We start from the raw sequence: 144,179 nt of genomic DNA on the forward strand, positions 1-144,179 counted from the left end.
TGGCACATTGTGAATGGCAGCATTCACAGGCCGGTGCACTGTGTGCACAATCGCCATTTATAAACCCGATAAGGTAGACATGTATGTTAACAGCAACATGTCACATACGTCAGCTCACACCTCAGCCAAATATCCCGGCGTGTTAATAAAAGGCAAGTCTGCACACATTGGTGGCATGTTTAAACCACCCAGCCTTTAACTGAGAATACACTTAGTCCATACTAAACTAGACATATTCACAACCAGCAAACACAGCAGGGAGAGACAGACAGAAACACAGGAGAGTGCACAGCAAAAACTCAAGCAGAAAGAATGAGAGAGCCAGAGACACAAAGAGAGATAGAACAAAAGAGAAAGTGTGTGTGTGAGAGAGAGAGAGAGAGAGAGAGAGAGAGAGAGAGAGAGAGAGAGAGAGAGAGAGACTCACAATATTCACCAGACTCTCTGACCTGGAACACCAACCCCACCTGAGTTTCTCTCTCTTCTCTTCTCTCACTTCCCTTCTTTTCATTGTCCCTCTGTCTCCCCTTTTAACTTTCCTTTCTCTCTGTCTCCTTTCCTATTCAAGCCAGCTCCCCCATGGTCTGACTGCCAATACAATCCAGTCTTAACATTCTCACAACTCTCCTCACTCCCTCTTGCTTGTTCACTTTCAGCCACTTCTTCAAATGTCATTTCGACTCCCTTTGCGATTCCTTTGCCCCTTCCCTACCGTAATTATCACTGTTTTGCTTTCCGTGCAGCCTATTTTTCGCTTCCACTCTCTATTTGTAAGAATAAATAAATATAAAGTCAATAAACAAGCGTTCTATGAGCAAGAACAATCTATCTCCTTTTCTCTGTAGCATCAAACAGCTTGAAGACAAAGGCTTGGTTTGCTTTGTAGTACTTCAACATTTGCACACATAAATCATGAATTACCATGTAACTTGACACCTGCTTCCTCCATCTTTCTCATCTGCATCTGCACTTATCTTCAGTTACATTACAAATTACAAAGCCATCGACATTATTGCATACATAAGGAGCGTTCACTCACCTCTCTGCACCAGCATGGTGACCTCGCTGCCTTTGGGACACTTGCTGAGCAGGTCCACCACCTGGTTGTGAGACATGCTCTGGACATTTCTCTTGTTCACCTCCACTATGATGTCGCCCTCCTTGAGGCCACGGCAGCGCGGGTAGTCCACAATCTGCTTCACTCTCTGACCTCCACCTCCGGGACTGTCGGCGATGGTGAACCCGAAGCCCTTGTCTCCTTTCTCCATGTGCACAGTGATGAGCTCCGGCTGGGTGGCGATGGACGAGGCCAGGGTGACGACGTCGCTGGGGTAGCCGTGCTGGGAGGAGGTGTCGGAGGCCGCCTCGGCCGAGGGGCTGTGGGGTCGGGGGAGGCCGTTGATAGGCGGCCCGCCGTTGGCCGAGCCGTTGTTGTTCTGGCTGCCGTGGCTGGACGGTGAGTCATAGCTGTTGGAGGCCTCCTGGCCATTTACGATGATGGGCTCTTTGTTGTCAAGGATGGCCACCGAGGTCACTAGGCTGGTGTTGGGGTCGTCGGGGTCGAAAGGCAGTGGGTAGCCACGGCACAGCTCCAAGTTGACCATGGAGCCAATATGGATTGACTGGAATATCTTCACAACCTGGGCGTGGGTGTAGCCTAGCACGCATGTGTCGTTGACGCTCACGATCACATCACCTTAGAGATAGAAGAGAAGGAGGAGTTAGCTTGATTTTGTAATGTAAAGCGTTCTTCTGTCAAGATAAACTCAGTTGAAATGAGTTAGGCCAATTCTTAGAATCAATTCCAGCATTCCACAAATCAAACAACTAAGCAATAGTAAACAGAAGCATTCCTTCTTTGAAACTCTTCATAAAAACAGGTGGGTGTGTAACTAAAACTCCAACCTGTCTCCATCTTGCCATCGAGGGCAGCAGGCCCGTCTAGGACCAGGCTCTTGATCTGCAGGAACTCGTCTGGCTCGTCGCCCCCCACCACGGTGAAACCGAAACCTCGGCGACTCTTCTTCAGCTTGGTATTGATGAAAGTCCCTTTCAGCTCGGCTGGGTTCCGTGTAAAGAAAGGCTTCCCTCCTAGTCACACACAAGCACGGATAAATCTAAGTTTCTTACACACTAATGTAACAACACACACTGAAGTAAGCTGCTTTGGGCCCTGTTTGTATGTCACCTTAGTTGCTAAAACTGTTCTGGGTGGGGTGATATGATACATCTGGGCTTCAATGAAATGCTCTTGCTCATTGGTGTGAAAAGGGTACTGAGCAAACACATTAACACAAACACTAATCATTAATCTACCAACACAATTAACCTCTATTCTCGTTGAAGCTCTGACCAGTGCTGGCACAGTGCGGCCAAGCAAAGTGACTGTAATGACTATTGGCCACGGTTCAGTAATCACCCAGTGGGGTGTGTTTTGGTCTGATGGCACAACATGAGTCAAAACGGGACGATTATAATCAATGGATTAATTAGGTTAAGAGGGATTCGGAGAGGCAAGTGAGGTTGTATGTGGTAGAAAATGGGGGTAATCCCCATCCCAGCCAGGGTTTAATCTCCATCCCAAACACCCCCCTGTGCCATCTCCCCCAGGCATCCGGCTCTGCTGGCCACAATGGAGTGCTTCGATTTTGGGCGGGGCACAGATCGAACATGGGTCCAGTGTTGTGGAGAGAGGCAGTATCTGGCAACTACAGTTCATGCAGACATTTCTGTCATTGTATGTGGTATTATGGGCTGAAAGACCGGTTGTATATGAGGAAGCATAGTTAAAAAAACACTGTTAAAGGGAAAAGAAGCCCGCACTGGGCATCAAACTGCAACAACAGGACATTAGGAGGCAAGATAGTAAAAAAGGTTCTTTTAATTTACCATGGTGCAATTTAAATGTATACAATCTAAGCTTCTAAATGTCCTTTTTTGCAGCTTGATGCCCTAACTGGCTAGTGTGCGGGCTCCTTTTCCCTTTTGATAGTGCTTTGTATATGAGGAAGCAAAGGTTTTAGGAGTCTGCTGATTGCGTTTGGATCAAGAGAGCTACCGGACTTTTGAGGAATGACGTTGCAATGCAGTGTGCATGTGGGGGATGGGGAGGCCAAGTATGCAAGTGGTTTAGCAAATTCCCACTCTTACAGCCCCAGTTAGTTTACTACCAGATAATACTAATCTTGTGTGGAAAACATATTTGCATGACAGAGGGTTTTTTGAGGGTGAATCGCTACTGAAAGCATAACCTCAACTGCCGACAAGTCATCTCTATCACTTTAGATTGGCGGTGAGGGTTTGGAACACACATAAAGCTCAGCGGAATGCATTTCAAGATGGTCTTCAGATATGATAACTGCTCTGTGTCTGCAATCTAAATCCAATCCCTCAGTCCCTCTTTCTTTCCTCTTGCCTTCTCTGCCGCCTTCCCTCCGCCTCTGTTCTGTGACTGTATGCACAGAAGAAATAAACAGGATGGAGCGAATCATTATCTGGCATTATGAATGAAACGAAGAGAGATACGAGGTGCAATGGATCAAAATAGAGAGAGGTATTCACTGTCTTTAGAATGTGAGGGAGGGGGATGAGCACTTTTGAATACAGGGAGAGGCGCACTTAGCACTAGTTGTCGTTGTTTATTAATAGATGACACACGATCCAGATACTTGGAGAAAAACAGTTATTAAATTGTAAGACGAAGCAGTGTGATACTGACACAATTTACAGCACAAGCGGAGAGGAAGATATTAGCGGAGAGAAAGGATGGAGTGAAAGAGTTTATGGAGGTGGAGATGGAAAGAGAGAGTGGACATTAAGGAGAAAGGACCACAGGGGAAATAGTGCTGAGTGACCTACGTCCACGTTAAGTTATGGCAGCGCTACAGCTTATGCATTCAATGAAAAATGCATTACCCTTGGTGTCGGGCGGTGTCCTTGTGTTTGTGGATGTTTCGTGGTGTGTGTGTGTTTGTGTGTACTGCCTTTGAATCACATTTTTTCAGAACACAAGAGATGCAACAAAACTGTGAGCAGAGACGGTGGCTTTGTCCACAAGGAATCCAGGGATGTAAGAACAGATCAGGAAGCAGGAGAGACATGAAAGCAGGGAATGAGATAAAGAGATTTCAAATGAAGCCTTTCTCTAGAGGAATGTCAAGGCCTAGGACAGTACAGACAGGGAGAGAGGGAAGGGAAAGGAGGGCGGGTGGGGTGGGGGGGACAGAAAGACAGACAGAACCAACAACTGAACCAAACCAGAGAGCGCGGTGAGAAACAAGACAAAAGCCAGCGAGGCAGTGAATGTGAGGCGTAAAACAAAGAGGTCGACAGGGTGAAAAGGGAGAAGACGACCGACAGAGCGGCAAGGGAGAGAGAGAGAGAGAGAGAAAGACAGGGTGAGGCAGTTAATTCTCTAGCATGGCTGTGCTAATTAGACAAGCTGGTAGTGGGCGGCTGGTATAGAGGGACCTGGCAACCAGAGAAAGATGACACACGACACGGCTAGTCACTCCATTACTCAACCATTCATATTCTATCTGCCTGTCGGTGTGTCTGTATGTGTGTGTGCTGCTTAATTTTGGGCAAATCAGAATATTAAATCTAGCAAAACGGACAATATGAGTAAGGTTAGATGAGAATCGATATGTGAACACAGTAAACATGATAACACTTATATATGGAAAAGAAACTTAGCTTCGCAGACTCGTATTCGGTGCGCCTTCATGAAAATACAAACACTGCCTCAAGCGCTCTTTTGGAAAAACAAAGTCTACATACCAAATGAGTTGAATTTTATTTTACTTATTAAGATTATATGATGAAACCTATACAGAGAGCAGCTTTACAGTGTCAATTCACAATCAGCGCTCCATCATGAAAACCCGAACGTGGCCTCAGGCGCTGGCTCGGGAAAACAAACTTCATGCCGTAAGAGCTGAATTTTGTTTTACTTATAATAAGTCGCTCTGGGTAAGGCGGACTAAAAATGTGGATGTAATATGTAATCCTGTTTTTAAGGGGTTTCAAACTACAGCCCGAGATGAGGACTTACGTTTTTGTCCCATGGCGTTGGGCACTGGGGGGCCGGTCTGAGGGTCTCTGTAGGTCTCCTGGTGATTGGCAGTGTAGCTGGCCAGCGGGGCCCCTGCCAACGTCGAGTCCTCGATCCATTCTGCAACAGCAAGGGGCACACAAACTCTAGATGGGGTCTAGACAGGTGCACAGTTGCCCTACTTCCTGTGGAGCCACAATACGGAGCGGGCAAAACTAGGGCTGAGGGCTCTGGCACAAAATGGCCTACTGCGCTGTGTGTTTGGGACACAGCTGCTTGGCTACCTGTGGAGCTGGTGAGTGGTGAGGAAACTAGGGCTGAAAATTCTCTGTGAAAATGACACATTTCCAGGTATGGGGTCTGCCTGATAAACAGTCACACCATTCTCCACTGAGCCATAATGGATGGTTGTAAACTCTTGACTACCCATGAATCATATGACATCATCCATGTTTTCTTTTAACACATTTTTATATCTCACTACCGAGTGACTGTGGCTGTGAAACTGTGTGTACCCACAGGTCAGACAGGTCACACATCCTCCAGGAAGCCTTTAACCCAGTTTCACATCTCCTGATTGAACCACAATGGAGGCCTGTGAAAATAGAGCGCTCCACTTCTCCACAATGGCTGCCGTCTTTGATTAATCACCTCGTGGCGGCCTCACGCTATGGATTAGACCACAACCTTCATTAAAATTCTTAACATTGAGATAGAATCAATGCAGGAGTAAAAAAAACTCCTCGAAGGTATTGAATTTTTGGGGAAGAGATTGAGCTTTCGGGAGGGAGAAAAGTCAGCAGGTAATCGAGTCCAAGAACGATTTCTGCTGAATGAGCAGAAGGTGGGGTGCGATAGGAGAGTTCCCATGTGGGCTGGCCTGCATTTACAATTAATCTCTCTGCGGGACGTCCTGCAGATGGATAGAGGTTAAGACAGGAAACAGGAGCAACTTAAGGTAACCGGCTGGTTGGGTTTTGGCCATTGTGTGAGCTAAACTAAAAAAAAAAAAAAAGTCTTCTCCAGGGTATGCTACATCACAGGATATTTGTTAGTAGTATGTACAGCCTTTCTTAAGTGAGACATATTAGAAAGGAGATTCTCTGTAGCAATCAGATCATTCAAAGTCGAAGGCAAACTTACCTGTCTTTTCCCCTTTGAAAAAGAGTGTTCACGTCATTAGTATCCAAAAGAGACACAGAAAACTGAAATTAACTTCAAAAAGGCTGCATGTGTACAGCCGCAAATAATAGGTATGCCTTTATGGAGGGTCACTTAGCAAATCATAAGGCAGTAGCAGGCGACATCAAGTAGTAGCCATAGTCGGTACATAGACAGACACAATCGCACGCGCGCGCACAGGCACGTACACAGACGAGTCAGTCACGCACATGAATAGAAAGAAAGGAAATGACGCCCGCGGCGGGGGCTTGTGAACGAACCTCGGATGTAGCGCTCACCTTCAGGTGGCTGCTGGCTTTGGGGCTGAGGCTGCTGAGGCTGCTGCTGTTCCAGCTGCCTGCGCCTCTTAGCCTCCAGCACTGGATTCTCATACTGGGTCTTCCTGTTGATATGACTGGGGGGGGTGGAAGGAGGGATGGGCATCCGGAGGGGTGGATGGAGGTTTGGGTAGCAGGAAGGAAGGAAGGAAGGAAGGAAGGAGGGAGGAGGGAGGAAAAGGGACAGAAAAAGAAAACATGGAGAATGATGGAAAACAGAAGTAGTGGGGAGTGGAGGTGATAGTGGATGAGGTGAAAGTGGGAGAGAGGCAGAAAGGAGAGGAAGATTGGGGTGGCGATGTAGTAATATAAATGTGGAGGAATGGAAGGAAAACGTTGTGTGTTGTGTGTGTGTGTGGGGGGGGGGGGTGAAGGTGAAAAAAGGAAGGCAAGAAGGAGGGGAACGAAACCGAATGAGAAAGAAGAAGAAGGGATGGGTGAAAGGTGAGACGGAGTGAACAAGTGACAAAAAAAACAGGATGAAATAAGAGATAAATTAAAAAAACAAAAGCAATGAGGGTGGGTGTGTGGAGCAAGGAGATCGGGCAGGGGAGGAAGAGAATGAAAGAATAGGATGGTAGGGGAAAAAAGGTTGACAGATAAAAAAGAAAAAGATATATGAAGGGAAGCAACGGCATGGTGGGAACGTACAGGGGGGGAGGGAGAGCGGAGCGGGAGGAAATGAAGCAACAAGAGAGGGAGAAAAAGTGGGGGAGAGTGAAGATAGAGAAGACAGAGGAGGGGATAAGGTAATAGGAGAGAGAGATAGGGTAAGGAGAGGGAGGGGAGTCAGGGGGAAGACATGGCGATAAGCTTTGATTAATACAGCAGGCGGACACGCTTTAAGGTGGTGCAATACACACGCATCCACACACACACACACACACACACACACACACACACACACACACACACACACCTCCTCCCCGACACATGCACAAAAACAATCACACAAGCCACCAAATTACACCAAATGAATGGCAGTGCAATGGCGGCTTCAATCACTCCACTTCAGAGAATGAGACTAGAAGCATCTTTCGCTTTATGTGGCGACCCAGGAGGGCGTCCTAATAACCCAACAGCACCGAGAAATTACACCTCAAAACACCACGGAAGCACGCAGCCAAATTATGCAGTAAATATGAGGGGAACAGTGAATAATGTATATTGAGAAAAAAAAATATTGCCAAGACAAAGAAGGGGGGAAAAAATATAAATGCTGATGCCCTGAGTCCCCGAGGTGCTGCTTTGAACAACATCAAAAAACGCATGAAACATATTCGTATTAATGCTGAAGCCCAGGGGCCTCGCACAAGATGAGATGCACGCACACGTGGCACACACACACACTCACACATGTATACACACTGCATGTGTTTCCAAATGGTAATAACACAAACAAAATGCCCTACATTCTTCCAAAACGCTAAAGACCAAAAATAGCTGGAGCGAAAGCCGGGCTGCGTTGCGCTTGATGACGCCTTACAGTAGAACTGTACATAACGATCAAGCTGCTCCTATTTACAGTAAGGTCAAGAGTTGCATCTGCTCGAGTGCAAATGTGTGTTAGTGAGTATTCCTATCTGTCGGCAAGAAGAAAACTTACTGTGCACTTGCATATGCGTGCGAATGCGTGCTCCTAGGTGTGTTTGTGTGCTTACATATGTCACTTACTCAACATAGTAGACCCCATACACCGGATCGTCTATTTTCTCCCATCCTGCCGGCAGTTCTAAAAGGGGAAAAAGAGACAGAGGGAGAGAGAGAGAGACTGTGAAGTTGCTGGAGGTCATGAATTGAGCCATAGGAGGCAAGGCCAGTAGAGACCTTTTCCCTCCCCATTGTGTCTGCCTGTCAGTCAGTCTCCAGGGCCAGAGTGACTCAACGGCTTCACAGGCTGTCTGCCCCCCCTCCCCCTTCTCACACTGCTGACATTTCCACACATCAGATAAGAGCGGAGCAAGACCCCCCCAGGCAGAGATGGGTGGATAGATGGATGGATGGATGGATGGAAGGAGGTCGTGGGAAGGAGTGACAAAGGGGACAGGGAAGAGAGAAGGCAAGAAGGAGGGAGGGAAGAAGGTAGGGGAAGGAGGAAGGGATGGAAGCAGGAGGGGAGAGAAGGAGGGATCATCCAGGCTTTGGATCCAGAATGAGAAAACACACACACACAGTGCGGATCAGGAGTGGAGTCTGAAAACTCGAGTCTGACGATGTGTAGGGGAAAAAAACACAAGAAAAACCTTTTGCCTTACACCCTTAACAGAGGGTCTAAAGAATATAACAAGAGAAGGACATTTCTGATTATTTTGATGGTCAAATGACTGAAAAGATAACCGTCCTTGCATGGCTGAACACAATGGAACTGAGCGGTAGTGGCCAAGTTTCAGGGCTCAGCTAGGGTTTGTATCCTTCCATTTTTGCGTCAATGACTGTGTTTTTGTGTGTAGATTTTGTGGACTTGACTTTCACCTGTGCCAGCTCCTGCGACACGGGCTACGATCGTGCCTTGATGTGATTGAAAAACCATTGTGGCATTGAAAGCAATTGTTTACTCACAGCAACACAAAAATGTGTGTATGCATGTACATGTACACACACACAGAAGAAAAAAAAAAGTTGCACAGAAAAACTCCACTGAAACCAAATCCAACGTAATCAACGCTGATGAGGACAAGATATGGATATTACTGGGCCCACTTCAACAGCATATAATTGCCTGATAGTGCAATCTTGCTGCATTTCTACAGTGTTTGCCAGGAAGGGGGATGCCATTATCTCCAACAGAGCCATCTGATTTATTTCTATAGTCTGATTACAGCGGCATTGATTATTGGCTGGCCTCCATGCAGAGAATGTCAGAGGCTTCTAATTGGCTACAAACACAGATTGTCCAATAATCCTCTCCTGTGAGGTATCAGTTTTGCATATATTTACCCTCAGCCAATTACACCTCACCCTGTATGCTAGTAGATGCTAATTACAATCATCAACCTTGGAGAGCCTCCCTCTGCTTTCTAATGATGAAGAGAGCCCTTGGTTGGAGTGGAGTCAGCAGCTGATGCAATAAAAAGCAGGATGGAGTTGTTAAAATTCTACTGTGTACATGCTGCACGCCAGTATAGCCTACTGCATTTTGCCATAAGGTTTGGCAGAAAATGTTAGCCATGGATTTTAAGTGCAAATGGTTTAGAGTAATGCAAATGTCAATCTGCAATCAGGGTCAACAGAAGGTTTGATAGTTGTGTAGTAATTGTAAGCAATGTGTGTTGCCGGTACGCCATATTTTCTACACCTGCTAAATGCAGCTAATATAAGGAGCATATGGTCTTAAAAGGGGCTGCAGGGTTATAGCATTAGTGTTGTTGTACAGTGTGCACCCACAAAACAGGCGTGGTGCATTATCATTCAGATGTTGTGAACTGGAACGTTAAATGGAATGCAGTCCCGCCTCGCCTCGCGCAAAATTCTAATCACCCACCTGATTTCACACTGCACTAGTTCCGCTCCTGAAGGAGCACCTCTGTGTGTGTGTGTGTGTGTAAGAGAGAGAGAGAGAGAGAGAGAGAGAGAGAGAGAGAGAGAGAGAGGCATCTCAACAATGTACCTTTCTGTGAGCGGAAGTGCAGACAGAGAAAGAGCGAGTGAAATCTGGCACTCATCAAAAGGTGTTTTCCATTCACCCTGTCTCTCTGCACCTCCATCCCACCTCCCCCCACACGTATACTGTGAACTCAAGGGGGATTCATGGGTGACAAATTGCCTATTTAACTGTTTGCATCTTATTCTCTTGCTATAGCGCTGTATTTGATTTTTCCTGAGCAAGCTTGAGCTACTGATGGGGATTTGGTCTCTGTGTGTGCTGTGTTTCTACATGTGTGTGTGTGTGTGCGGTGTTTCTACGTGTGTGTGTGTGTGCTGCTGTTCATGAAATGCTTGAGTTTGTTCTTCCGCAGAGAGCTGAGGTAATTGCCTTTCTTTTTTGTCCACCTGTATTGGATTGTGCTGATCGATAGTTATTGATCGTGTTCACCCAATCGGGGGCTGTCATTTGGACAGGGGACGCGTCTGATTCGGTGTTTATGACATAGCAGCTGTATAAGATGCTAAACACTGGTCCAGGAGCTGCTAACAAGACTGAAGCCCACTAAATCATGGTTTAGCCTTCCCAGAGTGTAATGATTTCTTATCACTGGATAGGTGACAGTCAGCATTGACTTAAAACATGACTTAAAAATTGACCATCATCTTTGTCGCATGTTGTGTCAGTTCTCTCTCCCATCTTTCTTGTCACTCTCTATTGTGTGCTACCTACTGAAGCTGAAGTGTCTCAAATGTTAACCATAACAGCAAATATATACGTGGATGAGCTTTGGACATCATTTATCAATAAGCAATAATCTTTTGGAAGCCACCACTGAGATATGCACTCAAAGGCAATGTAATTACAAATTGTATACTTGCCATGTGTATTTAATGTTGTAATTCCGCTTTTGGCCCTGCATGCCAATGTATTTTCACGTCATTTCAAAACATGCATCATGTTCATCATGAGGCCCAGCACAACAATTAATCAGATACCTCCTCTAATGTAATATGACATCATTCATTACCAGTGCATGAAAGCACAGGCCGCAGTCTCCAGACGCTATTTATCCCGGCATGAGTGGCCACAGCGCTGTGTCTGATGGGCTAGTTAGAGTGTGCTGATGGGACTGGGGAATAGGACCAGTGTCTGTCTGAGCCAGACAGACACCCATTAGGAAATCATCATTATAACAATCTGCCTCGCATCAACCCTCGTCTCCTATGGACGAGACGGTGGCCTGCTGGCATGTGTGTGTGTTTGTGTGTGTGTGTGTCTGGCTTTCTGGCCATACGTGGGTGTATAAGTACAAATGCATCGCTGCTTGCTGTGTGAGTGAGGAAAGCTTTTGTGAGTCGTTCAAGGCCGCTTCACTGAGTGCAACTGTTTGTCAATCACATGAGTGTTTGGTGAATTTATCACAGCCACATAGCAAGGGTTGGCTGGGTGAAGGTCAGCTCTCTGATACCGTGTCGTAAAGTCTCATTACTAGATGATTAGGAAATCATCATCATATTCATCTCAGGCCAACTGTCATCTCTTATTAATGATGATGGGCTACTGGTGGCAGTGTTGTTGGTGGCAGCGGTGTGTGTGTGTGATTCTGTAGATATGCACATTTAGCAACTCTTATCTTCACTTACCCATTTTAAACAATTGCTATTCAATGCATGATACTACAAAAACCCATAATATTCAACAGCATATATAGCACATACTGCAAAGTGTTACCTTGAGCAAAATAATATTAAGTGATTTCTATGTCTTTAGTGTCCATGTGACTAATATGTTCTGAGCCAAGGTGGGATTGGGGGTGGGATGGCGTGGGGAACATTCTCCTAATAGGGTGGAGAAAGAGATGAGACAGGTGCCTACCTAGGTCATTGTCCAGCTCCTCTGTATGTACCCCTTCTACTCGGCCAGAAGGACAGCACAGCACCATGGGATGATGGGAAAGAGAGAGGGGTGGGGTTAGAGAGAGAGAGAGAGAGACGGAGAGAGAGAGAGAGAGAGAGAGAGAGAGAGAGAGAGAGAGAGAGAGAGAGAGAGAGAGAGAACAGTATTAGGTGCACATTAGTGAAATTTGTGAAATGTAATAACTGCTCCTGGCCACTGGGTGGCAATAGTGGCCAAAGCCTCAGAGTAACAATCCATGTTTACAAAATCAATAGGTATATTTCCCCAAAATGAATGGTTATCTGTATTAGATTTAAGGCACAAATGGTACTAATCAACCACTGGAATTGGGTTGGGGTGAAATTCTATTCAATGTGAATGATGGAAATCAGGGCCAGCACTGAAACCATTTATCATTTTGCCGGTGTTCTTGCAGCATCTTACTAGAGGGAAATTAATGATCACATCTGTTCATGGAACAACTGTATGTGCACCTATGTGTGTGTGTGTGTGTGTGACTCGTGTGTGACTCATGTGTGAGCATGGATGTTGCCCCTGTGGAGGACACGGGGGGGGTATTACTTATTTGAGCTAGATGATGCGAATAATGCAGTCAATTCCTCAGAGCTGTGGGGCATCTTGCACAGATAAACAGCGGAACAAAACAGCACAGGAGAGCAGTGCCACACAAGGCCAGGATAGCACCATGGAACGCCTCGCCGTTTTCTATGACCCAACACTGACACCTATGGGCTAGTGGGGGAACAGCTGCTCTGGCATGAACAGCTTTGATTTTTCCTCATCAAAACGTCACTGTAGAATAAGTCTGTTACAAACACTGATCTCCATGACCTGCTTCTTCCTTCCATTTGGTTCAATTTGCGTGTTTCTAATTTTTTTGGGGGTGAAATCTGACAAAACCCTCCTGAGAGACACATGACCACACAGGCATTCATGCACAAGCAAGGACACACGCATACACAGACACAGACAAAGACACACACACACACACACACGTACCATCGTCTTCACATTCTTCCAGGGGTTTCTGAGGCTTGTCCAGGCACCGAGGGTCTATCCAGGAGGTGGTCTTTGTATTGTGGCTGAGCAGAAGACACACAGGATACACACACATCATCACTGGGGGGAAAAAACATATCCTCATCTCCCCACTAGACTCAGCTTCATATCTACCAAGTAACAGGGATTATTTCTAACATGTTGGCAAGATTAAAAGGTTATAGTTCATATTTTAATGAAGCCTTGCTGATTTATCATCAACTGGGAGGCGTTCGGTTCAGCCAACAAGCGCTTGTACCAATACTTTGTCAAGAGATATTGGAGGCAGAAGTAGGTAGCATCTGTTTGCAATGCTAATAAAAGTCAACGGCACTGAAAATCACTTGCAGCGCCTTCATAACATTTTGCTTCCATCACCAAATAATTAACTATAGAGAACCACTCGAGTATGATTTGTTGGAAAAATGTCTTTTCCCCCATTGACTTTTACAAGCATTTAACTGCTGCCAGTATCTCAACAGCCCAAATACCAAGATTGAGGCTTTTTTTGTGTGATAAATCAGTCAAAAAGCCTCATTACAGACTCAACTCATCATACTCAGCATTTTCAATGGATAGGGTATAGGTATAATGCAGTGAGTAAGATACCATGTATACGGTTTGGGAAGGTTATTTTCAAAATGCAATCCATCACAAATTATCGATACCCTGCATGAAACTGATATCTGTAATGTAATCCACAGCATTTTCCTTTAAACATATTTCAGAGATATAAATATTTCATAATCCAGCAAGTAATCACCTATTATTCTATTCAGTATCAGCAATCTGATTACTGTATTTTTTGTAACATAACAGTAACAGCTGCATGCAAGTTAGGTGCTCTTTAAGGTAAATTTACCTGCTTGATTTATGCTCCATGAAGCTCTAGTGTGTTTAGGGTTCCTGCACATCTTCCATTTCAGAACACCATACTTTTTCCAGATCATAATGTGTTCGCTGGATGTGACTACTTTGGTATGCAGATAGTGGCAGGACAATATAGCTCCTTTCACACATGCAGCCCGTTTCATAAATTTAACGGAGCAAGCTTGTGTGTGAAAGGGAGCCGGTGTCGAAAATGCCGGTAAATCAGTTCTCTGTAATTTCACTGCTCAAGATGTTGAAACGTTACTAGTAAAGTTCTGTATCAACCGTATGTGTGAACGATGCCCTAACATTATCGGCACGAGCAACACAGCATTAGGACGCTCTGACACAGGACACTCTGTTGTTGAACTGTAGGAGGGAAATACAAACCACTACACAGTACTAATGGGCTGTAGCTTAAATTTTTGATGAAAATGTTGAATTAGACAGACGTGGAAATAAGAGAGATCCTCAGAGTCCAGGCGGACAAAGAGATTATGTCTTTACCCCCCGTGTTTTCAAACTGCAGTGACGCCGGCGGTTAAAACGTAATATAATAATGCCTAGGGTACATACTCTATAAAGTAGACCTCTCCGTTCTCGGTGTAGGCCATCTCCCAGTTGTCAGGCAGAGGTCCCAGTGGGTCCTCTGGGGGAGGATGGCTCAGGTGAGGGTGTGACTGCTGTGTGCTCTCCGTGGTGGCCGGTGGTGAGGGGGTCGTCCCGGTGTAGGACGGGGCGCTCTGGCGGGGGGCGAAGGGGCGCACCGGGTGGTGAATCTCGTCTAGTTCACTAGAGTCTCCTAGAGAACAAAAGCTTAGCGTTAGGGGTACAAACGAATGCTAACAGGAGGCTGGTGCCACTTTCTCAAGAACAAAAACAACGGTGTGAAAACATTTTGAATGTCCTATGAGGGGGTTTGATAGGTGATCAACACTATAGGCCTCTAAAACATCTGGGACCTTTCCTTTAAGCATTCTCAGAATTGCTAATGTGGTCGTTTCCACGGTTTCAATAGCTCCCTGGCATTTTCAGTGACACAGGAACATACTGCCCCTTATACACACTACAGGTTTTAGCCAGGTTACTTACATTCTCTTTCTTCATAATTCCCAAATGTTTTCACAGTCCATGCCATTGGAGAGAATGTATTTTTTTTTATATGTGCAGTCCACCTAGTTTAATCAAGTTGACACAGTAACTCAAGAATTTCTAGAAAGCCTTCTCTTGCCCCTGGAGGCCTTTTGTTGGCTCAGCCAAGGGACTTCCCAAAGCTTTACACACAGATATTGTTTTTGGACAATGAAAATAGGCCAACTGTGCAGTATAGCCATTCCTATATAGCCAGCACCCTGAACTACTTCCTATGTATGCAGACACTCACTTCAGTCGAGAGTGCTGAATAGACAGTTCACACCTAGAGCCACCTCCTCTACAGTCCAATCACCTAGCTTCCTGTTATCTCATTCACACACTCACACTCGGCTGGCACCCTGGGTAGCTCACACACAATCACAAACATTCACACACTGCAAATAAACAACTTTTGGTCTCACCTACAAAAAGCCACACGGTAGAAACAGCTTTGGGGCAGCGTCAACCTACATATAATGCCTACTGACCTACTAACACATAAAAGGAAATATTTAAAAAATGAGCGTGCACTAAGTAATATAACAATCCAGCATCATCACTAACATAGCACCCTAATCAATCCAGCAATGACACAACCTTAGATGAATTTGATATCAACAGTAGGGTTACTGCAGTGAGTATCTTGCAGTCATAGTTGGGCCACTGTAACTACATGTATAAACAAATGGGACAGTGATCATGAAGTTCAATACTGGTGCCAGCATCTGTATTCAAAACATAATCATGCTTCCTTTCATGTTAAATGAATAAAATGAATTCTCCCTCTCACTCACAGCAGCAACACAAATGAGCTACTGAGTGCTAATGACATCATTAAGAATAATTTCAGATATAGAGGATGCTCAATCATCTAAGCTCCGCCGCTTGCAGCCAGATGGCACTATTTTTCACTCTCAGAAGCACAGGCGCAGGCGGATGTGGACAAACCTGGAGACCACTTACTCACCGCACAAAGAACCTCTTGTATCCTGCAGCCGCAGCCCCTCACCACAGCAAAGCTCTCTCTCTCTTTACTTTCTTTGCGCTCTTTCTCTTACCTTCTCATTTTCTCCGAGCTTCTTTAGAAAATATATTCCTCCCTTGCTTCTGTCTCTCTCTCTCTCTCTCTCTCTCTCTCAATCCTTCGTGGGACCCTCTTCAACCTTAACCCCCCACCCCCTGCCCCTCCCCAGCCACTCCCTCTTTCTCTTCCCATTCCCTCTACCTTCTTCTCTCTACTTCCATAACCTCCCACTTTATCTGTCACCATCCAGACTCTCCTTTTCTCTCCTCTCATCTAGACCTGGATAAAGTAGGAATTTAGTGTTTCAAACAAAGGCAAACAAGACGAGTGCCAGCTTACCACAGATGTGATTTGGAAGTTCTTTTCCTCCAGGATTTCAGGTTTTGGGAAACTCCCATTCATTTACAATCAAAAGTCTGCATTCCTTGCTGCTTTTCTACCACAATTTCTAACTTTTGATGCTTTTTGGATCACATGCCTGCTCATTTTACCTCACAACTGACATCCTCACTTTTGAGGCTTTATCCTGGCCGTCTGCCGCAATAAATGGGCAGCATGGTGGTCTAGTAGTTAAGAGAGACTGGATGACCTGAGTGCAAGCACCCGCCCTGCTGAAGTGTCCTCGAGCAAGAGCCTGAATCCCTACCAGCTCTAGGTGACCCTGACCGTCCTGAGTCAATAAAGTCTCACGTTGGCTCTGAGCATCCTCACCTGTAAAGCTACTGTTCATGTCAGGGAGGTCCTCGTCGTCCTCCTGCTGCTGCTCTCCAGGCACTATTCCAGCATTGTGCATGTCATTGTAGGACTTGGTGCGTCGGGGCGTGGAGTGCTGCGAGCCCGGCAGGCTACCGCTGAGCCCGTCTGGCAGTGGGGCATCACCGCCGCTACCGCTACTGCTAATCACTTTCCCACCGGGGGGCTGCACCGGCGGCTTGGGCGTCCCATAATAGTTACCTAGGCAACGGGAGAGGAAGGCAGGGAGGGATTAAGGGAGAGATGGAGGGCATATTAGTGGGAGAGGAGGGGTCAAGGGTTTGTGGGGGTGTGTGTGTGTGCGTGTGTGTGCGTGTGTGTGTGGAAGGGGGGGGGGGGGGTTGGCTAATCATAGCCTTTGTATGCAAATTGAGTGGGTGGGGGTGTGTATGTGTAAGGGGGGGGGCATGACTACATTTATTTCTTTTTACCACTAGAAATGCCAAGAGAAGAGAAGCCAACAAGTGTCAAGCGAAGGATTTTGCAAAACTAAACACTGGTACAGAAAGTGGAGGGACATAGCGGAGATATGTCAATTCTGAAGTTCAAAACAACATTCAGTTTGATGTCGCTTAGCCTTTCAAGTGTAAAGGTAAAAGAAAAGGGGGAATTTTTTATTTCTAGCATATTATCACCAGTGAAGGTGAACTGGCTTGGTGCTAGTCCCAAGTCGTCTCAGCATTGTTTGCTTTTCTCTGGGAAAGACAGAGCAAGGCGTTTATGGGGGAATCCATTGTTATGGAGCACTGACCAGGCTGACTGAATGGTAGCACTGCATGGTGCTGTTCTTTAGAATTGCTTCAGTGTTTCAGCTTTTTGACTCACCCGCCAAGGTTTGGTAAATAAAAAAATTACCTGCTAAGATTTTTACAGGCCAAAATAGTTAATTTACATTTTTTCCCCCACAGAAATATGTCTGTGTTTTCAATGCTATATTGTGTGTAGAATCAGGTAGTGTGAATCAGTCAATAAAGAGTTAAGAGCAGATTTAGAGTTTTAAATTAAAGCTCACTCACTTATAAAAGGAATCTTCTTTTCTTTCTGTTGGCCTCACACCCGCATGTGTCGCCACATGGGAATAATATTAAGTTTCTACTCTCTCGCCGGTTAACCATCCAGGCAGTGGAGAAGCAGGAGGAAAAGTTACCATAAGTTTAGATGCTACTGTAACTAGCATAACAGGCAGCCAATCAGGAGCCGGTTTGATACAGAGACATTGTTTTGCTTTGCTTTGTTTTGCTTTGCTTTGACTTGCTCATGGTCAGAGAGAGTGTACGGTGGTCAGCAGGGACAAAGTTTGAAAACAGACGAAGACCAAATATATAACAAAGGATATAACAAAGGAATTCAAATCCACCAAACACAAAACTTACTCGCATTTGGCTCTTGGCAGGTGTTAATTTCAAACCCTGGTCATGACCTTACAAAGATATTGTCTGTGTGATTCTGTTCTTGTTTGTGTGTATGTGCGTATGTTTGTGTCAATGGGTTCAGTGGGTTCATGCCTATTGGCTATTGAGTATTCCTCAGTTCCTCAATATATTCAATATTCACCACAATATGGCTTTTCATGATGTACCTTTCTGACATAGCTTACATGAGAGACTATTCCACAGCATTTCATTTCAAGATTTTAACATCAACCTTTTATTCACAATAACTTAGTACCAGGCACTTTCAATTACAACATGTGGTGAAATGTAATTAAATCATATTGCAACGTAATCGTTCTAAGTGGAAGCAATTGATGTCAAGGTTGCTTCTTTTCATGTGGTATCTGTACACAGTAAGTATGACATACACACATTCAAAGTTCTTATCCCAGCATTTGGTTTAAGGAATAATCCACCCTCAGATGCTCTTATGCTGTTATGTATCATCAATGTGTGATGTTCAATGCAACCCAGGAGGTATTTTGTGATGAAGTGTTGTAATTTACCCACTTTCCCTCAACCTGCCTCTTCACTTCTGCTTCAGTTAGTGATTTCCTAGTTTTTCCAGTGAAGAAAAAGCAAGTTGCGCCCCTTACACAGAACACAACATGTCTTGTAGCTGCATTGTATTCTGGTCTATTGAGGCTACTGTTAGTGGAGAAATTGGTACATCTTCCTCTTTTATGATGGACTTCTCCATCTGTGCAAAATGGTCAGTCTAGAAAGAAGCTCTTGCTCTTTGATTGTGAGGGACACCAAAAACCCTCTGTTGATGTTTTAGATAGTTGAAACATTTTCTGCTATAAAAGTCAATTGTAGCTGTACTGGAAACATCCCGACACCACATCCTCTGTTTGGCCAGTTAGCTAGTGGAATAGGGAAAATACACCACCAAACAACAAAATGAGCCCAGAAATGCAAGACACATCACCAGTACTTGTGTTTAAATGTTTTCGATTTTTCCTTTAATGACCCTTTATTACTTTATGTTGAAGGTTTTAACATATACAGTTACTGAACGTCCCTTTGGGCAGGGTTGGGGAGTAGGAATACATGTAAAGGCGTTACGTAACTGTATTCCGTTACAGTTACAGTTTAAATTGGTGGTATTCTGAATACACTTACTGTCTTTAAAAATAGATTACTTGAAGGGATTACTTTATTTGTTTGTTTTGTTTTATTTGCTCTAAAATTCATATGAGGCACACATTTCCCATAAACAGATTTAAAAAATGTGCAACAATTTGTGCGCACACGGTGCACCTGCCACACACCAAGACAATGGCAATGTCAGAGGAGACACACAGCCAGGACACTCTCAGGAATGCGTTTTTGACATGGAAATATAAAGAACATTTTACTTAAAAACAGGGGTTAAAGTGGGCCAGAACGATCCGGAACGGCGTTCTGGCACCTTCGATTAATAAGTAAATAAATCTGATTGGCAGTTTCATACATAATAATGTCAAGCGAGTTCACGGGGCTGCCAACTCTCACTCACTGGCCGTGAGACTCACGCAATTGACATTTTTCACACGCTCTCCAAACAACACAAGTCCATTTTCTCACGCAGTGAAAAACAAATTCATAACTGATAACGTCGCAACGCGAAAAGAGACACTGACAGCAGGACAGACTAGACAGAGCAGCACCATGCAGCAGCGAGTTATTCAGACCATCTGAATAGCGAGAAATATACACAAACACAAATCTATTATATTGTAATTTATTCCCATGCATGCTGCTCAGAGTAATCTCAGTCAGCGGCTCTTCTGCGTCTCTCCCTCTCCTCTCGCGCAGTGCACACCAGGCAGGAGTGAGTGAGTTGCTATGGTTACGGGGACGCTCTGTGTCTGTCGCTCTGAAACTTTATCGCGATTCCCAATAATAGTTTTTAGGTTAGTATGCCTATGCAAAATCATGAATGTAAGTACCTCAATGCTGAAATCTAGTAATATAACATAATTTTACATTTTTGGTTAACATTATACAGGGTTGCTGTTTCATGACTTACTCCAAGAGGTTAGGTGGTGGAGAAATGCAGGAAATTTGTTTTAAATTACTATTTTTTTCTTTAATGTTTGTCTAATGTGTATAACTCTAACCTGATGCTGCGGTTAACTGATGCTGTGGAAATTAAAGACAGGGTAAAGGAAAACTGAAGACTTTGTTCTCTGGTGGATGCCATTTTTCTTTAGACAGTATCAGTTGCAGGACAAAACATACCACATTTGCGTTTACATACTTGCATAACTTTTCCTCTGAAGACAGTAATAAGGTCATTCCTAAGCAAGTGTTAACTACATTCAGAGTGACCCAGACAAATGGGCTCAGCAAGACGATTTTGAAGTATTCCAAAAGTAATCCAAAGTATTTAGAATACGTTACTTAACTTGAGTAATCTAATGGAATACGTTACAAATTACATTTTAGGGCATGTATTCAGTAATTTGTAGTGGAATACGTTTTAAAAGTAACCCTCCCAACACTGCTTTGGGGGGGCTCACACCCTGCCAAGAGTACAACCTAGACAGGGTCACACTGCTGGTTCACTTCAGAGGGGCCCTACTGAGTGTAAACTCCCCAACTGTGAGGCTTCTCACAGTGCTACAGTGGTCTTTTCTGCTGTAGTCCGCCTGCCCCCCATAGGTTTACATCTGCAGAAGCTACCTACATGGTAACCTACCTAAACGGTTCCACTCTTATAATTCTAATTTACGTTCATAGAGAATTTACCTTCATACGTTCCTATCTCCAACAGGGTTCCACTCTTCTCCAACTCCAGGAAGTCCTCCACTGACAGGAAGTTGTAGTCTACACCAGAGACTTCTCCGTCACGTGGGGGGCGGGTTGTACCTGAACAACCAATCAGAGAGAGTAGGAGTTAGCAAACTAGACTGAGTAACAAGGACTACAGCTGAAGTTTTTAATGGCAGGCCAAAGACTGAGAAACGTTTGCTGGTGACAAGATAGCTAAAGGCAGAAAAGCTACATAGAAAAGAGAGGAATATTGCAACATAGAATACACATTAAATAGCTTATTGGAAACTTTGCCTCCATCTTCTGTCAGAATCAGTACACTTAACATTCCAGGGTTTAAATGAGTAGACAAGGGAAGTACAGTGTAGAAATAGTAGAGTAAAACCCTATTCACAGTGCTGTGCAACATGAGCCATTGTAAAATTTGTACAAATCACAAAAAACATGATGGCAGACACACTTCAGCTGAAAAAATGGGCATTCATGCTCTACACTGATAGGTAACAGACTAAAAGGGGAGGAGCATCCTTTGTTTGCTACCATGAGTGTGAGGTGTTGTAGTAGCACCTTGCTGGAAGCCTGCCATATGTGGGGGAAAACGTGTGTGTGTGTGTGTTTGTGTGATTTGGCATGTAGCCTGTGAGGTTCTAGCGCATGTGTCACGTTAATGACTGCTGACAGCTGGCCAATCAGTGTGGCGTCAATGGTAAACAGCTTTACGGCAGACAGATGACGACCAGGCGACTCAACGCTGCTGGCTTGATTGAAGATAAAAGTCACATTATCTCTCTTTTCCTTCTATATATTCTCTAATCTTGTTAATCTTTCTTATTATGCCTTTGTTTGCCCTCTTCCACCTTTCATTCTGGTGCATAATTCCCCTAATTATGTCTCATTATAGTTAGGGTTCATTCCTTGGTAGTTTCTCACTATTTTACCCTACTGCACACAGACAATGTTTCTGACTGTATATGAACTCAGTGACTCTGGAAAAGGTACAAATTGAAACACCTAGATAGTAATGATAACAACAACAGTCTCTCTCATCTTTCAGGACAAAGATGGCTGCTCTGCGAGGCAGCCACCTTCTGTTTTGGCGATGGCAGAGGACATTCCCCTCTTCTTTCCCCCCTTCCCTTGCCTCCCCTCTCTTCTCCCTCTTCATCTATCTCTCTATCTCCCAATCACGCTGTCTCCAGTGGGTTGGTGAGCAATAAGCTGGTAAAAATAGATGTGTGGGGCTAGGGAGAGAGGCTCCCACTGCAGCCACGTTCAATGACACTGGTGATAAATCACAGATGGGAGGATAACTCAAGCAAGCACACATTACACACACGCAAGCATACATGCACAGAGACCTGAACGTTGAACATATGTGCAGACAATGAATCTCTCTCTGTACACACACACACACACAATATCCTCAACATGCCATCCTTTCCATCACCCAGCTGTCACAATCCCAGTCCCTTCTTCCATGAAATCTTTCCTGCTGGCTGTGTGTACTTGTACCTGCCCCGCAGTGAAGGGGGCAGGCACAGTCTCTCACTGTGTACTGAAGGCACATCTTTGTGTGCGTCACTAACATCCATGATTTAGTGCCTCACAAACTTCCAAACTCCTCTGCTTGTGACCAGACACCCCATTGCTCTTGCGGTGAGAGGAAATCAATTCGAAGTCAAACAAAACCCCTCTGAAGTCTGTCAGACAAACCGTGTCCGTTCGCTCATTCCCAGGCACCGAGTCTTTACAGAATGTCAACCTTGGAGAGTCCTCAGCCGAGCCTGAGCGTTCAGCCGACTGTCAGTTCACTTCCCACACAAAAGTGGCCATTGATTCGACTCCACTTAGACATCGCTGCCCTTAGAAAAGCAAATAGGAAGTGGAATTGTGACCAGTGTTTCAAAGGGGGTCGTAGAATAGCAGAGCCTTGGCCTGGGCCCAGGGGCTAAGACACTGTCATTGCTATCGGCCTAATTAATTCACTACACCCCCCCCCCCCCACCCCCCACCCCCCACCCCCCACCCCCCCCGACAAAAGCTCCATTGACCGAGCTGTGAAAGAGAGTGAGAAGGAGAGAGAGATGGAGAGAGGGAGAGTCCTTCATCGGGTCTCCTGCCCAGAGCCGGGACTGAATGAGCAGAACGACAGTCAGACGCTCCGGCTCTTCCGGATGCTGACCTCCAAAATGGAGAGAAAGAGAGAAAGGGAGTGAGACTCCCAAAGCTAAGAGTTAGCATAATCCAGCCACTGGCGCACACAATGAAGCCTTGGAGATTTGCTGTGAGGGTGTTCGTCTAGCGCTGGCTGGCTCTTGGCTTAGCAGCTTCGACATCTTCACCAGCTGAGATGGGTGGGTGGGCGTCGTAAAAAAAAAATTCATCATTAGCATTTCAAGAAGACGATCAAGGAATCAAGGCTTGAGATATTGGCAGGCACACCGTACTATAGGGAGCTTGGAGCCATTATTGCTGCCTCAAAACACACACGCATACACAACCACAAAAACACCCAGCACAGCCTTTAACTATAGAACACACAACAGCGAATGCTCCAGGCCTATACATCCATCCAAAAAAGAAAATAAAAAAAAGGAACAAGTCGTTTTTTGCGTGTGTGTGTGTGTGTGTTCGTTCGTCGAGCCACTGGGTTCCTTCTGTTGCTAGGGACAACCCAGGAAGGATAGGATAGAGAGAGACGGGGGGGAGCCACAAGTTTGTCCTCTGATGACGACACAGCCCTCAGCACCGTCTCCGATGGCTTCATAACTCCCTTCTCACTTCAATGCACAGAAATATGAAGCGCCACAGAGGCATGACTCAAAGGCCTGGCCCATATGAGAAAGCATAAATGATGCATGCATGAGAAAAAATGAGAGAGGGAGAAGGAGGTAGAGAGGCTGATAGAAAAAGGGAGTGGAAAGCAGAGAAAGAGAGAGAAAGACGGACAGTGTCAGATTGAGAAAAAGATAGACTCTGAGAATAGACTACACTATGAATACAAGTCTGAGTGCGACTAGGCTATAACAATCCTTCACGGTGCCATGAATACATCCAGTGCTATGGATTGTGTCAGTCAGACAGAAGAGAGCAGCCACTGGAAGCCAACCTTCTTGCCACCATGGGAAGTAAAAATAAAACCACTACCCGGACAGCCATACACACTAGTCTCAATTCCCAGAGGGAGGTTTTAACAATTTAACAATTTGAAATTGAATAATTGATTATGTCTTCAGGAGATACTTTCTCACAATGTGCAAAAGTTTCTACACGTTACAAGGATTCTTCATTCATTCATTCAAACCATGGGACATGACCAGCAGCTAGTTTAGGGCAAGTGAGGACTGTCAGCAATTTTGATGTACCAATTTTAGGGAAACTGAAAAACAAGTGACAAATGTCTCATGAAGAAAAATAACTTATCATTGCTTTGGTATTTGCACTGCATCTCGTAGCTATCGCTTCGCAACATTTTCACCAGTGCTAGGCATTACTGGACTGACAGCAGCTCCCAGATCCCTCAACAAACAAGCATGGGCTGTTCTACTAAGTCTAGTGAAGCGACCGCAAATAACACATTGAGAGAATTTCTCCTCTGAGTGTTTTTGTATTTTTCGTTTGGATTTTGTATTGATGAAGTCTGAGTTTCTGTAGGTGACACTCTTTTCTTTGTCTGTTCAGCCATGGTGGCTATATCGCTGCTCATGCTAAGTACTCACTTCTTCTTCTGTTTATTCCGAACAAACCGCTGTTGCTGCTTCAGCAAACATAAAACGCATCACTTCCTGTGTGGCACAAGATTTTTCTTGGTAAAGTCCTACCCAGTACCAGGTGTTGAGAACAGCCAATGTATAAGCTTTGATGAACTTAACACAGTTAAAAACACCGTGGTAATCTATTGCTGACTGTTAAACATGCTCATTGACAGTTTTTTGTGACCGAAATTCAATTGAGACACTTCACTCCTCTACTTCTCAGAGAACTCACTTTGTTGCCATTAGTTTGCATGGACTGCCAGGATATAGGGATGGGTGGCGATACATATAGCCTAGCTAAACCTTTTTACGTTCATAAGACAAGACAGTTGTTGAACTATGGAGCTAGGGATTGCATTCAAATGAACCGCTAATTTATTAGGTCTATCTAGCGCCATCATACTGTACAGAATCTGTCCAAGTGTGCTGTTGAATAAAAGAAACAGCCTCTGTAAAACTTATATGGCATACTGATTTGGCGTATTTAAACACTCGCTCACGCTCATCTACTTGTGGTCAGTAGTAGAATGCTGTATTAACACTGGGTGACTCAGGGGTGAATACATGTAACTGCATGAATGTGAAGTTGGGGGTTGTTGAGAAAGAGCATACATACAGTATGCTCAGCTAACCCTGCCTGGATAAACAAGGGTTAAAAAATGATTTGAGAACAATAGGATTCTGTCAGTTACATGTTTGAGCATATGGAACGCTACATAACCTGGGGTGAACCCTGTCCCTTTCTCTCTCCCTCCATCCTGCCGTCTGTCCCTTCACAGACGAGACAGGGCAGAATGCTGAGCCACCTATTCCCTCAGGCAATCCAGCAGAGGGTTGACTCGGATACCAAAAGACACAGAGGAGTGTTACGGTTTGTGTATGTACGTTGGAGACAGTGTCTGTGTCTGTGTGTGTGTGTGTGCGTGTGCAGGTGCATGCCAAACATACACACATACACACTAGCTTGGGCCTGTAATGGTACAAAAGTTTTGGGAAGGAAATACTTCTTGTTACAATCAGCAGCTGTTCCACCCCCTGCCAACCAGCACACACACAGACAGGCTCACACACACACACACACACACACTCCCCCACTGACATGGGGAGGAGGTATAAGGCTACCAAATGGCATGGTCTGGGCCAAACGGGGGGTGGGGGGGTGGGTGCAATCACTTAATGGGGCTTTATGAACCCATCTCCCCCCAACACCACACATTACTCAATAGTCATTACAGTAAGGGTCACGCTGGGAGCATTGTCCTGACTATGACGTGAAACGCCTATGGAGACTAATAACACCTCGACAATGATGAGAGTAACAAGGAGGTCGGCACCTCTCTGCTGTATCTCCAGTTACCCAGCCCTAAATAACCATGTTATGGTAGTTCAGAGGGTCAACCCGCAGTCTAGTGTCTATCCCCTTTTCACTTTCTTTCTTTTGCTGCCTTCTTGACCAGGTGTCACTTGGAGAAAGACATGTTCATCTCAGTGTGACTTCCATGGATTTACCTGTTGAAGATTCCACATAGGACTTTAAATAGCCTACGACTCTCACACTGGCTTTGCAATTATTAATTACCGCTCTGATTGCGGTTATAAAAGTCAGTTTCTATCCGATATGATTTGGTTTATCATGATAAAAAAGAGAAGTTGACCATACACACATCCAATAAACTTTTTTAGCAGATGTTTAACTGTAGAAGAGCTAAAGTATTAAGTATTAAAGTATTAAAGAAAGAGAACGCCGCACAGTGTTGCCAATGCAATAGTCTTCATCAGGTCACGATCACCACCTATGGTCAATTTATCATTTAAGTGACATCATAAACATTCAGTTTATCATGGTCAACACTGCAACCAGCAGTAAGAGTGCATGAGGAGGAAGAGGGTTTTCTCTGCTGTTCTGACACATCTATGCTGCCTATTGCACTGGCACACAGGCGTGGACAGGTGTTACATATGTAAAACTTAATTAACATGTTGGTTTGATTGGCTGTCTCCCGGCCTACAGCTGAGGATAACACAGTAGTAGTGTGGCTCCGTCACGGCATTCACGGCTGTGGTAAATTTATGAATCAGGTAGCAGATTTTGCGCGCCGCTATTCTGTTACCGTGGAGTTCTATGAATGAACCCCTAAGGCTTTTATTCTGAAATGGAGCTACATCCTCTCCGGAAGTATAAGCAAACTTCTCCTGTGAAGTCAGAGATTGATCTACTGGCCTCCAGGAACAGTTCCTGAGTCTGGCTGCTCTGTTTCTCAATCACAGAGCTGAAGAGGAAGAGGAAGAGGAAGAAGAAGGTTCCAGCTTTCTCTTCATGTACAGCAGCTGGTGTTTCACCGTTTTATCCCAACTGGACTAGCAGTAGCAGGGAGGGAATCTGATCATAAAAGACATTTATTCTACTAGATTACACTTGGCTCCACTAAAGCCCATGTTGTTTCACTCTGTTTTTTGTTTTTTTTTAGCAGCTTTCTATTAAAGTACTTAGTGATGAAAACATTTTATCAGTGAAGACTGATGTTGTGAATCTAAAACCAGCTGACCAGATCCATCTGAATAGAGCCTGGCACAAAACAATGCCTTCATTTCAATCGTTTCACTTATTTTAGTGCAAAACATAAAAAAACAATTTCACTTCTTTTTTGCTTTTTCCATTTGAGTTGACACCACAGAACACATTTGCTGAAACAAATCCATGTTTGAAGAAGACAGTCAAATTTATAACATAACTCACACAGTACCATGGACCTTCATGAAATGTACCCTATTCATTTAGGACTATGAACATATTAGCTCTATATTTGGATGTCAGGGATCATTTTTCTTAGAAACAACAAAAAGACGGTCCAACCACACAAAGCCAAGTCACTGGTTCAGTGTTTTAACTGGCAGATCTCCGCAGACAAAGACTAACATTCTGTAATAGATAAAGCAGAGGAAAGCTAAATAAAGACTAGCCTATATCACAAACAAGTGAATTGTGACAGTGATCAATGTTTGTGTATATGTAGCTGTGTATAATTTGATTAATAATGGCAGATTTGATTATTTCCTCTCTCTGTTACATTTGAGGCATCGGTTAACAGCCCGTGGGAAAAGATTTCCTGGCCGCTCTGACCCCAAATTATCTCAAGTGATAGCCCAAATAAAATCACTCTGGCTTGTAAGGGTGATGCTTTTTTTTTGCAAAAATTAGAACATGTGCTCACCATGAATTTGACAGTGGTATATAAATGAGAAACACACACGTAGCCTAATGCGTTTAATAAAGCTTTAAAAAACAACCTGACCTGCCCTCAAAGCTGTAGACCTACCTCCTAGAGCCACATCATGTTTCCAAAGCTACCAATTCACATGTCAAGCTTCAAATCTGTATGAGCCACACACTTGGCTCACAACAGCTGCTTTTACAGTTTCAAAAGCTAATCATGACCTCTTCAGTGTCACCATCACCTTGGCTTTGTCACTCAAAATGTCATCTCCTCCACACACTGCCCCTGCTGTGGTGAGGCTCATCACCTACAGAGAGCATCCAGTTGCACCGTGATGTCATTCAAACCACAATCAATACATGACAGCAACTGGTCACAACCCTGTGACCTTGGCCTTCCCAGTTGGTCTACACTGTCACTCGGCTCAAAGAGGATCGATATGTCTCCTTTCTATCATCTTCCCACCATCTCTCCTGAATGGACTGAACTCTGTTGTTCAAGGCTCACACATTGGTTCAAGGACAACAAGAGACGCGTTTTGTGATACTGTCACATGCAGGCAGCCATCAATGGCTAATGGCAAAGACTAACAACACCTTTCCAGATCATTCAGTTATTTAACAAGATGAATACTCCTAGAAAACCGTAGTCTGAGAATTCACATAAAAGCACAGACCTTCCATCTGTGTTATAGAAAGAATAAACAGAACAAAGGCCAGCATCTTGTTCACACTGGTCTCCTCTCTGCCTAGTGCTAAACAACAGTGAGCTTCTTACTCCAGCTTGATAGGAATGAATCAAGGTGGAAATGTTTGGATCTCCAGCATGGAACAAGCCACTAACATGCAGTACCTGGTTTTGTATACTGTTGAACAAAATGGATTGCTTTAATGTACTAAATATATGGTAGATTCTCACCTCATTCTTTTTCAAGCGCAACTGATGTGCACTGGCAGACAAATCCAAGCACCTCATCTATATTTAATTGATGGCAGACTATTTTAGGGAGCCTCTGCCCTTCTAGTGGTACAATAGACTCAAACTGAGGTTGCTGACATTTGTGAAGCCAGAGGATGACACCAAGATTAGATCTGAGGGCACGATGACATTATAAAAAATACCAAAATGACTACATAATTCAATTATGCATCATTGAAACATCTTCCATAACAAGATGAGAGGTAAATTATGCTCATTTCAACCACTCTGGAGCTTGGAAGAGGACAGCACAAAAATACAAGCAGGGGAGGAGAAAATAGCTCAGCTTGGCAACGGCTGAGTTTGAACTACAGAGGCAAACACATGGCACTAAAATCAGCCATTTTTTTTAACACCATGGTTCCAAAATACATCAAAAAGGCAAAAGGAGGCTGTACAGGCACGCACACAGCTCACAACCCAGCTTCTAAAAATAACCATGTGTGAAAAATCTGTTTACTTCTTGCGCTTGCGTTCCCCCAGAGCAGTAGAGCACCCTGGGCCCACATATCCCCCAGGCCTGGCCTTGCATTTTAGCTGTGACCTACATTTAATTCCCTCCACAAGGACAATGCTGGGCTTGACTCCTTGGCCGACTTTGGCTGTTTGGCTGGGATCTGAAGCTTGGTCTTGCTTGACATCATGGACGGATCCGGTTTGCTGGACTGGTTGGGCTTCTTGGTCGTCTTTGTTGGTAGGGCTGTCCGGCTCAGAATTAAGATCTTGGTTGAAAATGGCATCCGGGTCACGTTTGTCTGCATGGTTGAGTTTAGCATCCTGGTTGAGTCTGACTTCCTCTTGCTTGAATCTCACCTCTTTCTTGACTTTGACTTGTAAATTACTATCTAATTTACAGAGGGGTGCAAGTGAACCGGACTGGTGCACCTCTTTCATATTATTACCAGGTTTCTTCCTCTTTTTGCGACCTCCAAAACACCCACAAAGCCTCAGAGGAAAAAGGGTGAGCATGGCTAGGCCTATATGTTATCTATTGCCTATAATTGAGAGATCCAGCAGGCTACGTCCAAATATCCTTGAATATCAACGTTTGAATAACAGCGTCTGGTTGGAAAATTGGTTCGACGACAATGAGTTGTAGCAGCCCGATTACAGCGAAGCGTCCAAATTTACCTCCCCGTCCTCTTGGACCGACAAAACATTCATGACTTCATAAAAAATATGGATTTTTACAGACCACATAAACATCTTCTTGAATAGAGCAGTCCATAATGGTCGTCCTAGGTGAATCCTTTATCTCGGGAGACAGAATAAACTTGCAGAACAGAACAATATCATAGCCAGCTCTGATGGCAGAGCTCTGTGTGTTTTAAAAGCCGAGGTCATGAGGAGATTTGCTGACTTCCAACAGAGGAGGACCTCTTTCTGACCCTGGGGCTCTCAAGATGTGTGTGTGTAGGGGGGGGAGTAAAACTGTAAGTATTGTACTGCTCCACCCAGAAATGTTCCTCTCTCTCAATATCTTTGGAATAGCAGACTCACCATTTGCCTATACAACTCAGTTGAGGCCCTGAGGGGAGTTTCAAGAAGGAGAAGAGGATCCATACTGAAATGAAAGGCTAAAGTATGACAAGTGCAGTGTCTGACACATGGCTACCAGGGTAGCTGTAATTAACCACCATACTAGGAATTTGGAGGATAAAATGGGTGTTTACATACGCACTTCTCTTCTCTTCGTGTATCAAAGCCAAACAATCACTTGGCATCATTTTCTGTTGGTTCAGGAATGTGTTTGGAATAACTCAGGGACTCAGAAGACCTTCTCATCTGACACTCTGGATACTGACAGTGATCAATATTCATCCACTCTGACATTGTCCAACAATTACACTGTTCTTCCTACCCATGTCAGCACATCAGCCAGAAAAACGACACAGGCTAAGTTGTCAATGCAAACATACTGTGTGCTGCACTTAGGTTATATTTGTATAATATTGTACACACCCCAGCCACAAAATCCTTGACACCATGTGAAACGACTGATTTGCAATCTAATTGTGATTACCGCCTCTCAACAAATTGCAGGCACAACTTCCTTGCTCACATTGTTATGTAGCGATGTGATCAGCTTAGACACGACGAGGGAGAGAAGGCATTACCTCATTTCAAGGTTCCACTGCCCTCCACTATCATAAACACACTGCTGAAGATGAGAAATTATCTGTGTCACCCAGCCAGTTTAACTTGGAACTGCTTAACATAAGACAACTGACCTTACCAAACAAGTTAGTCAGGCTCTAGAGAAAACACACCTACCCAAACCCAGTGACACCCAGTAAAGATGCGCCTGAAAGTACTGTGTTTCAAAAACAACCTGTCTTAATTAGGCAAGAAACCTAAGAGAAGAGAATCATGTAATCTGGATGTGGATTCTGGTAATTTCAGAACCCTGCTAACAAGATGTGACTGTAACCTTGTTGGTATTTCAAACACCAAATGATCAAGTCACTGTTTTCCATCACAATCCATTATTCCATTCAGCTACATTGCATACTGTCCCCAGACTTTTGAAAGCTGACGCTCAGGCAGGCATTTAGAGTATGTGAGCACTATGCAAACACATACACAGAGTTCAGCATGACCTAGATGAATATTGTCTGTCAGAAGGCGCCAAGAAAGACATTCAGGAAGAAAACGCCTCCAATTTTTTGTGTTTTCAGAACACTTGTGGGTTCATTTATTGAGCAATTTAAAAGACGCATAAATGAAGACACCTCACAAACCAAACAGAGGAAAAAAGATGATTCGCTTCAGCATATTCATCATAGTGAACCGATCAGTGCCATGAGTGAAAAGTAGGCCATCGTAAATGTGTTTGGCAACGATTCATTATCATAATTGTTCTATTAATAGGCCTAGCTATTCTTATTCGGCTTGTATGCTGGCATTCAGGTCGTTCAGGACAGGAGTTATTTGAAAGAGTGCATTTAAACTAGTTCTTGGCTGAGAGGGAAACAATGACTGCGCTCACAAACAACGCAACACTCACTTAAAATGGGCTTATATCTGTCTAGGATACTATTTTGTGTGCATTTAGTTTTTTCCACAATGGAGAAGCCACAGATGTATCATTGACAAAAAGTCATGTGTGCAGAGCTAGATGTGTTTGTGCTAAGTTAGAGAGGAAGCTGTTATCTGCAAAGCTTGATTAAATTTTTCATGAGCATGACCCAGTGGATAGCACTGGAGGCTTGTGGTGCTCACTCCCCCTGCTGCCCTCCCCCTCTCCTTCCTTCTATCACGTCTTTCTCCTCTCCTTCCATCACTCTTCCTCTACTATCCTCTCTTTCATTCTTTCTTCCTTTCCCTTCCATCCACCTTTTCTGTTTGGTCCCTCTTTGTCAGATCCTCTGATTTGTTCTTTTGCATCCCAATGTAGCATTTCTTTCTCTGTTCATCTGTTGATCTTTTACTTTTATCGCTTTATTCAGCTACTTTTCCTTTCACACAGTGGATATTTTGGAAGTTAACGCCGTGGACTGCCCTCCATCACATCCTCTGTTCTGCTCATCTTTGTTTTATCTTTGTCCAATATGTCTGGCAGTTGTGACAACTGCCTGTGTGGCCAGGCAAGACACAGTTCCTGCTTTCGAGTTTGATCAGTGGGGAACTGTGGTTTTTCCTCAAGCCGCCAGCTGAGTGCTGCCAAGACCCCAAACTATTTCGCCACTCTGATGATGTCATGTAGTCCAGAAGTAAACCCAATAACCGCCGCATCATTCTTCCAGGCTGCCACACTCATTTAAATGAGCGGTGACACAAAAATGCCGATGTGAAGGATAATCAACAGACATTAAATTGTCTTTCAAACAATAAAGGCCCTCTAATTAGAACTGTATATTTCCAGTGCAGGGATATAAGAGTCAAACGCTTCAGTGATCCTGCTGTGGACAGATTACAGGGCGGTAAATTCATGTGACTGTGGCTATTGAGAATGATAATAAATATATTCTATCAACTTCTCGTGAACTTTGTGAACCCTCTAACACCGTATTCATACTTACTTGCAAACTACATTTAACAGGGCAATCAACTGACAAATGATGGCTATGCGGGATACAGGCAATTGATATATTGGATATAAAATGCCTATACACAAGATGGCTAAGACGCAACATTGCTGTCCGAAGGAGCTGTGTGGCTTCAGTTGAGTCAAAGAAGTCAGCAACAGATTATGGCCTGGTCTATTCTGCCTTAGACAGCATGAATCAGAGGTAAGAGGTGTGCATAGCTCTGCTCTCCACCTCCGTAGTCTGTGCACGTCTCACGTGAGAGAGGGGAGCGAGGGGTGAGAGACTGGGCCTATGTGATATGCACACTAACAGCTCTCGCTCTCTCTCTCTAATAAAGACGGGGTTCTCAACATATAGCGAGCAAAAGCTTTTCCCTAGCCTCGCCTGTATTAACTGAAGAAAACTTGGCACCTTGCACTGAATCATGCTGCTTCGAACCAAAAATTGTGATGACTGTGTTACATTAAAGGCAGGCCTGGTAGTGGATTGAATTAGCCAGCCATATGTCTTTCAGTGAGTCCAGCCATTTCACTCTCCCGTCGCACTCATTGCACTTATGCCATCTATTTCACACCTAGACAGCACAACATAGAACTGTGCTGGACCAAAGCAAGAGCATAATGTAACATATTTCCTCAGTAAAATATACATAAGCACTGCCACTGCAAGATATTCACTCTGTTCATCCTATAGCAGTCAGAACTGGACACTGATGGAGGCGACACACACGTTAAGCATGTAAGTACACACCAGGGATGCATCACATATGAATGGTCCGGTGCAATCTTGCAGACATGATTGTGTCAACTGACCTTATGTTACCCTCTGTCCATCTTTCCGTTTACCGTAATCACAGTTGTGTTGATTTTTTCTGATAGGGGTCTAGCTGTCTCTCTGGCTGGCTGGTTATGTATTACCTAAGCATTTGCCTTGCTGAAATAAGTGATCATATAAATAATATGCAACGCCTCCAGAAATAACAGTAATAAATGAAACAGGACAAATCTAGTGTCTGATCATAGAGCAACAGCACAGACATAAGTGGGCCTGCCTTGGAAATCTGGCAACATTTGTAGACCCAACTGTTGTGCGGAAGCTATTACAGAAGCATTTGTCTAAATCTCACAATAAACATGTTCTGATGTCAAGCTAGCCAGCTAGCCCACATTTTCCAAGAGGATACTGAGGCATGTCTTCATGGATGACTTTCAAGACACACGAGTGCGCGCGTGCACGCACACACACTCACTCCCTGAAACACACACACACACACACACACACACACACACACATACAAGGAGAGGGCTAGCAGATTCTCAGTCTGCCAGCATATTCCAAAACCAAAACAGATCCATCCTCCATCTTGGCCAGAGCTAGCCAACCAGTGTTTTTTTGTGAAATGCACACACACACACATACACACACACATACACACACACACACACACACACACACACACACACATACGGATGCAGGACGAGGGTCAGTGCCCGGGTTTGTCAGCTCGGCAGGGGGACGAAGCCATCTGTCCCAGTAAAGGGTTAATCCAACAAAAACACACAGGCCGCGGATTCCTGCATTTTCCATTCCGCAAATTTCTGCCTTTACATTTTAGTTGTTCTTTTTTTTGCCTTTTTGGGGGGGGCCGGTTTACAATCCATCATCCACCCTCACCCCTCAACCCCCCACTCCCCTCTCAATTCTGGGGAGGGGGGCAGTTTTTGTTATGGCTTCTCAATGATTGGTATGGATGCCTTTCATTAAGGATGGAGTGTTTTGAGTCGGGGGTGTCACTGCTCTGACTGCTGAAAGAGGCTCATGATGGACAGAGACGACACACACACACACACACACACACACATACATCACAATGAGATCAAAACAGGCCTTTCTCTGGACCTGTGATGCGCTCCATTTTTCCCCTCTCAGGCAATGCTTTCAGCTCTAAATGATTCCAGAGAAAGAGAGAAAAGAGAGGGGGGGGGGTGGCGGGTGGTCTGAGGATCGGGGGAAGGGAAGAGAGAGTGAGATTAGAATAAGAAACAAAAAACCTGAAGGGCCAGTAGTGCAGTGTGAAGCTAAATCAGCCAGAAACCTGCCTGAAAATGCCCCCCCGCGCACACACACACACACACACACAAGCACAGCCGGCCTTTGTCCTTTTTTTTCCACCCAGAAAAAGCACCATGGGCTAGCTATCTACAGCGACATGGAAATGGGAAAGAAAGGCTGGCTTTAAAACGATCCATTTAGAGGGGTGGGGAGGGAGAGTGGGGATGGAGTGAGAGAGAATGGGGAAGGAGGGGGGGGGGGGGGAATCAACCAGACACGGGAGATGGATCAGGAGACAGAGAGAGAGAGGGAGAGGGAAACAGAAAGAGAGAAAGAGAATGAGAGAGAGAGAGAGAGAGAGAGAGAGAGAGAGAGAGAGAGAGAGAGAGAGAGAGAGATGGAGGAGAGGTGGAAGCTAACCTTAGTCTGCTGGAAGTCCCGGTCAGACAGACAGCGGCTGGCTGCTGAAGCTAATGGCTTCCAACATGAGCAAGCATGTCAACAGATCACATAGCTTAATACAGCCATCGTAGAGCTGGAGTGGTTCCACCAGACACACACACACACACGGGAACTGACACCTTGCACACACACACACACACACACACACACACACAGGAATTAAACCGAGGCATACACAAACACACACACAGACATACACACACATACCTGAGACAGACAGACACAGACAGACACAGACACACACCGCTTCCGTTTGACCACAACACATCAGCCTCCATTACTGCCAGCGATGTGCCTCCGTCTCCCTCCCTCCCTCCCTCCTGATGCCTTCCGCCTGATGCACAGCCATCCTCACCGCCTCTCCATCTCTCCCTCTCTCTCCATCCCAACCCCCCACCATTAAATCACAGCAACCCTCAGCGTCCCTCTTTAAACGAAAGGCAAAACAAAAAAAATACCTCAATGAGCCTACGGGCGCCTCTTCCTCTCCTATAGTCCCAACACACAGCAGCACCACGTCGACAAGAGACAGAGGAACAAAAAAAAATCCAGTCAGGTGAGGATGAGTGGAAGAAAAACGAGTGCAGATTCACAGTCCCCCGCTCTCTCTGTTTTTTCCCCCCCTGCTTCCTCCTCCTCCTCCGGTGCGTCTCTGTCCTCCGTCCAGCGTTGGGTTCCAGGCTTTGTGAGGCTAAGCTAACGGGAGCTAAGCTAAAGCAGCAGCCACACATTGGCTTATAACGCTCTCTCTCTCATACACACACACACACACATATACACACACACACGCCAATGCTAGGGCTTCTGTCTCTCTCTCTCGCGCGCTGACTGAGCCCCGCTGTCTCCCGTCTCGCAGGCACCCACATGCACCCGCCCACCTCCCCTCTCTCTCTCTCTCTCTCTCGCTCTCTCTCTCTCTCCCTCCCCTTCCCTTGGCTGCTCACCCCTCGTCTTTCTTGTTCTCACAGACCCCATTCCCTTATCCACCCCCCACCCCACACCTCTGTTTCTCCTCCCTTCCCTAGACTATATATCTTTATCACACAAACATTGATGTTCTTACACACACACACACACAAACACGGATCAGCCCACCTAAAGGCAGGCGTGGGGTGGGCAGAGTTGAGGCTTGGAGAGGAGTTGGAGCTGGGAGAAGGGCTGGGAAAGGGGGCATGGACTGGAGCAAGGCTGGGACAGGGTAAGGGTTCGGGGGCTTGGGTGAGGATGGGACACCCGGAAGGTGCAAGACTCGTTTTAGCAGCTTTGACTCGTGCACAAGAGAAAGAGGAGATTTTTACATTTAGGCCTAACACTTAACTGAAGCTCTTATCCAGAGCAACTTGCAACGAGTACAACAGAATAAGCTTCCATTCCTACATCACCAATAATTAGAAGCAACCCAAAATAAGGAGCACAAAAGGTCATTAAAATATTGCAGGTTGATATAGGAGCAAATCTAGACTATGCTGAGTCAAATGGTGGCCAAGTGGCACACAGACTGTGAATGCACGGGTTAAGAAAAAGACAAGCATGCATGTGTAGGATTCAATTGTTGTGCTCTGACCCCACTAGATGCGTGCAATGGCCAGAGGAGGGGGTTGGGAAAAGGAGTGAGGAGAGTAAGGTCAAAGGGTGTGTGTGTGTGTGTTTGTGCGTGTGTGTGTGTGTATGTGTGTGCTTGCCTGTTAATATGGTCTTGCTATTTTTTTAACCCCTTAGGGTCTGTCTCAGTAGCACTTCAAAGTCTGGCCACATCCCACTAGGGTTGGGCGATATGTTTACATTTTCCAACCGGCCACCGTCAAACCATCAACCAGCGATTGCCAATATATTCACGCAGGTGTGTGTGTGGCGCGCGCAGGGGGCGGGGCAGTCCCCCCCTCCACACGCCATCTTCAGCGATCAATCATGGAAGAGCTCGTTGCCAAAAAGAATACAAAATCCCCTATTTGGGATTATTTTGGTTTTAAACCAGATGAAACTGGCAAGCTGAAGGACCTAAATGAAGTAATTTGCCGTCTTTGCAAACGAGTACAGACAGGCTGAACAGCTGTCCGACACTATTTGAAAAAGAGTCCGATGGCGTCAGATGAAGGACGCCTCCGCTTGCAGCCTCCAAATGAACAAACAGGTGGAGACAACATATTATGCTATTAAATGATCAGGGTGCACAACTGGACATACAGCGTTTGGTCTAGTTCTCAAATATGATTTATGAATTGACGTTGCTTTTCAGGGCCAATCGATCGGACAGCAACCACTAAAGACGGCTTAATTGTCACTGCCCTGTTTTGTGAAAGACTCGTCGGAAATCAGTGCAACAAGAACGTGCATAACATGACCCAACTCCAAGTGCCAGTTCCTATTCGCGCATGCTTTGAATTGCGCTTTACAGGTTAATTATTTACCATTAAATTAGACCATTAAATTAGCAAAATAAAATGACAAAAATCGTCCGAAAAATCGCCAAAAAAATAGACTGCGATAGACTCAGCCAACAGCCGATATATTCGTCCTATCGCCCAACCCTACATCCCACAGCTCATCAGTGCAGCCACCTTAATCAAATCAGTGATGTTCCCACACAGTAAAGAGGAGTGATTCATTTTGCAAGCAAACACTAACCTGTAAATCATATTGCCTGCCAAGGTGTGACATATCCCTGTTGATCCTCTGGAGAGACCTCTTATCCCTTGCAAGAATGAGTAGGTTGATTTGCCATTCTGTCAGATACACCTTGGCATGCTCAAATAGCAGTGGCATCCTGTTGCATGATGGTCTCAGTATGGGGGTCCTAACAAAATTCTCCAGAATCCAAACACAAATACTGTAGGTCTCACCTCTTAAAGTATGCTAGCAGGGCTGCATCATTATGGCTTTAACAATAAAACATGATATAGTGCTCTATGTTGTTGTTGTTCTAACATTGCTGAATTCCATGCTTATTAATATTGAAAATTCTAATCACAATATAAGATTATAGACAGTTAACTGTGCACTAGTCAGACTGAAGAGCATCAGTATCTACAAAACATGAGGGCTCCCATAGCAGGCCGGGAACACCGTATGAGAGCTGCCATTTCTGGAAATGGAAGCAAACCATTTCACATAACATATTTCACAAAACAGAGTCAAACACATAGGGGCACAAAGACACACTCACAGACTCACTCATCTACTTCTATGCCTCCATCCTGCATGGGTGCGTGACAGTGTCAGTGTGTGAGTGTGTGTATATAAATGTGAATTTTGTGTGTGCGTGTGTGCGTGCGTGTGTGTGTGTGTGTGTGTGTGTGTGTGTGTGTGTGGGGGGGGGGGGGGGGGGGGGGGGGGGGGGGGGGGGCAGTTGGGGCTATGAATCTAGGGGACTCCTCCCATCACTCACCCCCTGTTTGACAACACTCCTTTGACTAAAACTAATGATGTCGGCACAAAGAACTTTCCCCACCAGTATCCATTCAGCTAGGGCTGCAACTAACGATTATTTTAATTGTCGATTAATCTGTCGATTAATCCAATCGATTAGTTGTTTGGTCTATAAAATGTCAGAAAATGGTGAAAAATGTCGATCAGTGTTTCCCAAAGCCCAAGATGACGTCCTCAAATGTCTTGTTTTGTCCACAGCCCAAAGATATTCAAGAAACCAGAAAATATTCACATTTAAGAAGCTGGAATCAGAGAATTTTGACTTATTTTTCTTAAAAAATTACTCAAACCAATTAATCGATTATCAAAATAGTTGCGGATTAATTTAATAGTTGACAACTAATCGATTAATCGATTAATCGTTGCAGCTCTACATTCAGCCCCTTTTGTTTCCCTAACACCCCCCTTCTGATCTACCTGCAGCCTGCTGGGACCCCCTGTCCCCCATTCCAAATCTAACAAAACTGATATGGCCAACAAAACAGCTGTTGCATTGTGTTTTGGCCTGTAGCCCCTCCCTCTGACTATGCAGGTCCTCTATGTGCACACTATTTGAAAGACGTTTAATGCATATTTATTAGCATAAACTGGGGAAAGACAGTATAGGTAGGAGGAAGACTTGTGAGATATGAGTCAGATTTGAATTCATTAAATAGTGAGTAAACTATGTTAAGAAATCAGGAGATGCTACTATTTCATGCAACGTCTAACAAGGAAACCAAACCAACAGGCATGTGACAGCCTTAAAACAAACAAAACACAAAGAGAAAAATGCATCACTAAATTGTTGCTGGCAGCTGGTTGTGTATGGTAATATGCTTATCCATTAATAAAGGTTGACAACTCCAATACAGTATGCATTAGTAAGTTGCCAGTCCATCTTTACTATTGACAGTGCATCCTTACTTTTGCAGTATCCACTTAGGTCCACAGGGAATCCATGCAGAATTAAGCCATTCAGAGGTATAGATAAACTCGTCTAATACAAAGGCTGTATCCCACTGAGACGATCACATCATCCATGGGGCTCCGTTCAGCGCAGAACAAAACTGAATTGGTTTTGGCATGGCGGAACTCAACTGACAACTGGTATAACAGGATGTATGTGTGTCTGGAAGGACACATCGAAGTGTGTTTATCTACTGCCTTGACAATAACAACATCCCTTATGTAATACATGGCTACCTACGGACATGCACAAACACACATTGTACTTGACTGACACACACCCTATACTTGGCTGACACAGTAAACAAAACTGACAGAATCTACAACTATGGCTCATTTCTTAATCGTCCTTTAGCATCCTTGTTCCATTCTTTATTTGCCATCTTCTGCTGTTTAGGAATGGCACATTCATTCTCACGGTGAGAGCATCTCTTTTGTTCAGGTGATACAATGTGGTTGCATCTGTGGATGCAATCTGTAACCTCACAGAACCAGCAGCAGACAGACTGCTTGCTTACACACTGTAGAAACACGCACACACACACACACACACACACACACACACACACACACACAGGCACAGACACCTAGGCAGGCGTATGCACACAGCAGTGCCCCCCCATCCTACAACCACAACCCATATGTGTGTGTATGTTTGTGTTAGCTAGGCTAGCTAGCTGGCGCCTGCGTTGCTTAGAGTGTGAGAGTGCGCAAGAGTGTGTTTGCATCTCTCCATCCCTATTCTCCCTTTTCCGCCCATCCCCCTCTCTTGACCCCCCCTCCACCCCCGAACCCCACCCCCACCCCACGGCTCTGGCCCCTACCTCCCTCCCCTCCTCCAAGCCGTCCTCTTAGCCTATATACGGGCCGTCCAATCGTCTGTGCTGTGAGCCCCGCGATTCATCACACACACACACACACACGCACATGCCCACACACACGCACACACATGCCCACACACACACGCACGTGCGCGCCTCTGCAAACCTCCCCTCATTTGGGAAGCGAGGAACAAGCCATCAGCATCATAACAACCACAGCATACAATACCGCTACTTGCCTCGATGCAGGAGAGACCAGAGTAGTATCTCCCTTTTTAAGGCTTGCAGACAGATAATGCTGGGCTTTAAACAGGTGTAAAACAAACAGACCAATCCTCTCTTTTCTTCCTGCTACCGCTCCGATCGCTGACAACCGGCAGGGAAAAAAACAACAGAGGAGAGCGAGACAGAGAGGGAGAAACAGAAAGAGAGATAGAGAAAGGGAGCAGCAGTGGCAGCGAGAGGACGAGAGGCAGCGGTGTCGTGAGCGGGGAGGGGGGGTGGGTGGGTTGGTTGGTTGGTTGGTTGGGGGAGCGGGTGGGGGGGGGGTTCAGGAATGAGAGCAGGATAGAGGGGGTGGAGGGTTGGAGGGGATAAACGGAGAGATTGGGAATGCTGAGCTCGCGGATGGGGTGACCGCAAGGGAAGCCGACGGACGCCTGGGAAGACGAGGGAGGGGGGGTGTTGTGGTTTGAGATTTTTAACGGGGTTATGGGAGGAACTGCGAGGAGGGAATTTTGACAACTTAAAATGTCCATGGTCTACAGTACTGAATGTATTTTCGTAGAGTGATATATATGGTCAACTGTCCAACCTTTGGAGCGTGTGTGATCTCCTGTTGTTCCTTTACCATGTGTGTCACAATGTTACTGTGTCACCAATGAAACTCCTTCCTGTACTTGTACTCTGCGAATAAGGTGATTGTCAAAACAGGAAGGGTGCAGCATGAGTGTTTTGTTTTTCCTATACTGAAGGGAAAGTGCCCCACCAAATTGTTATATGAAAGTTAGAAAGAGTAAAATATTCTGTGTATCATCTGTTCTGTTTTTAATTCATGTCTATCCAATTTGAGAAAAATGGCTCATCACAATGCATGTTGATGAGCATCTTGATAATAGAAACCCAAGAAACTATTACTTGTTACATTTGTTAGCAAGGCAACAGTGAACATGGTAAAAAGAGTTTGGGAACTGTCTCAATTCATTTCTGTACATGCAAAAGGTGTCCAGTATTGGAAAAGGAAGCAGAAGTCGATGGGACAAAATACATTTCTCTGAAAATTATATGCAGCACCCTCAATACAGGTTCCTATTGTTTCACAAGATAGTTAATGATAGAGAATGACTTTGAATATGATTTTCCCAAAACCTATTTTCAGCGTCACTGACTTCCACTGGCCTGGTAAACAAACTTCTTCCTATAATATCACAACAATCTCAACACTAGTACAAGCACTTTTGGAACAGATGGATGAATCAGAAAGACTTCCTATTAAAAACTCAACTATCCTTTAACAGTCGACTCACGCAGGCAAACCTGGTTGAGCTCCAGTACAGGGACGCTTCAAGCAGCTCCTCCCAGGCCACAGAAGACCTGGGTGGGCAGGGTGAGTCCGTCGTACCAGCACCCTGCTTAGCATCCTGTCACATCCATCTTGTTCAAATATTTTAAACATTGCAGATTTTACCACGGCTGGCAAAGGAGGCTGGGCAGGCAGAGCAGCAGGACCAGTGAAAAGAAAAAAGTGGACAGTGTTTTGCAGTAAATCACGTAATAACAATTATAAAATGGTGATGTAAGCAAATCCAGTGGCGTCACTAAGGGCTTCCTTGCTGGGCTCAAGTCTCAAATGTTTTGAGATTAGCCCCGAATATTTTTTGATCAGGAAATACACATCAGTCAATTTTTACATAGTTCAAAATTTCCATTACCTCTCACCATCCACGCTTCATTATGAGTGCTGTCTACAGAGATTTGCACTGGATAAGAGTGGGGTAAGTTTGATTTAGTGGTTTTGAGCAAGTTGGTTATTTTCTGTGAGACAGCTTTGAAACCCGGCGTTGGGTGTGTCGAGGTAAATACCAACACACAAATCAATCTCGCCTGTCTATTCTTGGTATACTGCGTGTGTATTTAGTAGGGAGCTCTGCCAATCACTGTCATGTAATTTGAGTTGAACTAAAGGAATACATTATGGATTATTTTAATCGGTCACTCCTGGGTCTAGGTCAGAGGAGGCAAAGTAGAGCCAGGAAACACAATGTCAGGAAAAGACAGAAAGGTAGGATTGGTGTTAGGTTTGGTTAAATGAGTGGTCGTTTATCCAAATATGGAAAAACAGCAAAACTCAGCCAGCTGTGGTCTGGAGAGCTGACTACCATAGCGGCCAGACAGATGCTGGAGTGCTGGCTTGGATTGACACTTGATTTGGCTGATAGCTTCATGGTTAGAAGCTTTAAGCTACAGCTAACCTCTTCAACCTCTTTCAAACTCTTTCAAAGACATTGTGCTTTGCTAGAGTCAACATAAAATTGGATCATTGTAAACAAAGCGTCTCTTGTGTCTCCAGTCTACCAGCTAGTTTGTTACTGAAGTACGTTCTTGTCAGGTCCGTCTTCCCATTCAGCTCTATTTGTTTGGGCTGCTGAATGTTAAATGCATAATAACTATTTCCCTTCACATGAAACATCTATTTTTAACTTGAGACATCATTTCCCTTAAATGTGAGAAAATATATTTCAAATGAGATTTTGAATTTGGGCCTATATATATATTTTACTAATGCATAGCAGACTCCCCCAGTCTCAGACATTTGCTTCTTACAATAAGACTGCTGTTCAAAAGTGTTTTACATTAAAGAGTTAAAGAATTACTGACTACTACAACAGGACGTGTACGTGCATGCTCGCAGAAACGGCCGGATTTTGAGCCAGGAAAAACCTTAACATCCACCAACACACACACACACTTCTCCATCTGTCTCTCCACCTGCTTGGTGTCCATTAATCACACCTACACAAACACCCATACACAGCGCTCTGACCGACCTGTGGGCACATCTATACGCCGTCACACACTGACCTCTCCCAACCACAGGCTATCACAGCAAACCCATCTCCATCCTACAGACAAACACATGCTTTCCTATACACTTGCTGTGTTGGCTTTGGCTTTTTCTGTGAGTATTTTTTTCCTGGTCTGTGAGCATTGTTCCCTGTGGCAGGCCATAACACAAAAGAGGGGAACAATCGCTATTTTGCTAGGGAAAAGGATTCACAAATGTAATATTCCAGTGAGAGAGACAGTCACCCCCTATGCAAGAGCATAACAACAAAAACTTTACAGTCCCATAAAGCATACGGCCTGGGGAACACCTTCATGCTTTGTTTACCGCTAACAACACCAGGATTTTACTGGTGTGCCATAGAGCTCCCGGTGATTAAAATGGCCATTATGACCAAACCCCCACCCTCCACCAGTGTCTGGCTGACATATGGCGGTGGAGGTAATGCAGATAAACTCCCTTGAAAAAGCCCCCGGAATACAGATAGTAATTTGCGTGAGAGGGTCATGAATAAACTAATTGGAAAGCCAACGGATGAGAACTATTAGGGGCAAAGCAAGGATTTGGGGGAAAGGAGAAGGCCCTTTTCAATTCAAAAATTAACTGCAATCAAAAAATGGCAATATCTTGAGGCTTTTGGAAAATGTAAGGCATAGAGATAGGGAAAGTGAAAAGTAATTACCGACGAACAAGTTGTTCAAAGTCGTGATCACGTCGACGTACTTTGAAATTACATTGTCGGGAAGGCCATATTAGTATCAGTTAAAACTTTGTGCCAAAGCAAGCCCATGATGACAAAGTGTGTAGCACAAAGAAACAAGCTCACAAATGGAACATCTTCTGAAAAAAAGTCCAAAATTGGTCAAACTACTCCCCTTTTATGAATGAACTAGGTGCTAAAGACAGCAAATTATATCTATAGATGAAGCATTTAATAACATATCTTAGAAATATTTCCTTGTTTAGGATTAATTTTACCACTTGTGCTTCACTGTGGGATAACGTCACTTATGTCTTTACAGTGACAGAAGAGGCATAGGTGTAAGAGAGGGGATGATGTGGCGTTATGTCCAAACTGGACTTGAACTCATGATGTTAGTTCATGATATGAGGCTTCTGCATCACAACTCCTAATATGTTGGGGTGTTTTTGTGTTTAAATCTATTTATTAACACATAAAAATTATGAAACAGAAAGCAGAGAAAAATAGCAGAGAGCTCACATACAGCACAGTCATTTTTGCAGTTGGACCTCTCTCTCTCTCTGTCTCTATAATCAGAGGGGAATTCCATCTTCAATCTCAGGACGAAGATAATCCTGGCTCTAATTGGTCCACACAACTGGATTCAGCGTTACACGGGAGTGGGGGAAAACATAAGAGGGGCGTCACGCATCGTTCATCCATCTATCAGTTTCTGTATCTGTTCCCCTACAGAGGGAAGTGCAAATTTATCACATCTATTGCTCTGTGCTGTCTAACATGAAGTCCCATTGTTACTCAGAGACTGAGAAATGCCATAATGGCGTTAATGCTACAATGCCACCACATCCTTATAAGCATCAATGTCGTCTTTAAGGGATTTTTTTTTTCATAGCGGGGAAGCGCAAGACACTTCAAATATCCTCCTCGTTCCTTTGTGCCACAGCGCAGTTACGATAGAAGTATGCAACATCAAAACCCAAATGTGGCTTTAGATCTTCGCTGTATCGACAGTCGGAAATGAAAAAAAAAAAACCCCTCAAAGACGCAGGCCTCCGTTCCTGGATTACAAGGCCAGCTCTGGCAGAGGAGATACTGGGTAGTGATAGAGGGTGTGGGACTTGGATGAAGCCGTAGCGCGTTTAATCACCGGTTCTATTGATCCCGCGGACAGGAGAGACTACTGGCCTATCGACTGCACGGTCACCAGACTCTTCTCTCACTAATCAGACAATATTGGTAAAAGCAAATATCACGCTGATTGAATGGACAGAGGGTGGAGTTGTGAATGCCTCCGTATCAACTCGTCATCAGCTTGAGATGGGGGAAGAAGAGTCCATTTTGGGATAGAGAGTGATGATGCGCGATCCACCCACAACTGGAAATACACAGGTTTAGTTCCAAGGGGGATATGAAGTAATCAACTTTGCAACTTGTATGACCATTAATGGTCAAAAGGCAACTTGCATCATGCATGGCTTAGAGTGAAATAATCAGGATTAATTGGATAACCATTCAGTATGTCTGTGTGCACATTCCCCGTGTGAGCCAGCTACACTCGATCAATACATGGATCTGTAACTGGTCATGCCTGGAGCGAACACATTGCTTGCTCGTGCTGAACCTCGCCAAAGGGCTGTTTGTTGCAGGTGCAATTTCCCCAGGGTGTGCACAAAATAAATGACAGTCATTTGAGCTACAATAAGGTTCTGCGGGAACTCACATGAACAAATAGGAAGAAGGCTGCATGTACAGCCAATGCAACATCGGGAAATTAAAACACAACTCATATAAAGATGACAGGACGCAGAGAAGAAGGCAGAGCAGAGGATGGAAAAACATGAGGAGGAGGAGGAGTAGACGGAACGAGGAGAGAGACGGTCCTGCACTCACAAGGCACGGCGTGGCGGTAGAGGTTGTCTCGGATGGTCTGCTGCAGCTCGTGGTCGGGCGAGGACTTCTGGAAGCGCTGGCTCAGGTACAGCTTCAGGTCCTTGTTGAGCTTGTTTCCTGTCGGCGGGGACACAAACAGGAAAACATGTGGTAACGGCATCAAAACAACTCAAACACAAAATGGCCTCTGCTGTGCTTTCTTTTCCCCCTGCGCATTTTGGTCAAAACAGGGAGGCTAACGGGCATAAGAGCATCACAACGACACTGCTATGATTCACAATGAAGTGTCAAACGGCCCCACAGTTTGGCTCCCAAGAAAGAAGTACACAAGTTTAGGGCGCAAACATAGCAAAAGCTCAATGCCGGGGCGTGTTGAGTGCTTAACAGTGAATTGTACACCTGCCATTGTCACTCGGAGGGGTACCTGGCTCCAGGCTCTCCCTCTCTAACAAACTAGGGCTGGCCAAAACTAAGCTTGCTAGCACTATGCCTGGCACCATGGATCAGCCCCCCCCCACCGCTAGGCCATCTGGACCTCAGACACACATTAGGCTACTGAGGGGCAGCAAGGCTGGAAAGTGTCCGTGTGTGCGTGTGCGTTTCTGCATGTGTGTGACAACCCAACACAAACATAGTATGACAAGACAGCAGTTGTTTGTCTCCCAATCTAGTAAGCATGATCGGATATGAAACACTCACATATGCTGTGATACAAAGGGGAAAAAAAGGCAGCATTTAAGGAATATGACCATGTCTGGATCTAATACCCAATCACAAAACTGCACTAGGGAAAAACAATTATTTATTTCATTCTAGAATGTTTGCATATGTCCCATTAATTATCATACACATGATTTATCTACAATCTTTGCATGGCCGCCGAGACCATTTTTGGTCGTCTTGGGCAAACAACCAGTCATAAAAGGCCCTGGATTCTGTTTCCATGGAAACAGTGTGTGTGTGTGTGTGTGTGTGTGTGTGTGTGTGTGTGTGTGTGAGAGAGAGAGAGAGAGTGTGAGTGAGTGAGGGAGAGAGAGAAAGAGAGAGAGAGAGAGAGAGAGAGAGAGAGAGAGAGAGAGAGAGAGAGAGAGAGAGAGAGAGAGAGAGAGAGAGAGAGAGAGAGAGAGAGAGAGAGAGAGAGAGAGAGAGAGTGTTTAATAAGATGATTGAGATTGTTAGCATAGTACAGACGAGCATTCTGCACTGGCTGGCAGAATGATTGTAGGTTCATACAATACAAACACAATCGAGGCACAACATGCACAACCCACTTCTGTCAACACAGGTCCAGTAAATAGGTTCGCACAGGCATGATATGACTGCTTTTCACTTCACTGTGACCCCAACTTTAGCCATTCCATCACGCCAAGACACATGAAGAGACTGGTGGAGACACACAGAAATGTAATTATGCTCACACTGCACACTTATCAGATCCACATGGTCTGGTTTAGAAGCGGTCAGGCTCACACTGTGACTGAAATGTCAACATACAACCCAGCGACAACATAAAGAGATACACAGAAGGAACAAGAAATAATGTGATTACATATTAATGCATAAACATATTTTCAGGCAAAGAGTGGATTCACAGCAATGTGGCCTAGACATCGGGGGACGGATTCACAAAACCGTGTTCTGTTTCGGTGCCATTTGTTTTCCAGAGTTTAGTCTTAAAAAAAAAAGTCATCAAATAAGTTAAGTATTCTCTTAATTTTGTTCTGACTTTGCTTCTTAAGAAAAAAACTTAATAAGTGGGATTCTTGAAAGTAAAGTTCTCAAATTTGTTCTTACATTTTTTTCTTAACTTTAACATAACCTTCAACTTGTTGCAGTGAGAAGGTAAGGCAGCAAATTCATTCATTTCAACACATTTTTTACAATTAAGTAGGTATTAATAGTTTTACTAACTGTAGCCTATCTTACATTTAGATATTTTATTGTCAAGCTTAGCTAGCTACCCGTTGGACTGCAGAGGTTGGTTATTAAAGGTTTGCACTAGCTGATACCATACTGTTAATGTTTTCTTCTTAAAAAGGTCACAGAGGTGGATTTAAATTCTTAAACTAAAGCTAGCAGACGACATTAATGTTTTAGACTTTTAGAAGTTAAGAAACCAAGAGAAGTTCGTAAGAGATGAGAGTATTCTTAGGAAAATATTGGGGAATTATGAGCCTTCTTAAGAACTTCCTCAAATTTTTCTTCAGTAATTTCTTAAGATCTATCTTAAGAACACTTTTGTGAATCCACTTCATGTAGCTTAGTAGTCTATACCAACTTTAAGACAAGATGTGGGCATTTGGTAAGCACTGTGTGAGGAAAGCTTGACGCCCCGCCCCACAGTCTAAGCTCTTCCTGGGAGGAACTCTGGTCCTGGCCCTGTCCCATCCAGACATATCACTGGGTTGTAATCCTCACAACAGGTCGCAAGCCAACACTCAGGCCAACAGAGAGCCTAACACACACACCCTGATGTGCTCTTGTACACACTAATTACTGGAGAGCAATGGGCAGCCCTCAGTAGCAGACCCCAAGGTGATGTGCCAGTGACTGCCTGATCCTGCCTGAATCTTGGGTTGGGCAATCTGTACCATAACACACTCCAAAAGATCTACCCTGGAGGACCTGACAGGAGGACAACAGCACAGAGGGAGAGGAACTAGGATATGGCATCAGCAAATAACTCAGGAAAGGGCTTCAGCTCTTGGTTTGAAACCTAAATTGGGTCTTTAGAATTGTAATTTCAGTAGAATAACACCAGAAATAAACTGGAATGCCTAGAATTGTAATTTCAGTAGAATAACACCAGAAATAAACTGGAATGACTAGAATTGTAATTTCAGTAGAATAACACCAGAAATAAAATGGAATGACTAAAACAGTAGATTTGATAGCAGGGTCAGAAATTAACATCTGCCATGCACCAAATGCTGGTAAAATTTGCCTTTGGTGGATAAATCAATAAAGGTCACCCTTCGCACTGGACGACAACCTTCTGGGAGAATAACATTTGAATGTCTCAGTTAGTTGGAACATATTATCAGTTCCACAGTTATAATTGAATACACACAATAGCACTGAACTTTCGGCTTCAGGACATCATCACAGCATGATTTCTGCACCTTTGCACCTACAACAAAGTTTTTGTTGTGTAGATATCCTAGCTACTGGACACAAAAAAAATAAATAAATAAAAAGTAAAAAGTTAATTTTGGACACTAGTGTGAGCAGTGTTTAAGAGAGCTAGCTTGGGCCTCCTATGTGGTAGATCACTTGAGTGCACACAACAGCACCTTAAGGAGCCATTACACAAGCTTTAATCCAGTTATGTAGATTCTGTCCTCCCCTCACCCTCTCTTTGTCTCTCTTTATCTTGATGGAACAACGATGCTTTAAAGAAAATGAGCAGACATCCTTCAAAGGCAGGACAGTGTGAATGACAGGACCCTGAAGGATTGCCTGATTGATAAACGAGGGGAAGGCAATCACTTAGGGACGTGTCGATTAACCAGAGAGGGCCATCTATCCTCCTCCTGTATCTGTGTGCTTTGCAATCGCTAAGTGCTGACCTGGAGTAGCAGGCAAGCTACTGATCTGCGCCTTGTGTCAATACAGACACTGTATTCATTAGTAGGAGTATCTGAATGTTTGGACCGAGATGTCCAGTGCCGACTGGGGAAATGGGAAGCAGTAGCACTATCTCATGGGACCAGTAAGCCAGTGTAGGAAGGTAAGTCAAGAGCTTCTGGAAACTTGATAGGATGACATCATTATGTATTACCAAAAAGCTGTTTGGCCTTAATACAGCGTGACAGTAAAAGGTTGAATGGCTAATATGTAGCTCCTAGGAAGCAGGTTGACCAAATGCTAACATGGCAAATTATGGATTCTTAAAACCAAGACTGTCCTTGGGTCACCCTCATGAAACAGTTGTCTAATGAATTGTGCAGAACAGATCAGGTCAAATGTCTGTCTTCCACACAGCTCTTTTCCCTTTACTGCCCACTATTGCAAAAAGAATGCAAACTACCTTAAAAACACTGTGCTTAATGCGCTCACAAGGTGTGGAGGGTAATTGACCACTAGCTTTTGGTTGGCTTCTAGCAAAGTGTTGGCTAGGACCAAAGTATGCATGCGGTCCAGTGAGTTAACTCAAACCATAATGCTCTGTGGCTACCCAACACTTAATATCCTGATTTTGGTATAAGGTCAAATACCATTCCACCATATTTCCTGTCTCTTGTCTCTCTTTGCTGTCCACTATTGCAAACAACTGCTGACTACTTCAAAAATCCTTAACTGCACCCGCAAGGTGTGGATTTCAAGCTTTTGGTTGGCTCCTACAAAACCATTGGGTCTGGACTGGTACAACGGCAGGACACATACAGTCTAGTGTGTTGGCGTGGAGCTCAGTGTTCTGTGGATGCTCTACCAGCAATCTGTCACCTAACTTCTCCACACACACTAGGGTCAGGAAGACCACGACTCACCTCTACTTAAGCCTTTAAAGCAGCTAGGCAGCCCCTGCAAACCACTGCCAAGTATATTAACACCATAAGCCCATTAAGTGCTACTATATAGCCTCGGCCCGTGTTATTCCTATACACTATATAATGACAGAGCATGCTGGCTCTGATGGCAAACAAAGGCCATTGTACTAATCCTGGCAACTTGAATGTGGCCCGACTTGTCTTAGGCCAACCTAAAACAGTTTAAACATGTGTCGTTTAAACCTAGACTGTCCTTGTTGTAGTTGAGAATAGTTTATTTCCCATCTGCAAACACTTTGACAACCTATATATATAACCATAATTGATGTGCTCAAATGTGCTCACTCAATTTTGGGTGCCTCTTCATGATCTCAATCGCTGCCTTTGTTTGGCAACCACAAGATTCAAATACCAAATCATAAATTCTCGAATCATGAGACTCAAAACGCATGACCAACTCCAGATGTCTGACAATGTTTCTAGTGAATCATTTGATGGATCGATTAGCCAATTTCAGCTTGACTCACAGTGAAGGGATGGCGGACAGACAGCAGGTCTGGGTGGGGAGAGCAGAGGGATAACAGTTGGCCCAGTGACCACCAACCCAAATCCCTCCTCAAACAGATAATTACAGAAGACATATCCTCCAAACAGAGCCCACCTGCCACAGATTTTCCATAAGCCCCCTCTAAAACAAGCAAGATTTTGGAAAGGAGACACGCAACCCATGACAGAAGGGAGGTGGGGGAGAAGAGAAGCGGTTTACATGGGAATACGGGGAGAGAGAAAGAGAAGAGAGAGGGCAAGAGTGAGAGATGGTGAGAGAGACAGAGACTGTCACGCAGAAAGACAGCATCAGAGAAAGCCAGACAAAACATCAAAAGAGTTTTAGACACAGCTGAAATGTGAAAAGCTCCGGTACCTTCCAGGCATCCCCCCCACCCTCCCAGCTCTGATCAGCCAGCCAAGGCCCTGCTCAGACATGCAGAGCCAGACATGGCACCAGCCAGACCCTCTGCTGGCAGTTGACATCTGTATTCACAGCATGGAAAAACCAAACTCCTCTGAAACTCGATCCCCCTGCTCGTAGTGGGAAAGGAAAGATCTGACTGGTTTCTGACGATTTGGAAATGGCAGGAGTCGCAGGCTTGTACGGGCCTTTCCCGCTCGCGACAAGCAATGTCATTACATAGTGCAGAGCCCCAGTAACTTGCCTGACATTCAAAACTTACAGCTGTTTCTGCTACATGGATATCTTTATGTGACCTGATTGCTGTTGCTGAAATGAAATTTACTTGTGCACTGTTGAAGTGATTGCTGTGGCTGTTGATTCAGGGGCTGGGCCCAGGCCAATATCCAGGCTCCATGTTACTTACATGTCTTTTCAAACTGGATTAGTTTTGCTGGGTGAGGTCCTGTAATATAATTTCTACATGCTATAGGTGTAATTGCAGAGGCACATATAGGGCTTGTAAGGTAGAGCAATCAACTTCCAATATATTGGGCACTGGTGGGTACAGTCATCCTCCGAACACAAAGCACTGGTCTCACTGACAAAGCAGAAACACAGTTATATGCCAGAGTGTCAGTCTGTTTTAGGCTTAGCCAAGTCAGATTTTGGCACCGTCACCATGTTTGGCCGGGCACAGAGTGTTGTATCGATGTTGAATACACAAACAGTCTGGCACCCAAGGTAACAAACAACTTGCTTTTTTTTCCCTGTCTTCAATTGTCTTTTCATCATCAAGGGACACGCGTTGCCAGACAGAAGCTATAATTAGAACTAAACTCTTCTTTCAATGGGTTATGTATTGTTAAATTTAGTTTCTCCAAAGCGGGATATAGTACAGGCTTTAAAGACAAATGGTTTTATGCCCCACTCAAACCTGATCTACTGCTGTGTTAAGCTAAATTTAGTTATGAACAATACACAGGCTGTCCAAAATCATCAACTCTTGTCTTAAGTGAGCAGTACAGCCATGGCTCTAGTTAATCAGATAATCAGGGCTAATCACTGCTTAATCACCTCAAATCAGCAGCAGCCATCTACAGTTAAGTAACATTTTCCTTCACTACTGATCCACGATCAGATCTTAACCATACGCCCTATTAGTTGGGTTGTGCAAGTCAAAGCGGGGTCAATCTGACTCTTGACCAGTGATTACGGCTCTTATTCTCCACCCAGCTTAAGTACTAGTCTGAGTGATCCTTGTTAACTTAACCACGGTGTTCGGGTCTATGGCCGCCAGTGGAATCTGTTGTTTGATGATTGACAGGTTGTCAATAGGTTGAATGCTAGGCCATTGAGACCCTTAACTAACCCACACTGATGGCACCACTAGCCCACCTGTCAGTTGAAAGTCCACTTGCAGGTGAAGGCTTGTGCCATGTGTTGATGATAGATGCTTACTGACAATTGTATGGTAATTAATTGAAGTATTAGCAGCAACTATATATAAGCCTGTGTTCCAGCTAGCTTGATTTAATGATAATCTATTAATTCAGAGATCAAGGTGGAGCTGCAGGCGTTTTTAGGGAGAAGGCAGGTGATAGGAAGAGTCTTCCTCAAGGGCTCCTCAGGTAAGACAGCTGACAAAGCCGTGCCAGGATGAATAGCTCTTTGAATGAAGGGGTCCAAGTCCCAAACCTTACTGCAGGGATGTGGAGGAGACACATCTTTCATATTCAGAGTGTGTGTGTGTGTGTGTGTGTGTGTGTGTGTGTGTGTGTGTGTGTGTGTCTGTGTGTGTGTGTGTGTGTGTGTGTGTGTGTGTGTGTGAGTGCAACCCTGTCTGGGCTCAACACTGCCCTCTGTGGTCATCTCTATTAGATGTAGCTTGCATCACAGCAATGGCCGGGTCCTGTCTCCATAGCAACGGCTGTCAGATGAGCATGGAGACTGTGGTGGTGGTCACAGCCTGCCATGGTCTGCTGCCCCCCACTGGCCTACTGGGGCATTACACAAACAAAAGCCAGCCTGCTGTCCAAAATTTCACCCCAAGCCCTTTCACAAGCAGAAATAAATAACATGGAGCACTGAGGGAGATCTTCAGGGGATCTGGGGATGACTCCTAAAGTATTTGAATGAGAACTGACTACAAACTGACACTTTGTTTTAACTGAGAATTGTCTAAACTGACATCCACCTGGACTGTATTAAGAACTGCTAGAATTGTTATCTATCTCTATTGTATCACATGAACAAGGACTTTCACTGGATCAGTCATAAAAACTGCAAAATTGTGGAGAGTTTGAGAAGCATGTTCAACAGTTACGTTCAAGAGTTGCTGATTTTCTATAGCATCCTGGTTACTGTAATGGTGATTTCGTATTGTTGAATGTGAGGGAGATACACCAGTATCATCCCAACCTCAATGACATACAATTGTTACCAACTGCAATGTGGGAATACACCACTTAAACCCGACATGCACACATACACGCAAATGCACAAACACAAGCACACATGCAATTTATCTCCTAGCCCCCTGAGGTAGAGGAACGCAGCTTTCCAATCAATGCTTAGCCTATATGGTGTGGTGGAGCTCTAAATTGAGGAGGAACAGTCTATTTTCACAGAGGGAAATCCACAGTAATCAGAAATGTCCTTTCCCCCCGATACAAAGAGGGGCTACTAAACCTTCAGGCCCACCATGAACCGTGGCCTGTTCTGATCATATCGTCAACAGGGCCCTATCAAAAATGAAATGGCTCTTTCTGTGAAATTGTTACAGAAATGGCCTCGCATCCACCTGATGGGAGAAGCAGCACAAGAAGGCTTCTGTCTCTTTGCTGTTCAATTACTTGTTCTTTTAAAACCCCCGAGCTGGTGCTGTGTGTGAGGCTTGAATCAGGTAGATGAGGAATGACAATTGTTATGGCGCAATTTGTAGTTAAGGCCGCGGTGAAGCACAGGAGACACGCGCAGAAACTTGTAATCCAAGCTGAAAATGAGACGGCTGTGTTTAGAACACAGTGGAATGACAAAAACTAAGCCTGATCCTTTGTCATCTTTTCATGATTTAGATGAGTAAAGATGGAAAAACAGCAGAGCTATGTCAGTCAAGATGAAAAATCTGATGCGTTTTTGTCCCGTCTAAATCGAGCCTACGGTTGTGTATCCAGTGGTCGTTGACCCGTTTACTATGTTCCAGATTGCTTTCATTGATCGTAGTCTTCCACACAGGAGGGAGAAATCCTCCCAGGATCCATTTCAGCATGTGGAGCGCAAAGGGCTGCAGCAGAGGTGGCAATTTTCCTGCTACGATCCATGAGAGACGAGGGAGAGGAGCACGTAAATGAGCATTTATATGAGTCTGACCATAACTCTGTGTATGTGTCATGTATGTGTGTGTGTGTTCTACTGTCTGTGTTGCAGTGTTGACATTTCACATGCATTTCCTTACATGTGCATGGTTATTTGCTGATGCCATTATTTACACAACGTAAGGGCCTGTCTAATTTGACAAACATCAGCATCCGCTAGCCAAGGACCCGCACACCATAAACACTAATATGACACTTGCACAATGATTTATGGGTGCTGAACACAACACTGCAAGTTAGGTGTGTGTTCCGTGTTATTAATATTCCCGTGACGACACCCGTATATCGCGCTCTGCGATTGAAGCTCCCTCCAGAGACGCTTGTGTTTGAGAAGATAAGTCACCCGCCGCTAAACAAGATGGCTGCAAGTTGCTTTGCATCGATCGTCAACAACTTTGGCTGATGGTTAATGATCATGGAAACCGTAGATGTGATTTCCAATGCTAATAGTCCTTCACAGACTATTCCAATCAATTTAGGTTGACCCAAAACTAAGAAAACATGGCATGTTATGAGGGTCACCCAGACAAGAGAAAACAACAGAGCTACAAAATCGCCAAAGAACGTGAAAGAGCAGAGCGAAACAATTAAATCAAACAGAGTGGGGAAAACACTAAATTAGAGCTTTCCTAGACGCAAACTTTCTCTAAGGAGGGGATTTGCCCGGCTAATGATGCGATTATTGACTGATTGATGCATAAGCCAGTGGGACAGGAGTATTTCGGAGGTAATTATCTCTCAATCATGGGCTCTCCTCATTGGCAGGCACCCTTACAAGACCAATGGGAGCATTAGTCTCCGGTGACAGGCCAGCTGATTGGCTCCCAGATTTAAAACAGGTCCCCGGGCTAAGAGGGCAGATCAGCACTTTTCAACGGAGAAAGAGAGAGAACGGGACTATGAGAGAATGTAAGAATGACAGAACGAGGGGAAGAAAGAGCAACAGAAAGGAGTTGGTGGAGGATGATCAAAGAAATGTGTGACAGGCAAAGAGAAAATAGAAAAGGCAGGAGGAGAGGGAATTTCGAGTGAATGAATGGTTGAAGATTGATATGACCAACTAGACAGAAATGGAATAAGAAAAAGTATGAAGGAGTAGAAGAGTGAGAGAGACATTTACAGTCAGACAGTAATGGCCAAGGCCTCAGTATGGCTGCAGGGAGACATCCAGACATGATACAGGCTTCCTACCCGTTTACACACTTCAAATGTCATTTAGCAAAGTATTCTCCATGGTCAAAGCACTGCCGTACAGATAAAAAGGCATGTGTCAGCAAAAAAAAACTCAGAAATAAAGACTACCGTAAATAATGGCAGCAAAGGAGCGTTCCTTTTCAAATGTGTTTAAGGTGTCGTGTGCGTTTTGCAACACAGTGTTACGGGTCCATTTTGATGTCAACATAAACAAGAGCCACTGGGGCTGCCTAACGTCTCAGAGTTGAAAAAGAGAGAGATCCGCACACCAAATAGCTCCTGTATAAAGGACTTTTATTTTCTGCTGCGTGACGTTTCGAGCACAAGGCTCTTCCTCAGACTGCTTGTGATACATACTGCCTAACGTCTCGCCATAATCACCATCAAACACAACCAGTTCTGCTATTATGCTTTTCCTCTTTAATATGCAAATGTATGCAGCAAAGGTGCTCCAAAATCTAATCAGATCATCTACTAATAGGGGGAACCTGTGGTGTAAGTATGAAGTCTCTATTGTTCTTGAGTTATTAAAAATAACCAGTTATGCTAATGAATCATTGATGAGTCATTAATTAAGCTAATGTTCGCATTAATGAGCAAATATTTCTATGTCAATATACTTGTCTTCAAATAACTTCATTAATATGAGCCAGTGTGTCCGATTTATTCAGGAAGGAGCTCCAAAATCTGTGTACAGGTGGAGGGATGTAAAAACATGGCAGTGAGCACTTCCTATTACTGTTGGGATCGTCATTTATTTCCCCTGTATTAGAAGTAACCTACTGCTCAGTCAAACAGGGCATCTTTTCATACTTCAATCCAATCCAATCCAATCCCTCCTGTTTTTATCTCAATAAATCGACCTACCAACAGGTGCATTTGCATTACGTTTGCTACATTTGTTGTCGTTAATTAAAGTTGTCCTTATCTGTCAGATAGGTCTTTCCCGGGAAGTGTTGTGTGTGATGTGTTTTACGCTTCTGGCAGCACCAACAGCAGTTTGTTTAGAATTAACAGAAGAAGAACTGGGTAGTTAGCATGAGCAGTGAGAGCCACCATGACAGAAAGACAAAGAAAAGAGCGCCACATACAGAAACTCAAACTTCAACAGAAACTCCAAGATGTTACAGTACTGTTTGATTGACAGGTGATCTCTGGGCAGTGCAGTGAAACACCACAGCAATGAGCGCTGAGCATTACCACTTTAACCAGAGTGTGGCCAACAGCCAGATAACTCCATGCATGTAAATGCAGCCTTTGATATCATTTAATTACTGGGATCACAAGGCCCCCAGATAAGCTCTTGGCTCTTTGGTCAGGAAGTCCAAAGAGCATCAGCAAATTACTACCAAGGCTAGAAATTAACGCTAAAAGCTTGACTAGGATATAAATGCATGACTATGCCAAACATTTTCAAGTTTATTAGGCCTTTACAGTCTTTGGGTATATTACCATGATATCTTCAGGCCTCTTTCCACCCTCCCTCTCCCCTCTTGCCACCCTCCATCCCTTTCTCAGCAAGATAAATGGGCGACTGCTGGGGTGTAATCAGAGGCAGCGTGGTTCGTCACCCCGGGCCCACAGTGGGAGAATACTGTACTGACAGACCAACCACTGGTTACAGCCAGAGAGGGAGAGAGGGAGAGAGTGATGCAGAGAGGGAGGATGGGAGAGAATGATGCAGAGTGGGAGGGATAACCTAAACAACAGCAAGGGAGAGATGCAGAAATATAAAAAACAAGCAAGGACTAAAGAGAGGGGGAGAAAGAGGGGGGACAGAAAAAAAGAGAGACAGGAAGATAAAGAATGAATGAGAGATAGACTCACGAAAGAGAGAATAAAGAATGAAGAAGGTAGGAATATAGAATGAGAGCAAGGAAGAAAGACACCTTCCTCCTGTCTGTCCTCCATTGGACTCCAGCTGTTGGGACTCGAGTGTTTTCATCACAGATCTGCTCGCTTCTAATTGGCCACATGGGAGGGAGTGGGTCATTCTCTGTGGTTAGCGGCGTGTGGCTTAACCAGGATCTGCCACAGCCTTCACCTCAGGGCCCAGGGCAAGCTTATTAACTCTGCCACCAGGGGGCATGTGTCACTCAATGTCATTCAGTGTGAGGGAGGGTGTGTATGTCTGCTTGTGTGTGTGTGTGTGTGTGTGTGTGTGTGTGTGTGTGTGTGTGCTTTCACTTCATCACGCCTTAATGCATTTGCTGATGCCTGAGTGTGCGCGATTTGTTGGGCTATGCATGCATATGTGTGTGTGTGTGTGCGTGTGTGTGTGTGTGTGTGTGTGTGTGTGTTTGTTTACCCTCACTGATTACCATAACTGCCTTCACAGATCAATCAGCCCAGTCATTTGAGCTGATCTGAGCCAAAAGCGCAGAGTCCCCAAACTTTCAAACTGAGTGAAGGCAAACTATTCCATTAAACATACAGCTATGCAACATACTGCCTTCACTGAGGATAAAGCAACCTTATTTGAAAGTCAAAAATCCAGCATGAAAGCACATGATAATTTGAACTTTCCAGTGCTGGGTTGTGGGGGTTTGCTCACCAACAGTGATGTAGTGATAAATGAAAAGGTGGATAAACTATGACCTCCGGTCAGTCATCTTTGAAAGGCAAACAACGACCAATATAAACAAAAATCAACATCTGTTGGGTTTTCTTTTCCTTAAAAGGTGCAGTGTGTAGCATTTCTAAACATCAGTGTATCATTGTCAAATTAATAGTGATACCTTGGTATAATTACCATAAACAAATGAGACCATGGTTGAGATGATTGGTAGCCTCTATCTCACACCAGTGCTATTGTTACTGCTCGTGTTTCTCAAAATTAAGACCACATTACCCATAAACCTTGTTGCTTCCTGTCACTAAAAGGATGTTTCTACTTGTTCCCCCTCCCCCACTCTGGCATTGCTCCCCATGCTTGTTTTCTCTTTCACTTTATTGAAGAGGATAAACATGTTGGAAGTGATTTTTCCATCAGCCTTACACTCCTTCCACCATCTGCCAATGCCAGAAACTTTGACAGATTTAGCTCTCTCTGCACTGTTTGTGCCATAAAGCAATCCCCCTTTGTGTTTGTGTAAAGCAATACAGCAGATTTTAAGCAAAAGCCAACCAAGTGGCAAACAATGTAAAATGCAGTGTAGAGGATGCCAGTTTCTCTGTGTAATTACTAATATATCAATGTGATGGTTATTGCTGTTAAAATGCTTTAAAATACTAGCTTTATAACATACATAAGCTTGATACAATATATATTTATATAATATGTATATGAATTTACGTCATAAAGATTTATGTCAGGCAAAAAAGGTGGCTTAAGTCAGTTTAGGTGGGTTTAACCTGACCTCAGCCTTGGGTTCCATCCACTCGACTCTATTCTACTTTATTCTAGAGTTTTTACCAAATGGCACCCGCAGCTTATCCTCGTTTTCCATCCTCATTATCATCTCAAGGCCCGCAGTCTGAGCCTCTCTCATTCTCTCCCTCATCTTTTCTTTTTGCCTCTCTTCTTATGTAATTCCTCACTAATCCCTCCGCCCCTTGCATCCTCCCAATCCTCCTTCCCTTCCCTCAGCCACACCCTTTCAGCCTGCACTCCTCTGCCTCCAGTCATCTGCCTCCATCCATCCATTACCCCTCTCTGTCATGCCTGGAGTGGGCATGACTGACCCACTTTCCTGCCCCTGTCACCCTGTCACACTGCTGACTCAAGAGCCGCTCAAGATGCTGTGTGAACGCACACACACACGCAGACACACACCCTTGCTCATGCATGTGTACACATTTGGCAACACATGCATACATGAGGGACACGCAAACACACCACATCTGCTCATTGATCTAATTTTAGAAACACGATAATAATGCGCAGACACACACGGCGAAGATAAACGGACAAAAGAAGGAGAATTAGACTAAATAGAGATAGAGGGAAGAAAACATTGCGCGCACACACACACACACACACACACACACACGTGTATATCCTGGGTCCCACCGTGTCCATCTAAAATCCTGTCACCAGTCCTTCTAAGTGTAATTTCTATGGAGCGGCAGAGAAGCACGGATCTTTAGAACACTACAACAGATTTAGTCAAATCACAATCAGAATCAGTTTAATCCACATTAATCTACATTTACATGTATCATGATTTTTTGACATTCGTGCACATAACATAAACAAAGTAAACACACACAAACAAAGAGAGACTAGAGAGACCACTTCCATCCATCACCATCTACTGACCATCTACTGACTAATATCAATAATCCTCCAAAGGAAAAGGTCAGCCCTAAAATGGTCTTTGACATACATGCACAGATACACAGCTATAAAGATATGACAGGAAATCATAAAGCAAACAAATTTCAAAAGCATGCATGCCCACACACACACACACACACACACACACACAGAGCTGGGTCTGTGTTTCAGGGTTGTGGGCTGATGGGACAACACTCATCTAGTGCTGCATCCCATAACGGCTGACTCCAGGCCAGACAGGGAGCAGGCAGGTACATATACACATACACACACACACACACACACACACACACACACACACACACACATACATACACACACACACACAAAAACACAGTGTAATATTGTTGTAGTACTACATTAGTGCCAGCAGGGGCAGGTTGGTATTAACGAATGGTGTGCTTGGCATTTACAGCTGTGCTTCATCTTCAAAAAATTAAAACATAAAAAAAAAATAGTAGTAGCACAACCTGATTGAAAATAAACATAACTTGCACCATTAACTTGATTGTTTACACATCCTGAGTGCCTCCAGAACTCCTGTCAACACAAACACTGCTTCACAGGCCTTAAGGGGATAAGCATACAGGAGAATTTTCTGGAACAAAAGACATATGCCTTTAAAGTGAGAAAAAAAAACATAATAGAACATGAATGCCTATACCCTATATGTTTTCATCCAACATGAAAGAGTCTTGATTGGCTTGCACACAGAACCTCCTCAAGCTTCATCGCACCTCAGTAGAATGAGATGTCATTAAGTGGTGTGGACCCATTCACCCATACGCCATATTACAAGCAAGCAAGCTGTGTCTGTGAGTGTATATGCATGTATCTATATGTGTATGCATCCATGAGGCCACATCGGACTCACGCCTTTCCATTCATGCCTTGTAAGTGTCCATGTGTGGCTGCATGCATGTATGTATTTCCATATGTGTGCCATGTGCTGTGTGTGTGTCAACAGCAGCACACACATATCTAAATATAAGCTGTAGTGTCTGCAGCGTCAGGAGTCCTTCTAGCACCATAGCATGATGAGCAGGATGAAGCTCACTGAACCACAAGGGGGTTTGTGTGTGTGTGTGTGTGTGTGTGTTGGGTCGGGGAAGAGGGGGTGGGGGGTAATTTAGTCTAATGTAGCGCAAAGAAATGGGCCACTGGCACAACTGGGCTGTTTAGCTTGCTCTGACAAAGTGCCTATAAATTAACAAACACCCACACGCTATAAACCCATGCACACACACATACACGCATACAGAATTAGCCCATATACTCTCATGCACAGCTGGACATAACATAAGCGTGAACATATGCACGCCCCACACGAACTCCAAAGGTCCCCAAATGTCATGTTCAGCACATTCTCAAGCACACTCTGTGTCAGCAGCGCATCACACCCGGCGGCTCTGGTTGGAGCAGGGCCCAGTTCTCAGGACTAGGCCGCGGCTTCAGATCCTTAATCCACGGAAGAGGTCCGCTTCCAAACCCCGCTGACAGACAGAGACGCCGCCCTCTCGGACAGCCCCGGGTCACGCCGGGCAAGTCCAGCGGCGCTGCTTAAGAGACGGACGGGAAACAAACATCTGCTTCCTCTGTGTGGCCGACGCTCAGCGAGCCCAAGGACAGTTGCGGAGGAGAGACTAAACTGACTGATATTTACAAATGAGAGGGTATGACTTACTGCTGCACAAAATATTCTAACATATTCTGCCTGCACATCGGCCACGTGAACTTGTTCTTTCGCAGATTTGCATGTTGTAGTTCTGGACACCACCATTCATTGTTCATTCATTGCATTGTCACCATTTGTGTATCAAACTAGAATATGACGTTAAGTCCATGAATTGACACGTTTATGTCGTATGTCTTATGTCTAACCCTATTTGTCTATATTAAAAATGGAACAATTCATACTGTGTACTACTGATGTCATAAATCAACAAATTTCAGTACAACAACAAATGGGAGAAAAGGCCTTTTACAACTCTATATAGGCTTTTTTGGGGTCATCTGGGAAAAGTAATATTTTAGGATTCAGAATACCCCAGATGTTTGGGAGATTGACTTACACAGTAAGTGATGAGAACATAGACACTAAACTAATCCATGTGTCCCCAGTAGATGTTTTGCTATAGACTATAGGCAACTAGAATTACCTCACTCCATAGCTCTGGAGTGACTGATCTACCAGGCACAAATAAATGACTTTGGTGTTTTTAAAGTAGATCGAGGTGGTATGAAATCATAATGTTTTAATGTTTTCTGGAACAAAAAAAATGGATGGATGGATATAACACATTTAGCATTTTTGGTGTGAATGACATTTCTGGCCTCGCTCAGCCTGGTGAGAGCAGAGCAAACAGTAGCAGAGAGCAGTGTGCCACTGAGCCATGTGAAGAGTTCAGCCAGAGATGAGGATGAGGATGAGGATGAGGCTGGGAGCCGAGCAGGACAGGCCTACATCCCAGACAGACACAGGGGATCAGCCGGCTGGGAGCCCGCACCCCGTAAACACTGACGACATCTCAGTGAACACGACAGAGAGAGAACGCACGTGATCATGTACATGGACAAAGCCACATACATTTACCCAGACACACACATATGCACGCTGAAACACCACCTCTTTCTCCACAAGAAACTTGCCTATACTCACGCACATCCACAAACACACAGAAACTCACAACAACTAAGTTCAGAACTCCATCCTTCACTGTGACAGCTAATAGTCGACAAGACAAACAAACAGATACACACACGCTGAAAAAATGTTGCCCGCAACACCACAAGAGAACCATTCCTCCACACAGACAGTCTATTACACATTGTGTGTGTGTGTGTGTGTGTGTGAGAGTGTGTGTGTGTGTGTGTGTGTGTGGCAGTTGCAAGTGATAATGGAGGTCAAGTCTCTCCATTTATCTCCCTGTCTTCCACCAACCTTTAACAACATGCAGGTCCCAAGTCACATCACACTGTAATTTCAGTTCACTAAGACAAGTGGGTAGGTAGCATTGCAGTGTCACCAGCAGAGCAACCAGCTCACTATTAGGTTTTAAACACACACACACACACACAAACACCATCCAAGACCTCCATAATTGGGAGCACAATCAACTGCGAACACCCCTGCCTCATGTTGGTGCAGCATGGCATTTAATGATCATTTTACTCTCCGTACTTTTCATTTGCTGTTTGTGACCCAGAAGATGCAGCAGTGGATGCCTGATGAATGTAAAGGAGAAAATGATGTGAATGGGAATGGGCCAAAGTACTTAAAAGTGTTTGCCTCCTGGTTTCGTATAATTTGATCTTCCAGTTCCAGCCCTACAGTGCCGTACATCCACCACTTCTGATGTGTCGAGAGTAGGGCTGCAACTAACTATTATTTTCATTGTCGATTAATCTGTTGATTACTTTCTCGATTAATCGATTAGTTGTTTGGTCTATAAAATGTCAGAAAATGGTGAAAATGTCGATCAGTGTTTCCCAAAGCCCAAGATGACGTCCTCAAATGTCTTGTTTTGTCCACAACCCAAAGATATTCAGTTTACTGTCATAGAGGAGTAAAGAAACCAGAAAATATTCACATTTAAGAAGCTAGAATCAGAGAATTTTGACTTATTTTTCTTAAAAAATTACTCAAACCGATTAATCGATTATCAAAATAGTTGCCGATTAATTTAATAGTTGACAACTAATCAATTAATCGTTGCAGCTCTAGTCGAGAGCAGATGTGGGATGCTCCATGATATCGGGCTTAGCGACAACTTTGCCTGTGGGAGATCGGATCGGTGTTGGTACTAAAGGCGAGGGAGCTCTATAGGGGCTGGGTGGGGATGACGGAGGGGAAGGGAGAGGCCAGGCCAGGAGGAAGGGAGGGAGAAGGGAAGAGTGGTACAGGGAGGGCTAGAGGAAGGGCAAAAAGAAGGGAGGAAGCCATTGGGAGGAGTGAAAAAGGAGACAAAAATAGGATGACATTACCAGGGTTGGCAGGATAAGAGGGTATCTGCTAAAACCAAAATAAAGAAACAAAGCTGGCAAAACCTGCTGTTTCCAACATAGCTAATTCAAGTTCTGAAGCTATAAATGTGAAGTATATGAACAAGGACACTTAGAAATTAATTGTTTAGGGCCAAATTGTCAAAGTCAAATTATGTTTAACAAAGTAGATCACACATATATATAACTCCTAACTAACTGCTTTTAAGACCATTTTTAAGGCTTTTTCAGACCTTTTTAAGGACCCACAGATACCCTCTGGAGGAGAGAGCAAGATAAAGAAAGAGAGAGACAGAAGTGATGGAGTGGGTGACGGGCCAAGGGGCAGAGAAAAATGAGACAGGGAGCAGAAGGAGAGGAGAGAGCGGAGAAAGTGGAGGGAGGAGAAAACAAGGCAAGAACAGACCGAGAGGAGGGAGAAACCAGAAAAAGGAGAGGAAGGGGAAAGGAAAAAGTGAGGAGAGGCGGAGGGAGGCGGGGAGGCCTGGCGGGGGGCCAGGGCAGGGAGTGTGCCACAGATGTGCCCCCGCCACCCAGGGAGGGAATGTGCTGAGTGGACAGGAACGCCCACCGCACGCACGCACGCACGCACACAAACACACACACACACACACACCACTAGCTCTGCTGTTGCTGCATCACACACTCATTTTACCCAGCAGCAGAAGTCACCTAAGAGAGAGACGGGACCACCCAAGCAACCACTGTACACAGTGCATGTAGAGATAAGACGTCAATCACAGTGAGGATTTACTTGGATGGCAAAAAATAAAATTAGCACTTAACACTTGTTGCATCAATTGTCAATAGATATCATTACAGGAAAAACCCAGTCTGACACTGTTAAAAATAGCTATTGGTGATGTACCTTGCATTTCTGGGCCCATTTTGTTGTTTGGAGGAAGAGATACCAATTTCTCTACCAGCCACAATAGACCAGAATACAATGCAGCCACATGATGTGGCGTTTTGAGTAAAGAATGTGACGCTCGCTTTTTCTTGATTGTATACACTCCTGCTCAGCTCTCTCCACCTACATGTGTAACCCACAGCCGAATGCAACACGTTCACACCCATTCTCTGGGGTGGGAAGGGGGAAACGTAGTAAATCACTAACTGAAGTAGAAGTAGACGAGGCAGGCTGAGGGAAAGTGGACACACCAAAAAAGTTAATTTCAGCACTTCATCACAAAATGACTCCTGGGATGCACATCACAGACTGATGGTATTACAGCACAGGAGTGGGCCTGCTGGTCGTGTGTAGCACGGCACTAACACTGCCAGGGTTCGATCCCCACTGAGGCCAACCGTGCTAAAAATGTATGCACTCACTTCAATAAAAGTGTTCACAAATGTTACCTGTACCTGTCTATTTGTCTGGTTACCCCTAGGCTAAAAACGAGAGGCTAAATATAGATAAAATGTGCCATTCATGCTGAAAACATATGCACTCATGGTACTATGAGATGCTGTGGATAAAAGCGTCCAGTGGCATATGCACACGTTAAACTACATTAAAATTGCATCTCACAACTCTTCTTTCCCTCTAACAGGCCTCCCTCTGTGAGCTCTTTCCTGCTGCCGTTTCATGTTAGCTTTATCTGCGGCCCTTTGGTGAGCTGTGAAGGTTGGATCTTTACCACCGCTGTGGATTTCTGGAGATCAGAGGAGTGGAATGGAAAATGTACTAAACGTCAGTAACAGTGACACGGCGAGCTCGCTCGCGGCGAGCGCCGGGGGCTCAAGGGATTGCGGGCCGTTAAATGGATGAGGGCTTCTTTTGCAGGAAAAAAAGATGTCATCATCTTTATAACGGTGAAAGAAACGTTCCAGCTGGCTTTCAGCTCACTGTGCTTATGTGTGTGTGTGTGTGTGTGTGACCCTAATATCTCTGTACCTGTCTCTGTCTCGACCCCCCAACTCTACCCACCTCCCTCTATGCCTCCTCTCCTCCTTCTCCTTCCACCCCTCCATCATTCTCTGCATTCCACATTGCCAGGCCACTGGCATGCAGACAGATACACAAAGTCATCCAACCTTCAAATATTATTTTAAACCTCTGCTCTCAACAGACACCGGCGCGGAATCTCTGCCTCAGTCATACCTCATCTTTATGACTTCCTACAATTTGTGGAATGATGGAAACCATAAATATACAGTATATATATTTTTTTCTCTACTGTGGCAGGTGGGTGACAGAGAGCTGGAAAAAAATACAATCCTCATCATGCGGCCAAAGGGGGCAAGCGCACACATTCCACACAGCAGGCCAAATGTGAATTGAAGTATTTTTCTTACCTGATGGATGGATTGAAGAAGGGCCATCATCATTGTCAAGCAGCAGCGAGGAAACCAGGAGCATGAAAGAGAGAGAGAGACAAAGAACACAACTGTTAGAAAGATTATAAGACCCACCCAGATTAGACTAAGACCAGAATCAGAACGAGTTCAGTCTTTCCCATGTGAATGAAATTAAAATAGTCTGCAAGTCATTTAAACATTTTTTTTTTTATTCAGTATGTATACACAGTGTTTCAGTGTTTATACTGCTACTGGTACTTCTACATGAAATAAATATTAAAAGTGGCATAGAGAAAATCCAAGAAAATCCAGAAACATGCCTAAGAGCAAATGGACAGATTAGGCCTAAGACCCAGACGGAGCAGAGCCCAAGATCAATGTTGAGAAAAACACACTATGCACACTATAAAGAATTACATGTAAAATTATATCACATATCTACATTCACTCTTTGCAGAGCCTATATTGTGTCCAAACGTACTACTAGACTGACTGATGTGCTGACTCTGACCCTTGGTATCCAATAATCGCTTTCACAGACACCAGCATCGACCCAGAGCACTTGCATCACTGAAAGATCTAGTAAAATACAGAGAAAAGGCCAAGTTCAGCACAACCGCTAAAGTAAACAAAGGTTACACAGAGAGCGATAAACTGAGATGGTCCACATGGGCACAACTAAAGCTTTTACTGGATGATATTTTGGTTCACAACAAAGAGTATCAGCACAATTTTTGATAAGCGTAATGTAAGTTCTTCAAGGGGAATAGGTGATTAAGATCCCATTACAAATCCTCTCAGCGTTACAAAATCTAGGCTAAGTAACCCCAAGACAAATATTCAAAGAGTGCCACGCAGAACGCCATCAAAATATGCCATCACTGCAGGTCCTGGTATGCCTGATAAGTCAGAGAAGAAAAATGCGGCTTTTAGTGGAAATTGACTTTGCTTTAATTGGGTGGTGAGGGCTTATGGTGTTGATGTTAGCGCTCATGCTAAGTCCTGGGCACCGTGAGAAGCCTTAGAGCTAACTCAGGCCATGTGCAGGGAGCCGGACCCAAAGCTAACATTACACAGAGCTGAGGCGGCTCAGGCTTAGAGGCGTGTTTACCTTGGAGGCCGCCTGGGCAAATGGAGATGTGTTACTCAGCAAAACCCAGCACTCATAAACAAGCCTGCAGCTGAAAGACACCAAGACTCACCAGCACAAACGCAAACACACACACACACACACACACCTTGGCACGAACATGCACACCCACACACACTCACATGCAAGACTTTCACATTGCTGTTGGCATGCATGCACACACACACACACATATGCAGGTGCATCACACATACAAATGCATCACATATAATGCAAAACCTGGCGACTGCCTTCCATCCCATCTCTCCACTCTCCAATTTTAATAAAGTTGCAGAATTCAAACACAATTATTCAGTGCTGCATGCTCGATGTGTGCTTTAGATGAGATTGTATGAATGCTTCAGTGCCAGCATGTGTATGTATACAGTAAGTGTGAGCATGTGGCTCTATGAGTGCACACGTGTGTCGCTGCATGTGTTAATGGCACAAACAGCGTGTGTGAACGTGTGCATGCGGGACTGTGATGATGTCTACAAGGTGAGTGTGCAGCTGGAGATGGCGGTGGTGACATCACGTCCCGTCGCAGACGGCAGAATTAATCTGTCACATAAATCTACCAACTGACAACCCTCTCACATCACAACCACTAGGAGAGTGCAAAGAAAAAAAGAGAAGAAACAGAGGAGGAGAGAGGAAGGGGGGAGAAACAACCGATAGGGAAAGATAAGAGCCTTGTTGATGAGAGGAGGTAATGAGCGTTTGTGAGTAAATGCTTGTTGCTACAATTAATATTCTTCAAAACTGGGGCGTGCTTGCCATTTCTGCCTACTCAGAAATAGTGCATCATTAATCATTGTTTTGGAGGGGAAAGCAATCTGCCTTTGCAGTAAAACTAAACCCTGTAGCGACTGTGGGCAGGTAAGCCCAAATAATGATGCAGACTTGTAATGAGAAAGACAAAACGAGAGGAACGGAAGAATAGGGAAAGAGAGGTAGATGGAGGGAGAAAGAAGGGGGCGGGTGAGAACGACAAGCCAATCTAGAAGATTAATCAAGGAGACAGAGACAGGGAGCGATAAAGGAAAGATGAGAGACAACCAGAAACTCAGAAGAGTCAGTTGACATATTCAGTGCCACAGGCTGTCAGTGCTCAAGACAAAGTGCAGTTTCTCACTGAGCTACTCAGTCAATAAGCCAGTCAGTCATACAGGCAGTGGATCAGTTGGAGGTCTACAGTTCCACTGTTTTTTGAAGGCTGATACGGGAACTGATATTTTTGGATTGAAGCTGTGGATAACCAAGTTTGTGGAAAAGCCTCTGAAACAGCATTTAGACTATGGGACACTAAAACTCATCATTGAAACCCAGGATAATAATAAAACATATTCATGAAACGTCAGATATAACAGTCTAGCAGTCTAGGTCATCAGCCAGCTAGCCAGTCAGTGAGTGAATGTGAGCACTATGTGTTTTCTAAAACCACGCAGCTGCCGGTGTAAAACAGAGTTTACGTCCTCAGCTCACCTTTACTTCCATGTACACAGACAGATCAGTTTCACTATACAGCACAGTCTAGATTTTCACTCGCACTACAACAATAGGACCACAGGAACACTCTCTCTCTCTCTCTCTCTCTCTCTCCCCCACACACACTCATGCACTTTCTGCTTCAGCTCCATTGTGTTGCTGATGCAGCTAAAAATGTGGAAATGAGAAGACGTGGGATTCTAGCTGTGTGTTTGTAGTGTCTGTGTGAATGCCTGTGTGTGTGAGAGATAGTGAGAGAGTGAGAGAGAGGGAAAGCGAGAGAGAGGGAGAGAGAGAGAGAGAGGGAGAGAGAGAGAGAGAGAGAGAGAGGGAGAGCGAGAGGCTCTGTTGTTAGTACCAGTGTCAACTCCAGCTGCTAACTGACAGCACAGGGCAAAGAGTGCAGTTGGCCTTTATGTGACTCTGTCATCCCTCGCTCTCTCCCTCATTCCTCCATGCCTCTCTCTCCCCTTTTGCACAAATACCTCCTAACTTACTGACTTATCACTCCGACCCACAGATGAGTCAAAATGAACTGCAGAACCTTAGGAGCAGTGTTGGGGAAGCTACTTTGAAATAGTTTTATAAGCTACCACCCTCATTGCCTCTAGTTACTTAGAAAAAGTAGTTCCAACAACTTTGTAAAAAAATACTATCTACATTTGTAATGCCATTAAAAAAATTGCAGGATTGCAAAAGATAACACTTTTAACAAAAATGTTTTTTTTTTGTTTGAGATAAAGTGCAAGTAAAGTTCACAGTGTTTGTAATGTCAACACACTGACAACTGCCTGCCAAAAACTAGGATGTAATGTCCATCACTCCCACATTTTCACTCAGTCTGGTCCTAAACCCAAACTAATCATCCAAATTTGGGCTCTTCACAGTAAAAAGCAGAAGGAATGTTAACTTTTTGTTGTATGTAAACTTGAAATAAAGAAACCAACAGGCCTTTGTAACATCTGAAAAAAAAAAACTCTTGGAATTTAGTCAAACTATCACCTAAAACAACAACAAATGTACATAAACTATTTTAACTACATGCAGTTAAACTACTCCCCAACACTGCTTATGGGAAGCAAAACAAAAATAGCTTGAATGGGAAAGGACCCAAAAATAGAGACACTGGGTGAGGGACAAGAGGAGGAAGGGCGAGGAGAAAGAATGCAGGGAGGATATGAGTCAGAGAAAGGGAGAGGAGGGCAGGAAAGGATGTCAGGAAAGGCGAAGGAGGTGGGGCTGGAGAGGAGTGGAGAGGAGAGGAGAGGAGAGGAGAGGAGAGGAGCAGAGCGGAGAGGAGGGATGGAGGAAATGCCAGTTTTATCTGTTTGTCGAAAGTCTTGCGGCTCTTCCCCTTTACCACCCTCCGTTTACCCCTCCTCCCCTCCCACCGCCCTAATGGCCAGATCGGAGATAAGAGGACCCGAGTGGGAACTGTCTAGAGAGAGAAAGCGGGAGATCCATCTACCCTCAAATGAGATCTTCGCCCGTGCCCTCTGAAAGAGAGAGAGAGAGAGAGACAGAGAGAGAGAGAGAGAGAGAGAGAGAGAGAGAGAGAGAGAGACAAACAAACACCCAAGCAGATACACAGAGACACCCGGAGCAAAACAAGAGAGTGGAACACAGACTAAACACAGAGATAGCATGGTAAACTAGCACGGATTTCTCTTCCATTACTGCAATCACATTATCTGCCCTATCAGATATAGACGCAGACAGAAGGACAACAAATATCTGTCTCAAGTGCTTTGAGTTTTTAGCCTGTTCTGACACTAAAGAGCCTCAAAATCCTGCGAAAAAAAAGACTTTAATTTGAGGTCAAATGCAGAGAAGTGGCTAAAACTCCACGAAAGCCATGTTTTCCTTTAAGTGTTGAAATTGTTCAGCCAGGCAGTCTAAAGAGGGACAGAATTAGTTGTCCATTTATATGCAAATGAGCTTCAATCAGCGACAGCTCATTGAATGGGGTGAATGCAGCGAGGTGTGGCTAACCCCCAAATCCACTGGAGAACTTTTCACTATTGAGGAGGAGATCGCTCAGAATTGGTTGGAGTGATGGGACATGAAGCATAGAGCGCGCTAAAAGGACTGTTCTCTATCCCATTAAAAAGACTGGGAGATCTGGACCGGCCTGGCTCATACAATAATTGTCAGCCCCGCCAACAGAAAGAGGGCAATGCAACAGTATAACCTGTGAAAGGGAATGCAGGGTCAAGGATCTAGATGCATGAAGGCTTTGAGAAATATAATAAAATTCATATATTTATACTTATGAACAGCTAGAGGTGAGGACAAGCTATCCCGGCGACAGCACTCTTCAGAGAGGTGACACAATAAAACAACAGGACTCCATCCTTCACTTTCACACATCCATTCCCAGCCAGTTGTTGGTCTTCACACGCCTGCATGCATCTCCATGCGTGTTTGTGAAGTGTCCCTAATTATGCCACAACTCAATCTCGTGTCCAGTGATGATTTCTGCTCTGTTTGTTCATGTTCTGTAGTATGGAATCATTTAAATCAACCCTCTTCAAAGGTCCAATTAGTGACTTCTGTATTATGCCCCGTGTTGCCCCACCTCTGGCTTTGTTTAAAACGTACACAATGAAACAACACCATTTCTATGCAGCATGACAAAGCGCTTTCCATTAAACAGCAATAAACAAAAGCAAATGGCCTGTATCCCCACTGTGGCCATTTTGAACTTAGGTCACCCTTGGGGTCAACAAGATAAACAGCAAATAAATAAATAAATAAAAATCTAAATTTGGATGGTTAAATAAACTCCAGATTAGGTTTCTCTTCACCTGAACTCTGGCATTTCCCTAATGAAATGCCAGACGCTCATTAGGGAGACACTGCTCAAGTCCTTTTTACACTGAAACTTCTACTCACTCTTCATGGCAGCACTATTACTCCTGCAATGTGCTGACATGGCAGTCTGGGCTTTTTAAAGTATATCACATCCACATCAGAATGCTGTATATTAGACAGGGTTTTGTGCCCTATCCATAGTGAAAGGGGGGGAAAAAACAACTTGGCTAGACTGAAAGGAAAGCTTAGGTTGAATGAAAGGAGATTGCGTTGTAATCTTTTCTAGTCGACAACAGAGAGTGACCCTCAACAATGGGGCTGCAATCAATCAGATTGCTCATCTTTCCCCCAGGACCTGATCATTTGCATAAACATATGAGCATATGAGGCTTTACTTTCTGGCCCACAGCACCAGAAACTTTTGAGACTTTTAAGATGAAAAATCTACCAATAGAAGACACTATCTAAATGGATTATTTATAAATCATAAGCACATCATAAAAAGAACAAAAAAAAGCATCTTCATTAGAAAGCTGAGTGCTGCTATACTTAAGTATTCAGGGGTGACGTTACCCTGGAAAAGGATTAGGGTGTTTAGCATCAGGAGCTGCCCTGACCTCTTCCACCCATCTAACCCCCAAATTGCACTGACATATCACCAGTGTCATCTTTTCACTAATGGAGGACTGTGACAGAGCCTTAGAATATATTTGCCAATCATAGTTTGTAGATAGATGTCCTCCATGTGAGTGCAGAGAGACCTGTCAGCAAGGTGTTGTTTCTGAAACATCAAACACAAATACCTCCAGAAATTCTCAACATTCTCATACCTTCATGCTGCTTACCCACAAAAAATATGTGCATGTATGTGACCCACTGAGACCAGTTTCAACCTATAAATATGTGAATGCGACTGAACAAAAACGGATTCATCACGTCTATTACATACGCAGATAGTTATCAACCATGAAACACCAGTTACATGCCTTTCTGCTTCACTTCCAATAGTCACAGACTGAGACTGGATGGACCAAAGGCTTTGTGCCAACAGCCAGTTAAAGCAATACCTCTGAGGAGGCATGCATACAATACTACATACAATAACAGAGATACCATTTCCCAGGAACAATGTGATATTATGATTCAATATATTGTATATTATTCATGGAAATATGAAACTGCAAGACCAGCACAATGCGAAAGCCGAGGCTTAAAGCTCAAGTCATCCATTTTTACTGTGGCTGCCCTGCAGAGAATAAGCATTACAGGGGCTCTCGCCATTCTTTTAAAGTGAGCCATGCAGGACCACAGGGACAAGCATAGGATTTCATAACTTCACAGCATGTAACCCCCCATTACTTCTAACCAGAGCTGAAGTCAACAGCAGCGCTTTATGGTGGAGGACTACGGGGAACTCTGAGGGGAAATCACGCCTGATGACATAAACGTAGGAAAAACAAACACTGAGAAGGAGTGGATAAACTTAGAAATTTGGGTTCGACTCCCCTGGGAGGTAAAAGTGTGTGTGTGTGTGTGCATGCGCGCATTAGTCCGTTTGCGGCACCCATTTGTCCATGCGTGCATGGTAAAGAGTGCATTCCAGACGGCTGAAGAGAGACGCAGTCTGAGGCAACTTGAGGCAGAGTGACAGAGACGGAGTGAGTGAGAGTTCTGCACCGTTAGACCACATTACAACAATTAGTCAACTGCACCCCCAACCCCCAACATGACCCCCTCCCTTCACCGCTCCCCCTGCGGCCGAGTCTGTACGCAAGGCCGCTGAACTAGAAACAGCTCTCCAAACAACTGACTGGCTGAACGTCGGACTTAACCCCTCACCTGCCACCACGCTCCAGCTAACAGCGGTCAGACAGTCCTCCTAAGCCACTGTGGCGTTTTGGTACAGTAGCCATGACAGCTTCAGCAACATGGCTATAACAGCTGTCGTTGCAAATATGCTCAATACTCCTCATTTGCTCTATTGTGTGTGGTTTGAAATATGCCGTAACACACCATGGTGGAGCTCACAAGGGTTAAATACCAAAAAAAAGCAATATGGTAATAAAAAAATCCCTTCAGCTCTTAGGAGGAAAGTTTCCGAGAGCCGTTTCCCTAAAGAGGTATAAGAACAGAGAGCTTTTGAAGGAATATCAGGGAGTGCCTCTTGGCACATCACACAAGGAATAGTTGAAACTAAAACATTAGTAGGAGTGCTATTCGTTCGTCTGTGTGACAATGAAATAATACATTGAAGCAGCAGCGGATGAATAGGGGAATTACTGTGTTTCTAAGAGAACTATTGTTCGTGTGTATGTGTGTGTGTGTGTGCGTGTGTGCGTGTGTGTGGGAGTGTGTGCGTACTATAGCAACCCAATTTCCCAAAACACATCATTATGATCATCCTCACAATCCCACCCAAAGCTGAACCTCTGCAATCAAATTAACAACAACGTAGTTAGCCCCTCGCATACCTGCTGCAGAACCACGTGTTTAATTGCTCATATTAAGCTTTTATGGCATTCTTCATAAACCAGTTCCACTTCGTGCTATTAAAAGCCCATTTGGCCCATTGATGGTCGTTCAGCTACAGAGGTTTAACCTTGTAAAGTGTCTGTAATGACGTGAATGAATTCCTGAACTGGCAGCTACTTGGGGTAGAAGTGCTTAATAGCCCGCAGCAGCGGCAGCTCAGTAACGCAACGATAGTCTGATAAATGAATCAACAAGTCGCGGGGGACGCGGCGCGGTTCGTGGGAGCGGGTGGGGATCTCGGTGGGTGATTTATCGCGGAGCATTAGCGAGACATCAGGCTGGTGGCCTCCGTGCATCCCTCCCCCCTCCTGAAGAACCTCCAGACTTCTGCAAAAGCTGCTGAGCTGGAAGTGCTGAAGATGAAGTTGTTTTGAAACAGGGGAGTGCTGGGAGGGAGTGGAGCCACAGTGCGTCGGTGGGAGGAGGGTGAGGAGAGGGTTAGACAGTCGACGGGGAGGGTGGGTGGGGCTCCAGAGGTCAAAAAGGATTACAGAAGAGAGAGAGAGTGTGTAGGTAGAGGGAAACACTGTTTGTGTTTGTGTGTGTGTGTGTGTGTGTGTGTGTGTGTGTGGCAGAGAGACTGTTTTCACACACCCTGAGAGTTCTTGCTCTACTCTCACCACTCTCAACCTCCATGAGCACATTAACCCAGTGACAAATGGAGCAGGGCACCGTAAGGTCAAGACCAGGCCAGGGATTCGTTTACTTTTTCAGCTCGGCACCCAAATCAAGTAAATTGTTGCCTCATCCTGGGACCCAGGACTATTAACACATTCTAGCACACTTGTCATCTGTCATATGGAAACGCAACAGGAACAGGCCCTTTTTGTGTTCAACCAGTCCAGGAAACCAGTCAACCAACCCAGTCAACTGCTGTAGAGTATACTGTGTTGTAGTAGAATAGTCACAAATCCCTTCTCTGCAGCACACCTTGTAATCTAAACAGCCAACCATTGCTCAACACAAGTGTTGAGGTTGTTTACTTACAGTAGCCAGTCACCTCTTATTCCACATTATGCAACTGCCACAAGTACATGGCTTCACCTCTGTGACACAGGTACATTGCGAGTCACCAGTCATGACCCTGATGGCAAAAATGCCATCAAAATGATGTAATTTTAACATCTCCAGGTTTTAGGGGGAGGTTTCATTATAAAGACCAGTCAACGGCTGACGGTTTTATCCAGAACAGATGCAGGGAAATTCACAGAGACTTTGGCATAAGGAGACACTGTTAATGTATTGTACACTGATCCCTCATGCTGTACAGTGGTAGGTCAGTTACAATGCTAAATAGCTGCAATGCAGCATGATGGTTTAATATAAAAATCTATCATAAAACGGTCCAGATGCTGGTGATTAAATGAATAGAGTGTCATATCCTAGACTTTAAAAAAGTCAGGAGCCGCAGAGATGCGGTGCATGCAGGGTTAGACCAGAACTTTCCACAGTATGCTGAAGGAGGTCAAGCTGAAAGTAGTGAAGCAAGAAGTGCAATTTGGCTATGTAATAATTCTCCCTCATTCTCCAACTCACATACATCTTAATAAAGGTGGAGCCTTGAGAAAGAGCATGCATCTCCTATGAATTCTCAAATTACATTTACTGTGTTAAAAAAATGGAAATTTCCTTCAGACCGCAGTATAGCAAAAGGCATGATGTTATAATTCAAGAATACCATACAACTGCTCTTACTCAAAGACTGGGCAAAAGGATATTTATATAATATATACAACGGAAGATCGGGACATGTGGTCATAGTTTGCATGTGTACTGTACAAGCACATCACTATGCATATCAATGGAGCAGTGTTTTCTCTCTTTCAAAATGACATGCACTGTGGTCCATGCCTACTCCCCTCCACCTAATCTTAAAGGGGAAATTCAGGTCTTAATGTCAGTCATCAGTCAGCGCCGACCACATTAGGCCATCAGCCCTATACTCGGCGAGCAGATCTATGCTAACAATGTAGCTGCGGGGGCTTCACCGGGGTAAAAAGGTCATCAGAAAACATACATTATGATGCAGCCAACAGATGTGCAGCGGAAAATCAATGACTAATGTGGATTTATAATGGAGCGGCTATACTGGAGAGGGCAGGATGGCATGCTGTCGGGGGCTTGACACTGGGGAAGGGAGATCTCAGGAGAAGAGATAGGTACAAATAAAATGAGAGAGTTGGGGGAGGGAGGGAGAGAGAGATTGTAATGTTCAACCTATTAGTGAGTGTGTAGATGGATTGCATCCTGTGCCACTTGAATGTGGGGTCTGACGAGAGGAGGACAGAGAGAGAAAGACAATATGGGTGGTCCTGCCCATGGAGAGTCAAGCGGAGAAAGCCAAAGAAGGGAGCGCTCTCCAGAAAAAGGATTATTTGAACCTGAACAAATATGGTATATCTAACAGATCTCAATCATAGCTGGTGCTGCTCTCTCACAGATAAGTCCCCCAGCAGGCCATTTACAAAGGCACTGCTGCCTCAGGGGCCTTGATTAAAGAGAAAGAGAAAGAGAAAGAGAAAGAGAAAGAGAAAGAGAGAGGCAGAGAGAGAGACACACAGAGAGAGAGAGCTAACAACTGGAATGTGAATCACGAGAAACTGGAAACACTGGGTTTGAACCTTAGAACTTGTCAGCCTGAAACTGGGATGTAACAGTTGAGCAATGGGCTTCACATATAAGAGCAGGTTGAATATAGAAAAAACAGAAGTCATGCTGCATTACATTAGCATCCAGAGGAATACATGCATGGTTTGGTTCTGGCTTCTGAGATTTACAACCAAGAAATAATATAAATCCTAGCATCATAAATAGGCCACAATAAAACAGCATACTGAAAAGTGTCTCAAACCATTGGCCCCCGGAGCCTAGTCGAAGCCTAGCTAGACCAATGAAAACCTCCCATAAGCTCATAGAGCTGTGGTTACAGCCTGGCTTCACCAATGAAAACATCCTACCCTTGTCCTCTTCTTGCACTCCTACCCAGCACTGGGAGAGATGGTCTGATGTGGGCTTGGTGGACAGATAGTGCTGAAGCATTTATTTTTGTGTCGGCTTAGAGACGCTTTCTGTGTCCGCTCCCATTTCCTCCACCACAGAAGTAACTTCACCACTTGCTCTGTGGTGATTCTTGGCCAACTGCAGCCCTATCTAACGCAAATTAAGCGAGTAAAGCACACAAGGCTTTGTGCTACAAACACAGTTACTGTTCTACAAGCTGGAAAGTTATTTAATTACTGAACTTGGAAAAATGTGAAAAGACTGGGAACCCTGGGCTATTTAATTAGTATTCGCGACTCACTAGCGGCGCTATCGCACCCTATTATTTGGAAGCTCAAAGAGGTCTACCAAGGCGAACACCGGCATCGTTCGCAATTAAGTCAACAATAATGACAAAGACGGTGATAACGCTCTCCATTACAGTTGATGCCGGAGGAATCTGTCTCCCGATAACCTCCGTTTGATTGGACACTTTAATCAAAGGACCAAATGTCTGTGTTCCAATCTCATTATGTGCCAGAGCAGAAGGGAACACACTATTGAATTAGCGTCAAAGTCAGCCTGGAGCCTCCAACTCCTCGCACAACATTTTGTCTGCGTCTGCAGTGCCGCACTGCAATGCCCCTCGCTTGTTAGTGAATAACATCTAGTGCAAAAGGCAAAGAGACTGAACTGTGGTTGAGAAGGCTTACTCAAGATGCATCTTTTGTTCAGGCTCACTCATAATTTCTTTTGCTTCCCAGCCTTTTTCCCATCTAATGTACCCATCAATGCTGTATCATTCCCTTCCATCCTTTCTGAAATGAACCAATTCCTCCTCTGATTCACTGATTTGATCTTCCATGTCTCCTCTTCCTCATCACCATTGACTCCCCTCAATATATTGATGACCAGGTAGTCTGAGTATCTCCTCAGGATCAGAGATAAATTAGGTTAGAAAACATAAACCATAATAGCCGGGCGCCAGCTCCTGGTTTTTCCATAAAAAAAAACATTTCACAGTGTCTCACACTCTGACACCATAAACACAGAACTGATTGAAAGCTGAGGAAGTGAAATTGCTCAGAAAACAAAAAAAAAAGTTCCTGCCAAAGTTCAAGAGCCGGGCAGTAAATAAAGTTAGCTTTGATTTCTGTCCACCAAGCCAGGAGGCAGAATTGCAAACAGTCTCAGTCTCAGAGATAGATTTGTGAACTAAAAAGTTGGAAAATCGATAGAGGGTGAGTGCTAACTCAGGGTACTGTTTGAATAACATAGCGGTGGTGTGTGTGTGTGTGTGTGTGTGTGTGTGTGGGGGGGGGGGGGGTATCAGATGAGGTGTTTTGGTGCTTGACAAATGTTTCATTGAAGCACTGATTTCTCACTCTGTATGTGTCCTACATTATGAATCTAAAGTTAATGAACAGATTCTCTCACGGCCTTAAATGCCCTTGAAACAAAATAAAATATAACTTATCGAGAAAGTGACTTTGTTTATATGACTGTTGGCTCTGTGTAGCCGTCCGCATGCTGACAATATCATCAATTCACAGATGACCAGATAACATGTTTATTATTTGCTTATTATTATTATTGCTTCTTTGTTTATTTGCATATCGCAAGGCCAGTATAATGTGAGAGACTGTGTTTGTGTGGCAAGCAAGGAAAGGAAGGAAGTGCTTCGAAATGTATTTGAATATCACACCGTACGGCTGTGCTCATTGGTGAAGAAGGCCTGCAACTGCCCAATCACATGCCACAGCCCCGGGGCAACACAAAAGCCCACGGCAACACAATTCAGCATGTGACTGCATCATTGCTGTGTGACCTCGGGTAAAGCTCTAAATCTAATACAGAAGTATTACTTTTGCAACCCACTGAACGCAGCCTTATTACTTGGCCTGAAATATGATTTTCTTCTGTCCCGGCATACAAAGAGCGCTGATCTTATGGGACGGCTATTGTAAAGAAAACTAACAAAAAGTGTTTGTAAGGGCATTCAGTTCTATTTATGTCCTGAAACTTCAGCACAGTTTTTCGGCGTGAATATCCAAACACCAACCAAGGGTCACACTGACACAATTAAAATTCATATGTGTTGATTGAGTGGATGTGAACGGATAAGGTCCAACAAACAAACCATTACACTAAATGTCCCCTAATGATGTGAGAAGCTGCTTCCCTCCCTGGCCGTCCCTCCAAGAGATAAACAGGGAAATCTAAATATACTAGGAGGGCACTGCAGGACAGCCAGCCAAATCAGCTGGGAGGAACCATGTGACCAGAACAAAAATATTTGTAAAAGGCAAATTTAAAAAGAGACGGTTCATCAAAAAGCAAGCGCTGATGGAGACCGAGAGAGAAATATATACTGTGACTTTATGGGAGAGCAATTAATTTCAAGATGAGAGGTGACAAGTTTGACCGATGTTCATACTCTCAGAAAATTGCATGCAAAATACAAATCTATACTCTATCACGATTTATTGATTTCCCACATTAATGCTTTCGGGAGATTCTCAGCTCACCGGTGAGAGGTGTGTGGAGGCAAACATGCAAACACACATATACACACACACAATAACACCAAAGAACACACACCTAACCTGCCGCTGACCCTGACACAGAGTTATCCAAGCCATTTCCCGGCTGTTGACATGCTCATTGGCCTCTATGCAAATCCCAGGCATTCCGTAAATGACTACAGAGCTCTGCTTTGGCCCAGATGACTGGGGCTGGACCGTCTCTGCCCTGCAGACAAGCAACCCCGGCCCCAGCTCTCCTAATGAGGCCCTTTAATTAGTCGTTAAACGCGGGGACCGGCCAGCGCTTTTTGCCCCTGCTCTCTGATCAATAGCCATGACATTTCTGCTCTCGACTCCTCTAATTACATTTTGGTGGAGGGAGAGGCGGCGCTTTGTTCCTGCTGCTGTTCCAATTTAGCTGCAGTATAAATATCATGCATCAAAAGCCTATATAGAGAGAGACAGACAAACATGGAGAGAGCTTGCGGTGAGAGAGGAAGGGATGACTATTGATTTGTGTGTTTGTTTGTGCTGTGACATCCTTTCCTATAGAGTTCCCAGGGTGTGTGTGTGTTGATAGCATGCGGTGGCCCCAGGCTGCTGGCTTCCACATGTGATCAATTAAACATGGCGACACCTCTACGATCGGTAACATCCATCCCGGCCCTCTGGCCCCGCCTCTCCGCCAGCGTATCATAGCAACCACAACTCTGGGGGGCATGGCCGAGGGGCGGGTCTCTTGGCCTGGGGCAGGATCGCAAGGCTATAGGAGTACATGATCCATCTATCTTGCTCTTTAATGCTGTAGACTCACACTCTGACTCACATTCTCTTACGCATTCTCTCCTCCTCTTTCTTACACAAGCATTATGGACACATGCTTGCAGTCACACCCACACAAATGAGACATGAGCTTCAATGTGAAGCATTCACGTCACATTACGCTAACTCAACCCCTTCCTTATTGCTTCTGACAATCCACACCATGACACAATCAACCTTCGTAATGACCACATCTCTCTTTGCATTACATCACTCCCCTCATGAACCTCTACAGCAATCACGTCTCCGTAAAGCAAATGGGTGTAGGATGTGTGCAACGGGATCAATTACAGTATCATCTTACAGTGGGACACATACTGTACTACCTCTGAGGATTAGCCATAGTAGTGGTGACCTACTCCTGACCCCAGACTGAGTAAATGGACTGAGCCACTGCCAGTACTGCAGCTAAAGTACAGCTGGAATAATAAGCCATGCAGAGCCAGCGACACGGTCCTCCCAGAGATTGCATGAAAGGACAGGAAAGTAAAGAAGAGTTCACTGCGTGGTAATAAAACATACATTTGTGCATAGGGTGAGCTAAGTGTGCACAGCCCTTTCCACTGTGGTTAAAACCATCCAAACCAATGAAAGGTCTGGAGCGCCTTCGAAAAATGAATAGAAATTGACAGAAACATTACACCAACACGGCCGTCGACTGTTTCTCACCAGACCTCACATTAATTTTTCCATCCTCATCTCTTCCTCTGATCCAGTGACTCCAGGGAGGGAGAGGCACCATATGGTTGCATGCTGCTCCAGCTTCCACTGGGACAGAGCAGCTGGCCGGCCACTGCTGGCCCCCGCACAGAGAAAAGCCAAGCAAGCATTGTTGCCTAACTTTCAAGGTGCCACATGTAGCATTTCAACATCAATAACTCATTACCACATTCATTTTGAAATAGTATGATTCCCGTAAAACAACAGAGACCTTCACTGAAAAGACCGGCAGCCTCTTCTACACTGCATTTTACATTGTGTGCCACCTGTCTGGATCGTGCAAGGAATCTGCTGGATTGCTTTACGGCACAAAGGAAGACCGCTTTACAGCACACAACAGGAAGAAAAACGCTGTTCTTCCAGCACAAACTGAGCTAAAGCTTTCAGGGTTTCTCGCAGTGGAAAATGGTGGAAGTGAAAGGCCTGGAAAAATCACTTCATGTAATTATTGGCTCTTATCCTACTTCTTGCTGTTCAAAACAAACGCACATGGAGCGATGCCAGGAAGGGGGACGAGGACATGAAACAGAACGCTCTTTGTGACACTAAAGCACCCGGATTTATGGGAAATGCGGTCTTAATTTAGAGAAGGATGGAGAATAGGACTAAAAATAACATTGGCGTGAGATGGAGGCCATGGTCTCTTTTGTTTACGGCAATTGTACCAAGGTATCACATAATTTGAAGATGATATAATGATACGCAATGTGTTGGGTAACTGTCCAGATATGACGTTTTGGATTTACCTTTAAAAAAAAGTCACTAAAGCTAAAGCCACAAGCTACTGGCATTACTTTTTCCAGTGTACTCTGCACTGAACATATGTTTCTCTCTCTCCGTCTCATCCTGTCACTTCATCTAAGGGCGCGGGATCTGGTGGACTGAGAAACATCAGGTGGAGAGAGGTTGGATCCAGTTAGGACCACCGGGAATGGTTACACTACAGCTGAGAGAGAGAGAGAGAGGGAGAGAGGGAGAGAGAGAGAGAGAGAGAGCGAGAGAGAGAGAGAGAGAGAGGGTCTGACATTTGCACTCAGCGCCGCTGGTTGCTTGTAACAGTCTCGGCCAAGCAACTGAATCTTATTTTACTGCTGCACTCATTCTAAATTGCTCTACATAATAGCATCACCTAAATACATAATAAATAAAATGTTAACAAAATGTAAAAAGATAGCAGGAAAAGTCCGCGAAAGGGTAAGAGATTCAACAAGAATTCAGAAGTGGAGATGGAGGTTTCAAAAAAAGAATGGGTGGAGGGGGACAGAAGGGAAGAGAGGAGGAAATATGAGAAGGAAAATGAGGTATAGGCCGAGGGAGGAGATGAGGAAAGACTGAGCTCACTTTTCCTGTACCTCAAGCGTTTACATTTGCACAAAACAGACAGGAACAAGCATGCCAAGTACAGGTAACCGCTTACAGCAGCCACATAAAAAATATCATCATCCTCATCATAAGCTTAAGCAGGTGAAGCGAACGTTTCTGTACCTCTCCGGGCTTTCACAGTCCACCTCAACAATTACATCAACTCCAGGAATATGACTAGCAATGAAGCTCTCATAAAGAATACATTACAGCATGGCCTTTTTTTTCTCAAACTTTCCCACCTCACCGTGAATTCTGTAATGTTCGCAAAATGGAAAGATTGCTCTTAGCGGAGCAACGCTCGTCCCCGCTGAATGCTTACAAAGCATTATAAGCAGCGAGTGAAGAACTCCACCTGAGGCCAGCTACTAAAACTCCCAATTGTTTAGGGATGACAAACACAAACTTCTTAAGTGTTTTTATTCAGCTGAGAAGGCTTTCTACAGGGAAAAATGCCAAGGGACTGATCTTACCTTCACGCGCTCTTATCCAAAGTTTGTTTGCTTGTGTGTGTTGTGGGAATTTCGGCAGAGATCGAGCGATTCCCCTGTCTTCTCAGCAAATCTAGCGTGACTGAACCTGTATGGGACACTCACTGGAGCTGCGACTGTGTACGAGCATGCACATACATGCACGCGCACATACACACACACACCTGACAGTGTCACAGTGGGAAGGGCCATAGGCGTGATCCTACGGCCACCTCCTTCAGTCAAAACACCCAAATCAGAGGAGAGCGTTCGCATGGAAATCATCTGATAAGAAGCTTCCGTCAACACACTTGACACTTCAAGGTGGGCCGAGGTTTCACAGCTCGACAAAAAGACCACCAATGTTCTTTCAGGATATCTCCTTTGCCGAGTTGTGTCATGGGGTTAAGAACATACCGTTCTTTGAAAAATAGAAAATCTGTTTGAAAATGGAGCTGGTGGCCTGGGATCAGAGCAGACATCTGTTGTTTGTACAGCTATCTTTTCCCAGAGTCATAAGGAGCGGAAGACAAAACCGTTTGGAAAGTCCTCTCTTAGTGCCTTAACAGTAGATGTGATGGAAGATGAAAGAATAAGCAGTTAGGGAATTGCACACATGCACGCACGCACACACGCACACACACACACAGAAACTGAACCTGGGCCAGCAGTGGAGCATGAAGGCAGAAACTGGTTGCATGAATGAATCATGACATCAGACCACCCACATTCCAACTGAGCAGGTCCAACTGCATATGTAGCATTAGTGTGTCTCTCCTCAGCCTCCTCTGACTCTCTCTTTCTCTCTCCCTCCCTCCCTTCTTCATCCCATTTGCTTCACTCTGCCTTCTGAATTGCCCTCTTTCCACATCAAAGCTAATAAAGAGTGTTTCTCCTCCCGTTCCCCGGGGTCCATACATGACATCAAAGCCCCAGGTCATGCTTGTCTTCTAAAGAAATCACACACACACACACACACACACACACACACACACTCTTCTCTCTCAAGTATATTAGAACCATGTCTGCTTCTTATTTAGGCTCTAAATATTTTCCGTGTTCCCCAGCTTGGTCATGGGCTGATTTGATGCTGTCTCAGTGCAAATGAAGTGCATGTCTGTGCAGAACAAACAAAACCTAGTTTATTGATAGGGGGGAAAAAAAAACATCATGTTTGTCAAATCAGTCGGGGTGGGGCGGGAGGGGGGTGATGAATGCAAAGCCCATTAGCCCAGTAAAAGCAATCCATCACAGCCTCAGAAGACAAAGCAGGGGAAAAGTGTGAAGCGTCAGACATGAGCGATGGAGCGAGAGAAAGCGGATGACAGTAGGAGAAGAGCAACTGGGAAAGTAGGGTAGATAAAAAGAGCAAGAGAGAATGAGAGAGCGAGAGAGAGAGAAAGAAAGAGAGAGAGAGAGAGAGTGCATAAGCCACAGGTAGTGTCAAACCACACACACACACACACACACACACACCAAGTGACCATCTGCCCGCTGCAGTGGTGTTGCATGGTGTCCTCAGACAGCCTCTCTTTCTAATTGAGTGGTGAGATAGGGCCTTATGGGATGGCAGTTTATCAGACCATCAGCCCCGCATAAAACAAACCACTCCGCCATTCCCGCTATCGATGAGTCACACTACAGCAGAACACAAGGGCTTACCACCAGGAGCTCTCAATCCTCTAAAGATATACCGGGCCGAGATATAAATGTAAATATCACTCAGCGGCACTAAGAAAACAAGTGGGATTTCTAGGAGCCTAGGCACTTTCATAATAAGATACAGGTATTAAAGCCATGCAGTACTGTTAGAGGAGTTGTTTTTTTACTTTAGTTTATGCAGCAGGGAAAGTCAATACTTCTTTTCCGAGCAACACCCTCTGTGACCCTGAGCCGATCAAATCAAAGCAAAACAATGGCTCTGTATCAAACAGGCTCCTGATTGGCTGCCTGTTACGCTGGTTTACACAAAGAGGTACCGTATAAAATTGTGTTTCTCCGCTGCCTGGATGGTTAACCAGCCTAACATTAGTTGAAACTTAACATTATTCCCAAGTGCCGAGTCACTTCATGATGAGTGCGCAAGTTTTAAATTGAAACTCTAAATACCTCATTCTATAACCAAAACAGCATTGAAAACAGGTAGGATGACATATTTTTATGAAAAATGTATATTAGCTAGTAAAAATTATTCTTGGCAAATATTTCTTTTGTCCTTGGCAGGTGAGCCCAAACAATAATTTCAGACACTGGTTATACACATTCACACCTGAGAGCTGCCCAGTATAACCACAGTTTTCCACTGTTGGCCACAGAGCAGCTCCACTGGAGCAGTTGGGGGTTAAATGCCTTGCTCATGGGCACCTCAGCTGTCACCGTCGAGGGAGGGGAGAGTGTTACTATTCACTTTCCCCAACCTTAGTTTTCCAGCCAGTAGAGGGATTTGAACCAGTGACATTTTGGCCGGAAGCCCGCCTTTATAACCGCTGGGCTCCTGCCTCCTCAGGTGGACTCAACAGAAATATAATATTTAATATGAAAAGGCTGTCTGCTGATATGAGGTGTTTCAGCCAAGCAAACCAACAAGCTTGCTAACAGAGCGGCTGTCATATTATTGGCTGACTCTATGCAGGACCAGGGTCCAGGCCCCGTGGGGAGGAATGCAAGGCATATGGTTGTGATTAAAACAGGGGCAGCGGAGCACAGCGTTTACATTAGCATGCTGCCTATGGGGCTGAGGAGCTTTATGAGGGGCCGTGCCAGTCACAGTGCTGAGCGAGTCTGTCACGCTCTGAGCTTACACAGGCAGAACTGCAAGTTGAGATACAGCACACATAAAGCACGAGGTGAAAGAGGTGTGTTAAGCTTCTCTGGTCCAATTAGGACGGACGGTGGATTTCTACCTGTCTGCTGGATCAAACAAGTTTATTCCTTTCCGATGACTGGCGTAAAGTTGGAGAATTTCAACAGTTCTCGATGTCTCCCAGCTGCCAATCTCATTGTGATGGAGTGTCAAGATTTCAGAGTGAGGGTTGAAAGGGGAATCTCATGCTTAGATACAAGGAATTGACACGTGTGAAAATGTTTTTTAGCATGTTTCTCTAGGCAATGGCCCTCTGTGTGTGTGTGTGTGTTGGTGTCTGTTGCTACGAATGAGTAGTAAGACAAGGTCGTCACATTATTTGTGAACAACCAGCAATAAGTCTTGCATCTACCTCTAATCCAAGAGAAGCTGTTTGAAACTCAAGGCCACATATTTACAGCGGGCAGTCTGCAGCATGTTAACCACTCTGCCCAGAGGGAAGTTCAAGCTCGCCCGCCGCCCCTGTATCTCCCTCTCTGAACAAAAAGCAGATCATGTCACTGAGGTTCTGCTCTATGCGTGACTGTTTTGCTGAGCCGGTGACCACCTCTAAGTTGTTACCATTCATGAATACTTAAAAGCGCAGGTCTGTTCCTCGGCCGCGACACAATTCTGCGCTGCCTGAACTCTAAGGCTCCGAGCTCACGACTGTGTAACATCAACAAACTTTCTCCAAAATAGGGTAAACTGTTGATGATGCCAAGCGGCTAGGCAGGACATAATAAGCCTGCGGGTAGAGATGCAAATATCCTCGCAATAGGGCATCTTATCGATTCTCATCAAAGTCTTTAACCACTTTGGTGGATAAATCAACCCCTTAAGGTTAGGCTGAACATGGACTGAACCCAAGCGGGACTACTTTTCAAACATTTTCAGAGAGAAAGTGGTAAGAAGAGAAAAACCTGCCACACTGCTGCAAGGCATTGCGCTTTAGTCTACTGACGTTTCAGAAAATGGTTAAAATGAGGGGAGCGCACACAGCAGAGAACAATAACTCCAAAACCATTACCGAGGGACGGTCAAATATGGGAGGATACAACATAGAAAGAAACTGTAGGGCTTTGACAGGTGGTGGAATTGAAGGAGAGAGATAGATGAAGGAGTAGAGAGAGAGAGAGGGAAGAGGAGGAGGAGGAGGGATAGTTGGGGAACGTTTACACTCCTCTTCTTTGAGCGGTGGGAGGGAGTCATTATGCAGACGAGCACCCGCATCTGACACATCTGAGCATGCGGCGTATCAATCACACACACACGCACGCACACACACACACACACACACACAGAAGATCACACTCACAAACAAAGGGATTAAAGGAAAAATCCACCTCGGATACACTGTTATACATCATCAATTTATGATGTGATGAAGTGTTGTAATTTACTTTTTTGGTGCATCCACTTTCCCTCAGACTGCCTCATCTACGTGACATCACATCCTCTACGTTTGGCCAGTTCTCCACAGGAATAAGAAAAATACACCACCAAACCACAAAATGGAACATCACCCTCAGCTGTTTTAACAGTGTTAGTAAAGTGTTTTATGGTAGATTTTCCCTTAAATATAAGCAAACCTGCTTGGGTAAAATGATATGGCAAGAGCACACACACACACGCACATACAACCTCTCACTCAGTGCAAGAGAATCCAATCGCCGTCTTGCACTGCCACTCCAATCCCTTATTAGCATATTGCCACAACCTACTCATCACATTGCGGATTCAAAGGCACTGTGGTATTAGGGGAAAGAAAATGCGATAACAGCCACAACACGCCTTGCCCCAAAACAGGAAATGAGAGTGATTTGTGGCTGCTGATTATTGGCACAGTCCACTTTGGGCTGATTAGACAGGGGGACCGGCGGGGCACGTCCATTCCAGCTGACGTGAAATATAGAGGTAATATCTGTCGCCTTCTGTTGAAGAATCCCGACAGCTTAATGATTCAGCCCGCTATGTCTCACACACACACACAAAAACACAAACACATGGGCAAAAACCACCCCTTCCACCCATATCACTCCTGTCCAATAAAAACCACATAACTACAGTTTTGTTGCTTTTTCATACTTGAAGTGAAGCATCAAAGTGTCATATATGTGTTGAACAAGTATCGTGATGACCATGAACGCATAATTTTCCTTTCACAGTCCAAAGAAAAGCAAGTCTGGTGGTCTGGAGACTCTAAATTGCCCATACTGTAGGTATGAATGTGAGTGTCTATCTGTTGTAGCTCTGCAATAGAATGGAGACTTGTCTAGGGTGTTTACCTGCTGTCCACCCAATGCATGCTGGGATAGACTCCAGCTCCCCGAGACCCTGAAACAGGATTAAGCGGGCAGAGAAAATGAATGAATGAAATGAATGGGTGTCAATGAGAAAAGCACTAATTCCTAAAAAAAAAAAAACACTACTTTTTGCCCATGTTTTTTACCCAAAGGCACTGATATACAATTCACAAACCACCAATCCCAGCTAACCATGAACATGCACACTCACACAACCTCCATACACCGCTCCACTTCAACTCTTAACCCCTATTTCATCTGGTTCAACCATTTCCCCTTCATACCACCACTCCCATTATCAGTCCATCCAAGGCCTTGTTGGATCTCAGCCCTGCTCCCATTCACGGTTCACCGGCTGTGTGACGGAGCAACATGACGCCGCCGCTAGAACAGTGTAAACACAGTCACTGTTTAGTGTGGGAACGTAAAGACAACCAGGCATCCAGGGATGGAGGAGGGGGGGGGGGGGAGGCGAGGTGACAGTGACCCAGGACAAAGTGGCACGCCTGGGGGAGGGGATCCTCGTTTCTAGTACATACAGAGGATGGAGAGGGGGGCGGAGGGTGGGGGAGTGTAAGGGGAGATAGCAGTGGCACGTTACTGGGTTTGGCCTCACGTGTTGCAATTAGATTGGGGGGTGGGGTGGGGCGGGGGAGCAAGAGGGAAGGAGATTGATTTCTGTTTGAACGCTGGAATGAGTCTCAGGGGAGGGGCGTGGCCAGTGGAATTGCCCCGCCGGTCTCCTCCTCAGCCCCTCGGTGTCGCTTCTGCTCCGAAAGGCCGCGCCAAGCGCACCGCAGCCACAGGAGGAGACTGTACACCCCCCTCGAGTTTATGACCTACAACATATTCAGGCTGTTCAATCAGTCAAAGAGAAATAGAGATCCCGAGAGAGAGAAAGAGAGAGAGAGAGAGATTACGTTAAGATGAGGGTGAGTTGAAATGCTAATAGGAGTAAATGAGCTAATCTCTCCTCGCTCTTCCTGGTTCCCACAGCTCATGGTTGAGAACCTCTCAACCTTCCCGCTTTAACAAAGAGAAAGAGAGAGAGAAAGAGAGAGAGATGAGGGAGACCAGGTTATGTGGGGCTAACAGGGTTTCCTCTTCTGTCCCTGGTCCTCTCTGATGGTACTAATCCCCTTCACGGATCACAGGAGACAAGACAGAGAGGGAGGAGGAGGAAGAGGAAGAGAAGGCAAGCACTTATCATCAACTTATCATTAAATCCATCGTCTCATTTAGAATTTCAATGATGTTTATTAGATCCCCCCTCATTAAAATACTGTTCAGTGCAATCTATATGGCATATTTAGGGTAACAGATGTTTTCAGTTTGCAGTTTGCCTTCACCACTGGCAGCACATTTGAATAGATCACCAAATGCTGTAAATCCATTTTGGGGAAAAGATCATTAGCTAAAGCTGACGACTAAATTTCTCTACAATATAGGGGATCCAGTCTGTAGAGTTGTAATGATTTTGTCAGCCTAGGACTTTACATCTATTTCGCAGGATAAAATCATCCTTTGTCATTGAGTCCCATGTCATATACAGTAGACATATACAGTACGTCACCCATGCAACACAAACATGCACACAATCTCATTCTACGCCTCGATCAGACCTACACTGTCCTCTGCCTGTCATTCATTCTACTATAAATAGAGTGATGGGCTCTGTGGCTGACCTAGGCTGTGGTGCTGTGTGCTCTTTACACAGCCAGGTAGACTGAAATACCTCTCTGTACAGCTGGCGCTTAGCAGGGCAGAAACAAGTCAGAGAAATGGACCAGATGAGCAGGTAATGCACACACGCACACGATTAGAAATGCATGTGTCTGTGCGTGCGTGCGTGCGTGCGTGCGTGCGTGCACACACACTACACACACATACACACACAAACTCAGACCTCCCCTGTCTTCCTGTGTCTGCTCTAATTCATCTGAGCAAGCGTCAGACAGAAGGGAGATGTGTAGGAGTAGTGGTGTGTGTGTGTGTGTGTGTGTGTGTGCGTGTGTGTCTGTGTGTGCACGCCTTCTAGCCGCCAAAAAGTGAGTGGAGGTTAAGCCAGGATCACAGCTTGGATGGCCCATTTCCCCCATAGTTACTGGGCCACATCTAGGCACATGGGGCTAAACCCACTAAACAGGACTGGGATACATTTCCATCTTCCCCAGGTCACTGGCACTGTGCACTATGATTGGCTAATGGAAAGAAAATGTGATTACTCAAAGCTGGCTAACATGGCTAAATCTGTAGAAAGAAAATAAGAAACTGACATTGAGAACAATGATATGTGGACGAAGCACGTGTAAAGCAAAAAATGTGCCTGGGGTGGGGTGGTAAACAGGAGCCGAATACAGATGCATAGCTGACTCACAACAATGAAACAATTGCCTGTAGAAAGATAGTATCAAAATATAGAGTGGGTCTATGTTTAGGGCTGCAAAACAAAGTCACTTTTATGACCTTGCTTGTGCCTTTTGGCATATGATTATTTGGGCAGCAGTCATGAGCTGTATTTAGACCACACACACAGCATACACAAGCATGTATGCCAGTGCACACTTGCCAGCATGCACACACACACACACACACACACACACACACACAGCTGTGGTCAAGAGTCTGGATGTGATACTTGGAGAACAAAGCAACACATTTTTCCTCTGCTCCCTTTTACAATGGTGTACAAAGCTATGACATCATTTGTTTAAAACTGCATTCAAATATAACACACTTCCCAACAAAGATTTTCCTGTGGAAACATTAATGCTACCTCCCCCTGTTTGACTGCTGCCTTTCAATTCTTTCAAGTAAACTCCCTCGCATTCACTTACATACTGCACATACTTGGGAGTTCAGAGCGTATACGCTATGCTTGTCTTTGTATATCCCCCATTATGAAATTCACAAATGAGAGCAGTAGTAGCTTCGGTGACTATAATACCTTTTGCTAATGCTTGATGAAATATTCCCACATGTATTATGACTGAAGTAAGTCGTCATCAGACAGTTTGTCATGCTAATCCCTTGGCCCTCTCTCCTCTCTGTGCCATAGATTAGTAGAAGCTGCAGGCCTGAAGAGGAGCCAGCCTAGCTTATCTGGCAGGGCAAGCCTGTGGGGGAGAAAGGTGATGCAGAGCACCGATGACTCTCTACTTCCTAGAGCTTACTGCTAAAACTGCACATTCCCATTCACTACTGAGTAGAGTGGAGGGAGGACTCCGAAATATCTAAATAAGAAAGTAAACTATGAACTTCAGTCGGTAATCATCATAAGGTAACCACCAATATCAACAAAAATCTATTCAGAAAAGCATAAATTTCTGCTTATTAAGACCCTCTCTTCACATCACTCAGTTTAACACTACTTACTATGATGTACACTACGACTTTATCTCATAAAGATTTATGTCACCCTAAAAAGGTGATATAAGCTCCATTACACATATATAAAGGTGGGTAAACTAAATTTGATTGATTGATTGATTGATTGATTGATTTAATTTATTTGACTTTTTTTTTAATTAACAACTCATGTACCGTTCTTCAGACAAGCCAGTTTAGGTGGATTTACCCTCCACTGTGCCCCTGCTCATAACTTATCATAAGTATGAATCTACTCGTCAAAAAGCAAATCGGTTTGATTCGTAAACTGAAAGTGAATGAGAGTTCAACAAAGTCTGTACTGATTTCATGCCATTCTCTTACGAAATAACAGTGTGGTCCAACTGCCAATATGCGGCAGAGACTCAACTATGACCAGATGTGGACAACGACGCTGCTGTACCTAGCTGTTTGTGCAGAGAGACGGGAGGAATGTGGTCTGTCCACACACAGACAGCCAAACAAAGTTATCTGCCTGCAACATCATGAGACTAAGAGCTTCTCCTCTCCGCTCTTCACTCCCCACCACTGTTTATCTACCGCTTTCCAAGTCTGAGTGAGTGTCTGTGTGTGTGTGTGTGTGTGTGTGTGTCTGTGTGTGTGTGTGTGTGTGTGTGTGTGTATGCGTGTCCAGGGAGATTTTATTTAGTAATCAGTCAAACCCCTGGAGACGGTCGGAGCCTCGGGATTTAGGGCCCCATTGCCGTGGCAACCAAAAGGCCACCTGACTCCAATCACCTCAGACGTCATGTTTACACTCTCAAGACGGACAGAGAGAGGATAAGAGTGGAGGGATGGAGGGTGCTTAAGTACAGTATTTAACTAGGGTAAAGATAGATCGACCCAAACTGTGGCTGGATAGATAATCAATCTTTTTTAATTGCCGTCTACCGTGGATATGGCTTTCTGATTTAGAGTCCGATGCTTTGAGGTGGGCCAAAAACACTTTAAATATAAGTTCAGCGAGGTTTAAGTGGCCCTTGGGAATTTGCGTTTACCAGTGAGGAAACAAGAGCGCAATACAAAAACAGGGGCTGGTGCGGGTGTGGTCACATCTTCATGGAAACCCTGGGGCCTCTGATCTTTATCCCGCCCATGTGATGCATTCTGCACCGCCCATTCCACCTGCTGACAGGTGCAGTGGAGGTATGCTGCAGTTTCACCCTAACCTGTCTGACTGGCTCAGCTATGGGAACAGGTGCCTACACACACATACAGCTCACACACACACACACACACACACACACACACACAGGAAGACTGGTTGATGAGATGACTGTCATCTCAGGTGTTCCCACAGCGCACACTAGCGCCAGAATGGGCAATTTCTGTTTAGGGGCAGAAACGCTCCACATTGGTACATAAATATTTGAATCTTTACACCAGGAGTTCTACAGCTTTTTTTCTGCCTAGAACCCACACTGAGGAATAAATCCATGTGTCATTTTGGGTCCCAACCTACAAATTAAGAAACGCTGTTCTGCACTACTGAGTAAGTCTGAGCGCTGCTATGGCTGTAACGATTCATGAGGCTGAAGACGACTGAACTCAAACCACGACGTCTTCCACCTCTGTGTTGACGCATTCTTCTGAGTGTCCCACTTCTGTTGTGAATAACTCAGGAAGCATGCCTGACTCTGGCATGTGCCTGGACCACTAACCGACAGCGAACCGGAGACGGTGTGATGAAGAACAGGGAAACAGCCCCGACTGGCTGGGTAGGATTCCAACCATTCCTGCTAAGGACGCAGTAAACCGGCTGGGGCTGCATGGAGGCTAATAAACACACCAGCTCACTAGCACCATGGGTGGAGTCTCACTAGGTTCCTATTGGACTTACATTCTTTGCTCCTTTTCAGTGCACATCGGAAAAGGAGGGACCTGGAATTCTCTTTATCAAGCAGTATTTAAAAAGAATTTTAATGGAATGCATTCATATTTCCAACCAATAATCTCACAACTCCAAGTCAAAGAGCACTGAAACTTGGCACTTGTCATGCAGGTTTCATGATTTTAATAAAGTCAACACTGGTTTGTCAGTTCAGGTTCTGAACACATGAGGCAATATTGAACAATGAGGCTCACTGTGTATTAAGTAGAAGTGAGAAGTTAATATGAAAAAAATAAATCAATCTCTCTCCAAACCGCCAAACTGTCGGCAGGAGTCGGGTGTCAGATGAGACCGCGATGAGCAGAGGCAGAGGCACCAGTATGCAGGCTGTCAATCACCCGAGTCTACACCTTTCTCATTGGCCTGTTTGTGTTTAAACACTGAGAATGGAACACGCCCCTACCGCATGTTTCATTACATCGAGATTACATGGTGCGAAATGCCTGGCCCGCTCTATAATCCATGACAGTGTCCCGACCTCTAACCACGCAGGGCAGGACAAAGAGAAAATGTCAGATCCCCTCTAAATGTCAACCGGAACAAACAGAACGGTGGACGGAGAGGACACAATGGATGGAGGAAGTGACACACGCACACACACGCACCCACAGAGGAATTAGGGAGGGAGCAATGGGAGAGTCAGAGATAGTGAAAAAAGAATGTGAAACGGAGCTGAAGAACAACAAAATTCCCTTCAAAAGGAGAAAAGACTTCAACAGTAGAGCTCAGTGACGTGACAATGCCGAAAATTATTCTCCTTATCACACTCATTCTCACTCCAGTTTCCCAGCTGTTTTCTGTGATAACATTGTTCAAAAGTGCGTGGCACCTTCTATGACCCTGAAGAGTCTTGGGACCTCAATTCACCACTTGTAATAAACTCCCCTCTCACAACAACAGTATCTCCAGTCATTAGGACACGACTCCACCAAACAGGCCTGGCATGTCCTCAGCTATAACTCTGCAGTCAGCGTGACAGAAAGAGCGCGCTTGTCCAGAGTGACTCAGCAAGCAACTAGGCCACAATCCAGTTCCGACTGTCCCCTTATCAGCCCATTTACATCAAGAGGAATAGAAATCAACCGCCCCTGAAAAAAAACAGAGTGTGTCTATGTGCACTCGGAGCCTAAGAGCCCCACAGGGAAATTAGATTCCTTGTCTAATTTATGAGCTCTGGAGCCCAGTAGAGCTTGAGGACATGGAGGAACGTCTGTGTTCGGCGGCAATCCTCTGCCTGTTTGCGCCGATGAGTCTTTAGGAAAATAGGTGATTCTCAATGTGTTAAACAGATTGGTGCAATACATCACTGGTATAGGAACTGTCATTTCACGACGAGGTGCATCGAGTAGGGACATCAGTGGGAGGAGGCGGGGTGGGGGTCTGAGAGAGAGATCCTATAAAAAGGCGTGCTGATGTTGCATATTGCTTTTACAATGATGCGCTTGGCTAGGGAGATTCAATTCCAGGGCAGGGAAGAAAAGATGAATTCTGTTTGACAATCAGTGTGGCCCTCATTCGCGGCACAGAGTCTAATTTGATAGGCTATCTGCGGGAATGCAAGTCGCACTTGTATAAACCAGCCCAATCTTATCTCCACCACTGACAAATGAAGTCAGGTAGGTAAGTATAAGGCTGGGAAGTCAGAATATATATGATGAGGGTGTGCATTCATCACAATGGCACAGTTTCAGACAAACTAATAGCGGGCCAGGTGAAAAATTCAATACCAAAACTTTTCTCAATAGAGCCCACTGCCAGGTTTTCACCAAAGTTTACTGCAAAAATGAACGACATTAATACTGAAGTACATTTCAATGATCGCTCTAAACTTCCCTGGAGTCCGTACGCCATGACGTCCTCTTATAAAACCAGTGGGGAGAGGAAAAACTAGACGAGGTGCAGAAGTGTAGCCTAACATTTGGTGGAGTGTGAGCCATACCGGGGCCTATAAAAACCTGTCAGTGACACAGCAGACACCTGAGAGAGACAAACACACTGATCTGGCCCGAGCAACTCTAAATCCCAGCTATGTAAACAGAGCATTCCTGAGCAGTACAGGGTGCAGTGAAACAGTATCACCATACGCATGTATGTGTGTGAGACAATACCCCTGCATGCAAACTAATGCAGTCTCTGTATGCATTAAGCTTACATATTTATCCTAAGGGCATGTATCTTTAACCCTGCGTGTGTGCGTGTGTGTGTGTGTGTGTGTGTGTGAGAGTGTGTGAGAGAGAGAGAGAGAGAGAGAGAATGGTGCATTTCCAAGTGACAAATGGAATTACAGACCCAGCCCACAGAATCCCATGCTCATTTGACCCAACACGCAGCTAAAAAACACATGCCCACATGAAAGGGTTGAGAATAGCATCAACAGCATGCAATGTGCGGTAAGCCTCGACTTCACACGGCCTCTCTAAAGACCAGCGACAGTCAGTCAGCGTGCTGCTTAGCAGTCATTGGATATACTGCAAATACAGGCGTGATGACAAGTCCTGGAGGGCCTGTGTCAAGTCATAATCCTACTGTCTGTCGCAATTTCCATATGGGTATCAGATACACTCAGAGGCTAAGCGGGCAAAACACCCTCATGAAAAACAACTGCATTAATCCTATAATACATTTGAGAAGGATACTATACAGACACCTCAACAAAACTATAAGCTCTTATAGGAATATTGTAGTGATACCACAGAAGATTAAAAATACCATTAAGTGACATATGGTCACTGCATAACTCACTATTGCAGTTCTACAGACACACAAAGTCCCGATAGGAATTTTATAGGAATATTATAGTGATTTTTTTGTTACAGACGCCAATGAGGTAACTTTAATTTTGTTGTGCTGTCATGATCTTACCTAGGTGAGATGGGACCCAATAAGCCTCTCTACTGTCAGCAGATTGTAAAATGTACCCACAATTTTGTACTGCTACAAGGTATGAAGACAGATTGATGGCAACAATAGCTGTACTGCCTGGATGGACCTGTGTATTGATAGTGCAGCCTAAGTTTGGTTAGTTTGTCATATAGCTGGGGGCTCCTGAATTATAGAGGCAAATGGACTCCCCACTCAAATGGTGCTTCTTCTTGTAAGCTCACTTTTCATCAGAATACCGCATCGAAGCTAATTTATACCAACTGCTCTTGGAGCAAGTGCAAGATCTTAAGTGGATTTGACTCGATGTCAAATTCACTCAGGAAGGGTACGTGTGGGGCATATGGCAAAATGAGAGAGAGAGAGAGAGAGAGAGAGAGAGAGAGAGAGAGAGAGAGAGAGAGAGAGAGAGAGAGAGAGAGAGAGAGAGAGAGAGAGAGAGAGAGAGAGAGAGAGAGAGAGAGAGAGAGAGAGAGAGAGAGAGAGAGAGAGAGAGAGAGAGAGAGAGATTTAAGGAACTTGGAAGGGAGCAGCAGCACAAAGTTCTGATTCTGCACAGTCTCAAGGCAAAGTCGCGGTGATGACATATAGTTCTTTCTTAATACAAGAAGAGGAGATTGTGGGAATTGTGGGAAAATTAGCAGGCAAGGCATGAGGATTCACTGATAAATTGTCATAATAATAGAACTTTTACTTCCTTCAATTAATTAGATAACGCTCAATAAAGAACAGACATGATTTGTAGAAAGTGATTTTCTCAAGTGCTATAAAATGTGAGAACGTGTGATGGGTATAAGGGAATGAATGTCTCACCCCTGAAAAAAAGGGAAAAAGAATGAGACAGGGGTCACAAAATATCAGTCTTTTTTTAAGGCTTTAAACAATAAAGCCTCCAAGCTGAAACCCTAGGTCTATTATCCGAAATGTGGCCAAGCCCCGCCACAACTGATGTTTAATGCCAGTTATTGTTTTGGCTTTTTACCCCAACATCGTTCCTTAATATACAGTATGTATTGTTACAGAAATATCTGATAAGGGATGTATTTGTATTCAGTCTTTGTTTAATGTGCGTGTGTGGTTCAGATCATGCTCTCCATTTCAATACATTGAAGGAACATAAGAGAATAGGGTGGGTCAGCTGCCAGCGCTGACCTGACCTATGGGGTGTGCTGGAGTTGCCACGGAAACAGGCCACTTCATCGCTGTCAATCACGTCAGGAGACTAGCCATTAGCATCCTCTGCTAATGCCGACCGTGGAGAGAGAAGACGGACACTCAGACACTTCATCCATCACCAGTGACCTCTTAATTAAGACTCAATCATTTTTCTGTCTTTGCTAATTAGTCTCTGCTTGTCTAATTAAAATCCTATATCAGTAAGCTTTTACATTTTACTCACTGGATTGGTTAGATGAGGCCTGTGGCATGTTGTTGTATATAGCAATGACTAATGACTGTATAGATTGATTATGTCTGTGAAAAATGAGGAAAAACTCTGTCTACTGTGGTTTTCATATGTGTACTGACCTTTATGTTCCACTATGAGACACTCCCCCCCCCCCCACACACACACACACAGTGGGAAAGCATAACTTTGTGCTACCATGGTGCTTGTGCTACCATGGTTATCTGAGTAGGCAACCCTGGCTGTGCGTGTCCACATCAGTCTTGGATCAGATGGCATTTACAAATTATTCTTAGCATTTTTCCTTAGCTTTGTTTCCTTTTACTTGTATTCTACTCATTTACCACATCATGACAATGTGGATAGTGTCAGACAAGTTGTTAATCGCAGAAAAATAGCCTGACTATAACTGACAGTTTAAACTCTCTGGCCGTCATTGTATTGTGCTGTATGCCCAAGCCCATTTAGTATGCCCAGAGGGTAAAAAAAAAAAGATGTGAAGAATAATTTACAAAAACTATTTGACTCGCGTCTGGTCCACACTAGCGGTCTCGCTCTTACACAGTCATTAGAGAGGTGTTGATGAAGCAGTGAGTCTGCCTCCATGTTCACAGCCAGTACTTGGCCCCTAAAGGCTGATAAAAGAACCAGAGCAAGGCTGGACATGCTCAGAGACATGTTTAGGGGAAAACTACTATTTCACTACGGGTGTACAAAACAAATCTAATCTGTATTCAGAGTTATCTGTTCTTTTTCCTTGTTGGAGCTTTTACTTTGCTTCTCCCCTGAAGAGCAAACCGAGAACTGAAGAGGTTAGAAATCATAGAAATTAGTTAAAGGATAAGGCCGGTGTTTTTTAATGCATTGCTTACCGTCAACAAATCCTATGAAAATAACAAAATCAGCAATGATTTTGTTTTGCCAACAAGTCTCGTCCATGTAGCCGGTGCCCAGTGCAGCCATGTCCCAGCAGCCATAGAACTCCATTGTATTAAAAAAAGGATTAAAAACACATCAAAGAGCCATGCCGTTGCTCTGGGCAGCATATTTCATCATCACGATGCACCGGGCCAGCCGACTTTTTCCTCAAACAACTTAATAAGCCGGCTGTAAACACGTTTGCGATCTCAGGAAAGAAGTTCCGTGAAACTGTTGAAACTATGTCTTTGTGAGCTGTATTTCAAGGTTTTTAGCTTACAATTAGAGCCAATGACTTCCAGGTTGACGGCTAAAAACGGTACATGGGAAGTCAGAAAGTAACGGGAGTAGAGCAAACGCATTATTGATTTTGTTATTTTCATAGGATTTGTTGACGGTAAGCAATGCATAAAAAAAAACTAGCCTTATCCTTTAACATAAACTCTTTCAAAAGTTGGTTAAGCCGGGCGCACACTACACAAGTTGAAGCCTAATTTAGCTGTCCCAGACAAGTTTCTGAGATCCGAGACAAAATGTCCATGTCACAACCGACTCAGCCAGCAGTGCATGCAGCCATCACCGAAAGTCATTAAGTTTGAGCGGATCAGAGAAGCAGTCTCACCCGGTCTTTGAGCTGTCTCAGACATCCCAAGGTTTTCAAACATGTTTGATTTTGTCTGCAACACTCCTGTGAGATATGTAAAATTCTGTGTGCACATCACTAAAATCGGTGAGACAAGAAACTACAGGAAAGAAGGTTGTTGAATGTGAGCGGTACAGAGATTCATGTAGTGTGTGCCCGGCTTTAGGGAACGCACAAGTGTATTGGATACACTTGTGCGATACAGATTGGATACAGAGTCCTCGCAGAGAGCTAGGCGTTCTGACTCAGGTTAGCTCTGATAATGTTACACACTGTATCCACTTGGCCCTTAGCTGCTAACCAGTTATTACTGAGCATCCATCAGCGCTGGGAGGCCACCTGCGATGCCGATGACATAGCCATATCCCCCCTGCCATCGCAACAGATTACCAAAGTCATTTGGTGCCCTGACAGTTTCCAGCTAACCGCGGGGCACACATGCTTTCGCAATCAAAGCCGGTTCAAGCGCTGGTCTCCATCACACAGACCTATATTTCCAGATACCAGAACTGGAGGCGCCTCCTTCACTGTGTGCACACCATGCACACACGACAAGATGTGGACACAAGAAGACATATAGATTACACACAAACATTTCACAAACACTACCATTCCTTTCCAGGTTATTTGCAGTGACAGCTCCTAAACTAATAGCAAATTTAGATTTATTATTGACATGTGCAAGGTGTAAATGTCAAGGGGGCTCAGAGTGAGTGCAATAATGCCTGATCGACTATAAACACATCAATTAGTAAAACACTTCCTGGAAGAGCACCACCAACATTGAGTTTGTCATTTCCTACACATAAACACTAACACATGCTGCCAATCTGTCTCCCCTTCTCCAAATCCCCCCCCCCCCCCTCCTCAGTCCCCCTGCCCCCCCCCCTTCCTTGATAGTGACTAACACCCACAGAAAGCAGTCCTCAACGCTTTGACACACACTGTCATCCATAACTGCCGTGAAGTGACCCCCCCCCCACCCTGGTTCAGAATGGGCTGCCCCTTAATGAGAGCCGTCACAACTCCCATATTCACATGACAAAGAGTGCAGAGAGAATAGATGAAGACTTGAGAGAGGAGAGATAAAGAGCGGGGATGAGATGAATAGAGGGAGAAAAGATGACGAGGAGGAGGAAAAGGAGGAGGAAGAGCAGGGCCGTGTGGCTCGGCGAGGCATTGTTGTGTGCCACATAATTGCCATTGGTAGGAGTTTGGGTGTGTGTGTGTGTGTGTGTGGTTGTGTGTTGTCTGCTTGCTGCGACAGACAACAGACTCATGTCTAAATCCTCTTAATCTGAAACCATAGATACCCCTTTGTTTTGTCTGTGTGCCTGTGTGTGTGTGTGTGTGTGTGTGTGTGTGTGTGTGTGTGTGTGTGCGCGCATGTGTGTGAGTAAGCTTCCGATGAACTTTACATTAATGGGATTTGTGTAATCAGACCCTGGGGCCCCAGCCAGAACATAATTAAAGGTAAAGAAACGAAAAAAGAGAAAATTCTGAGGGGAAATAAAACAAACACCGGTATCTCCAGGAGCCTGAGCGATAACGTACAGACAGATTTTCTGGGTGCAGCCGCAAACAAGAAAGAAACCAAGCCCACAATTAGCTTTAATGACAACAAATTAACTCTACGTAAGCCTTTGTCTTTAGGTTTTCTGCCATCTCAGGTGGCAAAATATGCTACGAAGAACATTCCAGAAAGATGAGGTGGAATTACGGATGTAAAAGCACTAAGCTATGTTTCCTTCTGTAGAGACAGCAGCTGAATTGAGACACAAAACTTGACTGACATTTTCAAGGCACTGGCAGCAAGGAGCACTTTTTTCTCAGTCATATCTCCATGCAACTAGGCCTAGTCTCTGCCATATTAATAATGCCTACAGCCTCTCCCACTCCCATCATTTTGCTTCCTGGTTGCTTTGTGCCCGCTGGAGGCAGAAGCACATCTCATCTTAGTTTAACAGCAGCAGAGCTGACAGAAGACTTGGCCACGTCAGCCTGTGTGGCACACGCACACACAAACAGACACACACACCAACAGACGCACGCACGCACACACACACACACCGCTGCTATCTCCAGGCATGCATATGATCCCATTCCTGACTTAACACAGGACAAGGAACAGAGCTGCCTACGCTCAAAGACTGTAAAGACTGTGCACAATGAAGGATGGCAGAGTGAGTATGAACTCTGATGTGACAGTGGGTCGGGGTCTTCTACCCTGGTGCAACATTTCAGCGCACAGCCACAGCTACTGCATTTAAATTTCGCAGCATTTGTGTTCAGTACTACTTGCTGTAGCTAGTCATTCTTTGGCTGAATGACAAATGTGACGCACTAAACCCGAGAAAAAAAAAGCTTGATGCTAAAAAGCTGAAGTGGCTGAAACAACATGCTTATTTTCAGCATCTTAATGCTCAGTAAAAAAACCTTTGATTAAAATGTGTAGCTGCTCTGGGGTTGTAGGCTAATGACGCTAACGCTGAGCATCACCGTACCTCCCAGCCGGGGGATTATGCTAACCAGACAGCCGGACTGACAGTGCGGGAATAAGCGGAGGCCTTGTGAGTAGATTTGTCAAGTCATCCTACGCTTTGGGTGGGTTAACGGACACTTTGGGAACTGAAACCGAGACAACCAGATATTCAGCTTGGGGATAATTTTCCACTGTGTTCCGACACTCAAAAAAGACTCGCCATTTCATCATCTGACAGGGTAAAGAAAGCAAAATGTGGAATAAATTACTTTGCCCTGCGTATCCTTAAGGGTTGACCATTGAGGGAATAGACTGTTGACAGATTTTCTTAGCATTGGTTCAGAATTAGACTGGTTTTGAATGGTTCTCGAGGGCACATTGTGTTATGAAAACACAATAGCCTTGAACACAGCTTGCGACCACATTATGATCTCTTTATCTGCTTCCTTGATAACCTTGATACCAGGCCAACAGCAACAATTGCCATAGAAACCTATATAGAAGCTTAAATAGCCAATGTAGGCCATAATGATGGCCATGCACATAAAAAGCAATTCAACCTGAGTGATTTAGTGGCACAGATGCGACATGGAAATGTGCACCTCTTAGACAATGCACAGACCTGGAGAACAGGTTGTGTCTCTTTGGTCCTGCTGTTCGGTGACATTTCAATGGACTTCTAATAATAGAACCTTTAGGGCTCCAAACTTTTGTGTGGCATCTAATTGAGAAACCTGCCTTGTTACCCTGACTTAAATCTTGATGTTTTCCTAAACTAACAGCGTATGAGTGATTTAAGGGTGTCATTTGCAAGACGTGATTGCGATAAACTCTGACAGCTTCAGCTCTGTTTGCACAGGAACAACAGTGGCCCCCTTACTGTTCTTTGTGCCATAAAGCAATTTTTCTGCTAAATCAGATCCAGTGGCACACAACGTAAAATGCAGTGTAGAGGCCGGTAGAGGCTGCCCATCTTCTCTGCCATGGTCTCATTTGTTTAGGGTAATATGTGGTAATAATTCATTGATGTTAAAATGCTACAGGTTTATCTGATCCTATCCTTAAAAACCTTGTTAACCATGTGAGGAGAATGGACAAGAGCAGTCTTCAAGTGAAAGGAAGGGGAACTGGGATGTGACGGTCCGCTCTGCCTCCCCACCCCACTAAACTCTCCATCGTAAATTAGTTGGCCTTTCTCTTCCTCTGACAGAGTGTGTAACTGCAAGTGCCAAGTGTGACCGATCCCCATTCACGCTCGATACAACAGGCTGCACTTGAGCTAATCAGGAAGAGAAAGACGATCCTGCAATGAAACTAGGAGGAGGAAGAGAGTGTGTGTGTGTGTGTGTGTGTGTCTGTATGCCTATTTAGTGGAATCACAAAAAAGCACCGCATTAGTGAGACAACAAGATTTCATGGTCTATTTAGTTGGTAACTGGGTGTCCCTCCAGTGTATTTAAATACAGTGCATAAGCTGGGCACAGAGACACACACACACACACACACACACACACACAAACACAAATAAAACTTAAAGCAGGCATACTGCTTACACTATACACATGTGAATTCTATCTCTGCCTTTTTCTCTCACACATACACACACACACACACACACATACACACCCTCAAATTGAAGCCAGAGATCTTTCCTAAAACCAGGCTAGGAGAGGAAGTGAAGTCGTTCCACTGCTGTCAGAGAATACAAAGGTAGGAGAAGGGCGGGGGGTGAGGAGGGGTGTCCGACTTCCTGCTGAGAGAGAGGAAATAAACACTTCCATATGCAACGCTTGCCAGAAACACTCACTCTCGCACTCTCCGTCTCCCTGACACACATACACACGGAGCCTGGAGTTAATACAGTAATACAGCGCTGTAAATTTGAGCGGGAGAGGCCTAGTTAGCAACTCGCACTACCACATGAAAGAGAGAACACTTTCTGCTTGCAGAAATTTACAGCGGAGTCCAGACCCGGCGAGAAGGCATCGTTCATCACACCAGCTACACAATATGATGCAGCTAGGACAAAAAAAAAAAAAACACACACACTGGCGCTCTGCAAGTGAACAAGCCTGGCTCTCTTCTTCTACATAAAGAGTGACTGAGAAAAGTGCCTGTTCAAGTGAATTTTTCTAAGTCTCTCTCATACATTCCCAGAATCCCCCATCCATGATTAGTCTGCATGGGAAAAGCAGGGCTGACACAACATACCTGCTGGGGAAACCCTGAACTCAGGGCCGGGGTGCCGTTTTTCATGTCCATAAACACACACATGCATACACACACGTTTGTATTACTATACTTGTGAAGACCTTCATTGGCTACATTCATTCTCTAACCTTAACCCTTACCACTATATGACTAATTCTAATCTTAACCCTAAACCCAAGCCCTGATCCTAAAATGGTCCCGTTAAAGAAGTGAGGACTGGCAAAATATCCTCACTATGTAGGATTTTCATCATTTATCAAATGTCTATCCTTGTAAGGACATACAAGAGCACACAAACGCACACACACACATCCTACAACAAAAATCTCTTTTGGGCGAAAGAATACAAAAGTCCAGATTGAAGAGTATTGTCCATATTTGTTAGTGAGCTTTGAGACCATACCACATTGTTTAAAGAGATTGAGAAACATGCCTAAAAGTTGCTGTGTTGTGGCTTGCACCTCCAGTAAGTGTAAAAATACCAATCTCTGGTTCTCAGAAACATTAGCAGTGTACTGCTAGCTTGTCATCTAGCTATTGAGTGGGTGGCTGTTTGGCCAGTGGATTCTTTGAGGGAGGGAGACTGAGGCGGCATGAAGGCTGACCTATTAACCTTCATTTTTCCATATATCGCAAATACAAACAGTTCAGACAGGGTTGCACAATAATCTAAAGGCATGTCTTTCTTAATATACTTAATTTAGTGACTCAATACTCAAATGGACTAATCAAACTCTTCCAATGAAAACAAAATACACTGATACCAATTCAGTCTTCCACTTTCTATCCCCCAAGTACAGGCGGAGCCGTGACGCATCAGCAAATTGTACTGCCGGTCTGATCTATTAACTCACCCAGTGTGTGTATAAACACTGGGGAGAGCATGACAGGCAGTTACACTAATCTGCTCTCACAGTAAAACCTCTGTTTGTCCCTGTGTGTGTGCGTTTGTGCATCAGTGTGTGTTACCCTCTGATCACTTTGCATATGTAGAGCAGTAGGGCATCTTCTCATGAAGATTATCCACAAAGAAGTTCTGGGGTTTATCCGATTGACAAATTTTATCATAACATGTGCACTAAACACAACATGCTGCTCTGTCACTGTGGCACATCTCCTTCTGTGAGGGCCAGTTTAAGACTGAAGTATAACTCTGTGTAAGGACAATAAAAAGGTGATTGTCTATGTGAAGGTCAGTAGCTGCTTGTTGAAAAGGGTGAGGAGTGAGAATGTGTTTCTGTTGGTGTGCTTGTCTGAAACATCCCTTCATTACATAATCCAGTTAGTGATTTTCCCACAGCTTCTGCCTGGATCAATACAGACTAAAGTGACCATTTCATGGCTGAGGTTCGGTGGCAGTGCTGAGGGTGTGAGTGTTTTGCAGTGTGTGTGAATCTTGTTCTTTTTCACACAATACCTCCCAATGAAACCCTAAGCAAACATTACAATCTCTGCAGTAGTATCGGTTAGAGCCTCTTATCAGCTCAGCACTCAGACTATAAATGCCCTGTGTGTGTGTCCGTATGTGTGTGCGCTAACTTGACTGAGGAGAGTGTTGAAACGTTCCGACATCACACTTTTCAACACGTCTCTTTATACTGTTGGCGGTCAGCACCAACAGAAGGCATCATGAATATCAGAGAGCCAATACACTGCGGTAATAAATCTCCTCATATCTCACTTTATTAAAACTGTGAAAATGGTACAAGCTCCGGGTAAAATTAGGTCACTTAGATTTTACAGATGGCCCTTGTTGCCAAGCATATTTTCCCAATTAAGGCTGATTAGGGAGGGAAATTCCCAGACAGCGTGAATTATTAAAAATTGGAAATGGAATCTGATCATGTGACGTTGTATGGCGGTGACACCCGCCGTCCCCAGATGGGTTGTGGAAAAGGGGAGCAGGAAGCCCCGGGACTGCTGATTGGTTCAGAGAGAACTGAGTTTCCTCATATTGTCTACAGTCATTACACACTGCAGAGGGAATGGAGGAGGGGGGGTGTAGCTAACACTGAAGGTAATGAAACAAGACCAATACAGTGCTTGGAAGAACTACGTATTGTTTCAACCAACTTAAGATGTCATACTTCACAATGATGTATGCCTATATCCTATGTGCATAGTAAGGCTGTTACTGCAGCAGTAGTTTGTTCCCATTTGCGCTTATACATAATTTAGGCTAGTGCCATTTGTAAAAGTCAACAATGCAGAGATATTTCCACTTGTGCGTAACAAAATTAAAAGTGCTACATGCAGCATTTTTAAACATCAATTTCTCATTAACAAATTAATAGTGGAATACAGGGTATGATTACGGTAAACCAGGGGTGAACAATCATGTCCTTTGGAGGGCATGCAGGTTTTATTCTAACCCATTCCAACACTACACCATGGTGGTTTCACTGATTAATAATCATCAAACTGAGAGGAGGATAATCAAATTTATCAGTGAAGTGTAGTCTTTGGTTGGAATGATAACAAGTACTCTCGGCCCTCCCAGTTGCACGATCGCCCAGCCCTGCTGTAAACAAATGAGACCATGCTCAAAACGACTGGCAGCCGCTCTCTGAAGTCAGTGGCATTGTCAGTGATAGTGTTGCTCATAATTAAGACCACATTTCCCATTTCTTTCTGATGGCACATGATGTAAAACACAGGTAGAGGCTGCCAGTCTTCTTGGCAATTTTTCATTTGTTTACAGTAAATACACTAATGTCTCAAAATTAATATGGCAATGATGAATGATGTTAAAATGTTGCATGGTGCACCTTTAAAAAGCCTGGTAAACCTCCTGAACAGGCCTGGCCTATATTGCCGCCAGTGTTCACAAGGTTATAAATATGTGAAATTGTCCTTGAAGAGTGGCTGCTCTTTTGCCTGCCTCTATAGGAAGTTGCTGTGGCCCTGGCTGGCTCTGAGCATCCCCTCAGCAGTCTGCTTTGCCACGCTGGGAGCCTGTCAGAGTGGCTCAGTGTCAAACTGCATGGCCTTGCTGAGTCAAGCTGACCATGAACTGGCCAGACCGGCCACACTAGCCTGATGTTCATGTTCCTGTTATCTGCTGGAAAAAAAAACCTTGGGTCTGGCTAGCCTATATGAGGAGTCAATAGATTTAGCCCTAATGGATACTGCCAAAAAAAGGCCCAGACATAAAAGGCCCAGGCCGAGCCAGACTTTGCTTAGCGTCCATCTCTTTAGTAGTCAAGTGTATTTCCAAAGGGAACATATAATGTGTCTGGTATTCAATAGTGATTTGATAGTGACCTTATCCTAGGTTGTGGTATATTTCATCTCCTATGTCATCATCACTATGATATTCCTAGAATATTCCTATAATAGTAGCTATATAAGTTTTGCTTTGATATATGTATGGCATCCTTTTAAAATGTACTATAGGATTACTATAGTTTATTTGTAAGCCTATTAAAAAGGAATGAGATATGTTGCACCTGTAAAGATACGATTACTTTAAGTGTTGAATGTCATTGTTGCTATGTGGAAGATGATGGCGAATGTAATAGGCTCATATCGGGTTAAGGTTACAGGGGGAAAAGGAAGCATGATAAACAAAGTGTGTGCGCGCTGATGTTTTCATCACTAGCCCCAACACGTGCCAGAGAACTTCACGCCAAAGTCCATTCAAAAATCCGACAATTTAACGTGGCCTTGCTAATCGGTTCTTCGATTCAGTTACGTAGGCTAACTCACAAAATATGACTAAATACCTTTTCTGAATTGTTAACATGCACACTTCAATTCGACATGCATATATTTCACCGGGCAGCACTTATTTCAATAAAATATCAACTTTAATATTGGTTAACACAACTCGTCCCCTCCCACCTCCCTGTATTTTTGGCAGAAGACTGTGGGAATAAGAAACGAACCCATATTAAAAGTTGACATTTTACTAATATTAAGAGCTACTTTGTGGATTACATGTAAACCGAATTGAAGGGTGGATACTATTGGTTAAGAAAACGACTTTAGTCGTTTTTTCAAGCTATGTTCCTTTCCCGAAAAGCAAGGCGAACTGAAAGGCCAATTTTATGAATGAGGTTTGGCGTAACGGCGGGGGTTACCGTCACCGGAGCGCGCGCTGCGGGGCGCCGCTGCCTCTTCCAGTCCTTACCTTGCCTGACAGTTTTCAACCTGACGGGACCTTTGCAGTTCTTTATTACTGTCTGCACGTCGTACAGCGGCAGTCCGGATATCGAGAGGTTCTCCACTTCCAGCAGCAATTCCCCCTCGGTTAATTTCCCACTTTTGTAAACCACGACATCCTCGTTAACTTGCCCGATGTAGGCGAACTCTCCGTTCTCCGCGCCGCCGCGCAGTGGCACATTCAAGTCACCGCGGGCATCTTTACAAACGGAGCACTCGTTCACTTTGGAGGTCCAGTGGTTTTTCTTTAGCACGGGTTTGGACATTGTGAACAGTATAATCCGACACCTAACAGGTGGTCTCTCCGACCGGGTTCAGGAACAGACAGCAGCAGTGCGTCTCAGAAAGTAGATATGTATCCGAATCAGGCGCAGCAAACTTTCTTTCTCTTCCACAGAAGCATGAGTGCGTCTGACAGTATTCTCCCACCGTTGTCCTGCAGGAGAAATCAAGCCATTCCTGTCCGCTCGACGACTTCAAAAGGACTCCTTAGTGTGTAGATAATGTTTTTCCTCATCTTCTTAACATCTCTGCCGTTTAATCCCTTTTATCGATGTCATCTTACATCTGCCACGGTCCCACTCGCGTGTGTGGTGTCCGCTTATTAAATCCACTCAGTTCCTCGTACAAACTCACTTTGAATGGGGTTTCTTTTCCACAATTAACGGCGACCGGACTCCTCTTCCGTATCCGGTGACTTTGTCGGTGGTTTGACACCGTCCAGGCTCCTTCAGGCAGGTACAACGTTGTTGTGTGTTTTGCTCAATCTCATTCCCACTCTGTGAGCTGCTGTGGCGTTGAGGATGTGTTGCTGCTCACGTGCTGCCTTCACTTGCTGTGTGAATTTTCAGGATTCCACGATGAGCGCGAACATGAACGTCCCAACAAAGTGGTAATATGTTTAAATAGGACTTGGAAAGTGGGAATTTTCAATGATAGTCGAGTTGTCGAGATGTGACGTTTAGGGGGCGTGTCTTGACGGGAACATGGGGGTAGCATGGAGGCCATGTCAACAGCTGATGGCAAAAGTATGTATTTTTAATATTGTATGTTATTATTTATCATTCTGCGTAAATAATCAGTATTTGTATATGTTTTGTTTTCATTCTGTGTAACTTCTATTGGCCTTGCTGTTTTGTTTTTAATAAATTAGCCATTTAAACATCAATTACATGCCTGATTATTATTTATTTATGGCTATTAAATTCATAGTATATATAATACTCCAAAGTATTGAACTGTTGTACATTCTAAAAAAAAAAAAACATGGTAAACATAATGCTTTTCTGAAAATATAATTGATCTTTGTTTATTTGGGTGGGCATTTGCTTTATGATGATCACCGACTGGAGGTCATAATTTACCCATCTTTTTATTTACCACTATATCACTGTTTCTCGCTAAAAGCATTTGTGAATGTAAGGAATTTTTGTTTAACTTTGCCGATGGGAAGTCGGAGCTTACGAGAAGCACTTGAAGGTAGCCATAGTCAGTAAGCGCATGCGCGCTGGACTCTCCAGAGGCGAGAGGGATATCCTGGATACTCCTACAGTATTACAGGGTCCTAAAGAGCCTCTGGATGGCTCTTCTCTACAACTATCACAGGCAACTGATGCTTTAAATCAGGGCTTGGGGTCAGTTCATGTTTATTTCCCTCAGTTCAAAACATGGATTTGAAATATAAATCTACAATTCGCTCATTGTGTATAACATATACTGCCAGTTATGTATTTATAGCCTGGACATAATCCTATCTTCCTAGAGAAAACATTTGCTTCAGACACTTCAAATCCCTCTAAATTAAACAGATCTAATAAAGGTGTGTATTTGCATGGTAAATAAAAGCACCGCCATCACTCGAGCTTAATACTGAAATAAAATTAGTCATGGATTCAACAGGCTTGATGTGATGATTAATAGTCTCTAACTAATCCCTTTGATGGGCTCATTTTTAATAATCATGAGACTTTTACAGTCATACAGTAACAGCCACAGCGTCTCATAATGATTTTAATAGAAATGCTGATGTGATGACAACGTAGTCGGCTGAGGCTTTTATCTGTGTTCTGTCTGTCAGGAGGTTCCTGCATTTCAGGTTCGACTGGTGGTGGACATTTCTTCATCTGTGGGTGAAACCTCCCCCCTCTGGTCAGACATTCCTAAAGTGTGTGTGTGTGTGTGTGTGTGTGTGTGTGTGTGTAAGATTAGATTACCAGTGAATCAAATCTTTTGCTCCTGACACAGAAATGTCTACACAATTTATTGCATTCCTTACATCATGTGCATATTTTGTGAAACCAAAGGAGCAAGAAGAGCCTTTGAACTTTCTTTGTCTTGTTTTGGTTTATTTCTAATGATGAAATCATTAGATAATCATCATCGTCTACATGGAGAAAAAGGCCAGCACAAGTCAGCAATACCATCAGTATCAACACAAATTAACAATCATCATTATAATCATTGCCCATTCTTGCTTTCTCCCTTTCTTCATATGGAAGAGGTGATGGGAAGACAGAGAGAGAGAGAGAGAGAGTCAGAAATAGAATGAGGGGGACAAAAGGAAAAACTGAGAGCAGGAGAAACACAGAAAGAATGAATGAGGGAGTTTGAGAAGCGTCTCATTCATTCTGAGAGAGGAAGACAATCAGAGAGACAGTCAGCTAGACAGTGTGCAGGCATTAGACAGCTGGGCTGAGGCAGCGGGGATGAGCGCACACTGCTTGATGGGATCAGATGGGCCGGGCCTCTCACCTAGGGAACAGCAGATGAGCTTTTCCCAACCTAAAAATAACATTCAAAGTACTCTCTCTCTTGGTCCCAGGGGAGGAAAACCATTGGCCTGGATGGGACGGGAAACGGTGAGTGCACTTTTAAGCCCAAACCCTGTAACTTTCCCTCATATTAGTCCATTATTAGCTGGTCACATACACACACACCCACATGCAATGTTTTTATATTCAGTTCATTTCAATTCAACTTTATTGTATTGTAAAAGTACGTAAAACATAGCACAAGACACAAGAGTCATGAATTATGAACATGTTCATCCATCCATAGAACAGCGTTAGCACCAACAATGGACTCCTAACTATCCTATTAAAAATACATCAACCACAGTTAAGCAATTAAATGGTACAGGAAATTCCTCACCCGGTTAGCCTTGCCCTTCGGTGGTGTAAATCTACCAGAGGGAAGAAACTCAAGTTCCCCATAAAGGGGATGAAGGGGACACTCCAGTATGGCTCTGGCTTCCAGAGTAAAGCAGGTACCTGATACATGCATCTCAGGATCTGATCTAACAGTGGGAGTGAGGATGCCTAGTGTTCCCACCATACAGCAAGGGGTTTTTAATGTTTTCAAACTAGGGCCTGAATGGGTCATTTTTCTTGCCTCAAGACCTGTACTCATAAAGATATTGCTGCTCTTGTCTTGATGTGACCCACCAGGCTAATGACTCATGTTCAGTCCATCTTCCATAGTTTAAGAAACAACTTCCACACTGTTGTCCTGTGAAAACCACATAACTGAAATTTTGGTGATTTTCATGTTTTCACTTCAGTTGAAGGATCGCATGCTCCTCAGACATTTGAGAAAATTCTCCGACCTCTTGGGCTTATGAAACCAGAAGAAAATCCATGGGATAAAGTCAAAAATGCATTGTGATCAAGCTAAAACAAAGCTGTTTTTCTTAGGTCCTGAAAAATTGACATTTTGGAGATACAGGGTTTTCACCTGACAGCAACTTAATGCTATCGGCCAAGTGTGGGTTAACAGGGGCATTATGCCTGTTTGCATTCCATTGGTCGTGGGTTGAGGGCTGATAAGAGGGAGGAGGCATTTTGAGAGGGTGGAGGTTGGGCTTGACGTGTGTGTGTGCATCTTTGTGTGTGTGTGTGTGTGCGCCAGTCATTTCCACTGTGACCTCCAGCAGGGGGGGGTCACCCAGCTCCTCTGCCAGCTTCCTGTCATACGGTGTCACCCAAATCAGATCGACAGAGGCAGACGCACTGCCATGGGCCCAAAATTCCTCTATTCCCTCTCCACCCATCCATCAGTCTCTATGTGTCACTGTCTTGTTGCAAGTGTTTGCTGCCTCTCCATATTTCGCTGCCATGCTCTCTCTGTTTGTCTTTCATTCGGTTGCAAGCAAGCGTTTGCAAAGCGGATCTTTGCATGTGCACTCAAACACACCTTTAAGAGCACAGATACAGATCCACGTTTTGCTTTACCAACATGAATCAAACCACAAAGTCATAAATTACGTGCAGTTCACACTTTCTACAATCACAATATTGTCCACAGCCGGTGTTACATACAGTACATGTGGCCGTTAAAATGAGCAATAATGTTGTCTTTTCCAGTCATGCATAATGCAACAGTTTATATAATATCTCCAGTGACGTACATATAATAACGTACAGCACTGGGGGATCTACATAAGCTTATACCCATAGAATAGGCAGTAAATGTCAGTCTTGATCTTGAGGAGTCATGTGGAACTCTCATTAAATCACCGCTTTTACAGTATCAGTTTCTGCCATTGCGCTGCTGTGTTATGACAGCATATGTAATGAGGACGAACTGGATAAGACCGGTTTGTTTACCATAAACTATTATTAGCCGTGATTTCCATCAACTCTCGCTGATGCGCCCGATGGCTCTGTTGACAAGTAATGACAGAGTGAACTTAATGGCCAACAGTCTCTAAGTAACATATCCCTCAAATCTGACAGCTGAGGACTTTGCACTACGCGTTGGCAGTCCTCCACCATCAGTGGATTTCACGATGCTGTACACAGTAGCTGATCCATCCATCACTGCGACTTCAAGTTGTGTTATGTGATATAACCACCCAACACATGGATTATTTGTTAAGAGCCCAGTAGGGAGTGCTTGTTTTGGAGTATGAAGGGGTGAGCGCTGCAGAAGGGTCTATTTCCATATCGCAGGTGCTGATTGGTGCTCTTCAGAATATGTTGGGTTCAGACATGAAGGAAAGAGAAGACAGAGAGAGAGAGAGAGAGAGAGAGAGAGAGAAAGAGAGAGAGAGAGACTGAGCGAGAAACTGATATAGGACTTGGAAGAAAGACCAACAAGGGGGAGAGGAGCAAGATGAGAGAAGGAGGATTTGAGAAAGAAAGAAAGAAAGAAAGAAAGAAAGAAAGAAAAAGAAAGAAATTGTATTAGAGATGGTGAGGCTTTAAATTAGTCGTGGCTGTCATAGACGGAGAAATGGAGAAGACTGTATAATGTGATGCAGCTCATGTCTGCCAGTAACTGACCTTTTACCACATCCATCCTGGAATAAGCCCCTCTCCTTTACTCCTGGTTTTACCACAAAGCTTCCCTCTAGTTTGAAACCTCCACCACTGTTCCTTTTAAGTCCACATTTCAGTCTTGAATGTTCTTGCTACGTTTGCAGACATTTTGTATATGGAGTGACTTGCAGTGAGCTTGTTGGAAGGGCCATGTGATTTTCAACTTTGCATCGATATTTCATTTACCGTAACTCCACTTTCCTTTTTAACCTGTAGGCACTCTAACGGGTCAGTCGATATCTGTAATCCTATATGCATCCCGCACACCCCATATTAACAATGGAGTCCCATCTCTTTGATGTACGATGCTGCACATCTGAGAGGCAGCGTCTGCGTCGGACACTCATTAAAACCGTAAGATCCTTTTTACCTCTGAGGCCTATTGCTGCGCTATAGATTAACTCCCCGAGTGCTCCCCATATTGTGTAACAAGCCAGTTTTGCTTGAGTCACATTCACTGACCCGTAACAGATCCGCGCTCATCACTTAACGCGGGCTCTGTAAATGAGGAGGTCATTTTTCTGCTTTAGATGTCACTTTAATCTACTTTACCTCTGTGCCCTGATAATGCCTCATTCGTCATAATATCCCGTAGAGTTAGAGGGAGAGAGAGAGAGAGAGAGAGAGGACGAGAGAAAGAGAGGGAGGGAGGGGAAAAGAGTGAAATCCCTCTTTTAACTAAAGCAGCGCTGCGAAGCGCCGTGTTGCCCTGGAAGATTATGGCTCGGCACAAAAAAGGCCATCAGATTATGTGACTGTGCCTCGGAGAGTTGTCACATCACAGCCAATGACAGGGGCTTTTTTTTTGTTTTTCAAAAGAGGGACTAATGAGGTACTTGGTGTAGTTGGGATTCTCTACTTTACTGTAAACTCTACTGTACCGAAAATGCCTTTTCAGTAGAACTCCGTTCATTTTTTCAAATTTGAATCAGGAGCGAGCAACAGAGCCCTCAGCTCTTTAACCGAGTGCCAGGAAAAGGAATGGGACATCGAGTGAATTATGCACTTTATTCAGCATATTTAACTGCCTCAAATCACGTCAGCACATTCTCAAAGCTGGCAGTGCTCCCAAGTAATAAAATATCTGCTGGATCTGGATGCTGCAAATGTTTGGTTCCCCCATAACTTTGATATACCACAGAATGCCCCGCCCCATCCTCTTCCTCTCTTTCTCTTGGCTTGGGTAACAAGATGAGTGACAAAGCATTGCCCATCACCAGAGAAACACTTTAAAACCCCTATACAGCCCCAAAACTATAGGGACATCTTATATTTATGTAGAAATGGGGACATTTATATGCCCATTTGTGACCATTCTGCCTCTGATATGTACTGTTAACACAACAGGGCAGACTGGTTGCTCTGTTGCTGCAACAAACACACGTCTTGTTGATCAAAGGTCCATACGCTTCAGGAATGTCGACAAAGAAGCTGCTTCTCCCAGGCTGTGAGCACAAGAAACCTCACTCACTGTCACCCTGTACCACTCAACAGGTCGAACAACATTACTGCCAGCTTTGATGACACCCTCAGACTTGCGACATATAGGTCATCGTGTTAGGAATGCTCTAAATTGCCCTCCAAAGCTGCTCCGAAAACCAGTGAGGATCAGCTCCTTTGTTTTGGACTGGCAACAGAGCAGAGTTAAGCATCATTTGGATGGGTGTTTTCAGTGCCTTAGGGAGGGGACTGACAGGGTTTGGATGAAGTGAAGATCGGTGGACCTTTGTCTTTTGACATAACAAGTGAAAGGTTTGCTTGATTTTTATAGCATCTAGATAGATACATGCAGACTCTTGTCCAGCCACATGAGCTCTTTCATGTTCAGCTGTTCTGTACAATACACTTTAGTACAGTGCACTGCTTAGTAACCCTTACCTAACCCTGTATTATAATTGAGTTGCCCCTGAATTGCATAGTACACCCAATGCAACCAGAAATTTGTTGCAACTCAGTTGCATCTAGATAAACAAAGTTTATGGGTTCATGAGACAGCCAATTAATATCATTTCCTTGTGCTGTATCATGATTTGGAGTGTTGAGAATAACCTGGGTATGTAATGCCAGCTGCTCACCACCACTGGGACTAGACTAGAAAGTGGGGAAGGCATTTGTAGCAGTAGTGTGGTAGCCACACCCACGTTTTGTCAATAAATAAAATTCATATATAGGTACATCCCAGATGTGTGCCTTGGCCACATTAACACTGACTGTCTATTTGGTTGTGTTGCTTACAAATAGGGCCTACTTGCTCTTCCTCAGACATCCAAATGATACTTCCCATGTAGCATTGTTTCATTACTGATGACTGCCATCCGTATAACAATAATGAAAAAAAGACTGAGAAAAGTAAATTATATAATAATAAATGAAACAAAAAGCTTACATTTTCTCAAGATCCCTTGAAGATCCCTCCAAGCATAACAGTTGGTTTAAATGCTAATTTCCTATTCCTGCTGAGGCAAAAATGGAAGTTCATCATATAGAATACTGCCACTGCTTTAAGTGAATTAGAAAAAATACCTCAGTATAAAAAGTAAAAATGTCAAATGTAAGTGAGACTGAATAGATTTTATAAACTTTATAGCATGGTCATCTTAAAATGAGAAAGAACTGCCGGGGCTAACATTGGGCCAGCTGTGCTACAATGTCATTATCTCTCATAGGCGGCCGTTAATATTCTGGGCAATATAAAGCTCTGTAACTTCCAAAGTCTTTTAATCAAGTCGAGTTGCATCGTTGATAAGATGAGCATGAGAAGCTGAATATTAGACTGGAATTAAGATATTCTTGCTTCTTACTTTCTGGAAGGTATAGGACAGCCAATGAAAAACATTGGTGGCTGTGGTGAGGATAAGTCAGTCTGTGGCATATACACTATATTATTGAGATTCCTAAACGTTATGGATATTCGGTTTGTATGATGGGTGTTTTACCCTCCTCTTGATCAAAATTTTATATTCAATTACTACATTGACAACATACATTGTAAGTCTCACTCTCAGTAGCCTACAGTGCTCCCACACACACCTTCCATGCAAACCCACTACTTCCACAGTTTAGCGCTTTCCTCTCTTGTTTTGAGCAACCGAGTCAAAAAGACAACAACAGAAGAAAAAGGAGAAAAAGAAGAAGGAAGAGTACAGAGAGAGAGAGAGGAGAGAGCACATGATGACTAGCTTGGTATGACTGGGTCGGGTCATGTGGGCCATGTTAAAGCATAACTGAATAATTCAATGCAACACAACACAACGGCAGCACAAAACAGGGTTTCTGAGTGCTCAGCTACAGACGCCCACTCAGCCTAGCTGCACGCTGGCATGAGCAGAATCACACTGCCTGGAACAACACAGAATCGAGTCAAGTGGACGTTTTAGGGTTAGAGCCCAGCTGTAGATGCCGGGGATGTACTCTACTTAACTTCTTCCATGTTCTTCTAATGGGATATTTGTGAAGAACCGCCTCCAAAGCACCATAAGACTCACGGCCTGCTGCGATTATTTAAAAGAGTATGTTCAAAGCACAATGAAAGACGCAACAAGAGGCATAAATGAGTAAAAAGACAGCTAAATAAATAAGGAATAGTGAATGAGGCAGAGTGCTGTGTTCACTGATGGATGGTTTATGTCAGGCCCACATGAGTCGCCCGTCTTACCCCCTGCGCTCTCTCTGTTGCCCTGAGCGAAGCGAGCGCTCTGCGTTTCCTCCTGATTTCAGATGTGATTATTTGAAGATGCCCGGCCAGTCCGCATCCGAGATGGCCGCTCTCTCTCCCTCTTCTCTCTCTCTCTCTCTCTCTCTCTCTCTCTCTCTCTCTCACTATCTATCTAAATTACGGCGTAGTACACTTCCAACTGTGACAGCAAAAGCAGACTCTTCAGAGATGCAATGGAATGAATGGGAGATGATGGGAAAACATGTATGCATTATTTTTAAAGGAGAAAAAGTGGTAGTGGAAAATCTCTTGCAGGATTTGGTCCTAGACTAGAGGAGCCACACATGTGGTTCCATGTTTTTTAGATTTTAATCGCTTAAGCTATTTATTCTATGAACCAGTGAAGTCATTGATTTGTTGAACACATAGTGTACTGCATGGAAAATCTGCTTTCAGTGATACAGTTGTGCGTACCACAGTGACTTAGAAGAGTGTTACATTTGTTTGATACAGCGTGCTGATGTAGTTTGAGTTTTCACACGGGCTGACTGTAAAATGAAAGAGCACAGTAACACTAACACAGCAGTATCAGTGACTTCAGACCGCCCCTCCTCCAGCCTCCTCCCACTGTCAGCCTTGAAATACCTGTCATGCTGTCACACGGTGGCGAAAAAGGAGGCCATTGTTCAAGGCTGTGTCCAGGTGCTCTTTTGTTTGTTTGACCTCGCTGGTTTGCGTGGCATGACTAAAGACCAAAGCACACAATGGAGGGGGGTTGGGGGGTTGGGGGGGGCAGCGGCCTTGGCAGATTCCTCACCACTTCAAGCGTGACTTCATTCCCCACCGCAGCTCTGTTTGGATTTGGTGGGAACCTCGCTCTGCAGTGCCAGGATTATGATGATTGACGTCTTAAAATGTGTTTTGAACATTGCATGGAGTCCCTCTGTCGTGAGGGGGCAACCTTCGTTCCGTGCTTTTATGTTACATTTGGGTATCGGCTTTCATGCGGAACGGAACTCATGTGCTGATTACAATGAAGGTTTTTATAAATCTCCTCTAAATGTAATGCTGCTTTGCCTGCTCTCTTGTTCTGAGCTTCTTTATTTCCTCTGCTCTTTTACCCAGTGGACCCTTGTTCCATGGTCAGTCAAGTGTGGAACACACACACACACACACACACATACACAGAGAGCTGCTCCACCTCCCTGCGGACTTCACAGGGAAACCAGTGGAATTTGGATGGGGTCCAAAGCACATCGAGAAGAGTGGTCCCTATATTTTCTTCATATATGGCACTAATGTTCATTTCCTATGGGCAGGACCAGGAGGCCTTAAATCAGGGTTTTCAAAGTGAAACCCCCTACACAGATATGCTCAATCTTGTGGACAGCATGACTAAAATTGTATTGTTTTCTCAAGCACACGCCCGTGCTTTTTAGCCCAACAGTGAAGGAAACATCTTTGGGTGTCAACTATGAAAGCGTACAGGCCCTGTTTTTTTTTTTCCATAGAATTGAAGTAGACTGATTGGCTGGAGGAAGAGGGTCGTAAATGAAAAACATTTGTTCTGCGTTGGGAGGAATCCTGAGCTTGCATGATTTCAGCCGGGGCACATGGGCGCAGTTTGCCTGAGTATGTATTAAACTCCACTGGAGGAAGCATATGGGCCCTTCTGTCAGAGTGCAGGTGGTTCCCCTCTCACTAACTCGAGCAGAATGGACCCGCTCCATCAAGCAGTCAAACAAAGAGCTTTGTTCCAGAGCGGTGGAAACCAATACAGTACCGGCTACATCTGTTCTGCACTCCATAAAAGCCGCAAGGTTTATGATTTATCAAGGGTGCTCTATGTTATGGGGGTTGATAATGATCTGAGATTGACACTGATACCTTGTGTGTGCTTAAATGTGTGTAACAATGACCGTATGGGTGAAATCCAGTCTGACAGTTATATATGGATATTGTAAAAGTACTTGTACAGCAAAATCATATAGATGATGAATCATCAGGATGAGACTTGCTGAATATGAAAATGCAGAGGTTCATAGTGTGTGCCTGCTTTCATGCACATTGATTTTTAAGTTTACTTGACTTATTTTGACTGATTCAACTTGAACTGGACTGTATATTTGTGTGAATCAGGTTACTGCACACCCTCTTGTATTTTTGAAATTCTTGGCAGCACGTCGAAGTTGCTGATTTGCTGAAGAAGTTGCTGTAGAGCCTGCACACTTCTATGCTGCAACATGGTACACCATTATGCATGGATGCTTAGAACCACATAATATTTATGCTACATACAATATGGCACATAAGCAACATAAACATAGGAAGAAAGCACAAAAATAGGTCAGTTTGTTCCAATTACACGGTAAAATAGTCCAATTACAAGAAATTCCCAATGGAATGGAAAAATCCTCATTCATCCCCTTAAGAGATGATGTGTCCTGTTTATATATCCAATATACCTGCTATACCTAACATGGGATGGGTGAATGTGTGGCCTTTACATGTAAAATTACACTGAGCACAAGTTGCATGCTTGTGGTTTCCATCTGGAATATCAGGTATGAGTGAATCTGTTCTTAGGCGAGGGAGGTCTTTGACTTGCTGCCATTACCTTTATTTATTGTAATGCGATCTACATCCTACTCCCTGCTTTTTGCTGTCTCTATCTAAATATCCTAGTCTTGATTTGTTGATTTTTGACTTTGATTCTGCCGCTGTAATGATGTAATTTCCCCATTGGGATGTTGAAGTTTCTTCTCTTCTGTTCTCTTCTGTTCTCTTCTGTTCTCTTCTCTTCTCTTCTCTTCTCTTCTCTTCTCTTCTCTTCTCTTCTCTTCCCTTCTCGTCTCTTCTCTTCACTTCTTGTTGTTAATGAAGGCAGACATGGTATGATGTGCACAGATGCACAAATAATGTTTTACATAGACACACTTGTACTCTGCACAAACACTCCAATGTGCGCACACACACACACACACACACACACACACACAGATATACAGTGTCCTGAGGGATGGCCACCCCCAGTGACCCCGGTGATAGACTGTGACAGTGTCGTCCCATGCTTCTGCTCTGGTGTTCCACTGTCCAGTCACCCAGTCATCTTCATTCACTTCTGGTCCCTCACTAGCCAACAGGGAAACTAGGGTCCCATATGACCAGCAAGGAGTGAACTGACAGACTGACAAGACCAGCACAGAGGCAGACAAGCAGCTACGCTAACAGATTTGCAGGCAAAAATACACTTTGTACATAATTGATAGGAAGGAAAGCGTACACAGAGGCAGGCAGATGAACAAATGCATCCACAGACAGATAGACAGACATGGCCCCAGCTCCACTTTGAGCCAGCTGACCTGCCTGCAGCAGATTGTGGCATTCCAGCCATCCTCAGTCTGCAGTGCAGCACAGAGCCAGGCTTTGTCCCTAAACCTAGCACTGATTAGAGGAAGGTGGAGTCAACATGGAAAGAAAATACTTGTTGTCATGTGCTTACTTGTCTGGGACACTTTTTTGTTTTTGTTGTTGATGATGATGATGATGAAGTCAACTATGTGCTTTTGTAAACAAGATATGAAGTTGGTGAGATATGCTTGATGTGGCAGTGTTTTTCATCTATGTCAATACATGTGAAGAATATGCTGACCAGATGTGTTTGTGAAGCAGAATCATGTCTGACTGATACACAACTAATAAGATTACAGTTGCACCATACCATTAGATATGGAATTACGGCATGGTTTGGCAACCTAACAGTGCAACTGAAAAGCAGGTTTGCCAGTATGCACAAAACGGCTATGAAGGTAATAGGGAAGAAAGAATATGAGCCCATACAGAGCCTGTACGAGCAGGCAGTCATGAAACAAGCAACAAAAATCATTGCGGACTCTCAACATCCCCTCTTCTTTGAATACAAACCTCTGCCATCAGGAAGAAGACTCCGTGTGCCAAAGTGCAAATCAAACCGCTTGAAGCTATCGTTTGTTCCAGCCTCCATCAAGCTGCTGAACTCTAATGCTAAATCTTAGTGCAATAGAGCAATGTGCAATAAATATACAAGCACTGTAGCACTTAGCACTTTTGCACTTTAATTCCTACAGTTTCTTTTTAAGCCGTCGTGTTGTCAATGTCAAATGTATAGTCAAATGTCCTTTTTATGTCTTTAAGATGTTTTTATGTGAAGCAACTGTCTAGCATTGTGCTAAACGCTTCTCATGTTTTGTGATGTTTTTTTGATGTTCTATGTGAAGCAACGGACCATAGCACTGTGCCCAAGACAAAATTCCCCTCAGGGACGATAAAGTTTACTCTACTCTACTATATCTCTCGGGTAGGCCAAACTAGAGTTACTGTGCTGGTATGGAGCTAAGCTTCATCACGACTGACACATTTAAAATTTTAAATAATCCATCTATTGTGTGTTTGGTGGTCTTTCATGTGTAACCGATCCACAGCACTTCAACTGAAGTTTATTTCTAAAATGAGTCCTCAGGCACCATTTGAAAAAATCAAAACCTACTCTAACAAAATGATTTTTGGGAAAGCACATTACTATTACAGTTATTATGAGTCATCTTACACCCTTTGCTTACAAAATAACTATGTTTTTGATGCCACAATCATATGCCTTTTTTAAATATTGACTGATGAATATAAAGGAATACACCAAGTTTTTGAAAGACTGTCTCGTGGGTCAATTTACCCATTAAGTGATGAGAACATAGACACCAAAATGATCAATGTGTAGATTGCAAATAGAGAAAATGAGAACTTGTAGCACAGGTAAATAATTTTAAATTATATGCAGCTATGTCTGGCAGTTTTGTATCAGAGATTGGTAAAAATGTACACAACATATGATACAAAATAACATACTGTTTTAAGATAGGCCTGCTGGTACTTTCCCTGTGGAGAGGTCCCTCTTTCTGCGAGACCTGAAGCGAGACTTGGGGGTGAATGTCAAAACCAAGAATGCCAAGCTGATACTTGTTAAGGTGTTGTTAAGCTGGTAGTTGCTCAAGCTGTCTTGGAGAGAACAAACTTCTCAAGAAAGCAAGCGCAGAGCAAGCAACATTGTTGTGTTTGCATTTGTTAACCTGGAGCAACATTAGCAACTGTTAGCATGGAGCACCAAAATGAACAACCTTCCAGGGAGATGTGGATGATTTTGGTGTCTGTATTCTCATCACTTAATAGGTAAGTTGATCATTCTTCCAAAAACACAGTGTACTCGTTTAAGGTATTAAATGTTTTCTAAAATGGATATTTATCGTTTTGGAATTAAAATCATCAACCTTAGCCCATCCACGCAGATATAAAGTAGCATGTGTCTTTAATTTATGCTAATGTACCAGCTGGTGTTAATGTGCTCATCTGGGCCCTCCACAATGGTAAAAGTTTGCTTCCTCTCCTAGTCCAGTGTTGAGTGAAACCTTGGCAGAGCTCCAGGAAACGTAGGGGAGATTGAGCGAGTCGTCCCCCAGAGAGAGTGACTCTGGGCTTGGTAGGGCAAGGGCCACGGGGCCTGGGAGTGCCTGCTTACTATGTCCCAGTTATGTATGTCAAGGCTGTATAAGGTTTCACATGTAGAGGCAGGGAACTAGCCTGGGAGAACCCGCGACTGCAGGGACGTGAACAGTCAGGAAGTGGACAATAATTCAAAACAGAACTCCAACAAAAGAAGGCCTTGGAATACGTTGACTTTAAACCATATCATGTATCCATACATCCATGGGCTCAACATATACAATATTCTGCATATTTGGTGAAAAGACGTATTATTATATTATAAAAGATGTATTATTTGCCTGGGTCCAGACCTTTGAATCCGCCCACTCCACCGAGTTGACTGATTCTGGTCTGGCATCGTGACATGAAACAGCAGTTTCTCGGTTGAAAAATGATCGGTCCAATGAGCGCCGGGGGGGGGACTAACGCCGTTGTCAAGCTGTTGTCAAGCGTTGTCAAGCTGTGCGCCGGAACCAACGAGGAGTAATAACAACAATGGCGACCGCTATAGACAAGATAGACGCTGCTATCGAGGTTGTTCCAAATTGATTAAGAGTACCAATTACTTTGAAATCCGAAGAGCACTCTGCTTTGAAGGCATTTATTCAAAGGGGAGATGTTTTTTGCACATCAGTGTCGACTTAAAATGACGTTAGATTCAGGTGGCTAGGTTGGTCTCTAGTGATTGGTTAGGGAAAATCGAATCCCCCTCCCCCACGGAAATCGATTAGAGTGGAGGCAATGTCAGACTGAAGATGGAAATGGAGTGTAACGAGTTGACAATTCTGTCTGATATCAGGCAAATGTATTATAGTATGCAGAGCCTTGGTGAAAGTTTCACTCCAAAAAGCTATATATCTATTTTGGAAAAAGAAAGTTACCTGATGTTCACTGCTCAATACCTAAAAAAACACAAACAATTATATGCTCTAATATGTTATTAATTGATAAGCAAATACACACTCACAGTAGCTACTGACATCAATGATAGGCAGTAGTCTTTTCAAAGTAGGTGTTACATTTTTCAAAAGGTAGATGTCTTGTTTTGATGTGAAACTCTTCACATCATAAATCATATTCCAGACCTGTATAGTCTGCAGATGAAGCGCATCGAGATTATTTTCATTAAAAAAAAAAAAAAGGAAAACCCTTACTGCACAGGCAGAGACAACTAAATTAAGTTGATTACCATAATATCAAAGGCTGTATTACAACTGACATCGCACAGGTTCACCTGTCATGTAAATGGAATGGTGTCCACTCTAACGAATCATTACCTCCACCACAGTGGCATGCAGCATCCATCTCATTCTCACTGTGATGGATGGGGAGCTGATTAAGCCTCTGAGTGGCATGGACTCTCTGCTGCTGCATCATAACATTTACACAATTCTACCAAGTCACATTAATAACACCTCTACTGGTGCACCGCAACTGGCATGAAATATGGAGCTTCATATTTCACATTTCACAAGGCTTGACTTGACCCTCACCCTCACCGACTTGTTAGAGAGAGTGAATAGTGTAAGCTTAAACATCTTTTCTCACTTTTCTGATGGTATATGGCATGACATTAGTGAAACAAGACTATAGCGGGGCTGCAAAGCCTTGTATGTCCATCCTGACACAGCTGTGGCTGAATATTTTATGTTGCGGTATTTTCGAAAGCGTTAAAAGTTTATAGGGCTCTGAAAACCATTCTCACCAGAAACACACATATGCATGCATTGCCAGAGCACATGAGCGCACACACACACACACACACACGATCCTCTGGTCATGCTTTTTATATAACTCTGGAAACAAAATGATCCAACTCAGTGAGCAGCCAGTAAAGCGTGAGCTGCTGAATGAGAGCCCTCCTGCTCTGTGGGTTGGGAAAACTCTGTTGTTCTCTCTGTCGAGTGGTATGGTCTGTTCTGTCACTGCGCTGTGTTGAGCGGGGCTCTGCCATGCTGCAAAGCTGATTCTCTGTTATGGGCTCCAAAGCTGCAGGTCTTCATCTGCCTTTCACTGTGAACCACTGTGGCACAGCTGCACTGACTCAGGCATATTTGCGCGTGTGTGTGTGTGTGTGTGTGTGTGTGTGTGTGTGTGTGTGTGTGCGCTTGTACATGTGTATGCAAGGAGAGGGTGGCTTTAGTTAAAATGTGTGTATGTCTGTAGTCAGCCCATGTGTGTATGTTAGCACATATGCAGAGAGAGTGTTGCTTTAGTTAAGGGGTGTGTGCATGTGTGTGTGTGTGTGTGTGTGTGCGTGCATGCGTGCACCATGGGTTGTTGAGGTCAAGACTCATCACTATGACGGTATGAGAGACTGCATTACCTAATCCTGCTGGGGAGACTCATGCCGATGGCTACCCAACCTCTTGGAGGAGCGCCACTCTCATTACAGGTTTTAGGATATTCTTTGGGAAGAGATCTATGTAGACAGGAACTTAGTCACCACCCAAAGCAGACTAGCCCAGCAGACAGTGCATACCTTACCATTACCATTTTAAGAAAAAATCCACCCTCGACTCCACTCTTACCAATCTGTGGAGTCATCTACTTGTAATTCAGTTAGTGATTGACTACATTTCCAAGAATGCCTTTTGACAACCCCTAGAGAACAGCCTGAACTTGATGCTTTCAGCTGTGGGTTATACATGTAGGTGGAGAGAGTGATACAGATAGAGGTAGCATAGTAAGAGCAAGACAGCAAGAGTTTTTCTAGTTGAGAAAAAGCAAGAGTCGTGACCCTTACTCAAAGCACAACGTGTCTTGTGGCTGCAATGCATTCTGGTCTATGTTTTTATGTCCCGCCCACTACAGGTTCCCTCTATAGAGTAGATGATCTGTTCAGAGCTCCTTGCTGCATAAATGCGCATATTAATGAGGAAAAACGTTTTTTAAATTTTTTTAATTATAACTTCTTAATGCTTTAAGATACATAGTTTATATTAATATCACCCACGTGTTATGTGAAGACAAGTATGAAACGTGTTAATTAATATATGAATTAGCTTAATTACTGACCTCATTAGCCTAACTGGTTATGTTTAATATAGTGATTATGGGGGGACTTCAGGTGGCTCATGTGCCTCTTGTTAAACAGTGTTAAAGGGTTAGGGTGGATTTTACCTTTAAGGTCACCATTTCAACTGTGGAATTAAAGCATGAAACTCCTTCACTGACAGGAAAGCTTTCAGCGCACCTCACGTCGTCACTTCATTTATTTATGCACATGCTTTATTCATTCTTTTGCATGACGAGGTTATCTTACGACTCTCGATGGGCTATCCACCCTCTTGCTTTGTTTACCTTTTGGTGCCTGGAAAAGTGATATCCGTGAGTCAGAGGCTCCACCACCTGAACTTTAACGCTTGGTGGAAATGTCGAATAATACTTCAGTCCGACCAGAGCGAGTGTAACCTGTCACACGAGGCACTTGCCGCCTCCAAACAAACAGCAATCTCAGTGATGCCTTTGCACTCAATCCCCCGCCACCGCAGCTTACACATATTGATCTCCATAAGCATGCTCATAAACTGACTTTAACACCTCTCGGCCCTGAGGCTCACACAGTGCCACAGGGGCCGGGACTGGAGATTATGCGGTTTATCTAATAACCTATATACAGCGTCCACTCCATCTCTCTCTCTATCTCACTCTCTCTCTCTAGATGAGTGGTCAATACTCACAATCCCATAGTGCTTTTTTCAATTTTACTACTTCTATCGCTCTCTCACCCCCTCTCGCTCTCTTTTTTTTACACCCATCCTCCCGCCATCACTCTTAAAGTGGCTGCTCAACATATGGGCGGATAGATGCTCTTTGTCACCATTACTTATATTAATCCCCCTGACACACACACACACACACACACACACACACACCAACACACAATCTCAGGCACTCCACCCTTGCTTGAGTGAACAAGGTAGGGCGGAGGCAGAGGAAGACAAACAACAGGCATGTAATGGATGTGTGTAAAAGGCTCGCTTGTATGGGCTCTTTGTCTCTGTGTAGTGGTAGTGCTATCGGTACAGTAATGAACCCTGTGTGTGTGTGTGTGTGTGTGTGTATACAGCTGCTTCTGTGTGTTTGTATGTGTCTTGTATGTGGGTGTGTGGCGCTCATTAGAAAAGCTCACCACCACCAACCAAGAAGGGCTTCGCATCCGACGTGACCAGAGAGAGGGAGACAGGTTGAATAAACAAAGAGAATGCCATATATTTCATGCATTCTGTTATTTATGATACAGAATTATTTCACACACGGCGGATTGCAGGTGTGTGTGTAAAGGACGTGACTGGGAGGCGAGTAGCCGGATGATATTCCCAAGAGTGAAGTGGAAACCCCTAGAAAAGCGGAGTAAATGAGATCCCCTGGGCTTAAATCTACTGTAAAACTGATCATCTATGTGCAGTATATGCACAGTGGAGAGCAATGCCTCTGTGAAAAAAAGTTGAATACAAGAGGTCATACAGTATGTGTCTTGCCTTCACATTTACCGTCAGGTGAAAATATGTGTGGCTGCTGGGGCCCTTTCTGTTCACGGACACTTGCTTAGATTCACACCTCACACAGTGAAGCATCAGCAAATACCTGAAGGCCTTTGTGTTTTTGACAGTATGAAATTAAAATGCTGCCATCTGCTGACAAACATGCATCTCCACACTTTGTGTTTGCGCCCTGTGAAGGAGTAAACATACTCTAAGATGCCTAAGAAGTCATCTCTATGGCTGGATAATTGACCAGTCAAGGCAGTGGACGACCATGTTCTTGTTTGGCCTTGTAAGCAAGTTATCCCAGAACCCCACAGCACTTTCTCAAGTGGAAATACATTAGTGGATCTGTCAGGGAGATTCATCTAACAATGCAGCTTGACACACTGGTGAAGGAGGGCCACATTCTCCTCTTTGTCCACCGCCTTTTGATGGGATTACAATGCGAAGCACTCGAGGAGGATCATTGCATATATTCACTATAGAAGTTGTTTAATAAGATTAGTTGTATTGTATCCTATTGGTCTTGGATGTAAAGCTTTGCCGGTTCATTCCTAGTGCAATCTGATTGTCTGCTGATGCAAGCTTAACAAGACAAACCCCTCACCCGAAGGCGAAGGGGTGAACCATATGCCAGCAGAGCATGAGAAAGTTTTTACCAAGACACTTTCCCCTTTGAATATTCAAATTAGTTCTCGGATCATGCAAATATCAATGACCTCAGCTGCAAGGTGCTGTAGGAATCCCTACAAACTGGAAGATAACAATGGTTTCTGTACCTTAGGTCTAGTTTATATTGGGGTTGGAAAAGTGCTTTTTTTTTTTAGAGTGGTTGTGAAATAGGTTGGATTTTTAAGCTGCTTTAACATGGTAATTAGCATATCAAACTGCCTGACTCTCCTTATCAAAAGAACAGCGATCTGAAAAACAGCTTAACTATATGAAGTATTTTCCCTGTACTTTAAAGCTCTCAGGAATGGGCAGACAGCTTTAGTGGAAACTGGACCAGAGATCAGAGTGTAAAATCTCATCACAGGCTGAAACTTTTCACTGAAAACCTATTAGGTGCCTATTCAGGTTGATGCAAAATGAAAATGACTTTCCAATGGCGGACAAGTGGCCTTAAGCATGCCTGTTAAGCCTTTTGATCAGTCCAAGCCTATCTGATTTCATATTGCTTTCGTCATTCCCCTCAGCTCGCACCGTAAACGATTCCTTGGAATGTTATTAGCAGGAGAGAACAACTTTTTATGTGACACAACTTTTATGCGCGTGGAAAGTGAAACCATCATGCTTTTCAGGCTTTATTTGAGCATGCGAACACTAAACACCTCAACATGTACTCAAACTAAGGAGCAGGACAGTGACGGCTCACCCATACCATTGAAAAAGATCAGCTTTTAACATATCCATTCATCTCTTTCTCTCTCTCTCTCTCTCTCTCTCTCTCCCTCTCTCTGGGCAGGTAAATAATAATCCTCATATCCAGCCCATTAGTCACAGAGGATTAGGCCCCTGGCAGAGACGAGAGGAGATGGGAGGTGAGCGGAGAAATAGAGACAGATTAAATGCCTATGGTATTATGAGGTAATGTTCTGGGGCCCCGAGGCAAAGTGTCCTCTATGAAACTATATAGATACAACGATAAATGTTAATGACAGAAAATATTTCCAAGGAGGAGTGGCTTGCTCCACATGTAATGGAAATCACATGCATGTGCAAATTCAGCTTGAGCACATGACTTTGCACTGGGCTACATACTGTATGTGTGTATTGCACGTCTGCATGAGTGCATTTCAAGGGTGTGTGCACAAACATAAAATCCATCCTAATGTTGTACAATATCAGCGTCCCTGATGAATTGCAGGCCCGGGACAACTTTATTATCAGCGTGGATAGAGATCTCTCCACCTCCAACCCTTCCAGAAGCTCATTTGAAAGTCAAGACTCATTTATCAGCCTTTGATCTAATTAAACATCCTGGAGCTGGGATGAAAGCTGGGACCAGCTATTATCTGACTCCATTATCCACAGGCTCAGCATAAAAAAATCACTCCCCATCCTTCACAACTTCAAGCCAGCCTTCTCCTCTTTGTGCTCCTGCAGCGGCTCTTAAGAAATGCGATCTTGTTTTCGCCTCACCTCTCGTTCCTTTGCTACTTCTTTGCCCTCTCTCCCCGTTTCTTCCCACCACTTCTCTTCTCTCTCACACTCCCTTCCTGTCTCTCTTTCAGCCTTTCATGTCACACTTGAATCTCCTGCGTCCGTGGGTCGTCCTCATGCCTGTGAGATTCCCCGTCCTCCCAAGGGCCAACCTTTGATTCTGACTGTAAATCCTCAGTTCTGATTGGTTACTCCTCCTGACTCTCCCTGACCCCCGTGTGTGTTCAGGTCAGTGACCGGCTCCTCTCCTCAAACAGAAAACAACCTCTGAATGCCGGCTCCCCCTTCTTCTCTCCCTTCTCAGGGAACATCACTGACCAGCATGGAGATTTATGATTGGCTGGATGGAGGAAGATCAAGTGAGGGTCACAGCAAGCCTGAAACTGGATCGTGAATTATGTTCTCCTATCCGAAAGCGACTCTTATTTTTATGAACTCTGAGTAGGAGACGTCATGAGAAGAAGCATATTGCTTGCATGGTGCTGTATGATGAATGGGTTTCAAGTGGATTCATAGTTTGATAGAAAAAAAGTAGCAACGTTGCCTGAGGGTCAAAGACCCCCTGTCTGAAAAAACCTGTTTCATCCCACAAGGAATTAACGCTAGAACAGAATGACATGTGCCCTCTCTGCTGGTATTTTTAGGTATTGCAATATGCTTCACATGAGTATGGGGACCTTCAAAGAGGAAGCAATAAAAATCAGGAAGACACAGTGCCACAGTGAGAATACTGATCATGAATGTTAAAAGATCGCTTCCTCAAAAAACCCACTTGCAAACAGCCTATTGCTGTTTGTGACTGCTTCTACCAAATGACCTGACTACCAGCATTCATTATCATTACCGCACATAATTACATAGCCATCGGCAATCTCTTATATATGTATAGCCTCTTGTGTTGATTGCTCATATACAGCCACTGCAGTGTGCCTACCATATTCAGTAATCACTGAATACATAAGGAGAGTCATTTCCAATAGGCCTGCAGGCATTGGGAAACATTACCATTGGGAAAATTAGGTGGCAGCAATTTCCAAAGATGAGAGATGGTGAGGCAACCAATTAGAATAGAAAGACCCGTGGTAGTTCCTCGTTGGTGAAAGAATAGCATCGGAGGAAATGCACTGGAGTAGTGTTCTGTAATGAGCCATGTTTATTGTCAGAGCCATTAGTGCTCATTTGTGATGCTGTCATAAACAAGTTGTATGAGGTAATGGGGCCTTGCCTTGTACAGTAGAGGTAATGATACCACCGCCTTGTAATCACATACACAATGACTGCAGCAGATTGGCTCTTGACCTTATTTCATGCTTTTATTGCGTGGTAATCAATAATGGAAATGAAAAAAAAAAAGGTGACTGAGGGCAGACTGTATCTTTAAAACGTTGTCTCTTTGGTTGAACATTTTCACGTTGTGTTGTGCAAATATGTTTAGAGAATTTATGAACAGTCAACCATCAATATTGGCTGTTCCAAGAACCCCCATTCACCGTCACTCACTTTTGTTTTGAAAGTCTAGTTCAAAAATTATATCTTCTAACAAATATACAAGCATAGCAAAACATATCTGAGGAATATTCTGTGTCCATGGTCATACCTTTCAGGAATTTCATCTCAAAATAAGATATCAAACATTTGGTAAAAGTGATACCCGCTCATAACTGATAGCACAAAATTATGACAAATTTAAGATTGGTTAAGTCCTTGGTTGACAAAATAACAGTTTTACAGACTACATCCTCTACATTTTGGAGACATTGAGTGAACTAACATATAATGTTAAAGCTACACCAGGCAAGATTTTTATGTAAGCATACAGCCGTTTTAACACACAGTCACACAGTCACACAGTGGGACTGCAATAGAGAAGAGCAAACCATCCTATGTTTTAGAGACCTTGTAGATTCACCCAGCTGAAATTCTGCTGTCAGGTGTGGGAACTTTTCCAAACATAGGAAGTGAAGAAGTGAAACTTAAGAACGAAGAACAACTGTCTCCTAAACAGCAGCACATGAGCGCTCTGTCCAGAGAACGCTGGACTCACCAATGTTAGATCTTTTCCTGTCTCGTGCCTTTGGTATCCTTTGGTATAAAGTGATCACAGACTAGTTGGTAAGTTGGTAAACATGATAATATAGCCTAGTATGTGCAGTTTACTGCCAACACATTACTTTAATTACTTTAATTACTTTAATATTTACAGCTGGGAAAAAGGACAGAATACCGGTCGCGACCAGGACATGGACATGTGAGTCTAACATTGCATCATTGTTTGATGCAGACAAACAATGTGAACAGCACAAAGAGGTAGACTGTAACTCAGGTCAGCATGTTGCCAGGCTGGATAGACAGGTTTCTATGGTGTTCCTTGAAACAGGTCGTGGTGAAATACAAAATGGCTGCTACTGCATGTCAGCTTTGCCCTTCATCTATCTCGCTTTTAAAACCAAAGGTATTAGTATGCATCTTCTATCCACTGTGCCAGTCATCACATCTTCAGTCAGCTCCTTTGTCAGCAGAATTTGGATATAAACAGAAGGCCATAACCTCCAAATCTAGACTAGCCTTTTAATTAAGGAGGAGAGGACTTGATCGGGATCAATCAGGAAGCCTATTGTTCCGATATTTGGATTGGCTTGAATAGAAAACATGTTTGAGGCTCCCCCTTTGTCATCATATTTGTAGATTTAGCAGATTAACAGATCAATATGTTATACATGCAAATGTTATTACTGAATTGATGGAGGCATCATTATGTTCACTCATACTAAAATACTCCAGCCAACGAAGAAACATGGTCACTGGCATTGTGTTGTGTTGCTACCTACTACCTTTTACAGTTGCAGATATCACCCATTAATCATTTTACAAGAGAATCATAATGGGCAGTAAAAACTCCAACACTGCGTTCTACAAATGAGGGCTGCACTGTCTCGCTTTTATATTGATGGAGGCAATTATCGTAAAGATGAATTGTGAAATTAGCACGTTAATGGGTTATTATCACACAAGAAAGTACATGGGCCCCAAAAGGCGTTCCACCTACAGTGGCTTGATGGGAACACTCCCATTTGTTGAAGGGGAATAGGCACATACATAATGCTTGTCGGCTGATAAATGGGAGGAATATAAATAATAAATGTGGGGTTAATGAAGGCACACAATATTTTTACTCAGTACGAGTGGATCAAACAGATTAGACACAGGAACTAGGTGAATTGGCTCCAGGTTATGAATACCCTGGTGAAGGCAATGTTTCAATGTGTGAAACATAGGTGCAATATTGTTGTCATTTATTTTTAACTTTGTTTGTAGGACATGAAAGAAAGTGTGATGCACTGCATTTTTGAGAGCATGAAATGATAAACTTTGCTCCAGATTGCCTTATCAAGCATTATCAATATACAGTGTACATACCTGTACCATTTCAGGTGGCTTCGCTGTGACTTCAGTTGGCTTTGCTGTGATTTTACCAATGACCACTAGGTGACACTCTGACACCACGGTAAAGCAGCCCAGGCAGTCCAGATGTTATTCAAATCTAAAGGTTAGCATCTCCCTCAGCGCTCACTCTTTGCTATCCAAAAGGTCATCATTTGCAAGCAGAGGATAATCTGATGTAACATTTTATTTCGCTGAATCATAATCATCATCTGTTACAGGGTCTGAAGTTGATCACTATCACAGTTAGGATCATGCTCTAATTTTCAGACCCTCACTAAGTTCTCCCATCTAAACTTGAAGGTGAGTGCAGTGAAAAGAGGGTCATAATGTTCACAACGTCATCTTTCATGCAGAACAATTTTCAACACTACTGTATTGTGCTTCGGTTTCATTTTCATGTTCACAGTTTTTCAGAGAGTGTCTCTTCAAGTGCCTGTGTCACATCGATGTCATATTGGGGCCGATGTATCAGCTTATGAAGAGATGAATCAAACATCTCTGTGACAGGGCCAGTCTGAGAGCAGATCTATATTTCTATTAGGCTCCGCAGACAGAACAGATAGGATTGGATTGCCAAGCATGTTTGTGCATATTTTACTGTAATGCAGCTCCTCCATCTTCATTGACCTACAGAGTCGATGATAGAGATGCCCCTGTGGAGCTAACACACATCGGCATATATATGGACGGACACACACACACACACACACACACACTATCCCTGTCTTTCTCTACCATTTGATGCGCATGTCCTGAATCGATCCGTACAAGCTGAATAGATCTGTACAGGCTTTTGCCACAAGAGCCACTCAAAGACTTCTCATTCTCGCCGAGACAGGGGACCGGTGTTATTGATCCATGTGCAGCTGCCTGAGGGGAGTGACTGCCAGAGAAGATGGAATCTACTTGTTCACATCTGGTCCCTTTGCTGCAGAGGCCTCTAGCACGGTGCAGGCTATCGGCAGGTCGTACAGCCACTATGAGCTCTCGGCCCCAGATGACACTGTTGGATATTGACTGACTCCTGCTCTCTGAGCTGTAGTAGTAGAGATTATATGTGATGCCAGTGCCACCACAGGCAATGCTTTAGTCCCCTGTGGTCAAGATATAAGTGCCAGGAGGCTGAACAATACTGGAGAGACAAGCAGGAAAAACCTGAGGCCAGCTGGCGGTGTATTAGTTTATCTATACGCAGGCGTAATTGCTGTCCAATCATGGCAGCAGGTCTTTAATGTCAATTATCCGTAATAATGTGTGTTGCATTTTGATCCATACATGGATCAAATGTGGATTAAGGACTCCTACTGGGTAAAGAAAAGAGCGAGAGAGAAAATGTCTGCCCACATTAACTGCAGTAGAGAGAGAGAGAGAGAGAGAGAGAGAGAGAGAGAGAGAGAGACTAAAAAGAGTCATGCATGAGGTAGCCTTCCACTGTTGCCCAAGGCTTTGTAGAGCGTTAAAGCAGTGCTGAAGCATCAGCCACTAGAGGGCAATCAGGTTTGGCAGGGATATCTGTCACTGCAGCCACAGAGACAGCATGGGATCAGGGGAATCAACGAGGTGTGTGTGTGTGTGTGTGTGTGTGTGTGTGTGTGTGTGGATATGACTCATGATGCATAGCACAAACATGTTCTCTAATGGAGAGGAAGCATATTATGCTATACAATATAGAGAAAATAAAAGTTAAAGAAACTTAATACATGTGCCTGAGCTTTTTTGTCCCTGGAATAGAGCTCAACAGTGACCGTCCACTTTTGAACGGCTCCGGTTCCGGAAGTGAATTTCCCATTCATTCACTCCATTGACGTTTCAGAAAAATCCTTATATGAAGAGTTTTAAGCCTGGAACCAAGCCAACCAACTACGAGATGAATCGTGACCATAAAACATTTGATTCGGAGCAAAACAAATTGGAAAACAGAAAAACAGACAAAGGTTGTTTTTTTTTGCCTTTTTTTTCGATTTTCTGAAATGTCAATGGAGGAATGAATGGGAAATTCACTTCCGGAACCGGAGCCGTTCAAAAGTGGGCGGTCACTGTTGAGCTCTATTCTGTGAACTATTACGGTCATGCATGAGAACCAAACCACCCATTCTTCTCCATCATCTATTGCATGCGTAACCCAGTCCATTAGATAGAAGAGAGTTTTGTTGTCAGTGGAAAGATGCAAAAAGCAGCGAACAGCAAGAATTATATAGAAGATTTATCAAATGGTACAGGATGCTGCAAGCAAAGCTCCCATGATTCATTTTACAGCACTTTGTGAAGCATTGTTGTTTGGGCGCTCTCACCTTCTCCTCCTCAGCACTTAGGCCATGACAAATGCAAGTGTCATCTGTGACTAGGAGCCAAGGCAGGGAAAGGCCAGTCAGTTAATACCAGTGGAGGGAGGAAGTCAGCCACACTAGTTGTGATGAATAGATACCGTATCTCCTTTCAGATAAATAATTTTGTGCAAGCTGCTCTTTGTGAGGAGACTGGCTGTGCATTTGTCCCGCTTTTGCAGCGGTCAGCACATCTTCCACAGTGAAGTTTCGACCTGTTGGCTTGTCCTTGTCTCCGTTCACAGTTACTCTCGTACAGATAGTTGTCGTCTCCTCAGAAGCGCTGCTCTAAATGATCAGGACTTGTAAGACTAAGTACAGAATTGCAAACACAAACAAAAACACTATATTAATGGGACCGAGCGTTCTCCATTAGCGCCTCTAGAACAACCTGCCTGAGGAGCTTAGGCTAACATTTCATGTCCTCTCAAAATCCATTTTCATACAATTGCTCTCTGTAATAACTCTTACATTTTTAATTCTTTGTTCTCATTTATTATTGAGTAATTTATTCTAGACTAATTTCTATGTAATCTCTTGTTTTTATGTATTGTCTTTGTATGCTCTGTAAAGTGCTTTGTAAACTCTGTTTTTGAAAAGCTGCTACACAAATATTTATTTGTATTCTTATTTTTTATTCATAAGACATTCATCGTATTATAATGCATCTAAATTGTTTTCTCAAAGCCAGCATATGACTTATGGCATGTATTAGTCAAAGCATTCTCTCCAGTGATTTCCTGCACGGTGTGAAAGAGGTCGCAGCAGGTGACGCCTCTATTGTGTCCAGGACAGGCAGGCCCCTCCCACTGGACAGCCATGACACAGAGGTGATTACAAACCTCCCGGCCAATCGAAGGCCATCACAGCTCGGCTTGGGTGACAGCCCTTCCCTCAGATCACCCACTCTTGCCAAGACAACAACAACGACAACAACAACAGGAGCAGAAAATCCATCAGCGTGCGTTGTGGTGAAATTCATCATGGCAATCAATAGCAACCAGCGCGGCCATTGGCACTGATGCAGAGGAGGCATCAGGAGCGCTTTGCCTCGTCTGTGATCTATCTATATTTAGGCAGGAGCTAGGCACGGGATCAATATGCTACAGGCAACTCATATTTCACTGGTGGCCCAGCAGGGATAAGAGGGCGGGGGGGGGGGGGGGGGGGATGGGATGTTGACATGGCCTTGGAAGGCTCTCGGAGGCCAAAGAGCAGCTTCAGAGGAGCAGAAACAGGTGACAGAGCGATGCGCCTGCGAGCAAAGGTGAGAAAAGGAGAAAGAAGTTTCAGGTGTGTGACGTAAGAGTCGATAGTGCGGCAGAGGCTTACACGCTACATGGATGGCAGCGCAACTGTTTTACAGCCTGACAGCTTGTCGATTCAGTGAATTTATAATGAATGTTCTTTTATTCTCTCCCCTCTCTCTCTCTAACCTTTCTCTTCCCCTTTACTCCCTTTATCTCTGCCCTCTCTCCCTCCTTTCCCCTGTCACCTTTCTCCTCTCCTCTTTCCTAACATCACTTCTAACCCCCCCCCCCCTTCCCTCCCCTCCTGCTCTCCCTCCCTGTCACAGACTCATGTAGCCTATCATCCCGTGAATAAAAAAACAAAGAGTTATATGAAAGGCGCTTAGCCGTACTTCTTCCTACCCCTGCTGTTGCAGTGTCCTAATGATGCAAATGTTAGGCCGGCTAATGAGCAGGAGTTATGTCCGGCTGAAGTTTACTGCACAGCTCGACCACCCTGTCTCATGAATAATACCACTGTGTGTCAGTGGCAGAGTCAAGATGTGTGTTCCTCTCAGCTCACAAATAATGACCATTACAGATGGTGCTTTCTCAAATTACCCACAATAAACCAAAAAAAAAAAAAGGACAACTGCTATTGGTCCACAACTGTGTCCAAAGGAGCAACTGGGCTTCTAAACCCGAGGTAATGAAAATTCATTTCAAAACAAAGAATTCAAATGCAAGCAATCTGCCCTGTCTAGAAAAAAAACACAGACACACACAGGCACACACACACACACACACACACACAAAAGTGGAAAGAAAAAGTGTCTGAAAACTTTGGGTGGAACTCTGAACAGCCTCTCACCTGTGCAAGTCACACAACCTTTTGACTCAAAGTTCATTCTAGCCGTCACTCGACACACGAAGCGTGGGCCAACAGACGTCGGCTTTGTGTTATTACAATAAACCTTATTGCTGCTTGCATTTCTCTCCCGCCCCTCCTCCTGGCTTAATCCTCCATGCTTTGCCCTTCAGTTTTTCAAAGACAGCCTGCGGGCTAGAATTGCCCTTCGCTGACTTGAGGCTGACAGTGAATAAGTTCCCCTCTTGTCTCCTCCCTTTTATCTCTGAGATCATACTCTGAGCGGGTCAAGATCAATGGTGCTCCCTGCAAATCTGCCCAGACTCTGGGTGCTTCTCATTGACCTTACACAGGGGTAACTGAACACTCTCCTATTCTCATCCAGCCAGCTTTTGCTGCTCACTTCTATGGATAAATTCACCCACTACCCCGGTAGTTTCATCAAAAAGTCATGGACCATGTTGGTGCAGACCGGTTTCAGGCCTGCTTGCTTTTTTGCCAGCCTCAAACTATAAGCTGCATACTTGACACGTGTGGGTCATCCGGTTAAAGTCATTCATCAACACACACGCACTGCTATGATGACTGGATTCTCTTGCAAAAAGGGCGTGTAGGTGAAGCTGACAAGCAGCTCATAAAGTGTTGAAAAGGTGAACTCCAAAATAATGTCCATGACTGCTGTTTCTTCCAGAAGAATAAATAAATAGCTGAGTAGCCAGCCAAAAGGGAATAGTAGCTTACTGCAGGAGTCAGGCAACTCAGAGACGCTCTTGGTGTACAAGCTCCACAAGCCTCTTTGGTGCAGATTGCAGAAGCAACACACTCGTGCCTAAGTAATGGAAAATCTGATCCCAGGTGATTCAATCTTGATGAGCAATTTCTATGTTTTGTGCATTTCTTTGCAGCCATCGGCTTTGGTCAAAGTAACAGTCCATTGATACTTAGGATTTGGAGCACAAATGACAGGTGCAAGTCCCTATAGCCAAGGGCAGGTTCTGACAGGGTGATAGATGGCTTTACATGATAGCACAGACAGGACTCTGGACACTGCAAACTTCTCAACAACACAACCACGAAAATCAATAGCAGCCATGACATAGAATTAATGCACCATATTGACTGAGCTGAGGGACAAAATCCAGGTCCCCCTTAGGGATGGGCTGTAACGTAAATTTACCAGCACCATGACATGATCACTTACTTACTTGTGTCATTACAAATAACCTTTACATATGTTCAACAGAGTAAATTAAATGATTCTTTCAGTTCATAGGAAGATCTGATATGGTAAAAATCACAACATGACTGAAGGTGACCACGGCAACATATAGGCTACAAGTCCATACACTTGCAAAGAGAGAAGTGTGTGTTCTCAACTCCCACTATCTGATGAAGAGCAGCATCAGGACAATGGAAGCACGAGACCGGAGTAAGCGGTGCTGTTGCTGTCCTCGGGCCTAATACAGATCAGGACAGCGGAGACAGCAGCCCAATCCAGACCCAGCTGGGGCTCACGTCCAATGGGATCCCTCTGAGACACGCTTCAACAAGATGGATGGTGGGCACCGAGCTTCAAACTGGGCGCACTCAGCCCAGACATCATTGGGTCCGGGCTGAATAAAGAGGTGGTGGCCCTTCCCCTGCTCTCCCCTAATAGGAGGCGCTGCCTGGCTGACAGCAGCCCATAAATAACCCAGTCGGCGTGCTACAGGAAAAGAACACACTCACCTGAGCACACTCACTCAACAGCATCACCAGGGAGAGGTGAGACACAAGAATACAAGAGCCTACAACTCTATAAAGGCAAGGGAAAAATAGTGTGTGTGTGTGTGTGTGTGTGTGGTTACGTCAAGAAAATTTCTTGACATTCTACTTTTATAAATGTGTGTTATTTTATCTTCATATAGGTAATATCACACTCAATATTATTTTGTCAATTCATAATGTGCTATACAAAATTATCAAATATAAAAAGAACACTAACAAGGCACTACATGGTACAGGGGTGTCATTGTGTGAATTTGGTTACATTTTTTTCTTCAATCTCTGAAACATACAGAGCAGCACCGGTGGTTGTACAACGGGTTCGGTTTGTTTTTCTCACCAAAGTTGCCGCACAGTGCTTAAGAACGGAAAACTCCACCCAACTAAGAAACTGGAGCAGTGTAAACAAATGCACAATCAAACAAGCAAATAGTAAACATATTGTCCACCAGTGATGTAGTTCCACCCTTGGGTCAGTCAGTGACTGCTGTGTACTTGAAATATGAGTGAAATTGTATAAGCATTTTCGTATGGGACAATGAAAGGACAGATTGACCATATATTTCTGTTGCCTACTCTCCTCAGAATTAGGCTTACAAGTTATATCTTGAAATGTAGTAACTGTAATTGTCTTGTTTTTACTCAATACAGTACAAAATATAAGAACCACAGTACGCAATAAATACAATCCGTACATTACACAATGTACACTACAATACAATTTATAATACAATATACAATATAACATACAACATCAGGAGTGTGTTATGAATATTATAAATGCTAAATGATAAGTGATATATGGTATTGCACAGTAGGTAAGTGGTAATATGATATAAGTAGTCAACACTGACGGCACAGTGGTAGTGCACTGATGATGCAATAACAGTACAACAGTCCAACAACTGTACAATAACTACAGTGTCTTGTGGTTAGAGGTTTTCCCAAAAATTCTGCATTGACTCTCACTTCAACACATCAACCCAGTCCGATGTCTCCAAGTGTGTAGCGTGTGTAGACTATTATGTTACCTGATGATATCTTTAACTGTATTTCTTTACCACTGAGTCCCCATTCATTGTCCCCCACATTGTATAACTTTAACTGTATGACCTGCTTTACCACTGAGTCCCCATTCATTGTCAATGCCACAAATTGTCACAAAATCAACGTGGTTTGTGTTTTGTTGTGGTTTTGTGTCTTCAGCTGATTCCTCTCACCAGCCCTCCTCCCCTCACACTGCTTTATCAGAGGTGAGAGGGAAGAGGAGCAAGCTTCTCCTTTTCAGCCGTTCCATCTCTAAAAAGGAGAAGCAGCACTCATCTACTGAGGATGAGGATGATGAATCCTGAGACTTCTGAATCTGACTCTGATGATGAAGACTTCTCAGGCTTTAAGGAATCTGATGAAAAGCAAAACCTCTCAGAGAAACAGTTGGGTGTAAAGTGGGCAGCAAGTACCAGCTTCCCTGTCTCTCGCATCTCTCGTGCTTAAGTTTTTATATTTTATGTAGTTAATTTTGATAGTTTGGACTGGGTGGCGGGTTTGCTTCAGCGGGAGGCAAACCGCGCCTCAACCATGACCGCGGCGAACAACTCAGAGAAATTAGAGAAACTGTGTGGCTGAGTTCAGAAAATCAATTTAAAAAAACTAGTGTTTCGGTGGTGCACTGCACAATCACCGACGGAGAACCATAATGCTTGGACCGCCGGAGGCACTATGCTGCTGCTCCGGCGGCAGTTTGACAGAGAAGTCTAATTCAGGCTTGACTTGACTTGCGACTTGTCCTGAAAGACTTGAGACTTGACTTGAGACTTGACTTGGACTTGCACCAAAAGACTTTAAAACAACTAAAACAACTGCTGTCTAATAGCTGGACCATGAACACCAGTAGCCACACACTAATGGTGACTGCTAATAGAATAGATGCATCACACACAATGTTATGGTACCTGTGGGGTGGGGTGGGAATAATAAACTCTGTTGAATAAGTTGATCAGTCTGAATTTCTAATTGTAGTATTAATTATCTTCTGGATTATATTGTAATGTGCTTTTACATTAGCTTGCTCTCGTGTGACTTGGTAGATGTGAAGGATGGTATTAAAAAACAGTTTTAACTGTGTTCAAAACTTAGGCCTACATATATCAATAGTTTGTGACTTAGCATTTTCCTTTTTTGGTGAAGGTGATTTAGTCTATCTTTTACTGTTTTCAAAAAAGCTCAACAGTGATGCCAAAGTCTGTAGAATTGCAGGAAATGCATTTAAAATTGGTAAAATTTCCCCAGCTCCCGATTTTCGGTTGGTCCCCCCCAATGTTTTAGACACAATTACGCCACTGCATGGATGTGTGTTTGCCATTGATGCTAAAACATTCTCTACTATGTAAACTGGTTTACATAGTAGAGTTTACATGCTGGTTATAATATTGTCATGTCGTGTCATATTGTGTATAGGAAACATGCCATAAAAGCAGGGAAATGGTTATATGTGTCGAAAGCAGATAGATTAATAGATACATACTGGAGAGAGAGAGAGAGAGAGAGAGAGAGCGAGAGGTGTCCAAGTTGAAGTATCTGAAATATCATTTGTCTTTTTTTATTTTCTTTCACTCATATAATAGCCTTCACACAGGCTTTATCCTGTATAATCAGAGAACTGGTGGACCATTAAAGAGTAACTAAACCCCAGAGTTCTGGCTGAAGTGCCTCTACCCTGGAAATTCAAAAAATGCCTCTAGAACGTGAAAACAGTATCAACATGGGCAGCGCTGGGGGGAGAGCTGGGGGGAGAGCTGGGGGGCTAAGACATACGGCAACCCTTTTTAACATTTAATCGAACCACACTCCTATCTGTAATTACATTTTAGATATCCATAATAGCATTTCTCCTAGTCAAAATTGTATTCTCACTAGTCAGAATGATAATTAAAGATATCCACAATAACTTTCTTACTAGTAGAAATTGTATTTCAAGATATCTACAACTTTGATTGTACTAGACATCTAAAATCCTTAAAAAGTATAAGTGGCCGTTTTAACATTTAATAGCTAGACTGGACATGTATTGCAGATATCTGTAATTCAATTTGTCCTATAGTCAAAAAGAACATTTCAGATATCCACAATGACATTCTTCCTAGGACACATGACGTCACTTTTGCCATTCATGTGTATTGGGCTTTCAATTTCAGATATCCACAATTGCATTTTTGATATCCAGAATGAACATTCTGGATATCTGCAATAGAATTCTTACTAGGAAAAACTCCCATTTCCGATATCTACAATCCAATTGTTACTAGTCATAATTTTAATTTCAGTTATCCAAAATGAAAACCATTCCAGATATCCATAATGTAATTATGGATATCCAAAATACATTGTGACTAGTAAAAATGTCATTACGGATATCCACAATTGGCATTATGACTAGTAAAAATGCAATTTCAGATATCTACAATTAGAATTATGACTAGAAACAATGCAATTGCAGATATCCACAAATGTATTGTGGATATCTGTTTCATTTTGGATATCTGAAATTACAATTATTACGTTATTATTATATTATTATATACGTAATTTGTCCTAGGAAGAATGACGTTGTGGATATCTGAAATCATGACAATTAGGAAGAATGTCATTGTGGATATCTGAAATGTTCTTTTTGACTAGGAAGAATTGAATTACAGATATCTGCAATATATATCCAGTCTAGCTATTAAATGTTAAAACGGCTTGCCATAATGACACGCCCAGTTACTCCTCAGTGTGCCCCCTCCCGCAGCGCCGCAGCCCCCCCCCCCACAAATAAGGATGTGTGAATCTGCAATGAGGACGGTCATGGTCATGTGATCAATACGCATCGCGACGTCATGCGGAAGTGTTTCTGCCAAGATGGCAGCGTCCTTGACAGGCATGTTTTGATTGCAGTGGAGTGTCAAACATGCTCCACATTGGAAATTCATGATCAGCACGGCTCTATAGCAGCTGACAAGAGAAGGATTTGAAAACGGAACATGGAAAGAAGAGAGTTCATCGCGTCCCTGGTGGTAAAGTGGCGATTTTCTCTAGATACGACCACCTTCATCGGTTACTAGGATTTTGCAGACCGCCTTTACAACTAGTTCTGTATATAAAGTCATGGATATGTTTTTGTTCATGTGTTGCATATTGAAGTCTAAACAAATAGCTGGTGTGCTCTGTAGTATACAATTAGACATAAGCTAAGAAACTCTCGACCACAAGGACCTGTCTAACCTACTGTACAGCTGGGCTAATATACTTAATCCCTACAGGTCTACCCAGCTGAATCCAATATAGGTCCTTTGAAACTGAGCACACCCTAGAGACAAGCTTGAATGACCAGTACAAAGGTTCCAATTACATGGTGGCATTCCACATCTGAAATTAGGGCTCGTTAATGTCCTCAC

The 144,179-nt window shown here is 44.1% G+C and overlaps 2 protein-coding genes across 2 annotated transcripts in view; one reads left to right on the top strand and one right to left on the bottom strand.

The window, feature by feature from the left end:
- Window positions 1–1,039: 1,039 nt before the first annotated feature.
- LOC139640134 (membrane-associated guanylate kinase, WW and PDZ domain-containing protein 1-like) lies at window positions 1,040–109,742 on the bottom strand (the record flags this gene model as incomplete). The annotated part of the gene is made up of 12 exons (XM_071514308.1): window positions 108,943–109,742; window positions 46,413–46,529; window positions 21,044–21,163; window positions 16,833–17,075; window positions 14,540–14,765; window positions 13,055–13,137; window positions 12,014–12,049; window positions 8,227–8,284; window positions 6,496–6,629; window positions 5,054–5,173; window positions 1,906–2,091; window positions 1,040–1,696 (listed from the first exon to the last, which is right to left on the bottom strand). Coding segments are annotated over exons 1-12 (2,278 nt in total), but the record flags the coding sequence as incomplete, so codon positions are not given.
- A 33,917-nt stretch (window positions 109,743–143,659) lies between these two features.
- slc25a26 (solute carrier family 25 member 26) overlaps window positions 143,660–144,179 on the top strand; it is a 48,677-nt gene continuing 48,157 nt past the window's right edge. The window contains 1 exon segment of the mRNA XM_071514340.1: window positions 143,660–143,798. Within this exon segment, the coding sequence (XP_071370441.1) occupies window positions 143,766–143,798 (33 nt within the window). The 5' untranslated portion in view covers window positions 143,660–143,765.

This window comes from Centroberyx affinis, unplaced genomic scaffold, assembly GCF_046629955.1.
Source record: "Centroberyx affinis isolate AG114_WGS23_722 - 3 ecotype Tasmania unplaced genomic scaffold, CSIRO-AGI_Caff_v1 ptg000285l_1, whole genome shotgun sequence".
Classification (NCBI taxonomy): Eukaryota; Metazoa; Chordata; class Actinopteri; order Beryciformes; family Berycidae; genus Centroberyx; species Centroberyx affinis.